The sequence below is a fragment of the Camelus ferus genome, chromosome 10 (genome assembly GCF_009834535.1).
Source record: "Camelus ferus isolate YT-003-E chromosome 10, BCGSAC_Cfer_1.0, whole genome shotgun sequence".
NCBI lineage: Eukaryota > Metazoa > Chordata > Mammalia > Artiodactyla > Camelidae > Camelus > Camelus ferus.
In genome coordinates this window covers 31,682,652-31,824,690 of record NC_045705.1, presented here as the reverse complement: position 1 = coordinate 31,824,690, position 142,039 = coordinate 31,682,652, and the positions used below count along the sequence as shown (strand labels likewise).

General features: G+C 36.1%; 14 protein-coding genes and 2 pseudogenes across 14 annotated transcripts; 8 read left to right on the top strand and 8 right to left on the bottom strand.

Moving 5' to 3' along the window:
* The first annotated feature begins 5,482 nt into the window (after positions 1–5,482).
* On the top strand, positions 5,483–6,456 carry LOC102505851 (olfactory receptor 4A15). The gene has a single exon (XM_006192503.3). The coding sequence runs from the start codon at positions 5,539–5,541 to the stop codon at positions 6,454–6,456; it is 918 nt and encodes a 305-aa protein (XP_006192565.1). The 5' UTR covers positions 5,483–5,538.
* A 7,105-nt stretch (positions 6,457–13,561) lies between these two features.
* Positions 13,562–14,488, top strand: LOC116666657 (olfactory receptor 140-like). Its single transcript, XM_032490486.1, has one exon. It carries the CDS (start codon positions 13,562–13,564, stop codon positions 14,486–14,488), a length of 927 nt encoding a protein of 308 aa, XP_032346377.1.
* Positions 14,489–30,340: 15,852 nt separating this feature from the next.
* LOC102515670 (olfactory receptor 140-like) lies at positions 30,341–31,354 on the top strand. Its single transcript, XM_014556231.2, has one exon. The coding sequence runs from the start codon at positions 30,428–30,430 to the stop codon at positions 31,352–31,354; it is 927 nt and encodes a 308-aa protein (XP_014411717.2). The 5' UTR covers positions 30,341–30,427.
* A 7,387-nt stretch (positions 31,355–38,741) lies between these two features.
* On the top strand, positions 38,742–39,668 carry LOC102511370 (olfactory receptor 140). Its single transcript, XM_032488683.1, has one exon. It carries the CDS (start codon positions 38,742–38,744, stop codon positions 39,666–39,668), a length of 927 nt encoding a protein of 308 aa, XP_032344574.1.
* A 7,729-nt stretch (positions 39,669–47,397) lies between these two features.
* LOC102507587 (olfactory receptor 140) lies at positions 47,398–48,324 on the top strand (the record flags this gene model as incomplete). The annotated part of the gene is made up of 1 exon (XM_032490485.1): positions 47,398–48,324. A coding segment is annotated over one exon (927 nt), but the record flags the coding sequence as incomplete, so codon positions are not given.
* Positions 48,325–59,330: 11,006 nt separating this feature from the next.
* On the top strand, positions 59,331–60,260 carry LOC116666656 (olfactory receptor 4C6-like). The gene has a single exon (XM_032490484.1). The coding sequence runs from the start codon at positions 59,331–59,333 to the stop codon at positions 60,258–60,260; it is 930 nt and encodes a 309-aa protein (XP_032346375.1).
* An 8,499-nt stretch (positions 60,261–68,759) lies between these two features.
* LOC116666380 (olfactory receptor 4A15-like) lies at positions 68,760–69,724 on the bottom strand. The gene has a single exon (XM_032488684.1). It carries the CDS (start codon positions 69,675–69,677, stop codon positions 68,760–68,762), a length of 918 nt encoding a protein of 305 aa, XP_032344575.1. The 5' UTR covers positions 69,678–69,724.
* A 5,121-nt stretch (positions 69,725–74,845) lies between these two features.
* Positions 74,846–75,897, bottom strand: LOC102504729 (olfactory receptor 140-like). The gene is given in 1 exon segment (XM_014566975.2): positions 74,846–75,897. A coding segment is annotated over 1 exon segment (927 nt). The 5' UTR covers positions 75,810–75,897; the 3' UTR covers positions 74,846–74,882.
* An 8,543-nt stretch (positions 75,898–84,440) lies between these two features.
* On the bottom strand, positions 84,441–85,360 carry LOC102505771 (olfactory receptor 4A47). The gene has a single exon (XM_032488685.1). It carries the CDS (start codon positions 85,356–85,358, stop codon positions 84,441–84,443), a length of 918 nt encoding a protein of 305 aa, XP_032344576.1. The 5' UTR covers positions 85,359–85,360.
* Positions 85,361–91,051: 5,691 nt separating this feature from the next.
* On the bottom strand, positions 91,052–91,681 carry LOC116666655 (annotated as a pseudogene).
* A 6,161-nt stretch (positions 91,682–97,842) lies between these two features.
* Positions 97,843–98,829, bottom strand: LOC116666379 (annotated as a pseudogene).
* A 5,716-nt stretch (positions 98,830–104,545) lies between these two features.
* Positions 104,546–106,194, bottom strand: LOC102504986 (olfactory receptor 4A47). Its single transcript, XM_006193878.2, has 2 exons — positions 105,232–106,194; positions 104,546–104,589 (listed from the first exon to the last, which is right to left on the bottom strand). Exons 1-2 carry the CDS (start codon positions 106,139–106,141, stop codon positions 104,546–104,548), a joined length of 954 nt encoding a protein of 317 aa, XP_006193940.2. The 5' UTR covers positions 106,142–106,194.
* A 5,974-nt stretch (positions 106,195–112,168) lies between these two features.
* LOC116666378 (olfactory receptor 4C6-like) lies at positions 112,169–113,098 on the bottom strand. The gene has a single exon (XM_032488681.1). It carries the CDS (start codon positions 113,096–113,098, stop codon positions 112,169–112,171), a length of 930 nt encoding a protein of 309 aa, XP_032344572.1.
* A 10,989-nt stretch (positions 113,099–124,087) lies between these two features.
* LOC102521378 (olfactory receptor 4A15) lies at positions 124,088–125,055 on the bottom strand. The gene is given in 2 exon segments (XM_006193865.2): positions 124,088–124,599; positions 124,602–125,055. Coding segments are annotated over 2 exon segments (849 nt in total). The 5' UTR covers positions 124,939–125,055.
* A 500-nt stretch (positions 125,056–125,555) lies between these two features.
* On the top strand, positions 125,556–126,546 carry LOC102521222 (olfactory receptor 4A47). Its single transcript, XM_006194342.2, has one exon. It carries the CDS (start codon positions 125,556–125,558, stop codon positions 126,465–126,467), a length of 912 nt encoding a protein of 303 aa, XP_006194404.2. The 3' UTR covers positions 126,468–126,546.
* An 8,118-nt stretch (positions 126,547–134,664) lies between these two features.
* LOC116666653 (olfactory receptor 4A47-like) lies at positions 134,665–135,870 on the top strand. The gene has a single exon (XM_032490483.1). The coding sequence runs from the start codon at positions 134,947–134,949 to the stop codon at positions 135,868–135,870; it is 924 nt and encodes a 307-aa protein (XP_032346374.1). The 5' UTR covers positions 134,665–134,946.
* The last annotated feature ends 6,169 nt before the right edge of the window (positions 135,871–142,039 follow it).

Here is a 142,039-nt window from a genome sequence, read left to right as displayed (position 1 = left end):
GAAGCTCCCATGAAATGTTGAGTAAAAAGCCACTGAGAAGGAGACAGCTTTTGAAACAGAAAGCAAATTAGCTAATGTTTTAGGGATTGTGGAAGAGGAATAGCATATATTTATCAAAGACGAGAAAGTCAGGATGAAATACATGGGAGGGTCCAAAGTTGGGCACAGATTATAGCAACCTCAGTGAGCAGGTTGCTTGTGACAATGACAATTAGGTGATAAGTATCACCAAAAAAAGAATTTTCTGCATCTGAGGATTCTGCTTAAATCCCATTAAAATGAATTCAGTCATATTCATCCTGTCTTCTTTCACTTCAATGCTGATGATGAATGCAGAATTGGGGCATTAACATGTAAAGACAATATTTTCAGTAGCAAGGTGACAAAAACAATATATTCGATTTTCAAATAATCCAAAGCATTTTGATAATATAAGCTATTTTTTCCATAGTGTGCTAGAGGATAAGCGACATGACAAAAAAGAGTGAACAACTGAGGCTGTTTAATTCAGCTTCTTACAAAGATGCTCAAATCCCTCTTCAATGCCTTCTGACAGCTTGTCCCTGGGCCTTTGCTGGAGGACCTCTAGTCACAGGGAGCTCACAGTATAATAAATCTGCTTCTCAGCCAATAAGAAATGCTAAAGACTCTTCTTTAACTATTAAAATATTTGTACAACTGTTGATTCTGGTTCTGCACACTGTTGATACACAGACTGAGTCTAATTCACCCACCCCTTCCATTTAAAAGCCACTTAAATAAGTCTAAGGAATACAGGCCTGTCTCACCAGCACTTGGTTCAGTGTCTGACTCACACTGCTGTTCAATAAAATTAGGTGAATAAACAAGTTGGAAGATGTTCAATTCCCTCTGTTTTTTTTTCTTTCTTTCTTTTTTTCAAGCAAACTCTAAAACATAGCATTTACTCTCTTACCTCCCCAAAAAACAACAAAGAAACAAAACAACTGAATAAACAGTTGGAATGTTAAAAATGATCTTTCTTTCACCCACTGAGATCTCTCACTCTCTCCATCATGAGCAGCTCTCTTTCCTAATCTACTTTAACCAGTCCCCTTTCCTTCTGGCCAAGGGGTAGTGTGAGCTGAATATTTCAGGGAAGGTGAGAAGAAAAGAGGAATGTCATAGTGTTTATTGTCCTGGTTCCCTGTGGTGGTTTGTCCATGGCTGGGCACTTTTCACTGAGGATGGGCTCCCTTGGATGGAACTTTTGGGCTCCTGTGATCTCTCTCTGAAGCCCTACTGTGTTCATGTCTTCCTACTGTTACTAACCCTGGGGTCTTTATCATCCCCTGTTAGTTTCTCTCAACTCAACCCATACCTTGACAAGTAAATATATTCAAATCATTTAATCTCCCATTTTGAGTATGCTATTTCTTGTTAAAACTCCAGTGGATGCAGAAATTTTGTGGTTATTCCTTTGTAAAAATGTAAACGTGAAAATCATTTTCTCTTTATGCATACTTATTTTGTTCATGAGGCATCTGTAATTCCTTTGATGTATAGCTGCTAAATAAATGAAATTTTGTTTGGAAAAATATTGTGAAAGACAGAAATGCAACACACTCACAGAAAAAATCTATGTGTTATCTATAGCATTCCTTTGGAGTCATGAGTCTATGGGATTTATACCTTTTACTGAGTTTAAGCTGCTTTACAACTCTTGAAGTTGTAGAAAACTGACAATAATGTAGGTAGTTTTTGTCCATAGAAATAGAGTGAGAGACACACACACTGACAGAGAGACGTCTGGAGAACTAAAGAGGATCCCTCTCAGCTAAGCGTCAGACTACTGATCAGTGCATGCATTTCAGGAAACTCCCTGAGGCTGGGGAAAGTTTTAACCAGATGGACTACTGAGAAGGGTGCTTGGACTTCACACCGGACCCAGAATAATGCACATTCTCACAAGCTGGAAAAGCTCTTAGCTCCCAAGGCCAGGGCAGTGAGTTGAATATTTAGGAAGATTTAGCGTCAGTCATGGGACATAATTACCCCTAGACTGAGCGCATCTCAAGGCCGCCTCAAAAACCACACCAGAAAGAAAAAAAAAAAAAAATCCAATAGAATCAAACTAAATACTAAATACTGTGTTCAGAGTTTTGTGTCTTTGTTAATGTGAAGTATTAATCTAATTATTTTCTTTGCCATACTTTGTTCATTTTGTTATAAGGGTTTTGCTGGGTGCATAAAATGCATTAGGAATTGTACTAATTCCTCCCGTCTGTGAAAGTATTTATGTATACTGGTGCTATTTCTTTATTAGTGGGTCTGTAGAATTCATTGATTGAAACTATGTGGAAATGAAATTTTGTTTTGGGAATGATAGGATTCTAAAGAATTCATTTATTTAGGTATTAAGTTTTTCCAGCTTTTAATTATTTTTCCTTGTGTGTTTAGAAACTTGTATGTTTATAGCAGTGGTCCATTTTCCCTTAGTTGGTGAGTACACCATCATAAATTTGCTCATCGTATCATTTTATTCTTTTTAAGATCTGCAGTATCTGCAGTGATGACCCTCCCTTCACTGTTAATTCTGATAATTTGTTCTTTTTTCTTATTTTTTTCTTAATCTGTTTTCTAGGATCTTATCAATTATATTAAGCTTTCAAAGAACAAATTCCTGGTTTTAAATATTTTCTCTATTTTCATTTAATTTCTATTTATGATTTCTGTCTTCTATTTGCTATTTCCTTTCTACAGTGTCCTCTGGGTTTAATTTTTATTATCTTTTTCTAGCTTCTTGAGACAGAAGCTCAGTTCATTCCGTGTAACATTTCTTGACTTCCAACACTTGCATTTAAGGTATACATTCCTCTCTAAGCACTCCTTTAGCTAAGTCCAGTGGATTTATATAGAATAATATATCACATATAGCCTTTTATACGTATACATATACTTCATAAGTACCTTTCATATATCTTTTATAGAAATTTATATCATTATCCTTGTGTTGAAAATATACCTTTCAGAATGTTCACAGTTAATTTAGATTTCTAATGCTTACTTTGTAATTAATTGGAAAATGATACATTTTAGTTATCAGTCTCCAGTTGAATTACATTATTGTAAAATATATATGTGTATATATATACTATATGATTTAAGTCCTTTGTAAGGTATTATGATTGTGTCACGGCCTAGTCAATAGTCTACTTTGGTGAATGCCCCATGAGCACTTGGAGATGAACAGAATAGCCCTACAAATTTTTTCTTCCCCCATTTCCACACTAACATAGATTCTATCAACTTGCCTGTCTGAAAATATGTCACCAACTATGTGATAAAATGTATCTGTATTTGAAATGAGTTTTAAGTGTCTTGTTCTGAAATTAGCATTCATAATATTTTGGAAATGAGTTCAGATGTCATCTTCAAAGACAAAGTTTAAACACATATTCCTATTCTGAAGGTTGTGATTTAAACACATTTTTACATATTTCACTTCTGCCTAGACTGGACTTTTCCTTTCTGGTGACATGACTTCAAGTTTGTTTTTTGTTTGTTTGTTTATCTTTTTAGGCTTTTCCTTGGGGAGCATTGTCCTGTAAGTCCTGTTCTATGTGGTGATTATCCTGGTGGCATCCCTGGAGAATAAAGAGTCTACCATCGAAATTATGATTAAGGTCCCAACGAATTTAATTAGACAAGAATCACCCTTGGAGATGCACCAGTTGAATGACTCCATTACATGATCAGGAGTTCAAATGTAGATAAAGGGTTTACTGACCTTTGTTCTTTCCTTACAGGAAAGACACTCATGAACTGAAATGATGGACTCCAAACTTAAGAAAGTATGTATATGTAATCATTCTCCATCTTTCAGGAAACCCAAAGTTCAACAATGCTGTATCAAGGCAGGACAGTATAACTTACTGAGACTCAAAAGACTGCAAAAGCTATTTCACTATCTCAGATTTATTGGTATAAGTCACCAATAAAATCATTTCTATGCAAACAATTCATAACACAATTTACAGTTTTCTCTCCAATCAAAATGTTGAATTAACATTAGTCGGTGATTCAGACAAATCCTGCCAACAATGACTATTTTAGTTCTCTGTTCAGACTCAAGATTCAGAGTTCTTTAGTAACGGGCCATTGATACTCATTTTGAAAATCCCAGTTATCTGAAAAGGAATATTTTTCTGAATGACTGAGATGAGTTAGGTTTCCTGCCAGCATGGAATGAGTTGGTCACACGGAAGCAGTTCAAGGTCCAGTGATGGTGTATGTATCTTGCTCTCTGTGTTCTGAGAGATGACATCAGTGGGTGAAGGACAGAAGAAAAGGCAGAGAATCCAGAATGTGGATTGAATGGCTGTCTCCTTGTGCAGGTAACCCGGGAGGGTGTTTATTCACAAGATTCTGAACTAAGCTTTACATTTTGCCAGAGTACAATGGTGGCATGAGAGTTCAGTCTTTTAAAGGTTCTCCTTTGTGATTTTCATAATCAGCCATGTTAGCAATCCTTTATGATCACTAAAGTGTATGGAGATTGATTTTATTCTATAATACTCTTCCTGAATATTTTTGTATTACCATCTCTAACAGAAAGAGACCTTCTTTAACATAAAGTAGTCTTAGAAACTAATTTCAAGTGTAACTAATTTGGGATATTACCATGAGATATTTATAAATCTGATGATAGTCTCAATCAATATGTTTTCTAAACATTGTTTGTTAATCTGTTAAAAATTAAAAGATGATGTAGCATCTGTAGACCTTGAGTGGCTTTTAAGGACACAAAGTAATACTGTAGTAAGTAAGCCATTACCTCAGTTCCCACTTTTCTGTTCCCAGCTTCAGTGTACTAACATGCTTGTTGGCCATATAGATGTATTCTTCCTTTAATTGTTTGTTTGTATGTTTATTTATTTTATATTTCATTTTTATTTTATGCATAAGTTATTTTGACACTTTTGTCTATTTTAGACATTAACTCTGTGTAGATCCTGTAAAATGTAAATCTTTCTCCAAACTGCCTTTGCCTATTTACACTGTGGTATCTTTTCCTAAGACCTTAAAAACTTTTTTGAAACGGTTAAATATATCTCTTTGAGACTTAAATGATTGCTTAAGAAGTTTCTTCCAACCCTAGATTGGAGAAGGTCACTTCCTTAATGCTGGAAATTAAAATAAAGTAAATCTTTCTTTCTCTTTTTATTAGAACTTTAATCAAATTTTATTTTTGTATGAGGTATTACCTATATATACAATTTAATTAGCTTTCAGATGGAAAGCTAATTGTGGCAACTCATTTACTTAATAATATTTTCTTGTCCCACATATGTCTTAATTTCTTGCCACTCCATTAGACTGAAAGCTTTTTGAGGTTAGGGACAATGTTTTAATCAGCCTTGTACTATAATCACTGAAAGTACTGGAACACAATAAATCATACTGCCTATTCCTTGATTGAATAAACTAATTATCTAAAACTTCAGGAAGCCCCTAGGAACAATTATATTAACAGAACTTTTTGTCCTGAACACTGAAATAAGACATACAGAAGACTCTATGGAACAAAGGAGGAATGTGACTGAGTTTGTCCTCTTGGGGCTCACTCAGAGCCCCCAGGGTCAGAAAATATTATTTGTTGTGTTCTTGCTCATCTACATTGTGACAATGGTGGGCAACCTACTCATTGTCATGACTGTGGTGGTCAGTCCAACCCTGGATTCCCCTATGTACTTCTTTCTTGGTTACTTGTCATTTATGGATTCTGTTTATTCTACTACAGTCACTCCAAATATGATTGTAGATTTACTCTGTGAGAAGAAAGCCATTTCATTCCAAGCCTGCATGACCCAGCTTTTTATAGGGCACTTATTTGGTGGTGCTGAGATTTGCCTCCTGGTGGCCATGGCTTATGACCGCTACGTGGCCATCTGCAAACCTTTACATTATTCAGCAATCATGAATAAGCGAGTGTGTGTTTTGCTGCTGCTGATGGCCTGTGTTGGTGGGTTTTTACATGCAGTAGCTCATCCCCTTTTTGTTTATAACCTTCCCTTCTGTGGCCCCAATGTCATTGACCACTTCATCTGTGACATGTACCCCTTGTTAAAACTTGCTTGCACTGACACCTACGTTATTGGCCTCACTGTGGTTGCCAATGATGGGGCAATGTGTGTGGTCATCTTTATGCTCTTACTCATCTCCTATGGGGTCATCCTGAACTCCCTGAAGAATCTTAGCCCAGAAGGGAGGCGCAAAGCCTTGTCCACCTGTGGCTCCCACATTACTGTGGTTGTCCTCTTCTTTGTCCCCTGCATCTTTATGTATGTGAGACCTCCTTCTACCTTACCCATTGATAAGTCCTTGACTGTGTTTTACACCATTATCACCCCTATGTTGAACCCTCTAATCTATACTCTGAGAAATGGAGAGATGAAACATGCCATGAAAAAGCTCTGGACCAGAAAAAGGAAATGAGGCAGCAGGGAAACATTATCACGTATTTTCAATGAAAAATTACTATTTTCAGGAAAGCCATGTGTGACTGTTTACCTGTAGTAAGTGTCTCCTCAGGTTTAATAACTTGGGCATGATAAAAAAAACATTTATTATATGAAAACTTTCAATGATCTAAATATACTTTTAAGATTTTCATAATTTTCTAGTTCAAATATATATATATATGTGTGTGTGTGTATACATATGTAAATACATTTTTAAGATTTTCACCATTTCTTAGGGAAATATGTACAATTATTGGATGTAATGTGTCTCTCTTGTGAATATAGATTTATATTCTGTATGATGAGTTAAGCTACAGTTTATATCACAAATTAGTTTAGTTAGGGGAAGATTTTCTCCTGTTTCTTTGTTAACTGATGTAATCTTTCTCAGAATTAATGATGCATTACAGTTTTAAAAAAATAATAGAAGAGATATGACATAAACATTTCATTCACTCCTCCCTACGCAAAGACAGCCCATATTAATATTTAAAGTATGTATCTGCAAGATACTTTAAATAAATTAATTAGCTTGTATTGCTTAGAATATTAACATCAAAGAATATAGTTTCAGTGTTGTAATAGAAATCAAAAGGAAGCTAAGTTTATAAAAATAATGTGAATTCACAAGATGTATACGCAAAAAAAAAAAACAAATCTTACTTCTTTTCCTAATTGGGTAATCATATTATCTCCTCAAGTGGAGCAGCTTTGTTTGGAGTTATATTTTCATAGATATGATCCATTCATTTTCCCAAATAGTTTAAAATATCTGATCATACCTCTGTTATTTTTCAATATCACCATCTCCTTTTTTGCTTATATGTTTCATAAACTCTATAGAGACCCAGGTTCTTCCTTTTTGTGTAGATTTAGCATTCACCATAATCCATGAGCTTAAAACATGCATTTTAGAACTTGACGCCAGACATTTTGGGTGATATCATTGTTAAGAAAGATGGTGACAATATATGCCCTTCTTATCTCTCACGTTAATGAAATACAGTTTCCTAAGTAATAAAGAGGCCAGATATATATTGTTTTCTTTGATAGGCATCATTCATAAAATCCTCTCCCTCTGTGAATGAAGCTTAAAACAAAGTATTATCTGCCTCTAAATCATCAGAAGAATGTGGTCAACATGTTGTTACCCAGTCCAAACTCATTCTGCTTGCCACATGACAGGCCAGTAAATTGGGAGGCCTGGTGTTGGTGCCAGGATAACAACTCTTTTTGGAAATCCAGCAGGCTGAGAAGTTGAAGGACTAAAGTCTTAGAGAATCAACTTCCCCAAGTCACAATTCAGGCTCCTTTTATACTAAGCAGGGGATAAAGGGGAGAGGGTGTGGCTGAATGTTACAGACTTCTTGGTGTTGAAATAGTTTGTTCTTGAAGCTGTCCAGGTAGGTCAGTTATGACGTCTCTGTAAACCTCCATCAAGACAAATGTTATTCTCTGTTCTGCAACTGTTTATCTATATGTGAATGGAAAAGTGTTCTATGCTTAAAGGTCAGAGTCTTGAGAATAGACTACCTTGTATATTTCAAGCTATAGGCAACATTCATCTCCAAAACACACAGAACCAGCGTGACTAGGCACAGGACACAGAGCACAGGTTTAAAGCTAAAGGAACAAATTTAGCATAGAGTCAGATTTGTTCTTCCCTATTACAAAAAAACTCTATTATTCTGCCTCCATTATTTAATCTGGAGGGATTCATGAGGCGCTAAGTCTTTAGAGCAATGGGTGTGTTTCACCAGTAAATGACACTGTATGAAAAACCTCATATTCTGATATTTATCCCTACTACAGAGAAAGTTCTTATATTATCTCAAAGTCTTCACAAATACAATTCATCAAATACTACCAAGCATTTGAGTTTATCAGGTCTTATATAATGTATTCCTCCACTTTTGGATGCTGCTATAGACTGAGGATTTGTGTCCCTCTTCAAAATCATAAATTAAATCCTTTATAATGTGGTGGTATTTGGAGGAGGGCCCTTTGAGAAATGATTAGATCCTGGAGGTGGGGTCCTCATGAATGGGATTAATGCCTTTATAAAGAGACCCCAAGAGCTCACATGACCCTTCTGCCATGTAATGACTCAGCAAATAAATGGCTGCCTATGAACTAGGGAGGGGACCTTCCAGTTATGGAATCTGCCGGCACCTTAAACTTCGACTTCTGTGCCTACAAACCTGTGAAAAATAAGTGTTTATTGCTTAAGATCCCCCCAGTGTATGATATTCTGTATTAGCAGCTCAAATGGAGCAAGACAGAAATTTAGTTAATTTTCAAATTTGTGTAGTCATTTCAAGTGATGAGATAAAAGTCTTTGTTAATTTTCTCTGTTCATTGGTCTAAATCTCCCAGAAGTCAAGGAAAGTTACTTACCTTTGTGTTCTCTGTTTCTTGCACAATATATGGGACATGGAATTTACTCTATACTTTGTCCGTAACTTCAATTCTTGACCTATTGGAGTGTGATTTTTTTCTGATAAATTTTGATGAAATATTTCTATGTTAAATTGTAAATATATGTATATGTGTGTATATATAAATATGTTTATATATGTATATGTATGCTACAAATATTCACTCTTCCTTGAAATTTCCTAAAAATATTTTTATGTTATAACTATGAGTGTTAACATATACATATGTTATTTAATATTCTTTTACTTTTGATTTTTTCTATCACTTGGAAAATCCATATACTTCCAAATGTTTAATTAATTTTAATCTTTTTTTAAATGTCAACTTTTCAAATTTTTTTTTTTTTTTACCCACCTGAAATGTATTTTTGTTTATGATGGGGAAACATCTAAGCCCAAACAGGGAAAATAATCTGCCGACATAATTATTGATTTTGGTAATAATTTGAAAATTTTCTATTTAGTACATCAGATTTTACACCATCAAGAAGATTCAAATTTGGGGCACTTTCTCCTTTTTCTCTTCTTTTTTCCCCTCCTCACCTAAACTTCAGGGTAATATTGCAATGTTTGAAATCTTCTCATAAAAATATATTTAGAATGTCAGGACTCTATATATTAATTTTGGGGAAAATGACATGCTGTAATATTTTATTTTCCCATTCCAAATAAGATGTATATTGCTAAAGATTTATTGATGTCTCAATAAAAATTTGTAATCTTCACTGTAGAGTGTAAATAAATCTTACCTTATGATTCTTTATATAAAAAGAGGAGTCTCTTATTTATATTTGATTCACATTGTCAATGAGCTGATCAGAAGGGACTTAATGTTTTTTCCTGTCCTGAACTACAGGACAATTTTCAAAGCCAAGGACATTATTGTTAGTGGATAGAAAGGCCCTCAAGTTGGAAAGCCCACCAGATGTGTGGGTCATTGCCCACAGGTTAAGAAAGAATTCTCAGCAGAGGCAGAGGGACATAGTGAAAAGCTGCTTCATTGCTCAGAGAGAAAAGGGAGGGAAAAAAAAAGCAACAATCAAGTCTGAAGCAGTCATCCAGATAGACTGTTGAGACAACTTCAGCCCCTAAAAGGGTCACAGGGCCTTTTTTTGAAAGGCTTTGCCATCATTACCTTCATTTTGGTGGTGCCAATCCACTTCTATTATAGACTCTTTCCTCCCATGGAGCTCAGCCCTGAAGCAGAAACTTCAGTGGAAAAAGAGAACAAAGAAAGAGATACCGGGGTGTGTCCTTGGGATTGACGCTGCCGTTGTGGAACATAAATGTCTTCTTGTATGGCTGTGTCCTTGAGACCAAGGAGTCAGCTGTGGGATAAGAGAAAAAGTCCTGTTTTTCAACAATCTGGCATTTTCTTCCCCTTGTTGATGATCAGCTAGTGTCAGTAAGCCTGTATGATTACCTCTTTCAAAATGTCTATATTCAAACATTAATAGGCCTGTATCCAAAAATACACAAATACGTATCCCACCACACACTCAGATCTGACCCAACCTCATGTGAATCTCTATGACCATGTGTATGTGTACATTCAATGAACTGTAGGTCTACATCCAACTGCACGTATGTGCCTCTATGTGAACACACTAGGTCGGTATATGATGGCACATGGATCAATATTTGATTAGCAACATGAACGCATTTGTATATGTACATGCCTATGTATTTGATGTGATCACACACAGGACTTCATCTGTCCACACGCAGGGCTATCTTGCCATTTGCTGGTCTGTATCTGACTGCAGATGAATTTGGTTAGGATTTGGTTGAACAATTCTTTTGCTCCTTGTGACATGCACTTAGGTCGCACTCTGGTATTCATCTTCTGCCTGACACTTAAGGAGGGTCCAAGATTATTTCAGTTGTATGAATGGTGCCTTGGCAGGGATGACTACAAGACTAGACTGTTTTGAGTCTCTTTCTTATACATGTAGATGTAGGGTAATGTAGACAATGTCTGTCCAGTGAGGTAGTCAGACTTGTAAAATGGCAGCTTAGGGCTCCCAAAGAGAGGAGGTAAAATCAATCAGACCAGTTAAGTCCAGGATATCAAGTTTTAAATTCAGATTAATCTTCATGTTCAAGGAAATAATGAAGGAATGAAAAGGTAACTTACAGAAGGAGAGAAAATCATGTCTCACAATGAGTTAATGTCTAAAATATGTAAGGAACTTCTACAACAAAATTGCAACAACAACAGAATGATTTAAAATTGGGCAAAGCACCTGAATAGATATTTTTCAAAACAAGACATACAAATGGCCAATAAGAATATGAAAAGCTGCTCAACATCACTAATCAACAGGGAAATGCAATTCAGAGCCACAGTGATGTGTTACCTCACACCTGTTAGGATGGCTCTGTTAGATATGGAGCAGACATTTTGGTGAGGATGTACAGAGAATGGAACCCTACTGTACTTTGGAGGGAATATAAATTTGTTCAGACACCATGAAGAACATTATGGAGATTTTTCAAAATATTAACTAAAAAACTAGTGTATGATTCAGCAATCCTATGTGTATGTGCATATCCTGTGTGTATTTCTTATCCAGGATATGAAACCAGGGGTTTGAAGAGATATCTATACTCTCATTTTCACTGCAACATTAATTATAAAATGAAACCATGACAGAAATAAATGTATTCTACCACCTCTGAATATAATTAAAGAGTGAAATTATTTTCATCATTATCTTGTTAATCTGATTCCAGAATTGAAACAAGATACAACCACTTTGAAAAAGTACCATAAACTTTACATGATGGGAAGTGTTAATATTACAATAGGGTTCATAATTATCATTTAATGTACATCTGAAAACAATAATTAAAAATTATGATGTGCATAAAATGTAGGTTGATAATGAAATCATACAATAAAAAACTTTAAATCAGATTGTTACCCACCTAAATGAGTAATTTATATAATAGCAAATATTATACACATAATAACATAATATAATACATAATACATACTATAAACATACTATTAAGCTCATTTGTCTCAAATACCTAAATTCATAAATGGTCAATCTATTATTTTTCTCTTGTCATTATATTTTGTCTTCATGTAGATTTAAGAGGAGTTCAAAATAAAAATGAATGCTATGATTTCCCCTCTGAAGTTCAGTTCAGTTACATGAAATAATTGGGTTGTTGGAAGATCTCCTAATGGTGGCGAAATACCCCTGAGGTTCAATTAGCCACAGCTAACAAACGTCTTCAAATTGACCTACAAGCAGGAAACATGGTAGCACGTCTAAAATGAAAGAGAAAGACCTTATCCAAAAGTACTATTTATAAGTCAGCAAAGACAATTATTATAGCTGAGCTAGTTGGCAACTTTAATCTTACAACTTCAGTGCTTTCTTGGAGAACTAACATCTGCCTTTTGCCCTGGCCATGGAGCTGTGTCAGACAAGGTCATAGGTAAGATTCCCCACCTCCCCCAGGAAATCACATCATCATAGACTGTCAGGGTTAAAAGGCCCTTACAAATTGAAGAGTCAGCCCTCATCCTCCCCAGTCTGAGATTCCAGTCCCTCTTCAGCAGGGGAAACATCAAGAAAGACCGACTCAACTACACCACCATCAACTTAGAAGTAAAATTATTTGGGGCCTTTTTTCTTACTGACATATATTTCAAGTAGAAGAATAAGATAATTAGTTAGAATCAAATGAGATCAACTACATAACTCAAATTTTCATACAAAATTTTCCCCACTTAATAATAATCAGGCTTTTGTAATGATACTGCACCATTTTTAAAAACACTCTGTTAAAAACCACGCGTGAATCAAAGTGATGCACTATGTTTTAATGATCAATTTCCCCAATGGTGAATATCCCATGTAGTTTCTAAATTTTCCACAGCTCTTAATAATTGTGTTGAATATATTTGTAAATAAAGACTTTCAGCTTTTAAAAATATATTTTTTAGAATTTAACCCTAGAATGAGTACTGTGGAGCTAATGAAAAAAGAAAAAGTAATTTTTATATCTTCATAGTTATTTCTAAACCACTTTTTAAATATAATTCTTACTTTATGTACAACCTTCTCTTTTCTGGTCTGTTGGGAGTCAATCTTAGAACAGAGGAATGCAATGAAGCTGCCACACTTTGTTTTCACATACGTGAAATTTTTCATATGGGATGATTAAAAAACAATGCTTTTTATTCACTTATCTTTGAAAGGAAAAGACTTTTTTTCACAATACATTGTATTATATTTATGTTTTTTTTAACACAGAGTAGGGCTCAGAACCATGGGACAGAGAGATGACTTAGAAGAGTCAAATGGACTTAGATCAGAAGGAGAATTCAGATCTCACATAGGTGGTCCAGTGTTCTCTCAGTAAATTAACCTTTAAATGTTACCCTATAGATGTTTTACAGGTACTAAGTGTCCGAAAAGAAGGAAATATCATGGAGGGAGTAAAGAAGAATTGAAACAAGCACTGAGGTAGGGGTGTCAAGGACACGCTCCACAGGTACAGTGGCTGCTTTTTTTGTTTGTTTGTTTAGAGAAATTCAGACCATGATAGTTTCATGATTAATGGGTAACATTTCATAACTTTTGTAGGTAATTCAGGCCCCAGGAAGGTGTTACTTGCTGAATGGACCTCCTCAAATCTCCCAATAATGTGACTGAATTTGTTCTCTTGGGACTCACACAGAATCCACACTTGCAGAAAATACTCTTCATTGTCTTTTTGCTCATTTTCCTATTTACCGTGTTGGCCAACCTGCTCATGGTCATCACCATCTCCCTCAGCCCTGCACTTTCAGCTCCCATGTACTTCTTCCTCACTTACTTGTCCTGCATAGATGCCTCCTTCACCTCTGTCACAACTCCTAAAATGCTCATTGACCTGCTGCACCAGAAGAAAACCATCTCCTGGGGTGGCTGCATGACGCAGCTCTTTTTGGAACATTTCCTGGGAGCATCAGAGGTCATAGTCCTCACTGTCATGGCTTATGACCACTATGTGGCCATCTGCAAGCCTCTGCACTACACGACCATCATGCGACAGGGGCTCTGCCAGCTCCTGGTGGTGGTGGCCTGGCTTGGGGGGATCCTACATGCCACTGTGCAGATGGTTTTTACATTTGACTTGACCTTCTGTGGTCCCAATGTCATTGACCACTTCATGTGTGACTTCTTCTCACTGTTGAAACTTGCCTGCAGCGACACCTACAGGCCTGGAGTGGTGGTGGCAGCCAACAGTGGGGGCATGTGCTTACTCATTTTTTCCATGCTACTCATCTCCTACATAGGCATCCTGCGCTCCCTGAAATCCCATGGCTCTGCGGGCCCTCACAAGGCCCTCTCTACCTGCGGCTCCCACTTTATAGTTATGATACTCTTTTTTGTCCCTTGTATATTCACCTACACACATCCTGTGGCCACTTATCCTGTGGACAAGTTTTTGGCTGTGTTCTTTGGAATCCTCACTCCCATGTTAAATCCTATAATTTACACAGTGAGAAACACAGAGGTGAAGAATGCCATGAGGAGTCTGTTGAAGAGGAGAGAAACTTAGGCTGTTCATGATGCCAAGTAAGTGATGATTTATATGTATGGAGGATCATACCTGTAGTAATTTGTGCCAGAAAAACAGTTCCTTGAGAGCTGAATATTCCTTACTGTTTTCATATATAATGCATAGATATGCATAAATCACATATATAGGTAGTATATTTGAGGCATTACTATTTTGGAGGGGGAGATGATACAGGGAGCAGAATGTCTGAAAAAGCAACTTTCTCAGACAATAGGGAAGAAAAGAGTTAGGAATACTGTCCCAATTCATGTCTAAATGACTAGATAAAAGCATGGGGTAACTTTAGAATGTTAGTAAAGACTATCCAAGCACAGAGATTGGCCCATCACCTGTGAGAATCATATTCAGTGAAATTGAGAGACTCTTGCTTCTCATGAGACTTCTCAGAGTGTGTGGTCAATGATGATAATGAACCAGTTTTAATCTGGGAAGCATGCTGTAAATTGATATTTTCAACTATTGAATGTGGAAGAAGAATGAAGGCTATAACCCCAAACATTTCCAAATTAAAAGCATGCCATTTGAGATGTACTAATTGTTATGCAGTGAGGAAGAATTTACTTTTTTTTTTTTCTGGCTGAAGAACATTTACAAATTCTTTTTAATGGCAACAGTCCTGCAGTTGAGTGTGATAAAATGTTAATAATAGTCTTAAAAGATGTAGAGAACACCAGATGAGGTGATAGAAAAACTCAGTTCTGGTACTAGCTAGGTAGCCAAGAACAAGTCCTATTGACTTTCTTCATCTATATTATCAAGCAGAAAATTGTGTGGCCATTCTTCTATTGAAGAAGAGAGCTTAGTTGCTGAACATATAATTGAACTGTTATTACTGTGGTCTGATTTTATACTGGTGGAGCACCATCTTGTGTGTCTCCAGTGAAGTTCTGCTTCTGGGAAAAGTAGGTCACTGCATGAATGGATGGAGATTCACTGGTATGGTGATTAGTGCCTCAGTCTGTGGGGTCACAGCCTCAGAGGGATGCAGTTGAAATGATGCAAGTCTGTCCACATTGAAATTTATTGCCATTTGAATATGGCACTGTGCCCTCTTTTAGCCCAGGTCTATTACCTAAATGAAGATATGTATTAATCATGTTTCTTCTAAGATGTAGATTGGAAACTGTTTAAAAATTAAATTCCAATAAAGCTAAATGACATGCACAGTTCCACAATCTTGTAAACACCTTATCTGGCTACTTTTTTGGTAACTATTTATGTTATGGAAATGACAGGCCAGTCAAGAAACAAGCACCACTCGGAGGGTTGGAGTACTCAGATGTATTACGCCGGCGGGCTCAGAAGGGCTTCTGCTCCGAAGCTCTGAGCACCTACAAGACGTGCACATGAGGTCTTATAGGGTAAAGTACAAGCTTGGGGTATTCGGCCAATAGGCATGGGACAGCTTTAGCAGCATCGTTATCACAAAAGTGGAGGTGGGGAGGCAGCAAACCAACATTCCAAAGCCAGATATGTATCTTTGAAAACCCAGCTGGCTAGCAAAAAAACATAAACAGAAAACCAACACTACTTAACTTAGATTTACAAGTTAGTCCAGCAGAACTCAGATCAGTATTCCGATACTTAGACTTGTGAGTTATCTTGTTAGCCCAGCCCAGCCTCTCCTTCACATTCCTAGACCTGTGAGTTCTCTTATTAGACCAGCCCAGCTTTTCCTTCACATTTATTTGAAACTTGAATTTGTTTGTCATCCACAAAGTTTCATTTCTGTATAAATCCTTGGACATTTAGAGCATCTGTTTTAAATCTTGCTTCAAAATTGTTAGAAACTCTGATCCTCTTGATGCAGGAAAACAGATGTGGGGCATGAGAAAGGCTGTGTCCCAGATCTCGGTTGAGCCCCTGGGACATGCCCCACCAAGTGTGGGTCCTTGGCTTCATGCAGGAAAGAATTCAAGTGTGAGCCGCAGTTGAGTGAAGGTAGATTTATTCAAAGAGAGATATTGAAAGGCAAGAGAAAGGCCACGAGGTGTGGGGGTTGGGTGCTCAGGTTAAGAGTAGGTACACACTCCATAGACAGAGTGTGGGCGTCTCCAAAGAGGGAGAGAGAGAGGCGGCCATGAGGCACTGTGTCGCTGGTTTTCATTGGCTTGGTGGCTTCATATGCTAGTAAGTAGAAGGACTAGTCTAAGGGCAAGGGGCTGGGATTCCCAGGAATTTGGCCATTTCCCACTCTGTGACCTTTTGTGGCTAGCCTTGGGACTGCCATGGTGCCTGTGGGCATGTTACTCACCATGTTAATAAATTACAATGTACATATAATGAAGCTCAAGATCTGCTAGAAGTTAAGTCTCTTCATCCAGAGCCTCAGGGCCTACTGGGGGTTGAATCTTTCACCGTTGTGATGTTAATTGCTGTGGCATTCCTTGAATGGCTGTGCCCTGCCCCCTTCCATCCTGTCTCATTCCCCTCTCAGAGATTTTACTCCCATAAACTTATGGGTGTGCAAAGGGGCTAAAGTCCATCTTCTGAAACTGCTTCCAGGCTGAGTAGGGGTGTTGACCCTGCCTATCAGGGAGTTAAAAATCTCTGAATGCCTAATCTAGGAGCCCCAAGGGCAGGATAGCCTTTTGTATTTGCAACCAAGGGCTGAGAGCATAGCCATCGTCTGATGTGCGGCTGCTGTAACCCACTGTTTCCATTGACTTCTGATGAATTTTCTTAAAGATGAAGCACCTTTGTAACAGCAGTTTGACCATCTGTAACAACAAAAAGACTTAAAAGGCATGGTTAAATATTTGTAATCACTGCTACATGATATTATTATTATTTTTTAAACAGGTACCTGAGGTTTGTATTGAGTTGCAAGTGTAGGTCTCTCCTGGCTCCTGTTGGGGCTTATAAATTACAGGTTTTATTCTGGACAGATGTACCCAACTAGCAATTCCTTGTAGCTTAACGTCAGTTGGGGTGCTCAGTAGTACCTGATATGGTCCCTTCCATTTTGGCTGCAGCTGGTCTTCAGGGGACCCCTCCTTCCAAGTTTTTAGTAAGACAAAATCTCCTGATTGGACAGGGACTTCAGCCTTTTCCTCTGTGGGAAAGGGCAACACTTTGTTTCCATACCCTTGGAGAGCCTTTTGAACTTGACTTAAGCTAACAATGTGGGAAACTAATCTATGAGTTTCCTCATCAGACAGGAAATCTGAAGTTAAAATGAGCCTTTCATACATCATTTCAAATGCGCTAAGATTTAAAATTCCCTCAGAGGTCGTCCTTATTCTTAGAAGGGCTATAGGCAGGAGGGGAATCCAGGTTTCTGACGTCTCCTGACATAGCTTAGCAAGTGTTCTCTTTAGAGCATGATTTGCTTTTTCCACCTTGCCTGAGGATTGGGGCCTCCAGGAAGAGTGGAGGTGATAGCTAATACCCAGAGTGGAGGAAGCCTGTTGAGTCACCTTGGCAGTGAAGGAGGGTCCATTATCACTCAGTAAGCTTTTTGGTAGCCCAAATCTTGGGATTATTTCTTTGAGCAGAAATTTTGACACTCCTATTGCTTTTTCCGTTCTGGTGGGGAAAGCTTCTACCCATCCTGTAAAGGTGTCTATGAATCCCAACAGGTATTTCCATCCCTTACAAGAGGGCATCTGGGTAAAGTCCGTTTGCCAATCTTCCCCTGGATAAGTTCTCCGATGTTGTGTGGGCCAGAGTAGGGGTGGGGGTATAGCGTGACTCCCCGGGTCATTGTGGGCACAGAGGTCACAGGCCCTAGTGACTTCATTAACAGTTTGGGATAGTCCCTTGCCCAGGAGCACTTGAGAAATTAGTCTGAGCATGGAGTCCCGCCCTAGGTGGGTGGATTTGTGGAGATGCTTAATTATTTTCCATTGTTTGTCCCCAGGAATGAGAAGCTTATTATCTTTTGTCAGCCACCCTGAGAGATTCTTCTCTAGCCCCCTGTGTTTAGCCCGTTCGACTTCTTCAGGTGTGTAGGACGGCGCCGTTGGGAGAGGCTGGCCCTCAGGTGGGAGAACTGCAGCTTGTGAGACCGGCTGTTCTCTGGCTGCAGCTTCGGCGCCTTGTCTGCGCGGGCGTTTCCCTTTATAAGATATGAATCGCCCTTTTGGCGTCCCCTGCAGTGTGTGACTGCAACCTCTTTAGGAAGTGGGACTGCTTCTAGGAGTTTTAGAATTTCTGTTTGGTGTTTGATAGGGGACCCCTTGGCTGTCAGCAGTCCCCTCTCTTTCCATATGGCAGCATGGGCATGTCACACTAGGAATCCATATTTAGAGTCAGTATAGATGTTGATTCTTAAACCTTTTCCTAACTGGAGTGCTCTTACTAAAGCGATTCGTTCAGCCTTTTGCCCAGAAGTCCGGGAGGGCAGAGCTCCATACTCAACGACTGTCTGTAGCTTTACTATAGCGTAGCCAGCTCGCCCTGTTCCATTATGTATATAGCTGCTTCCATCAGTAAACCGTTCTGCATCCGGATTGGACAGGGGCTCACCCCTGAGATCTGGCCAGCTGGAGTAAACTTGTTCAATAGTCTCCACACAGGAGTGAACGAGGGATTCCTGGGATGAGGGATCTGGCATTAGAGTGGCCGGATTTAAAACACGGCAATCTTTAAAAGTTCTGTCTGGGGAATCAAGTAGGAGGCCTTGCTGTTTAAGTAGTCGCCCACCTGTCAGCCAGGGGTGTCCTTCAGTCTCTAAGACTCCTTGTACCTGGTGGGGGGTTAGAACTTCCAGTGGCTGTCCCAGGGTAAGCTTATTGGCCTCTTCTACTCACAGAGCAGTGGCAGCTGCTGTCCTAAGACATCCTGGCCACCCTGCGGTCCCCTGATCAAGTTGTTTTGAGAAATAAGCTGTTGGTCTAGGCAGACCCCTGAGCTTCTGGGTGAGGATGCCCAAAGCTCTTCCTTGCCTCGCAGCTATATAGAGGGTAACAGGGTTTTTTGAGTTTGGGAGACCCAGTGCAGGCGCAGTTCCTAGTTTCCATTTTAAAGGTAGACATGCCTGTTGACAATTTTTGTCCCAGTTTAGGGGTCCGTGGTCACCCCCTTTTTAGGGCCTCATAAGGAGGCTTTGTGATAAGCCCAAATCCAGGAATCCAGGTCCCACCATCTCCAGAAAGGCCCTCAGTTGCCTCTTAGTCTGGGGGGGGGTTGAAGGGTCCTAATAGCTTCCTTTTGGTCTGGGGCTAGAGCTCTGGTCCCAGGGCAGAGCGTGTATCCCAGGTACTTAACCTGCTGTGTGGAAACCTGGGCCATGTGGGGAGAGACTCAATTTCCTCCTTCTCCTAGGAAGCTGAGAACTTGAGTAGTGTTTTTATCTGAATCCCCTCTAGTGGGTCTACAAATCAGGAGATCGTCCACGTGTTGTAAGAGAGAGCCGTTGGTCAATTCTAATTATCTCAACTCTTCTGCTGATGCACTTCCAAACAAGTGAGGGCTGTCCCTGAAGCCTCGGGGCAGCACAGTTCAGGTTAGCTGGGAAACACTGCGAGTGTCTGGATCTGTGCCCTCAAAGGCAAAGAGATATTGGGAGTCTGGATGCAGAGGAATGCAAAAGAAAGCATCCTTTAGATCTAGCACTGTGAACCAAGTTGCATTTTCTGGGACCTGGGTCAATAAAGTGTGTGGATTAGGGACTATTGGGTGAATTGGAACCACTGCCTCATTAACTGCCCTCGGGTCTTGAACAAACCGGTATTCTCCATTTTGCTTTTTTATGGGCAGGATAGGAGTATTACATGGAGATTGGCAGAGTCATAACTGCCCGTATTTTAAGAACTTGGTTATCAAAAGCTGGATACCTCGTTGGGTCTCAGGCCTCAAGGGACAGTATCTCCTCCATGGGTAATTAGTATTTGGCTTTAACGAGATCTGAACTGCGGGCACTTTAGTAGCCTTGCCAGGGACCTCTGTGTCCCTGACAGCAGGGTTTACTTGAGAAACAATAAGAGGTGGAAGGGGGATCTCCCCTGATTTAGCATTGAAGTGGATTCCCAAGGCCAAGAGCAGTCATTTTTCTTGGCGGGTGCCTTCTTCATGAGGGTCTCCAAACTGCAGTACTGTCTGGAATTCAGTGAGCAAATCCCTTCCCAACAAGGGGACGGGGCACTTAGGCATGAGCGGAAACTCATGTGCAAAGGTAAAATTTTCTAGCAGGCAGCTAAGGGGGGCTGTAAATTGCTTGGTTTGGGGCTTTCTGTCAATCCCCGTTACTACACAGGGTTGGGAGGACAAGGGTCCAGGGAAATCAGTCAGCACAGAGTAGGCGGCTCCAGTATCTAATAAGAAAACAACTTTTCTACCTGCCACATCAAGGGTTACCCATGGCTCCTCTGGAGAAATAACCAGGTGTCCTGTGGGAGCCAGGGAGGGTCCCAGGCCCTGTTGGTCTTCAGCCATCTCAGCCTTCATTGGTTTGGGAGCCCCAAGCCCCCTTCAGGACTGGGGGCAGTCCTGCTTCCAGTGGCCTTTTTGTTTGCATATCGAGCAGGGTCCCCATGGACCTTTTTCAAATATAGGTTATTTGTTCTTCCAGTGGCCCTCCTGGCTGCATTTAAAACAGGTCACTTTTCGGCAAGACAGTGGCTCAGATCCAGGCATCCTGGATCCTGTCCTCGCCATGGGTCTTCTTGGAGGGTAACCCTGAGGTGGCACAGGGGTTAGGGCAGCTGCTAGGAATTGTGCCTTTTGCTGTTGTCCCTGGACCCTTCTTGCCTCCCCAACCCTGTCTCTATTGTTAAATACTCCAAACGCCAGCTCCACGAGATGATTCCTGGGGGTCTGGGGTCCCAGAGCTGCCTTCTGTAATTGTCCCCTGATGTCTGGGGCCAACTGAGTGATAAAATGGGTATTTACCAGGACTTCCCCCTCAGGGGTTTCAGGGTTAATATTAGTGTACTTTTTAAGGGCCTCCACTAAGCGGCACTGGAAGAGGGCTGGATTCTCATCTTTTCCCTGTGTTACATCCCTGACTTCGTCATAGTTGACAGGCTTAACAATACACTTTTTCATCCCCTCTATGAGGCAAGTTACCATACGGTTTCTGCGTTCAAGCCCTCTACCTCCCTGGTGGTAGTTCCAGTGGGGGTCTTGGTCAGGGATTGCATCCCCCCAGTAAGGGAGATTATACGTCCCTGGTTGTGGGCAGCCAGTTCATCAGCATATGCCCGGGCTGCACCGAGGATCTGGCTTTTTTCCTCGAAAGTGCAGCAGGTTGAAAGGAGGACCTGTAGGTCCCCCCAGGTAAGCTCATAGGCCATTGTCAGCCTGGCAAGTTCCTCCATGAACCTACTGGGGTCCTTGGAGAAACATTCAAATTTCTTCTTGCAAATAGCCAAATCAGCCATAGGAAAGGGGCCGTGAACTCTGTTCCCCCATCACTGGCTGGCACTTCCCTTAAGGGGCAGAGTTTGGTAGTAGGAGGTTGGCAGGTGGCCCCACTTGGAGTAGTACTGGCAAGACTTTCCTCTGGTGAGGGAGATGCTGGGGAAGACTGTTCACGCTCAGAGTTGGGGGAAGTAGGAACTTCTGGCTGTGGACCTTGGGCAGCTGGACTCATAAGATGGTCATCTAGAATATCGAGCTCCTGTGGGAGGAGATACTTAGAGGGGATGCAGGCCAGGAATATCCAGCAGGGGTTCCTTAGACCTGGGTTTTGGGATAGGGTCAGGAACATTTGGACATATGGGATTTCCCCGCATTTACCGCCACTTTTACAAAAGAGGCCTAGCTGCAAGGTGGCATTGTAAGTTAGTGACCCAGTCTTTGGCCAGACTTCTTGGTCCCCTAGTTTGTTTTGTGGTCATACAGTATTACAAGGGAAAATTAATTTCTTTTTCTTTAAACTATCCTTTTTAAACTTTTTCCAATTAATTAATATGCATCCTAACGGTGAGTCCTTTGGGGTACATGTAGTTGTCCCCATTTTGGTTAGGATGTCCTACCTGTGAGCCTGGGTGGCTCCCTTGGATTAGTTAAGGGAAGGAGCAAGGGCCAGAGGGAGAAAAGGTGACTAGAGTCCCAGAGTCTAAATCCTTTAGAGGGAAGGAGGAGACCTAGGTCCTGAGTCAACTAAGCAAATTACTTTTTGTGAAAGAGAAACAAATAGCATTGAAAGGTGGAAATCTAGAACAGAAAAGGAATGCTATAGCCCCAATGCCTCTTAGACCAGAGATCCATAGGCCCACTGAGGGAGCGTCCGCCTGCGGCTCCCACTCAGGGGCACTGTAACCTGTCACTTGTGGAGAGTACTTGCTGGCAACTCTCGCTCAGAGGTGCTTAAGCCTGTGACCCAACCAAGGGGTGCTAAAACCTGTGATCCGCAGAGGGACTGCCCACCCACAACTCCCATCTACAGATGCAATGGGGTTGTATGCCCCAAGGGCACTTGGGGAAGGCCGGGCCACAAATTTTTAAAGGGGAACTCCCAGAGTCCCCCAATTTGGGCCCCCCTTTTGCAGTTCCAGTGTCCCAGAACCAGACCAACACCATGCAGAGAGGTGGAATTGGGCTCAAAGAGTCATGGAGGGGAAGCTCACCCAATCAGGCTGCCAGTTACTTGCCACGTGGTCTTAATTTGGATGTCTGAGTGGTCGCCTTGGTGGATCTTCTCGAGTCCAAAGAGATAGAGCGATAGAGGAGAGAAAGTAAAGATCCAGAGGAGAAGAGCCCTGGGCTCGGTGGGCTCCTTCACAGCTAGAGAGCTGGTCTCTGCCAGATCCTGCAGGCAGTGTCAGCTGCCACCTAAGGGCTACTTGAATCTGCATGGCACAGGAGAAACCCCCTGCCACCCTCCGAAGAGAGGGGAGCTGTAGCCCAATAGGTGGATTGATGTTATGCCCTTTGAGCCTGTTTCTTTATGTAAATGCCCCACATTGGACGCCAGAGATATGATGCAGGAAAACAGATGTGGGGCATGAGAAGGGCTGTGTCCCAGATCTCGGTTGAGCCCCTGGGATGTGCCCCGCCAGGCGTGGGTCCTTGGCTTCGTGCAGGAAAGAATTCAAGAGCGAGCCACAGTTGAGTGAAGGTAGATTTATTCAGAGAGAGATATTGAAAGGCAAGAGAAAGGCCACGAGGTGTGGGGGTTGGGTCCCCAGGTTAAAAGTAGGTACACATTCCATAGACAGAATGTGGGCCATCTCTGAAGAGGGAGAGAGAGGGGCGGCCGTGAGGTGCCGTGTTGCTGATTTTTATGGGCTTGGTGGCTTCATGTGCTAGTAAGTAGAAGGACTAGTCTAAGGGGAAGGGGCTGGGATTCCCAGGAATTTGGCCATTTCCCACTCTGTGACCTTTTGTGGCTAGCCTTGGGACTGCCGTGGTGCCTGTGGGCATGTTATTCACTATGTTAATATTGCAATGTGTGTATAATGAAGCTCAAGGTCTACTAGAAGTTAAATCTCCCACCATCTTGAGCCTCAAGGCCTGCTGGGGGTTGAATCTTTCACCGTTGTGATGTTAATTGCTGTGGCATTCCTTGAATGGCTGTGACCATCCTTGAATGGCTGTGCCCTGCCCGCTTCCATCCAGTCTCAGGTCCAACCAGTGTTCCAGGTTCTTGTGCCATCCCAGAAGGAATTTAGAGACAAGACTTAGAGGTTAAAAAAAGTAAAGTGAGGATTTATTAAAGGATGGATAGTACATTCTCAAGGTGGGAGTGGGCAGGCTCAGGTGAGAGACAGCCCTGAGTCTCTTTGGCAAGTTACTTACATAGGGAATAAAAAATGAATGGGCAGAATATTCATTGAGAAGGGAAGGCCTTGGAGTCATAGTTCCTGATTATCATCTCAACTCCACCTTCCCTAAGGGAGGAGAGAATTTTCTCCGTATTTAGTCTGGATCAGAAGTGTCACGGCTTCAGTGCATGATGGGTACTTCTGATCTGCAAGGCTAATTTTATTGAAATAAGGTTATATTCAGACACTGGAAATTCCTACCTTTTCTAACCTTTCTTTGTTGGTGTCCAGGCCCAAAGGTGAGGCCCCTTATCAGCCCAAAGATTCCTGCTTTTCTTTCTCTGCCCAGGGACCCCTGGTGCTTACATGGTGTATGTTTTCCTGCATTTGGCCTGTGCCTCACCTTTCTGCCCAATTCCTGCCATTTGGCCTGTGTCCCCCTTTCTCTGCTCGTATCTAGCTATCTGCCTGCTCTAACAACTTGACCCTTCTGCCATGTGAGGACACAGCAAAAGATCACTGTCTGTCAACTAGAGAGTGGACCGTACCAGATATGGAATCTGCTAGCACCTCAATCTTGGACTTCTGAGCCTCCCATCCTGTGAAAAATAAATGTTTATAGTTTAAGCCACCTAGTTTATGGCATTCTGTAATGGTAGCCCAAATGGATCAATCCAAAATTTAGTTAATTTTCAAATTTGTGTAGTCATTTCAAGCAAGGAAATGAAAATCTTTGTTAACTGTCTATGTTAATTGATCTGTAATTTCCCTGAAGTCAGGGGAAGTTACTTGTTTTTGTGTTCTCTGTTTCTTGCACAATGTGTAGAACATAGAACACACTCTGTAGACTTTGTCCATTATTTGAATTCTTGATCTATTGGTATGTGAATTTTTTCTGATAAATTTTGATGAACTCTATTTTAAATATATAAATATATATTACTTTATACTTGCTATAAATATTTACTCTTATTTGATATTTGCTACAAACATTTTCTGTATTATGTTATTTATATTATGTGTGATTCTATATATATATATATGTTATCTTAATATACTTTTACTTTTTGATTTGTTCTATCAATTGGAAAATCCATACTCTGATGATTTTATAAATTTTACTCTTTTTTTAAAAAATAACTTTTCAAACACTTTATTTATTTATTTATTTTTTACTCACCTAAAATTTGTTTTTGTTTATGATGGGGAAACATCTAAACACAAACAGGTAAAATAATTTGACAACATAATTATTAATTTTGATAATAATTTTAAAACTTTTTACCTAGTACATCAGGTTTTACACCATCAAGAAGATTCAGTTGGGGTTCACTCTCTCTTTCTCCTCCCCCCCTCATCTCCTCCCCTAAACTTTAGTGTCATTTTGCAAAGTTTGAAAACTTTTCATAAAAATATACCTAGAATGTCATGATTCTACCTATTTGTTTTGAGGAAATTGACATTTTAATATCTTGCTTCCCCATTCAGAATAAGACATATATTGTGATTTACTAATGTCACAATAAAAATTTGTAATCATCTCTGTAGAGTGTAAATAAATTATGCCTTATGATTTCTTATTTCAAAAGAAGACTCTCTTATTTACATTTGATTCACATTTTCAATGAACTGGTCAGAAAGGGCTTAATGTCTTTTTCTGGCATGAATTACAGCACAATCCTCAAAGCCACAGACATATTGCTAGCCGATAGAGAGACCCCCAATTTAGCAAGCCCAGAAAACCTGTGGTTCCTTGTCCACCCATTGAGAAAGGATTCTCAGCAGGGGCAGAGGGACAAATTGAGAAGCTACTTTATTGATAAGGAAAAGAAGGGGGAAAAAAACACCTAAGTGGGGAGCCATCAGTCCAGTAGCCTCTTGAACCAGCTCCAAGTATCATTCAGGACATGAGGTTTTTTATTGAAAGGCTCTGTCATCATTATCAAAGGGAAAGCTGTCAGATCAGTTAAATCTCATCCCATGTTGACATAAGATTGAAGTCCAGAACATCAAGTTTTAAATTAAGACTACTCTTTATATAATGAAACAATAAAATAGTGAAAAGGTAACTTACGGATTGGGAAAAAATATTTGCAAATCATTTATCTCATAATGAGTAAATATCTAAAATATATAAGGAACTTCTACAACTGAATTGAAAAAAAAAAAAAAAAGAGAGATTTAAAATTGAGCAAAGTACCTGAATATTTTTCTAAAGAAGACATACAAATGGCCAATAAGAATATGAGAATGTGCTCAACATCGCCATTTAAAAGGAAAATACAAGTCAGAACCACAGTGACATGTTACCTCACAATTGTTAGGATGGCTATCTGAGATATACAGCAGACAACACATTTGGTGATGATGCACAGAGAATGGAGCCCTACTGTGCATTAGTGGGAATATAAATTTGTTCAGCTGCCATGAAGAATATTGTGGAGATTTCTCAAAATATTAAAAAGAAAACTACTGTATAATTCAGCAATCCTATGTGTGTAGGGACCCAAGAATATGAAACCAGGAATTGGAGAGTTATCTGTACTCTCATTTTCATTGCAACATTAATCACAAACCAAACCATGACTGAAATGAGTGCATTCTACCATCTCTGAAATATAATTGAAGAATGAAATTTTTTTCATCATTATCATGTTAATCTAACTCCGCTACTGACAGGATACCACCACTTTGAAAAAGTACCATAAACTTTACCTGAAGTGAAGTGTCAACATTATCATAGGGTTCATAATTAGTATTTAATGTACATCTGAAAATAATATTTAAAATTATTATTTGCATGAATGGTAGACTAAAAAACAATACAGTATAAAACATCTTTTGAATCAGACAGTTACCCATCCAACTAGTTTATACAATAACATATATTCAGACAATATTAAGCTCATTTGTTTCAAATTCCTAAATTCACAAATGGTCAAGTTTTTTTTTTTTTCCTCTTGTCATAGTATTTTGTCTTCAGGCAGACATAACGAAGTATTCAAAATTAAAGATGAAGGCTCTAAGAGTTCTCCTCTGAAGTTCAGTTAAGTTACGTGAAATAATTGGGTTGTTGGCAAGGGCTTCTAATGGTGGTGAATTACCCCTGAGGTCCAATTAGCCACAGCTAAGAACCTTCCCCAAACTGACCTACAGACAGGACATATGGTAGCACTTTTCAGTTTCAAGAGAAAGGTCTTACCTAAAAATGCTACTTATAAGTGAGCAAAGACACTTATTGTAGCTGAGCTAGTTGGCATTTTTTAAACTTACAACTTTACTGCTTTCTTGGTGAACTAGCAGCTGTCTTGGGTACTGGCCATGGAGTTAAGCCAGACAAATTCATAGGTAAGATTTTGTTTTCCCCAGGAAATCATATCATTATAGACTCTCAGATGGAAATAGTTCTTACAAATGGTATAATCATCCCACATCCTCACCAATCTGATATTTAATCCCTCTTCAGCATGCAAAACCTCGAGACAGACTCAACTACAATACTAGCAACTTAGAAGTAAAAATATTTAGAATCTTTTTTCTTATTGATATATATTTAAATTAGAAGAATAATATAATTAGAATTAAATAAGAATAACTATATAACTCAAATTTTTATCTAAAAGTTTTCAAACTTCATAATACAACATCATAATTTTCATTTGCAGCACCATGGATGGACTTGGAGATTGTCATTCTAAGTGAAGTAAGCCAGAAAGAGAAAGAAAAATACCATATGATATCACTCATGTGGAATCTAAAAAAAAAAAGACAAATGAACTTATTTACAAACAGAAACAGACTCACAGTCATAGAAAACAAATTTAGGTTATCTGGGGAGGAAGGTAGTGGGAAGGGATAAATTGGGAGTTCGAGGTTGGCAGATAATAATTAGTATATATAAAATAGATAAAGGACAAGTTCATACTGTACAGCACAGAAAACTGTATTCAATACCTTGTAGTAATACATAATGAAAAAAGAATATGAAAATGAATATATGTATATATATGTATGACTGAACTATTATTGCTGTACACCAGAAATCAACACAACATGGTAAACTGACTATACTTCAATTAAAAATAAGTAAATAAAATAAAATAAAATAGTCAATTCATAGAAGGAGAAAGTAGAATGGTGGCTGCCAAGGCCTGGGGGAAGGGAGAGAAAAAATAAATTAAACAAAATAAATAAATAAAAACACCTCGGTTAAAAACTACACATGAATCAAAGAGACATTCTCCATTTTAATTATCTATTTTGCCAATGTTGAACATCTTGTGTAGTTCTAAATTTTCCACAGCTCTTAATTGTTTGAACGTATTTGTAAATAAAGACTTTTATCTTTTAAAAATATTTTTGTTTAGAGTTTAGTCCTGGAAAGAGTACTCTGGAGCCAATTAAAAAAAAGAAAAAGTAATTTTTATTTCTTCATAGTTATTTCTATACACATTTATTAATGATGTCTGATTCTTACTTTATGTATACTATACTCTTTTCTAATCGGCTGGGGGAATTAACCACAGAATGAGGGAATACAATGAAGCTGCTGCAGTTTGTTTCCACAAATGTGTAAATACTTCAAATTGGGTAACTAAAAAATGAAGCTCTTTATCCATTTAACTTTGAAAGGAAACAATATTTTTTTTTGCAGAATATATTGTAATACATTTATATTTTCTCCCAATCTTCTATGAGAAATTTATATCCTCCAATTGCTATGCTATTAATAATGCAGTATCATCCTGTAACCAGGAATGACAGATGATGGATGCTGTGGGAAGATGGGAGAAGGCAAGAGAATGCCTGTAGCAGAAACATAAAGGGGTGGGAAGGTCACTCACATCATGGAGGGATGAGTTCTGCTGTCTGCTAATGAAATTTCAAGGAAGGGATTACTAAAGACACTTCACAGGGATCCTTTTTATAACTTTATGTTTATGCACATATATTAATATACACAGTCAGTATCCATAAATATGCATGGAATGACTGAACATGTAATAGGTAATTACAGTAAGTAATAGATGTTTGTGTTTGTGTTGTGTGCTTATATATGTTTGTGTGTATAGTACATCACCTCCCTATCTTATCTAGTAAATGATTTCTTTTTATTCTCCATGTTAGATTTTTACTTTCAGAACTTTGAAAAAAAGATTTTCCATTGCTTCATAGATCCTCATGTACTGAACACTTATACAGGTCTTTTTGTTTTTTTTTTTCAATCCAACTCTAATGAAGCTGTAAGTGTATTGAATATGACTCTGATAAATTGCCTGTAGTACAGAATTTTGAAGAATAAAAAATAGTAATTAACAAACACTACATTTTGAAAGTAAAATGACACAATAAAATACTCATTCTTAGAGGCAATTAGTATTTTCATATTACTCCATAAAGTGTGCCAGAAAGATTAACATGGAATGCAACTTCATATCGATATTTATTTATGTTTCTGATAAAGTAGAGAGCAATGATAAACAGAGCAGGAGGGTGAGAACACTTGAATTCCTGGTACGTCTATGGTCTGGGGAAGCAGGCGTACTCTCCCCCATGGAGAACGGCAATTCACCAAGCACTTTCTCATCAGCTAACAGGTTCCAGGCAGGGAGGACATTATGCCAGGCACTGTGGTAGGTGCAGTGAGGAAACACACCTGAATAGCTTATGTGTTCTGGTAGGTACCAGGGAGAGCGTGTTGCCAACTACTTACATACATTTACCTAAACTGCCTGCTTATGGGAGATATATGTTCATGGTGTCTTTCTTCCCACACTTAGAGCTTAGGGTTCAAGTGTGAATTCTCATGGAAGAGGGAATAATTCTTACCTGTGTGCAGCACCTCTGAGCTTACAAGATCCATCTGAGAATAATAGTCTATAACTTCACAGACACAGAGGAGGGCTCAGAACCACGGGACACAGAGGTGATGTAGCAGAGTCACATGGAGCTGGAGCCAGAGTGAGAATCCAGATCTTATGTAGATAGCCCAGGGTTCTCTCAGTAAATTACTCACCAAATGTTGCCCTATAGATGTTTTACGGGTGACAGGTGCTAGGTGTCTGAAGAGATGGAAACATCATGGAGGAAGTAAGAGAGAACTGAAACAAGCACTGAGGCAGGAGTGTCAAGGACACGCTCACAGGTACAGTGACTGCTCTGTTTTTATACAAAGATATTCGGGCCATGATACTTTCATGATTAATGGGTATCACTCCTTACCCTATGTAGGTAATTCAGGCCCCAGGAAGGTGTTACTTGCTGAATGGACCTCCTCACGCCTCCCAACAATGTGACTGAATTTGTTCTCTTGGGACTCACACAAGATCCACACTTGCAGAAAATACTCTTCATTGTCTTTTTGCTCATTTTCCTATTTACGATGCTGGCCAACCTGCTCATGGTCATCACCATCTCCCTCAGCCCTGCACTTTCAGCTCCCATGTACTTCTTCCTCACCTATTTAGCCTTTATTGATGCCCTCTTCAGTTCTGTCACAACTCCTAAAATGCTCATTGACCTGCTGCACCAGAAGAAAACCATCTCCTGGGGTGGCTGCATGACTCAGCTCTTTGTGGAACATTTCCTGGGAGGATCAGACGTCATAGTCCTCACTGTCATGGCTTATGACCGCTATGTGGCCATCTGCAAGCCTCTGCACTACACGACCATCATGCGACAGGGGCTCTGTCAGCTCCTGGTGGTGGTGGCCTGGCTTGGGGGGATCCTACATGCCACTGTGCAGATGGTTTTTGCATTTGACTTGACCTTCTGTGGTCCCAATGTCATTGACCACTTCATGTGTGACTTCTTCTCACTGTTGAAACTTGCCTGCAGCGACACCTACAGGCCTGGAGTGGTGGTGGCAGCCAACAGTGGGGGCATGTGCTTACTCATTTTTTCCATGCTACTCATCTCCTACATAGTCGTCCTGCGCTCCCTGAAGTCCCACGGCTCTGAAGGGCGACGCAAGGCCCTCTCTACCTGCGGCTCCCACTTTACAGTAGTGGTGCTCTATTTTGCCCCTTGTATTTTCACCTACACGCGTCCTGTGGCCACTTATCCTGTGGACAAGTTTTTGGCTGTGTTCTTTGGAATCCTCATTCCCATGTTAAACCCTATCATTTACACAGTGAGAAACACAGAGGTGAAAAATGCCATAAGGAGTTTGTTGAAGAGGAGAGTAACTTAGGCTGTCATGATGCCAAGAAAATGATGATTTATATATATATATGGAGGATCATACCTGTAGTAATTTGTGCCAGAATAGTTCCTTGAGAACTGAATATTTCTTACTGTTTTCATATATAATGCATAGATATGCATAAACCACATATATAGGTAGTATATTTGTGGTATTAATATTTTAGAGAGGGAGGTGAGAAAGGGAATGGAATGTCTAAAAAAGCAAATTTCTGGGACAATCAAAAAAGAAAGATTTAGGAATACTGTCCTAAATTCATGTCTAAATGATTAGATAAGAGAATAAATTAACTATAGAATGTTAGCAAATGTCATCCAAGCACAGGGGTTGGCCCATCACCTGTGAGGATCATATTCAGTTTAATTAGGAGGCTCTTCTTAGGAGGCATACCAGAGTGTATGGCAAACAAAGTGAAGCATGTCATAAATTGATATTTTAACTATTGAAAGTGAAAAAATAATGAAGACTATAACCCCAAACATTTCTAAATCAAAAGCATGTCATTTGAGAATATTAATTTTTATACGGTGATAAAAATAATTTAACTCTTATTTTTTCTGGCTGGGGAACATTTACAAATCCTTTATAATGTCAACTGTCCTGCTGTTAGATTTGACAAAGTGTTAATAAGTCTTAAAAGATGTAGAGAGCCCCAGATGAGGTGATAGAAAAACTCAGTTCTGGTACTAGCTAGGTGGCCAAGAACAAGTCCTATTGACTTTTCTTCATCTATACTATCAAGCAGAAAATTGTGTGGCCATTCTTCTATCGAAGAACAGAGCTTAGTTGTTGAACAAATAATTCAAGTGTTCATACTGTGATCTGGTTTTGTGCTGGTGGATCACCAAAATGGATCATCGCAAGGATGGATGGAGATTTATTTAGTCTGGATTCATGAGAGGCTAAGTCTTTGGGGCATGAGTGCTTTAAAAAACCTCATATTCTGATTTTTATCCCCATTACATGGAAAGTTCTTATATTATCTCAAAGTCTTTGCAAATACAATACTATTCACCAAATAATACCAAGAATTTGAGTTTATCAGATCTTATATAATTTATTCCTCCACTTTTGGATGCTGCTATATACTGAGGATTTGTGTCCCTCTTCAAAATCATAAATTAGATCCTTTATAATGTGCTGGTATTTGGAGGAGAGCCCTTTGAGAAATGATTAGGTCATGAAGGTGTAGTCCTCATGAATGGGCCTAATGCCTTTATAAAGAGACCCCATGAGGTCACTTGACCTCTCTGCCATGTGAGGACCCGGCAAATAAGTGGCTGCCTGTGAACTAGGGAGGAGACCTTACCAAATATGGAATCTGCTGGCACATTAATCTTGAACTTCTGAGCCTCCAGACCTATGAAATATAAATGTTTATATTTTAAGCCACCCAGTGTATGGCTTTCTGTATTAGTAGCCCATATGGATCAAGACAGAAATTTAATTTTCAAATTTGTGTAGTTATTTAAAGTCTTTGTTAGTTGTCAATGTTGATTGGTCTGTAATCTACCTGAAGTCAGGGGAAGTTACTTGCCTTTGTGTTCTCTGTTTCTTGCACACTATATGGGACATAGAATCCACTGTATAGACATTGTCCATTATTTGAATTCTTGATCTAATGTAGCGTGAATTTTTTCTGTTAAATTTTGATGAACTCTTTCTACTTTAAATATATAAATATACATATACATACATACATACATACATATATATACACATATATACACATATATTTATATAGTAAAAATATTTACTCTGGTATTTGCTACAAATATTTTCTTTATTATGTTATTTATTTCATAATTATGAGTGGTTTTATATAAATATGTTATTTTAATATTCTTTTACTTTTTGATGTGTTTTATTACTTGGAAAATCCATAATCCCATGATATATTAATTTTAATCATTTTTTAAAAAGTAACTTTACAAACATTTTATTTTTATTTAACCCACTTGAAGTTTACTTTTGTTTATGATGGGGAAACATCTAAGTGCAAACAGATAAAGTATCTACCAACATAATTATTGATTTGGTAACAATTTGAAAATTTTCTACTTAGTATGTCAGGTTTTATACCATCAAGAAAATTCAAGTTTGGGAAACTTTCTCCTCCTCCTTCCCATCCTTCCTCTCTTCCCCTAAACTTTAGGGTCATTTTGTAAAGTTTCATAAAACTACATGTGGAATGCCATGACTCTACATATTTATTTTGAGGAGAACGACATGTTTTAATATCTTGTTTTCCCATTCTAAATAAGACATATATTGTGAAAGATTTATTGATGTCTCAATAAAAATTTATAATCATCTCTGTGGAGTGTAAATAAAACTTGCCTTATGATTTCTTATTTAAAAAGAGGAATCTGTTATTTACATTTGATTCACATTTTCATTGAGCTGGTCAGAAAGGGCTTAATGTCTTTTTCTGGCATGAGTTACAGCACAATCCTCAAAGCCATGGACATATTGTTAGCGAATAGAGATACATCCAAATTGGAAAGCCCAGAAAACCTATGATTTGTTGTCCACCAGTTGAGAAAGAATTCTCAGCAGAGGTGGAGGGACAAACTGAAAAGTTACTTTATTGCTAGGAAAAAGAAGGAGAAAAAATAAAAGCTGTCAAGTGGGGAGCAGTCAGCCAGGTAGCCTGTTAAGACAGCTCCAGCCCAAAAATAGGTCACAGGGTCTTTTCTTGAAAGGCTCTGTCATCATTATCTTCAGTTTGCTGGTACCAGTCATCTTCTATTATCAGCTCTTTCCTCCCATGGAGCTCAGCCTTAAAACAGAAACTTCAGTGGAAAAAGAGAACAAAGAAAGAGATACCAGGGTGTGTCCTTGGCATTGACACAGCAGTTGTGGAACATAAATGTCTTGTTGTGTGGCTGTGTCCTTGAGATCAAGGATTCAGCTGTGGGATAAGAGAAGATGTCTTGTTTTTCAATAGCCTGGCACTTTCTTCCCCTTGTTGATAAGCAGCTCGTGTCAGTAAGCCTGTCTGATTACATCTCTCTTAATAAAAGTATCCAAAAATACACAAGCATGTATCCCACCACACACTCAGGTCTGGATCCAACCTCATGTGAATCTCTATGACCACGTGTATGTGTACATTCAATGAAATGTAGGTCTATACCCAATAGCATGTATGTGTCTGAATGTGAACACACTGGTTCAGTATATGATGACACATGGATCAATATTTGATGAGCAACATGAACGCATTTGTATATGTACATGCCTATGTATTTGATGTGATCACACACAGCATGCATCTGTCTACACACAGGGCTGTATATTGCCATTTGCTTGTCTGTATCTGACCATACATGAATTTAGTCAGGACTTGTCTGAATAATTCTTCTGTTTCTTATGGCGTGCACTGAGGCCATGCCCTGGCATTCATCTGATTCCTGGACTTTAAGGAGAGTCCAAGATGCACTTATATGCATGGTGCCTTGACAGGGATAACTACAAGACTGGACTTTTCTTGGTCTCTTTCTTATACATGTAGATGTAGGGTAATGTAGACAATGTCTGCCTATTGAGGTTGTCAGACTTGCAAAATGGCAGCTCAGGGCTCCCAGGTAGAGGAGGCAAAGCTCTCAGACCAGTTAAGTCTCATCTCATCCTGACATAAGATTGAAGTCCAGGATATCAAGTTTTAAATTCAGACTAATTTTATATCAAAGAATACAATCAAAGAATGAAAAGGTAACTTATGGATTGGGATAAAATATTTGTAAATCACATATTTCATAATGAATTAATATCTAAAATATATAAAGAACTTCTACAACTAAATTAAAATAAAAAACTTGATTTAAAATTGGGCAAAGCACCCGAACAGATATTTTTCCCAAAGAAGACATGCAAGTGTCCAATAGGAACATGAGAATTTGCACAACATTACTAATCAACAGGGAAAAGCAAGTGAAAACCACAATGACATGTCACCTCACACTTGTTAGAATGGTTATATGAATTATGTAGCAGACAACACATTTTAATGATGACATGGAGAGAATGGAACCCTACTATACTTTGGTGGGAATATAAATTTGTTCAGCCATTATGGAGATTTCTCAAGATATTAAAAATAAAACTGCTCTATGATTCAGCAATCCTATGTGTGTGTGCATATCCAAAATATGAAATCAGGTATCTGAAGAGATATCTGTACCCTCACTTTCATTGCAACATTAATTACAAAATGAAACCATGACAGAAATAAATGTATTCTACCATCTCTGAATATAATTGAAGAATGGAATTACTTTCAATACCATGCTAGTCTAATTCTAGAATTGACGCAAGATATAACTACTATGAAAAAGTACTGTAGACTTTACCTGATGTGAAATGTCAATATTATAACATGATTCATAATTGTCATTTATGTGCATCTGGAAATAATATTTAAAATTATGATTTGCATGAATGGTAGATTGATTAAAAAGCAAAGTATTATAATAAAACATTTAAACAGATAGTTACCCACTTCAATGATTAATTTAGGTAATAGCAAATATTCAGAATTAATATAAAGCTCATTGGTTTCAATTGCTTAAATTCATAAATGGCCAACCAATATTTTTTTCTGTCATAGTATTTTTTCTTGATGTAGACTTAAGGAAGAGTTCAAAATTGAAGATGAATGCTGTAAGTTCTCTGAAGTGCAGTTAAGTTACATGAAATAATTGGATTGTTGGCAAGATCTCCTAGTGGAGGTGAAATGCCCCTGAGGTCCAATCAACCACAGCTACTAAGCTTCACTGAACTGGCCTAGAAACAGGAGATGTGGTAGCACTTTTAAGACTCAAGAGAAAGGCCTTATCCAAAGGTACTACTTATAAATCAGCAAAGTCACACTGTAGATGAGCTAGTTGGCATCTTTAATCTTATATCTTTACTGCTTTCTTGGTGAACAAACAGCTGCCTCAGGCCCTGGCCATGGAGCTGTGTCAGACAAGTTCATAGGTAAGATTTTTTTTTCCCCAGGAAATCATAATTTCATAGACTCTCAAGATTAAATGGCCCTTACAAATTATAGCATCACCCCTCATCACCCCCAATCTGAGATTTCAATCCCTCTTCAGCAGGCAAGACATTAAGAAAAAATGACTCAACTACAATACTACCAACTTAGAAGTAAAAATATTTGGGGTATTTTTTTCTAAATGTTATATATTTAAATTAGAAGAATAATATAATTAGTTAGAATTAAATTAGAATAACTATATAACTCAAATTTCCATCCACAATTTTCCCCACTTTATAAAATACATCAAATTTTCCTATGACATTGCACCACTTTCAAAAACATCTCTTTTAGAAACTATGCATGTGTCAAAGAGATGCACTGGACTTTAATTATCCATTTCTGCAATGAGGAACATCCCATGTCATTTCTAAATTTTCCACACCTCTTAATAATTATGTTGAACATATTTGTAAATGAAGACTTTTAGCTTCTATAATATTTTCATTTAGAATTTAACCCTATAAAGAACACTGTGATGCCAAAGAAAAAAGGAAAAATAATATTTATTTCTTCATAGTTATTTCTAAATCACATTTACTAATTATGTATAATTCTTACTTTATGTAAAATCTTCTCTTTTCTGATCTGCTGGGGAGTCAGCCACAGAGTAAAGGAATATAATGAAGCTGCTGCACTTTGTTTCCACATACGTATAAATTTTTCATACTGTTTAATTAAAAAATAAAGCTCTTTATTCATTTATCTTTGAAAGGAAAATACACATTTTTTGTACAACACATTGTATTATACTTATGTTTTTTCTTTGGGAAATTTACGTCCCCAAATTCCCTCATTCCATTACTAATACAGTATCTTGTAACCAGGAATGATGGACGATGGATGCTATGGGAAGATGGAAGAAGAAGGCATGAGAATGCCTGTGGCAGAAGCTTAAAGGAGTGGGAAGTTCATTCACATCATGGAGGGATGAGTTGCTGCTGTTCGGTAATTAAATTGCAGGGAAGGGATTACCAAAGGCACTTCCAGGGACACTTTTTATAACTTTATGGGAACACACATACATTAATATACACAATCAGTGTACAATAAAGATTTGTTGAATGAGTGAACTTGTAATAGGTCCTTATAGTAACAGACTTCATGTGTGTTTGTGTTGTGTTTCTATATATGTTTATGTGTATAGTCCATACCTACCTCTCTATCTTATTTAGCAAACTATTACTTTTTGTTGTCTATATTAAATTTTACTTTTAGAACTTTGAAAATAAGGATTTCTTTGCTTAGCAGATACTCACAAACTGAACATTTATGCAATACGTTTTTATCCAAGTCTACCGAAGCTGTAAGTTTATTGAATATGACTGTTAACATATATGTGGAACAGAATTTGAAAAATAAAAATATGGATTAAAAAGCCCTATGATTATCTTGAAAATAAAATTGCCTAATAACATATTCATTCTTACAGGCAATTAATATTTTCATATTGTCCCATAAAGTATGCCAAAAAATATTAACCTGATATGCAGCTTCCTTTCAAGCATTTGCTTAGGATTCTTATAAAGTGGACAGTAATGATAAACAGAGCAGAAGGACGAGAACACTTGAATTACTGGTAGGTTTATGCCCTCTAGGGGAGCAGGCATATTCTCACCCATGGAGAACGGCAATTTACCAAGCACTTACTCATCACCTAACAGGTTTCAGGCAGTGCAGACATTATGCCAGGCACTTTGGTAGGTGCACTGAGGAAACACACTTGAATAGCTGGTGTGTTCCAGTAGGTACCAGGGAGAGCGTGTTGCCAACTACTTACATATATTTCCCTAAACTGCCTGCTTATGGGAGATATGCATTCATGGTGTCTTTCCTCCCAAAGTTAGAGCTGAGGGTTCAAATGTGAATTTTCACTGAAGAGGAAATACCTCTTACTTGTGTGCTGCACCTCTCAGCTTACAAGATCCATCTGAGAATTACAGTTTGTAACCTCATAAACACAGAGAAAGGCTCGGAACCATAGGACACAGAGGTGATGTAGCAGAGTCACATGGAGCTGGAGCCAGCGTGAGAATCCAGATCTTATGTAGATAGCCCAGGATTTTCTCAGTAAATTACTCATCAAATGTTGCCCTATAGATGTTTTACAGGTGACAGGTACTAGGTGTCTGAAGAGATGGAAACATCACGGAGGACGTAAGAGAACTGAAACAAGCACTGAGGCAGGGGTGTCAAGGACACGCTCCACAGGTACAGTGGCTGCTCTAGTTTTGTATCAAGATACTCAGACCACAATCCTTCCATGATTAATGGGAATCAGTTCTTATTCTTTGTAGGTAATTCAGGCCCTAAGAAGGTGTTACTTGATGAATGGATCTCCTCATGCCTCCGAAGAATGTGACTGAATTTGTTCTCCTGGGACTCACGCAGAATCCACACCTGCAGAAAATACTGTTCATTGTCTTTTTGCTCATTTTCCTATTTACGATGCTGGCCAACCTGCTCATGGTCATCACCATCTCCCTCAGCCCTGCACTTTCAGCTCCCATGTACTTCTTCCTCACCTATTTATCCTTTATTGATGCCCTCTTCAGTTCTGTCACAACTCCTAAAATGCTCATTGACCTACTGTACCAGAGGGGAACCATCTCCTGGGGTGGCTGCATTACTCAGCTCTTTGTGGAACATTTCATGGCAGCATCAGAGGTCATAGTCCTCACTGTCATGGCTTATGACCGCTATGTGGCCATCTGCAAGCCTCTGCACTACACGACCATCATGCGACAGGGGCTCTGTCAGCTCCTGGTGGTGGTGGCCTGGCTTGGGGGGATCCTACATGCCACTGTGCAGATGGTTTTTGCATTTGACTTGACCTTCTGTGGTCCCAATGTCATTGACCACTTCATGTGTGATTTCTTCTCACTGTTGAAACTTGCCTGCAGTGACACCTACAGGCCTGGAGTGGTGGTGGCAGCCAACAGTGGGGGCATGTGCTTACTCATTTTTTCCATGCTACTCATCTCCTACATAGTCGTCCTGCGCTCCCTGAAGTCCCACGGCTCTGAAGGGCGACGCAAGGCCCTCTCTACCTGCGGCTCCCACTTTACAGTAGTGGTGCTCTATTTTGCCCCTTGTATTTTTACCTACACGCGTCCTGTGGACACTTACCCTGTGGACAAGTTTATGAGTATGTTCTATGCAATATTCACTCCCATGTTAAACCCTATCATTTACACAGTGAGAAACACAGAGGTGAAGAATGCCATGAGGAGTTTGTTGAAGAGGAGAGTAACTTAGGCTGTTCATGATGACAAGAAACTGATGATTTATATACACGTGAGGATTATACATGTTGTAAATTGTGCAGGAAAGCAAAGAAATTTTGCAGATCATTGACAGATAAAAAAGGTCCATAAACTAGTGTTTGTCAATCATTTAATATTGGCTAGTCATTTTTTAGATGTTTTGATAATTTGTAATATACTTTACCAAGGCTTCAATGTTCAGAATTAAAGCTTCAGAATAGTCAATGAAGAGAACAACCATAAACCCCTAGTATGATGAATATAGTTGAATATGTGTTTTTCTCTAGATTCTTTGTTCTACTTTACAAAATTCTTCAGGTATATTATTTGGATGGAGTTCACCTTTCCTTAGGAATTTAATATCAGAAGTTTTTCTAGTTTTGCTTAGCCTGTGGTGATCAATTAAGGGATAGAAGTTCTTATTCTCGTTCTTAGATACTTGATTAAAGGACATTTGCATGAAGGAATCACTGCTTATTTTGTATGTATGTGTATGCTATGAATTTACCAAAAGTAAAAAGGGAGATACCTGCAAAAGAAGGAAAAGATAATTCACTATCTATCGCCAATTCTTTTTTGGCAAAAAAACAAGTCTGAAATTTTGAGATTACTTTTAGTTTGCTCCTTTTTCTTAAATATCCTATGGCTCCCAGTTTTCATGAATATAAAGGAAATGTTTTAATTTTACATAGCAAGACTGGAGGAGCCAATTGAAACAGAGATAATCATTCTTTTACCAAAATTCAACAGAATAGCCTATGGTTAGGTTCCAAAAGTAATGACCTATGAGTCTGATACACTTGTTTGCATTACATTAACACTTTATTATCTATCAGGCAGAGTCACTTCAGTTGATTCATCCACGGACTCAACTGGTTATTCCATGATCATTATCTCCAACTTACAGGGAAGTAAATTGAACCCAGGAGAGGTTTACTAATTTACTTGCCTCACATCATGCATGGCTACCCTATCTAGTGTGTCAGGGACTGTCACACTGAAATGCACCTTCCTTTCACAAATTTCAACTATCAAATTCCAACACAGGTCTTTAAAACTCAGTCTTACTCTCTTTCAATTGGAACACAATTGTTTGTGGTACGTTTAGGTCTATAGATTAAAAAATTATACGGAATCTTAATTTAAAAACTTTGTCCTTCAAGAAGATGGTGTCAGATTTGCTGTAGCCTTGCCTCACATGTAGCTGTCCATTTCAGCACTACGCATTTTTTTCCTCTCTTTGAAAGTTTGAGTTATGCCATTTCACTTTCACAAAAGACCAATATTAGTATGACGTCATATGTCTTCTTTTAAAGAAGAATCACCTTCAGACTTCTTTCAGTTATTGAAAATAAGTACTAAAGTACTAATATTGGTCTTCATTAAAAAAAAGTGGCTAAAGTGAACTTTCAGAAAGTGGGGTAACCGCACTGCTCCTCTATGTGCGTGGAGAATACCAGGTCATTCTACTTTGTTACATAACTCTTTATAAAACAAAGCTTCTCTGCTACACCACTCTTGCACATGTAGTTCTCACAGATACTCCTTTCTCAAACTCAATGATCAAATGGAGCTATTTCTTCCATAATTTGACCATGCAGTAAAGCCAGAGCATGGTACTGGGGTGACTGTGTTTACTAAGGTGGGTATGGCTGTCTCCAATTCATAAGAGACAGAACCTTTTCCCAGCACCTCATCTATTTATATGGTCATATTTGCAATTGCTGGTGAGAATTAAACACTTCAGCATAATCTAAACTAAACGATGTGTGGTTCACTTTGTTGTATGATTATTAGATAGAAGATGAGAGTAAATCAGGGCTAAGGATAGAAAAAGTGTTGGTTAAACGTTATTTCCATTCTAAGGCCAAATGGAGAATTTGAAGAGGGAAACTGAAGCCAGTGATTGTGTCTTAGGGGCTATCCCAAGGGCTCAGTGGAGGGGTGAGAGGATTAATTAGGCACAAATTATAAACTGTCAGTAGCAAACTTGGAAGGTGCAAGAACTGAAGGAGGAAATACAAGGCAGTCTGGTGGTCTTAGTGGATAAAGTCTCACTGGTTGGTGAGTAAGGTTAAAGCTTGTTAAGATGTTCCCTTCAATTCATCATCAATAGTCTCTCCTGAGGACAGAGTATCACCTGATTATTTCTGATACTTAAAATAACAAATAAAGGATAGATTATGTTTCTTCTAAAAATTAATGACATAAATAAAGTTTGGCTCTAGTGTGTTAAAAATATGTTGGTTTAATCTGGATTTTCAATTCAGTGAAATTATTAAGAATTTAGCAAGGGAAATGAGCTAACTGTTGTTAAAGGCCAGCCATGAAGCATAGATTTTGAGAAGTTCTTTATATACTTTAACTTTCTTAATGTAGCAACGTGTATTATTAGAGAGGATTTTACTCCATTTCATAAAAGAAGAAAATGAGACTCAGTGGACTTAAGCCATGATATGTTGTCTTTAGACTCTGCCTATCTATTCTCCCCACTCCACTCCTTGTTTTATTGATGTGAAAACACCAAAACACAGATCTGAACATTGGCCACATTGTGGAGACTGTCATTGAGGCATTCTTATTTTTGGGGTGATGTAGTGACTTCTCTTTAGGTCTTTGCTGATCGTCATTTCCTAAGTTATTTATTTAGCAAGCATATTATGGTTATGAAAACATAATGGAGAGTAAGAACACCATCTTCAGCATCAAGAGATGGGTTTTATTTCAGATTGTACCATCATTTTTTTTTCCATAACCTTAAACACCCTCCCCTATTTCTACAAGTAGTTTATTTGGGTAAGTTGGAAGGTGTTTCCACGTTCTGTGATTTTGCCTGAGCCAATATGTTTGTTGCCATAAATATAGTTATTTTTTTTTTCTGCTTCAATTGGAGGTAAAACTGGAAGAGTTATGAGACCACAGTCCACCTCCCAAAACTTTTCTGTTTCTGGTAAACAACTTCAGAGATGTTCTTCTGTGATAAAATTGTCTCTGGATTAGACTAACACAGCATGAACTCTGCTCTTGTGTGCTTTGTTATATTGAGAACATGTTCCTCTACTTAGGGAAATGTCATCAAAACACTTTGGCAGATATCTTGTTTTTGTGAAATTAGTCCCTGAACATATCATGGTTAATCCATTCCTCACCTAATTTCTGATCAACTGTGGTAAAATCTGTATAAAATTTCTTCTGTTTCTTTCTGATTTACTCTTCAAGTTTGAGAATCTGTATTGTTCTCTCTTCAGGGTTTACAACACTCTGGCCTTGGATTTGTATTCTGGGTACAGACTTTCCTGGTATAGCTCCAGGAACTCCTTTTTTGAAAAATTATTTTCCTGGACGGTCCTCACTGCTTTATACCTATCTCTGTTCTCCTTCCAAGTCTTGCCTCTCTAGGGCTTGGGGAGCTATACTAGGCAGAGGTTGGGTTTCTAAAGCAATCTCTCTGCCCAAAACTGTAGCTATTCAAGTAGAGGCTGGAAGACCACTTAATGGGCCATTGTGAAGGGATGTCAAGCTTTTATGAGGTTGGAATGATGACTGTCTGTACATGTTAATTCTCTGATCTGACTCTGGCTTTCGTTACAGAGTTGACAGACAAATTCAAGTTGAAAGACATTTTCATGATGACACTTCAGGAAAATCCATATTCCCCATAGTTCTATAGATAGTTTCAGGCCCTCATTCATACAATCTTTGGCATCTAACATCACAAGTGTTATTTTGACACTATAATAATAAAGTGTCTAGTCAAACCAGGTTTACTCATGTGGTTTCAGTTTTCTTAAACTCTTTCCCTTCATGACACGTGCTGCTCACAGTCACCACATTCTTTGGAGCCAATCCAGAGTTATGTACAATTTTTTTCTTATTATTAATTCAAGCATATTGGAACATGGTGATTTAGTGTGGTTCTGTATAGGAATATTCATAAGTTGAATTGGACTGAATCTATTTTTTAAATAATTTCAAATATCAATTGTGTTTATTTTAGTAGGTAATTGTAATAGGTCTTACAATAGGTGGCAGCATGAGTATCATGACACTTGAGTCACAAAACTATAAATGAAACATAAGAATCCTGGCCCAGAATTTAGCGGCCTGGCTTCTTATTTCCCCACCACAAATGGTGTTCATATTTTCCTGCCGTAATGTAAACTTGCTGTAAATTGTGAATATTGATGCTTATTTTTTTCTATTCCATAGGAATATTATGAGATTTAGTTTAAATAGTTGAAAGAAATGCATTCTACCATCTCTGAATGTAACTGAAGGATGAAATTATTTTCATCATTGTCATTACCATGTCATCTCAATTCCAGAACGAGACAAGATCCAACTACTTTGAAAATTGCTGTGAACTTTATTAGGCATAAAGTGCTAATATTATAATAAGGTTCATAATTGTCACTTAATGTACGTCTGAAAACAATATTTAAAGCTGTGATTAGCGTTAATTGTAGATCAATTGAAATATAGAATACATTCATGAAAATGTTTAAATCAGATAGTTACCCACCCAAATTATTAATTCATATAATAGTTAATATTGAGCCTCCGTATTATACACATTTGTTATCAATACATAAACTCAGAAGTGGTAAAATTATTTTTTTTCTTTAATCATGGTGTTTTGTCTTCATGTAGACTTAATGAGGAGTTCAAAATTAAAGACGAGTGCTATAGGAGTTCTATTGTGAAGTTCTCGTGTTGCTGGCAAGATCTCCTAATGATGGTGAAATGCCCCTGAGGTCCAATCAGCCACAGCTGAGAAACTTCACCAAACTGGCCTGCAAGCAGGAAGTGTGGTAGCACTTTTAAGGCTCAAGAGAAATACTTTATCCAAAGGTAAATCAGCAAAGACACTGATTGTAGCTGAGCTAGTTGGCATTTTTCGTCTTACAACTTTCTTTCTTTCTTGGTGAACTAACGCTGCCTGGGGCCCTGGCCATGGAGCTACGTCAGACAACTTCATAGGTAAGGTTTCCTTTTCCCCTGAAATCACATAATCATAGATTTCCAAGTTTAAATGAATCTTACAAGTTATATAATCACCTGTCATCCTCACCAATCTGAGATCTCAATCCCTCTTCAACATGCAAAACATCAAGAAAGATCGACTCAACTGCAATACCACCAACTTCAAACAAAAAATGTTTGGATTTATTTTCTCAGTGATATGTATTTAACTTAGCTATAGGAATAATATAGTTAGAATTAAATTAGTTATAATAATTATATAGTGCAAATTTGCATCATTTTTTCCTACTTAATAATACAATGTAAGAATCTCCTATGATATTATACAATTTTTAAAACACTTCTGTTAAAAACTACACATCAATCAAAGAGATGCACCATATTTTAATTATCCATTTCTCCAATGTTGAACGGTCCATGTAGTTTCTAAATTTTCCACAGGTCTTAATAGTTGTGTTGAATACATTTATAAATAATTATTTTTATGTTTTAAGAATGTTTTTCTTTAGGGTTTATTTCTAGAAAGAGTATTGTGGAGCCAAAGATAAAAGAAAAAAGAAATTTTTATTTCTTCAATTATTTCTAAACTGATTTTATTAATTATGTCTAATTCTTACTATATGTATAATATACTCTTTTCTGACCTGTAGGGTAAGTCAGCCAGAGAATAATGGAATGCAATGAAGCTGATGCACTTTGTTTTCACATATGGATACATTTTCCAGCTTGGGAAATTAAAAAATAAAGCTCTTTTTAAAAGGCAAATGAATTTATATATAAGACAGAAACAGATTCACATAGAATACAGACTTGTGGTTGCTAGGGGAGGGGTGGGAGGGAATGAACAGGGAGTTTGAGATTCACAGATACTGACTGGCATATATAAAATAGATAAACAAATTCATACTGTATAGTGCAGGGAAATATATTCAATATCTTGTAGTAGGTCATGGTGAAAAAGAATATGAAAATGAATATATGTTTATTCATGTATGACTGAAGAATTGTGCTATACACCAGAAATTGACATAACATTATAAACTGGCTATAACTCAATTAGAACATTTTTGAAATTAAAAATTAAATAAAAATAAAGCTCTTTATCCATTTATCTTTGAAATGAAAAGACATACTTTTGGCAGAATACATCTTGTTTTGTTTATGTTTTCTCTATTCTTTGGGAAATTTATGTCCCCAGATTTCCTCATTCTATTAGTAGTGCAGTGTCCTGTAACTGGGAACGATGGACGATGGATGCTATGGGAAGATGGGAGAAGAAGGCATGAGAACGTCTGTCGCAGAAACATAAAGGAATGGGAAGGTCATTCACATCATGGAGGGATGAGTTGCTGCTGTTTGGTAATGAAACTTCAGTCACTAAGGACATTTAACAAGGACACTTATCATGATTGTGTAAACAAACATACATTAATATACATAGTAAGTATCCAATAAATATTTGTTGGGTGAATGAATTTGACATAGGCATTTATAGTAATAGATTTTGCATGTGTCGGGGTTATGTGTGTATATATGTAGATATATAGTACATTACCTACCTCTCTACGTTACCTAGTGGACTATTTCTTTTTGTTCTCCACATTAAATTTTTATTTTTAGAATTTTGAAAATAGGGATTTTTTTTCCTTGATAGATCCTTGTGTATTGAACACCTATGCAAGAGGTTTTTTTTTTTAACTCAAATCTATGAAAGCTGTAAATTTACTGAATATGACTTTGTTAAATTGTATGTGGAACAACTTTTGAAGACTAAAAACTATAGATTTGCAAACACTATAATCATCTAGAAAGTAAAATGACCCACTAATATATTCTTTCTTAGAGGTAATTAATATTTCATATTTACCCTATAAGTGTATTTGAAAATGTTAAACTGGATTATAGTTTATGTTCAAATGTTTATTTATGTTTCTCATAAAGTAGAGAGTGTGATAAACAGAGCAGGAGGATGAGAATACTTGAATTCATTGTAGGTTTTTGGTCTGGGGAAGCAGGTGTATTGTTACCCATGGAGAATGGCAATTCACCAAGTGCTCACTCATTACCTAGTGGGTTTCAGGCAGTGCAGACATTATGCCAGGCACTGTGGTAGGTGCAGTGAGGAAACACACCTGGATACCTTATGAGTTCTGGTAGGTACCAAGGAGAGTGAGTTGCCAATGACATATACATTTCCCTAAAGTACCTGCTTATGGTAGATATTTATTGATGATGTCTTTCTTTCCATGGTTAAAGTGAGGATTCAGGTATAAATTTTCATGGGAGAAGAAATACCTCTTACCTGTGTGCAGCAGCTCTCAGCTTACAAAATACAACTGAGAATTACAATTTGTAAGCCCACAGACACAAAGGAGGAATCAAAACCGGGGGACACAGAGATGACTGAGCAGAGTCATACGGAGCTGGAAGAAGAAAGAGAATCCAGATATCGTGTAGAAAGCCCAGAACTTTCACAGTAAATTACCCTTCAAATGCTGCCCTATAGATGTTTCACAGGTGACAGCTCCGAGGTGTCTGAAGAGATGGAAACATCATGGAGGACGTAAGAGAGAACTGAAACAAGCACTGAGGCAGGAGTGTCAAGGACACGCTCCACAGGTAGCGTGACTGCTCTGTTTTTGTACCACAATATTCAGATCACAATTCTTTCAGGATTAATGGGTATCATTCTTTATTCTTATAGATAATTTAGGCCCCAGGAAGGTGTCACTTGCTGACTGGACTGCCTCATGCCTCCGAAGAATGTGACTGAATTTGTTCTCCTGGGACTCACGCAGAATCCACACCTGCAGAAAATACTCTTCATTGCCTTTTTGCTCATTTTCCTATTTACGATGCTGGCCAACCTGCTCATGGTCATCACCATCTCCCTCAGCCCTGCACTTTCAGCTCCCATGTACTTCTTCCTCACCTATTTATCCTTTATTGATGCCCTCTTCAGTTCTGTCACAACTCCTAAAATGCTCATTGACATACTGTACCAGAGGGGAACCATCTCCTGGGGTGGCTGCATGACTCAGATCTTTGTGGAACATTTCCTGGGAGGATCAGAGATCATCATCCTGGTTGTTACGGCCTATGACCGCTATGTGGCCATCTGCAAGCCTCTGCACTACTCAACTATCATGCGACAGAGGCTCTGTCAGCTCCTAGTGGTGGTGGCCTGGATTGGGGGAGTCCTACATGCCACTGTGCAGATGGTTTTTGCATTTGACTTGACCTTCTGTGGTCCCAATGTCATTGACCACTTCAGGTGTGATTTCTTCTCACTGTTGAAACTTGCCTGCAGTGACACCTACAGGCTTGGAGTGGTGGTGGCAGCCAACAGTGGGGGCATGTGCTTACTCATTTTTTCCATGCTACTCATCTCCTACATAGTCATCCTGAGCTCCCTGAAGTCCCACGGCTCTGAAGGGCGACGCAAGGCCCTCTCTACCTGCGGCTCCCACTTTATAGTTATGATACTCTTTTTTGTCCCTTGTATATTCACCTACACACGTCCTGTGGCCACCTACCCTGTAGACAAGTTGGTGACTATGTTCTTTGCAATATTCATTCCTATGTTAAATCCTATCATTTACACAGTGAGAAACACAGAGGTGAAAAATGCCATGAGGAGTTTGTTGAGGAGGAGAGTAACTTAGGCTGTTCATGATGCCAAGAAACTGATGATTTATATACATGGGAGGGTTATACATTTTGTAAATTGTGAAAAAAAAAATTAAGAAATTTTGCAGATCACTGAGAGAAATAAATGGCTCAGAGACTAACATTTGTTGAGTGTTTAATATTGACTAGGCATTTATTAGGCATGTTGATGATTTGTAATGCACTTTACCAAAGATTTAATGTTCATGTTTATAGCTTTAGAATAGCCAATGGGGAAAACAGCTATAAACCCCTAGTTTGATTGTAGAGTGTTTTACTCCAGAGTCTTACTGCTACTTTACCAAATTTTTCATACATGTTTGTTGGATGAAATTGGATTTTCCATAGCACTTCATCCCAGAACTCTTGATTTTGCTTCTTCTTGGCAAAGCCAATAAGGGATAGAAATTCTTAGATATGTACATGGGGAGGAAACAGTTGTTTGAAAGAATCACTGCTGATTTTTACCCCCCTGCACTATGCATTTACCAAAAGCAAAAAGAGAGACCCCACAAAAGGAGGAAAGAATAATTCAAAATCTTTCTCTCCTTTCTATATTTTCATACAACAACAAATAAACCAGAAATTACAGGTTACTGTTAATTTGGTTTTAAATAAACATCCCTATGGCTCACAATTTTTCTTGAATATAAAGAAAATGTTTACTTTTTTGATACCAAGACTTGAAGAGCCATTTGAAACAAAAAGTGTAAACTTACTTTCATCCAATTAAACAAAAAGGTATATATTTATGTTCCAAAGCTATTACTCTATTGGTCTGATACATATTTTTACACTAAATGAACACCTTACTATCTATCAAGCATATTCAGTTTCAGTTGATTCATCCATGCACTATACTGGTAATTCCATTATTAGGTTCCCCATTTTACAGAGAAGCAAATTGAAGCCAAGAGAAATTTAATAATTACTTGCCTCATATCACACATGCTTACCCCAGAAAGTGTGTCAGGAACTATTACACTGAAATGCACCTTCTTTTCAAAGGTTCCAGCTACAAACTTCCAATCTAGGTCTTTAAAACTCAGTCTTAATGAATCACAATTGTCTCTGGTATGTTTCTGTTTATAGATAAGAAAAGTTACATGCAGTCTTAATGATTCACTTTAACCTTCCAGAAGATGTTGTCAAACTTGTTGTAGCCTTGCCTCATTTCAGGTAATCATTTCAGCACTACAAGTTTTTCCTCTTTTTGAAATTTTGAGTTATGTCACTTCACTTTTACAAAAGACCAACATTAATATGGCAACAAAAAATTTATAAACAACATCCCCTGCTGATTTCTTTCAGTTAGTGAAAACAAGTCCTAACGTTGGCCTTCATAAAAGCAAAGTGGCTCAAGTGAACTTTTGCAAAGTGAGGGATAACTGCGAGTCTCCTCTATACACGTGGAGGACATTAGGTCATTCTATATTATTACATAACTCTTTATAAATTAAAGCTTCTCTGATTACAGCACTCTAACTCATGTTATTTCTCACACATATTTCTTCACAAACTTGCTGGTCAAATGGAGCTACTTCTTTCCATAATTTGACAATACATTAATGCCAGAGCATGGTACCGGGGCAACTGTGTTTACTAAGCTGTGCATGGTTGTCCCAAATTCATAAGAAGCAGAACATGTTCTCCAAAATCTAAGCCTGGAAGATGATATAATCAGCACTGAATCTATAAAATGATCAAGTTTGCAATTGCTGGTGAGAACTAAACATTTCATCAGAATCTAGACTAAATGACATGCAGTTCATCTTGTCGTATGACTCTTAGATAGGAGATGAGAGTAATCCAGGTGTAAGGACAGGTAAAGTATTCAGTAACTGTCATTTTTATTCTAGGACCAAACAGAGGATTTGAAGAGGGAAACTAAGGCAAATGATTATGTCTTAGGGGCTACAACAAGGGCTCACTGACAAGGAGCCAGGGGGTTGAAAAGATGACTGATGCAAAATTATAAGTTGTCAAAAGCAAACTTGGAAGGTGTAAGAACTGAAGGAAAAAATGAAAGATCTTCTGGAGTTCTCAGCAGTTAAAGTCTTGCTAATTTGTGAGTAAGTTTAAGTCCTGTTAAGATGTTTCTTTATACTCACCATCAAAAATCTCTCCTGAGGACAAACTGCTATCTGATTATTTCTGATTCTTTAAAAACAAGACAAACAAACAAAAAAATATAAGGGAGTAAGTATGTTTCCTCTGAAATTAATGAGATGAATATTGTTTGGATATGTTGCATCAGGATACTTTGGTTTAATCTGGACTTTTAATTTAGTGAAAATATTAGGCATTAGTTGAGGGGAATGAGGTAATTATTGCTGAAAGCCAACCATGAGGCATACATTTTGATAGATTCTTTACATACTTTAATTTTCTTGATATAGCAAAGGTTATCATTAGCGAGGTTTTTACTTCATTTCATACAAGAAGAAAATCAGACTCAATGAAGTTAAGTAACAATATCATCTTTCAGACTTTGTTTCCTGTACTCTTCCTACTTCACACTATTCCTTGATATTGAAGTGGGAGGAAAGGGTGCAGAACACAACCACTGAAAGAATGACACAGCAATTGAGCATGGGACAAACTGGTTAGAATGAAGATGGTGGAAGATTCGACTTCCAGTAGACCTTGAGCCTCTTGGCATGCCCACAGGCACCAAGACAATTTTTAGGCTGACCATAGAAGGTCAAAAAGTGGGTGGGGGGTGTGTCCTGGAAATCCTCACCCCTTCCCCAAAGTAGTTGGAATAATCCTCCTATTTATTAGCATATGAAAATACCGAGTCCATAAAACCTAACAACTCTGCAAGTCGTGGTCGCTGTCTCTCTTGCCTTCTGAGACAGCCCACACTCTGTCTATGGACTGTGTACCTACTTTCACTTTAAACTAAACACCCCACACCCTTCATCTTCTCTCCCTCTCACCTTTCTGAGATGGCCCACATTCTGCCTATAGAGTGTGTATCTCCTAAGCTGTTTTCCCTTCAGAATGAGACAGACCCCACTCTCTGTGGAGTGTGTATCTCTCTAAATAAACTTGCTTTCACTTTGCCATGCCTTGCTCTTGAATGCTTTCCCGTGCAAGGCAAGAACGTGTTCGCCCACAACAATATCATGATGTAAAAACACCAAAGCGTGGATCTGATCATTGGCCACGTTGTGAAGATTGCTGTTGGCTGTTCTTCCCTTATTTATTTATTTATGTTTATGGGGGCTGGCTGAGGGGGTTTCTTCTCTTTGTATATAAGTTGACTTCCATTTAACAGGCTACTTGCACTCTCTTGATTTCTCCCATGTCGGCGAAAAGCCATGGAATGATCTCATTTGTGCAGATATACTACCCTTCATGGGCATCATGAAAAGTGGGATGTAACAGGTTCAAGAAATGAAATTCACATGATTTAATTTCAAAGGAAGTGACACTTGGGTGAAAGAGATACTTGGAGGAAAGGTGAGCCACTCAATCATCGAGGAGACTGATCCTCTATTTGGGACTGAGGGTAGCACCTTCAAGAGCTAAACAGGTGCTACTTCCCTTGGGCTTTTCCCCTTGCTATCCCATTCTGTTAACATTTATTACTGGGAAAATGGCTCCATGGTCAATTCAGCTTAGGAAATTTTGACTTATTTAACCAAAAAATACTGTTCAGTGCCTACAATGGAAGAGAATTGTAGGAGCTGGGTATACAAGGTGAAATTATACAAACAGCATTGTATTTTGTGTGGAAAGTAAATTCCAGTAGGGAATAGATGGGTAATAAGCAGGTAAACAAAAAAAGAAAAAAACAAAAATGTAATTTTGCTAGTAATCGTTTTGATAAATGAGAAACCTTGGGTATAGATTTGTGTAGTTCAAGCACCACAGAATTTCAGTTTGGTCAAAATTTAAATAAGCACATTAAACCCCTTCTATTTTTTAAAATGTTTGTTATTTAAAACATGCATTTGATGGCAGTACTATCTCTCTCAAGTAGGTAAAAATGGTTTGGGGGGGTATGAACATTTTTTACTGTATATATATTTATATATAATACACAGATATAAATAAATCATAAAAATAAGTTTTACATTTGTGGTATTATTATTTTAGAGGGTGAAGTGACTAAGGGTCTAAATGCCAAAAAAGCACCTTTGTGGGGCAATAGTGAAAAAACAATTGAGGAATATTGCCTTGAACCGTGTCTAAATAATTAGGTTAGCATGTGGGGTAACTTTAGAATGTTAGTAAGGGCAATCTAAACAAAGAGGTTGGCCGATCACCTGTGAGGATCATATTCAGTAAAACTGGAAGAGTCTTCCTTCTCAAGGGACTTCCCAGAGTGTACGGTCAAATATATCAATGGCCCAGTTGCAATCTATGAAGGGTATTATTAAGTGTAGGGCATTGGTATTTTTTACTTTTAAAGGTAGAAATTGAATGAAGGCTATAACCCCAAATATTTCTAAATTGAAAACAAACCATTTGATAATACTAATCCTTATGCAGTGAGAAAAGATTTAGTTATTTTTCTCGCTAAGAAACATTTTAAAATCCTTTATCATGGCAACTATCCTGCAGTTAGATGTCACACAATTTTACTAATAGCCTTGAGAGATGTAGAGAGCACCAGATTGGGTGACAGAAAAATTCAGTTCTGGTACCAGCTAGGTGGCCAAAAACAAGTCCTACTGACTTTTTCATTTGTTCATACAGGGAGATGGATCATTGTGTGGCCATTCTTCTGCTGAAAAAGAGAGTTTAGTTGTGGAAAAAGTAAGTGAACTGTTAATACCATGATCTGGCTTTGAGCTGGTAGAGCATCAGGTTGGCATGGCTCCAGCCAAGCTCTGCCCCTGGGAGAAGTGGATCATCGCAGGGACAGTTGGAAATTCACTGGTATGATGATTAGTGCCTCGGTCAGTAGAGACACAGCCTCAGAGGGATGCAGTTGAAATGATGCAAGTCTGCACATGTTGAAATCCTGTGTCATTTGAAAATTCGTCAAAAATAGTAGAAATCCTGGTTCTGTCAAAATAACTTCCCACTAAGTATTTGGATGATTTGCTTCCCGTGTAAGTCCTAATTTACTCACCTCCATGCTTGGAATTGCTAAGTTGAAACGTTAATGTATCATGAGTCCCACCTTTTTGTACATAAAAGTTTGTGTGAGTACATCCTTGATGAGGTGAGGCCTTTGGTTACCCTGACTTGATTCTAGAAAATTTACTTGTACAATCTCTGCCTCCTACTTACAGGGACCATCAGATGGCTGGTTTTAGAGGTCACAGAGACCACATCAGACTGACTTGTGGAGGTGCTTTTAGAAATGTTTTGAGTATTAAACATGATATTATTAATTTGAAGTACTATTTTGAAATCATTGAAATAATTGAATCACTTGTATGCATGTACAATTATATTTTAAATGTGTTAGTAGATCACCTTTTTTTTCTGTATAAACAAATTTTAGCCTCAAGATGGAGAGCTTTGAGCTATCAACAGTCTGTAGCTTAATTCACATTCCTCTTGGTTGGCATTATGGAAATTTAAGTGTTTACCTTTAGGACTCTATCCAGATTATGAGATTAGTAAATGACAGGGTTTGTTTATGTTTCAGAGATGATGTGTTAGGAAAAGGAGGAACAGGAGTAGCTGGAATGTATAAGACACTTCAAGACAGATTTTATGTTTCCCATTTTTTGAGCAATTTTCTCTGTGTATGTATTATATAAGTAAGATATATAATAATAATATATATTGTATATATTTCTGTGTTCCTCTGGTACTAACTTCCTTTAACTTTATTCTTTCCCTAATCAGTTTTGGAAAGACTTTATGTAGTATTTTTCTTTCTGTTTTGGTCAGTATATATTTATTATAATTATTTAATGAAACTAATACACTGAACTAAATATATATGTGCATGTATATATGTATATACATGTAAGTCAGTGCTATGGGTGATGCATTAGGTTGTTCAGGAATTAAGCCTGTTCCCTTTGGAAGCATTCCAAGACAGAATTAATTTTTATATCTACAAATGCATATTAATTTTTGTCCAGGGAAAGTTCTACTGTAGATAATTCCATGTCCACTCATCTTTCAAGGAAAGCACAGTGAGTTAGAAAGACTAACTGACAGAAATAAGCCAAAAAGCCCTGCACCAGAGACAGTCTTGGTGATGCACGTGCTCGGGGCACAGGTCTTGTGAGGAGCACAGGGCACTACTGCTCCTTAAAAACGACAACACAGGGACACTCCCTAAAGACACTGCCCTCCCCCTCCTGCTATCCAGGATTTTACTGAATAAATCATTTAGCTCTATAAGAAATTCAGACACAAGAAACACAATCAACTCTAAAGTTGTCTCCTTGGATTCAAATCCAGTATTTATTACTTGCTAATTGTATATTCTTAAGTACATTAATTATTTTGCTTTATCTCAGCCATACTGTATGTCTCATCATAGCTAATTGTGAAGATTAAATGAGAAAACATGTATAAAATATTAAGCAAATTTTCTAGTACATAAGATATACTAAATAATATATTATTGTTGTTCGTTTGAGTTAGATATTTAGATACGTGTATAGATTATATATCTCTATATAGATATTGCATTGCGTTTAATTTAGCTTCATCTGGAGGCCAAAATTCATTGTTTATGTCACAGTGAAATTCAATGAATGAATGATTAAGTGAATGTAAATTAAAATGATTTAAATTTTTACCTCATTTTTTAAAAAATATATACAATGTTGATAATATTTAGTGTCTGTAAGGCTGTGGGGAAAATTACTCTTTAATACACAATTTATGGGAATGAAAGATGCTTCAGGATTTTGAGAGCAGTGTTACAGGATCTACCAAATTTAAATCTATGCATATTTGTTTTGTTTGGTGATGACACAGATTTCTCCAACAGCAATATTCAAACAAGCAAGTAGTGATTTCTGTAAGTCATGTTCATTGTAACCCTGTGTATAAGGCGAACTATTAGAATAAATTTTGAGCAAACATGGACTTGTTAAAGGAATTATGTGGTAACCATAAAATGGAATGGTATGTAGCAATTAAAATGAAGGAAAAGTCATAAGTAATGACAAATAGTGCCCATACAAAGTGCAACTAGAATTTCAAATGTATTAGTATATATTTATGTACTTTTACATAGAGTAGAACACATGCATGACTGTGTATATACCTACATACAAACGCGCCTCTAAAGAGCATTCACTAAGTTGTTAATAGAGGGTTGAATGAGAATGAGCACTTATGGTTGGGAGAGGTTCTTGGACTTTAAATTTCTGTCGCTCTATCTACCTATATAAACTATGTTCCTTTGGTCCATTTTAAATTTACTTTAACTTTTTATAAAAATACATTATTTTTATTTGAACTATTCTACTTTTTGTTAAAATTGTGTTTTAGAAAACAAGTTTGGAAGAATTTTCTTTTAAAGTCAGTTCAAAAACCTATGTGTTGCCAAGTGTGGAGGAGTCATTGGACTGATACCCTGCTGGCCATGGAGTATTTAATGCAAACACATGTAAACACATGGTCCAAAGGCAAGGGACCTGTTTTAAAATAGTTTGTGGTCTGTAGCATTCTCCTCATGCTGGGAAAAAACATAAGGAAGCTGATCTAAGCCTTTTATGTTTATAAAATCATTTAATCTTTACAACAAAATTGCACAATAGGTGTCATTTTTTTTTTTCATTTCACAGAGAATGAAAGTGAGGGACAGAGTGGTTGTCTGACTTATTATAGGTACTCGGAACAAAGAAGTAACTCTAATGTGAAAATTCAAGAACTTACATAGGTTTCTTTAGTATTGTAACTCTTACTACCCATCCCTAACTGAACTCCAGTCTGGCTGAGTGCATCTACTCAAGACCCTTCATACCTGGGATTAATAGGGGGGAATGGGACTAAGTTTTATGAGACACACAAAATGTGCCAGGCCACTATACTACTTAATAAACACTTAAACTAATATAAGTTCACATTCTTGTTACATTTTAATGTTTATAAGTTTGAACATTAAAATTTAAGCTATAATTCTAGGAACTGAATGTTTAATACCACAACTCTGAAAAGCAACTGAGATTTAGAGGAATAAATAACTTCTGGTTAATTATATCCCTGGAAGGTCCATAATGAAACCCAGGTTTTCTGATGTCAAAAGGCCCTGAATTTTCACTCTGCTCCATGTTTCCCCTTCTTTCTTCATGCCTTGCTCATACTGTTGTCCTTCTTATTCAATTTCTAAATTTACAAATTTCTAATTTTCTCAATGCTCATGTCAAGGATTAGTTAGCTCATTTCATCTTTTTTGAAGTTTGTAGATCATACTGATATTTTCCCTTCTGGAACTTATTTTGTACATGCATTGTTTCAGGAGTGCTCATGCAGTCTTGTCTCCCTCTTTATGGAGAAGGCATTGCCTTGAAACTTTTGCATTAATAGACATGCTATGAAACAGAAATATATACAGTCTAGGTAATAATTAGACAATTGATGAAATGTAATTCCTCACTTCTTTATATGAGCAGTCTTTTGAGCAATGGCATTTCACAGGAACACTGGAAAGAAACAGACAACATCACAAAGAGGATCTGAAGGCAGTGATTCAACACACAACTGGGAGTCCAGTTATGGTCCAGCTCTTGGTTTTGGCTAAAACATGTCTAGGGATAAAAATGGTAAAGATGGAAGATGCGAAATGGGATTCTGAGCCTCACTGTCAGACGAATGGCAGCCATGCTCTGAGAACGGCACTCAGTTCTGGAGACAAGCAGGCACCACTCTGCTTGGGTGCCGTGGCTCAGTGAAATTTTCTGTAGATGAATTCAATTTCATGGATTTATATAAATTTAATTAAATAATTGGTATGCACATAGCACACCATTCAAAATTTTGTGGAAAGATAATCAATTAGCTATCCCTAAGCATCCACTTAAGGAGTTAAAACTGATATGAAAATTGTCCTTGAAAATACCCTGATTTTTCAAGAATATGTCCTTGAAGGGCTATTAACATTTTTTTTTTTTAATTTCTTGGGCTAGATATGGGAGAGGCTGGAGTTAATCTAAACTGCAGATTTGCAAAGTGTCCTGGAAAATATATCCTTTGTTTAATAAGAAAAAATGAGTCTAAGAATGGGTCTTTGAGTGTTTAGAAGTCTCTTAGAGAACCTGTAGTTTACATCCCCATTTAAAGCAATGATCTCAACTACATTCTCGTCAAGGGACAGACAGCCTCTGCTTAAGTATCCCAAGCAAAGAGAACTTTGCCACTGAACCAGTTCTTTTACTACATCATTTGACTTTAATAACACTTGTCTTTAGCCAGTTGAGGCCATTGTTCACTATTCACTGGTATAGTGTAACACTTAGAATTTGTGATTCAAAATGAGATTACCTGGATTTGTAATCTCCACACATTCCAGAAGAGAAGCATTATGTGTCTGAGATTTAGTGTCCTCATCCTCAAGGTAAGGTTTGTGATAGTACCCATCCCATGTGTGATAAAAAGATGTAATAATGCAAATAGCAGACCAAGCAACTTGCTGGTACATAGGGAGTACAAGATAAATGAGTCATGTTTTATTGCTTTTTTCACTATTATTTAGAATCCTTTGTTTCATCTGGGTGTGGCTCTACACAAGGAAAAAATGGAATAAATGATTGACACTGATTCAAGCTTATCTGCAGGGATGGTGTTGGACAAGTTGGATCTGGGTCTTCCTGGAGCAGAGAAAGAGATTTAAGGTATTTTCTTCAATTCTGCATATCTGGAAAATAATCAGAATCTTGGAAACTTAGTTAAAGGTTATAACTTGTAGTTTCAGGATTGGATTCTATTTATAAATAAAACATGTTCTTTACTGCAGAATTATCATTGGATTTCTCAATGAATTTTATTATATAATTATTGAATGAAATAAGCACAGGAAGCATATATTTACCTCAGTGGGATGTTGTGATATTGAAGTTATTAAATGATCAATATCTATTCCACACTAAGCCTCATCATAAAAGGAGCAATATCACTTGTTATTTATTGGTGTTGATTTTGAGTCAGGAAAAGCTGGACTTGAACTTGGCTTCAATATTTACTAGCTGTGGGAATGTGGTTTCATTTTTTTTCATGACTTTTTGACTCAGTGTCATCTCTAAAATGAAGAAACTGTCTCATAGACTATTCCAGTGCTTGGTAAAGAGTAGGGATTGATTGAATATTCACAGTAATAATAATATTCCAATTTGAGGGGGAGAAATGTAGATGGAAAGAGTATAGTACTTAATAAGTGAAGAGTCCTTGGAATATGACCTATCTGTCTTGTAAGATCTTCAATTAGCATATTTTTGGTGATTGATAATTATATGAAATAAATAAATGAAATGAGATGAATTGTTTCAAGCTCTTGGTTATTAGGTGTGTCTAGTGATAAATGAAGGTCAGACTCTTAGCTTGGGGCTCCTGAAAGACAGTGGCTGAGAGAAGGGATTGAGTGAAGGTGGTTCATTTTGGAAAACAAAAGGGAGGTAGTGAATGGGGGAGAGTGAAACAGGGAAGGAAAGATAGTGAATCTAAGATTATAGTAAGTTGCTTACCATTTATCCACTGGCTCCTGTCTACTAATGATCTAGGATTTCCTTGAGATGTGCTAATTATTCATATTGCCAGGTATGTGCTTGCACCAGAGTGATGAAGAAGGGTCTTCTAAGTGTCTTAAGCAACAAGTGTCAGGAAGGAAAGCTAGATATACACTGGAGATAGAAGATATTGGATGGATTAGTAGAATCAAGCTGTTCTCAGGATATAATTGTTATCAACTGGTTGCTGAGTTGATGTCCAGGTAAAAAGATAGGACAAGAGGGTATGAGACAGAGTGAAAAAGAAAGAAAAAGTCCAACACTTTCAGCTATACCTAATTAAAAGTAACGTTCTTTGTAGATTTTCCAGCTCAGACCGATAAGTTTACATCAGCCCACAGTAAATGAAGAATCCCAACAATGTGACTGAATTCATCCTTTTGGGCATTACAAAGAATCCAGAGCTGAGGAGAATACTCTCTGCTGTGTTTCTAATCATGTATGTGTCCACCGTCTTGGGAAACCTCCTCATTGTGGTAACCATGGTCACAGATCAGAGTCTGAGATCACCTATGTATTTTTTCCTTACCTCCTTGTCCCTCATGGATACAACCTTCTCTTCTGTCATCGCCCCCAAGATGATTGTGGACTCCCTCTCTGAGAGCATTACCATCTCCCTCAAAGGCTGCACAGCCCAGCTCTTTGCAGATCATTTGTTTGGTGGAGTGGGGATCATCCTTCTCTTTGTCATGGCCTATGACCTCTACGTGGCCATCTGTAAGCCCCTGCACTACATGACCATCATGAGGCCTCGGGTGTGCTGCCTGTTGCTGGGAGGGGCCTGGCTGGGGGGACTTTTCCACGCAGTTATACAGCTTCTATTTATATATCAGATACCCTTCTGTGGCCCCAATGTCATTGATCACTTTATGTGTGATTTGTTTCCATTGTTGAAACTGGCCTGCATGGACACCCACATCCTGGGCCTCTTGGTCATCCTCAACAGTGGGGTGATGTGTCTGGCCATCTTCCTTATCCTCATCACCTCCTACATGGTCATCCTCTGCTCACTGAAGTCCTGCAGCTCTGAAGGATGGCATAAAGCTCTCTCCACCTGTGGCTCCCACCTCATGGTGGTCATCTTGTTCTTTGTGTCGTGCATTTTCTTGTATGTGAGGCCTGTGATCACTTACCCCATAGAAAAAGCAATGGCTGTGTCCTTTACCATTGTTGCACCCATGTTAAATCCCTTGATCTACACCTTGAGGAACACGGAGGTGAAAAATGCCATGAGGAAGCTGTGGATGAAGCAAGGGACCTTGTGTGGTCATTAACTTATATGCTAGAACAAATCTTTCCTGAAGGACAGTGAGATTTTGTTCTCCCCATTCCAATTTATTCCAATCCTTTGAGGACACAGCAGCCAATGGCAGCTTTTAGTCATGTGAGTCAGGTTAAGATCATGTTACTGCCCACATCTCCAGTACATTTCTCTGTCTCTGTCTCTCCTTTTTTAACCTGCTTTTTGAATAATTCAAGTATGTCTCAGTTCTGGGCTTTGTGTTCCTTATGCAGCTCACTGCTGGCCTGCTTTTTTCCAGAGTTTTCCCTTGCCTGTCCAAATCTCACTATTTCCACTTTCAGTTGAACCTCCACCTTCTTAGATGAATCTTTCCTGATGACTTTCTCTAGCTCCCCTCAGTTATTCTCTTCATCTGGTTACATCCTGAATATCAACAGTCACAAACTAACCTAAGTTTTTTGCTGACTTTTATTTCCTCTGTTTTCCCCACAAGGTGGCAATCCCTGTGAGGTCAGGAGTTATGTTTATTTGCTCATGCTAGGGTAGAGCATCGTTGGTCACCTAGTAGGTGCTTAAGAAACAATATTGAATGGATATAAATTTAAAAGTAGCTTAGCTTAGGGGGGGTAGACAAGATCGCAGAGCAGAAGGATGCTCTTAGCTCACCCTCTCCCGTGAACACACCGAGAGAGACATCCAGGGACCCACCCGTCCACTCGGAACACCTGCTGAACTTTGACAGAACATCGCCTTCTTCAAAAGACAAAATTTGTCACAAGTCTGGCAGGATAAAAAAAGAAGAAGAACCAGGAAATTAGTGCACAACCTGTCCCACGGGGAGGAAGCAGCAAAGGAGAAATAGCTCTCTTATGCTGGGACTCCCCCTCTCCAATGGAGAGGTCAGCAGGGACACAGGGGTAACCTCTGAGGCTTGGATCTGTGCACAGCAGCCCTTGGCCAACAGAACCAAGTAAAACCAGCACAAAGGGTCCCTGGGACCCTCAGCCCTAGACACCAGCTGGCAGGGGTGGGCCGGGACTGGCTGCCTGAGCCAGGGGGAGGAGTGGGGCTGACTGCACAGAGGCAGCCTCATGTGCTGTGGCCTGGAGGGTATACAGAACAGAATAGCATGTGTCCCCCATTAAAAATAAAAGAAGAAAGAAAGAAAGCAACACTACTGGTGCACATTGTGGGGAGAAGTAGGGTGCGATGCAGCTGTGTCATAGCTTTGTCCCCACAGACCCACGGCAGCATCACTGGCATGTTCTTGGGAGAAGAGAGGCAGGGCTTATCCATGGCCACCATATTCACTGGTCGCGGGTCCCAGGCCGAGGTGGGATTGAAACCTGAATCTGTACCCAGGGGCTCCTCAGCTTCATAGACAGGACTGAGATTTGTTTACAACCCCAGGCAGAGAGGACTCCTTTGCTCCACAGGTGCCTTTGTGGACCCATGCCTCTAAGACAAATGAGCAAAAAGTGGAGTTCTGGCACACGTGGGGAAAAGGCTGGTGTGGCCATTTACTGTGAGCCCACCTACATGTGCAGATGTGGCACTGGGGACAGCATTGACCTGGTGGCTCATCCTGTGGGTCTCTGGAATGAGAAAGCAGGGATTGCACAATGGGGTGAGAACAGGGGTGGTGTTTGGTGCTGGGGACGGCACTGACACAGCGGCACCAACACGCAGTCACTGAGGGCTGGGGCCCTGCCAGTGCAGGCCTCTAAGTCTAGCAAGCAGAGATCAAGCAGCAGGGCAAGTGCAGGATGAGTGTTTGGTGCTGGGGATGGTGCTGACCTGACAGTGCGCCACGATCCAGGTGTGCACGCAGAAGTTGGCAAAACTGTGCTTGTAGCACTGAGAGCAGAGAACCTGGAGGACGCCAGAGCAGAGCACTGACATTCCTGCAGACAAAGCAGGGACAAGGGCAGAGTCAACAAAGAGTACTTAAAGGACTCCAACACTGCCAGCTACACAGCACAGCTCAGAGACAGGTCTGGAAGCCTCCATTCCACCAAAAGGGGGAAAGATCTGGCCCCTGTCAGAGCCATGAGAGCCACAGAACAAAAAGGAGTCCCCACTCAATAATCAGGGAATGTTCTGGCCAGAACACTTCCCACACCCACAATCAAAGGAATAACAGCCAACACATATGGAAGAAAGACATGGCAACATCCATACTAAAAAAAAACCTCATTACACAATTATTAGGTGTGCAGTTTACACAAGAATGCATCGCCTTAAAAATAAAAAACATCCTTTCATACACAAATCAATCAATGTGAGACACTATATCCAAAAAAGAAAGGACAAAATCCTCATGATCATCTCAATAGATGCAAAAAAAAAGCATTTGATAAAATTCAACACCCATTTATGATTAAAAAAACACTTAACCAAAGTGGGTATAGAGGGAACATATGTCAACATAATAAAAGCTATTTATAACAAACCTACAGCCAGCATAATACTTAATGGTGAAAAACTTAAAGGCTTCTCACTAAAATCTGAAACAAGAAAAGGATGCCCACTCTCACCACTTCTATTCAACATAGTACTGGAAGTCCTAGTCACAGAAATCAGGCAAGAAAAAGAAATAAAAGGAATTCAAATTGGAAGAGAAGAGATAACATTGTCACTATATGTGGATGATATGACACTGTATGTAGAAAACTCTAAAAGCTCCACACAAAAACTACTAGAGCTGATAAAATAATTTGGCAATATAGCAGGATACAAAATTAACATACAATAATGAATTGCATTTCTTCACTCAAACAATGAATTAGAAGGAAAAGAAAGTAAAGAAAAATTCCTGTTAAAATTGCATCCAAAACAATAAAATACTTAGGAATAAATCTGACCAAGGAGGTGAAAGACTTATACATGGAGAACTACAAAACATATATTAAGGAAATTAATGTTGACTTAAGGAAATGGAAAGATATCCCATGCTCTTGTATTGGAAGAATCACTATCATTAAAATGGTCACACTGCCCAAGGCAATCTACAGATTTAATGCAATGCCTATCAAATTACCCAGGGCATTTTCACAGAACTGGAGCAAACAATCCTGAAGTTTTTATGGAATCATGAAAGACCCAGAATTGCCAAAGCAATATTGAAGAAAAAGAATGAAGCTGGAGGAATAACCCTCCTAGATTTCAGACAATACTACAGAGCTACAGTAATCAAAATGGCATAATGTTGGCATAAAAACCAACATATGGATCAATGGAACAAAATAGAGAGCCCAGAAATAAACCTACAGACCTATGGTCAATTAATCTTTGACAAAGGAGGCAAGAATATACAATGGAGAATACAGTCTCTTCAGTATGTGGTGTTGGGAAAACTAAATAGCAGCATTTAAATCAATGAAGTTAGAACACTCCCTCACACCACACACAAAAATAAATTCAAAATGGCTTAAAGACTTAAATATAAGACAAGACACAATAAATCTCCTAAAAGAAAACATAGGCAAAACATTCTCTGACATAAATCTTAGCAATGGTCTCCTAGGCCAGTCCTCCCAGGCAATAGAAATAAGAGCAAAAATAAACAAAAGGGACCTATACATTTATAAGCTTTTGCACAGCAAAAGATACCATGAGCAAAACAAAATGACAACCCACAGAATGAGAGAAAATATTTGCAAATTATGCGACTGACAAAGGCTTAATATCCAGAATATATAAACAGCACATACAACTTAATAAAAAAAAAAAAACTCAAAAATGGGCAGAAGATCTAAACAAGCAATTCTCCAATGAAGAAGTACAAATGACCAAGAGGCACATGAAAAAATGCTCAATATCACTAATTATCGAAGAAATGCAAATCAAAACTGCAATGAGGTATCAACTCACACCAGTCAGGACGGCTTTCTGAAGCATCGCAAAGTCAACTGAAAGTCCAAAGAGCTTTAATTAGAATTTGACAGAAAGTGTCAATACCATCCAGAAGTTTCAAAACACTTGGTCAAATAGGAGCATAGGTCACTGTGAATATGTATTCACTTAAGGAAAGTGCAAAAGATTTCAAAAGCAAATGCAGATCACTTAGAGGCAAGGAAGTTCACACAACCTGTTACCCAAAAGCAGCATTTAAGTCCATTTAATCTCTCAACAGAGAGGAATCAAACCTAGCACCTGTGCCAGCCTACTTTTAATTGAAAAATCCAGTCTCCTAATTGAATTTAATCTAATTTCAGCCTGAAGAAGCACAAAATTCCTTTTTCAGGGCTCCCTTTCTACAAACAGTTCATAAATTTCTGTAGCCATTATTAGTGTCTCCCTTATGTCTCCATCCAGAAAAAAAAAAACAAACTAGTTTTTGAATTAAGGTATACTTTTTTGACAAAAATGGATGTATATGTGTATATATATATATATAAAGGTATATATAATGTTTTCTTTATCCATTCATTCGTCAATGGACATTTTGGTTGTTTCCATGTCTTAGCTATTGTGAATAATGGGGCAATGTATGTGAGAGTAGAGATCGCTCTGCAGATTCCTGCTGTCATATTACTGGATATATACACAGACATGAGATTGCTGAACCATATGGTAGTTTTATTTTTAATATTTTTAGAAATCTCCATTATGTTCTCCATAGTGGCTGAACAAATTTATATTCACATGGTAGTATAGTAGAGTTCCATTTCACTACATCCTCGCCAAAATGTATTGTCTGCTATGTATCTCATATAACCATCCTAACAGGTGTAAGGTGATGCCTCAGTTTAATTCTGATTTGCATTTCCCTGTTGATTAGTGATGTTGAGCAACTTCTAATGTCCATATTGGCCATTTGTATGAAAAGTACCTATTTGTTTGAAAAATACCTATTCAAGGTTTTTACCCACTTTTATTATTTATTTTTGATGTTGTTATTTAGTTGTAGTTCTTTATATATTTTAGATATTAACTTACTATGAAATATATGATTTGCAAATATTTTCTCCCATCCCATAGGTTACTTTTTCATCTTGTTGATTGTTTCCTTCAATGTGTAGAAGCAGTGTTGATTTAGAGCTGGAGATCCTGGACTTCAAGCTGACGTCATGATGGGATGAGACTTAGGATACCTGATAGCTTTTTCCTCTTCCCTCTGGGTGCCCTGAGCTGCCCTTTTACATGTCTGACAACCACACTGGGCAGACATAGGCCACATTGTCTTATATCATATGGAGAAGGAAAACAACCCAAAAGAGCCCAGTCTTGCAGCCATCCCTGCCAAAGCACCATTCAGAGAATTGAAATCATCTTGGACCCTCCTTACAAGCCCAGCAATCAGCTGAATGCCAGAGAGTGACCTCAGTCCATGCCATACAGGGCAGAAGAATTATTTAGTCAAGTTCTGCCTAAATTCATATACTGTCAGTTACAGATCAGTGAAAGGCAAAATAGCCCTGTGTGTGGACAGATGCAGGCCTGTGTGTGAGCACATCAGATACATATACATGTACATAAACAAATGCTTTCAGATAGGTAGTCAGATACTGATCTATGTGCCATCATATACAGATCTATGTGTCTTCACACCTAGGCACAAACATACAATTGGATAGAGACCTACATATGATTGAAAGTCTATGTACAAGTGGTCACAGAGATTCTCATGAGGTTTGATACAGATCTGAGTTGTGGTGTAATACAAACCTGTGTATTTGTGCATACAGGGCTATGAATGCTTCAAAACAGACACATGACTGAGACTTTGAGGATTGTGCGGTATTTCATGCTAGAAAAAGACACAAAGACCTTTCTGACCAGATCATTGAAAATATGAATCAAATGTAAATAAGAGGGGCCTCTTTTTAAATAATAAAACCATAAGGCAAGATGCATATATACTCTGTGAAGATGATTACAAATTTTTATAGAGACACCAATCAATCATTCACAATGTGTTTTTTTTTTCTGGATTGGAACACAAGATATTAAAATGTAGTTCTTACAATAAACATGTAGTGTCATGACATTCTAAACACATTTTATGGGAAGCTTTCAAACTTTGCAAAATGACCCTATAGTTTTGGGGGAGGAGGAGAGGATGAGGAGAGTGGTCCCCCAAAATGAGCACTCTTGATGGTGTAAAATTTGTTGTACTAAATAGAAAACTTTAAAATTGTTACTGAAATTAATAAAATTATGTTGGCAGATTATTATACCATTTAGGCTTAGCTATTTCCTCATCATAAACAAAAATATATTATAGGTGGGTTAAAAATATAAAATATTTTTAAAGGTTATATTTTTGAAAAAAGATTAAAATTGATAAAATCATTAGAAAGTTATGAAATTGACCAAGATGTAATAGAAAAAAATCAAAAAGTAAAAGAATATTAAAATAAGATCTTCATATAAAACATTCATAATTATAGGAAAAAAAGACATAATTATTTTAAATATTTGTAGTAAATGTCAAAGAAGAGTAAATATTTGTAGCAATATTATATATATTTATATATAAAGATACATAAAATATATAAAGATATATATATAAATATATATATATATCTTCAATGTAGAGTGTGTTAATCAATATTTATCTGTAAAATACACTCACTTCAATAGATCAAGATTTTAAGTAATTGACAAAGCCTATAGAGTGGATTCTGGGTCCCCTATATTGTTCAAGAAACAGAGAACACAAAGACAATTAAGAAAATTTCCATGACTTCAGGGAGATTGTAGACCAATGAACAGACAAAATTAATAAAGACTTTAATCTCATCAATTGAAATAACTACAAAAATTTGAAAATTAACTAAATATCTGACTTGGTCCATTTGGTTACTAATAAAGAATACCATAGACTGGGTTGTTTAAATAATAAACATTTATTTTTCACAGGTTTGGGGATTCAAAAGTCCAAGATTAAGGTGCCAGCAGATTGCATATCTGGTAAGGCCCCTTCCCTGTTGATAGACAGTTGCTGTTTTGCAGTGTCTTCACATGGCGGAATGGTCAAGTGAGCTTTGGGATCTCTTTAAAAGGAAATTAATCTCAATGATGAGGACTCCACCTTCATGACCTAATCATTTCCTAATCGTTCCATCTCTAAATATCACCTCATTATAAGTGATTTAACTTCTGATTTTGGAGAGGGATGCAACTCTCACTCCATAGAAACATCTAACAGTGAAAGAATAAATTACATAAAATCTGATCAACTCAAATGTTTGATATTTTGGGAGGATAGTATTGTAGTTGAAAAGACTTTGAGACGATATAAAAAATCTCCACTTAACAAGTATAAAATTCAGAACATAAGGTTTCTCATACATTGTGACTTACTAATAAAAACCATCCGTTGCCCCAAAGACTTATCCCCTTATAAATCAAGATTAAAAATTGGAAGTAGAATAGTAAGCTTTTTTGACCACATTCTATTGACCATTTAGAGGCAGATAATATTTTATTGCATCACTGATTCAGAGCGAGAGACTATTTTATGAATATGTCTGTCAAAAACCCCAATATATTCTGGCCTCTTTATTATCTAGTAATCAGTATTTCATTAATAAGATAGATAAGATGGTATATATAGTCAACATCTTCCTTAACAGTATCACCCATAACATCTGATGTCAAGTTCTGTAGTTAGTGTTTGAAGCTTGTGGATTATGGTTTATACTAAATTTACACATGGAAGGCAGAGCCTGCATCTCTATAGAAGGCTATGAAACACTGTAAGCAAAAGAGGAGTTGGGGATATTGAAAAAGAGCAGATGTGTTCCCAGATATTCTAAACTATCTGGGAAGATTAATGGTTGATCTTAATGAAAATATATGGCCAGACATATCTGCTCCACTTGAACAGATAATATGATTATGCAACTGGGAAAAGAAGTAAGATTTGTTTATTTTTCTGCATTGAATGAACCTTGTTCATTCAGATAATTTTTATTAACTTAACCACCTTATGATTAGCATTACAACTGAAACATCATTTTGCTTCAATGTTAACTTGCTAAGCAATATAAACAAAATAGTACGTGCAAAAGGTCTTGCAGGCTCAAAAATATTATATGTACCTCAATGTTAGCATAAGTTGTCTTTAGGGAAAGAGAGTGAATGACATTTTATGTTATATCTCTATTATTTTTTAAGCTATAATGAGTCCTATTAATTATGAGAAAGATTATATTACTGAAGAGTAACAAGAGAAAATCTTCCATTAACTAAAATAAATTTACAGTATTAAATGTAGCTTAACTTATCATATAGTACATAAATCTATGTTCTCAATAGAGACATTTACACCCAAAATTAAGAAACTGAAAATCTTAAAAATGTATTTCAAACAATATATACATATGTATTGAACTATAAAATTATGCAGATTTTAATAGTATATTTTGATCATTGCAAGTATTCACAAAATAAATGTTTTTCATCACATCCAATTTACTAAATCTGAAGAGAAGTTTACTGCAGTTCAATAATTACATATACGTTTTTTGGAAAGAAAAATTCTTCTTTGAAAATAGATGACATATATATCCTTGCTGCTTCATGTACTTTTTCTGGTCCAGAGCTTTTTCATGGCATGTTTCATCTCTCCATTTCTCAGAGTATAGATTAGAGGATTCAACATAGGAGTGATAATGGTGTAAAACACAGTCAAGGACTTATCAATGGGTAAGGTAGAAGGAGGTCTCACATACATAAAGATACAGGGGACAAAGAAGAGGACCACCACAGTAATGTGGGAGCCACAGGTGGACAAGGCTTTGCACCTCCCTTCTGGGCTAAGATTCTTCAGGGAGTTCAGGATGACCCCATAGGAGATGAGTAAGAGCATAAAGATGACCACACAGATTGCCCCATCATTGGCAACCACAGTGAGACCAATAATGTAGGTGTCAGTGCAGGCAAGTTTTAACAAAGGGTACATGTCACAGACGAAGTGGTCAATGACATTGGGACCACAGAAGGGAAGGTTGTAAACAAAGAAAAGTTGACCTACGGCATGTAAAAACCCACCAACACAGGCCAATAGCAGCAGCAGAACACACACTCTCTTATTCATGATTGTGGAATAATGCAAAGGTTTGCAGATGGCCACGTAGCGGTCATAAGCCATGACCACCAGGAGGCAAACCTCAGCACCACCAAAAAAGTGCCATGTAAAAAGCTGGGTCATGCAGGCTTGAAATGAAATGGTTTTCTTCTCACTGAGTAAGTGTATAATCATATTTCGGGTGATTGTATTAGAATAAAGAGCATCCATGAATGATAAATAACCAAGAAAGAAGTACATAGGGGAACTCAGGGTTGGACTGACCACTATAGTCACAGCAATGAGTAGGTTGCCCACCATTGTCACCATGTAGATGAGCAAGAACACAGCAAATAATATTTTCTGACCCTGGGGGCTTTGAGTGAGCCCCAAGAGGACAAACTCAGTCACATTCCTCCTTTGGTCCATAGAGTCTTCTGTATGTCTTATTTCAGAGTTCAGGACAAAATTCTCTGTAAATAAAATTCTTACTAGTGAATTCCTGAAGTCTTAAGATAATTTATTTATTCTTTCAACAAATCAGTAGCATTTTTTAATGTTCTGATACTTTTAGAGATTATCATAAGAAGTTTGATTAAAAGCCCATCCCTAACCTCAAAGATTTTTCAGATTAATGGAGAGGCAAGTAATTAAGAGACATACATGGGAGACAAATATTAAATAAATGATTTGCCACAACTAGCTTTCCAACTGGAAAATAGTTAAATTGCATGTATAGCTAATACTTTATACAAAAATAATATTGGATTATTTTTAATAAAAAATTAAAGCAAGGTTTACTCTATTTTACTTGACACTTATTGAGTAATTGTTTCTACTCTAGGGTGGAATACTCTTCTTAACTAATTAGTGAAATCCAAAATAGATGTATTTAACAACTGCAAAAAAATTTAAAGGATATAGGAAAAAATACCACAATGTAAAAAGACAAAAGTACTTTGAAGAAAGATTTACATTTTAGAGAATTCTCAGAGTTAATATCTAAAATATACAAAGATATTCTAAGCAATTAACAAAAAATAAAATATTTTTAAAAATTAGAATATATACAATTAAAGGAAAAATAGATCTAAATGGCCAAGAAACATATGATAGTAAACTGAAGCTCCCCTGTGGACATAAAGTGGGAATTAAAGGTTTGCTTTCTACCATATTATCTTGGTTTCTTGAAAGCAACTCAAATCCTACATATGCTACATCATCTTTTAATTTTTAACAGATCAACAAACAATGTTTAGAGAACATATTAATTGGGAGTATCATCAGATTTATAATTATCTGTCAATAAATATACCCCATTAGTTACAGCTGAAATTAGTTTCTAAGAATACTTTATGTTAGAGAAAGTAAATTTATTTCAGATCATTGTAATATGAAAATATTCAAAAAAGCATGACAGAATAAAATCAATCTTCATATATTTTAATAATCACAAAGGATTCCTAACATGGCTGATTGTGAAAATCACAAAGGAAAACTTTTAAAAGACTGAATTCTCATACCACCAAAGTACTTTTGCAAATTATAAGCCTAGTTCAGAATTTTACATATAAATACCCTTCCTGGGTTACCTGCATAAGGAGACTGCTATTCAATCCATGTTCTGGACCCTTCTGTCTTCTCCCTTGCTCTTCACTCACTGATGCCATCTCGGAGGACACAGAGAACAAGACACAAGCAACATCACTGGACCTTGAACTGTTTCCATGTGACCAACACTTTCCATGTTTGCAGGAAATCTATTTCATCTCAGCCATTCAGAAAAGTATTCCTATTCAAAAAGTTGGCATTTTCAAAGTGGATATGAATGGCCTGTTACTAAAGAACTCCAAATCTTGATTGTGAACAGAGACCAAAATATTGATTGTTTGTAGGAATTGTTCCAATCACTAACAAATTTCAATTCAACATTTTGATTGGAGAGGAAACTGTAAATGTGTATGAATTGCTTATATACAAATGTTGCTTTTTGTCTTTTATATGAGTGAGAGTGAAATAGTGAAATAGTCTTTCCAATATTTTGATTCTCAATCAATTATACTCTCCTGCCTTCATCCAGGATTGTTGAGCTTTGAGTTTCCTGAGATGGAGAATAATTTCATATACAAACTTTATTATATTTTGAGTCCATCATTTCAGCTCATGAAAGTCTGTCCTGTAAGGTAAGGGTAAAGGTCTGTAGACACTTTATCTACATTTGAAATGCTGTACATGTTATAAAGTCTTTAAGTTGGTGCATCTCTGTGGGTGATTCTTGTCTAATTAAATTCAATGGGACCTTAATCATATTTTGATGGTGACACTTTATCTCCGGAGATGCCTACGGGATGATCACAGTGTAAAACAAAACTTGTAGAACCATATCCTCTGCGGGAAAAGTATTAAAAAACAACTTGAGGTCATGTCATCAAAGGGAAAAGCTCAGGATGGGCAGAAATGAAATATGTAAAAACTTTCTTGTTTAAACCATGGCCTTCAAAATAGGCAAGTCTGTTAAATTTAAGCTTTGTCTTTGAAGATGATAGCTGAACTAGTTTCCAAAACATTATGAATGCTAATTTCAGAATAAGTCACTTGAAGTCTGTTTCAGATGCAGATCAAGTTTGTCACACACTTTGTCACATATTTTCAGACAGGCAAGTTGATAGAATCTGTGTTAGTGTGGAAACAGGGAAAGAAGGCATTTGTGGGACTATTCTGTTCACCTCAAATACCTCATGGGGCTCTCACCAGAGTAGACAGTACACTAGGCCATGACATAATTGCAATACATTTCAAAGGACTTAAGTTATAGAGCACAAATATTTATAGATATATAGATATATAGATATTTTACAATAATGTAATCAACTAGAAATTGACAACAAAACATAACATTTTCTAATTAATTACAAATTAAGCAACATAAACCTAAATTAATTGTGAACATTTTAAAAGGTACATTTTCAATACAAAGATAATGATACAAATGAATGTAAAAGATATATGAAAGGTATGTATGAAATATATATGTATAAAAGCCATATTTAATATAGTACATATTTTATTTATCAGTCAACTGGATGCAGTTAAAGGAGTGCTTAGAGAGATTTATAACTTAAATGCAAGTATTAGGAAACAGAAAATATTATAAAGAATGAACTAAGTTTCTGTTTCAAGAAGCTAGAAAAAAAATTAAAATAAACCCAGGGGGTGGAGGGTGGGAAGGGATAGACTGAGATTTGAAAATTGTAGAATAGATAAACAAGATGATACTGTATAGCACAGGGGAATATACATAAGATCTTATGGTAGCTCATGGAGAAAAAAAGGTGACGATGAAGATATATATATGTTCATGTATAACTGAAAAATAGTGCTCTACACTGGAATTTGATACAACATTGTAAAATGATTATAAATCAATAAAAAATGTTAAAAAAAAAGTCACACAGGTGGGCTGCGCCAGCATTAACCTTAATAAACAGCAGAAAGCACTTCTGGACACAGGAAAAAAAATTGAAATAAACCCAGAGAACACTGCAGAAAGGAAATAGCAAATGGAAGACAAGTCATTGAAATAGAAACAAATTCAAAATAAAGAAAGTATTTAATGAATTCTTTCAGAGTTAATAAACTGGATAAGATTCTAGCAAAACTGATTAAGAAAAAAGAAGACAAAAAACAAATTATTAGAATCCACAATGAAGAGACAGCTGTTACTTCAGACTCTACATATTTTGAAAAGATAATAAAATGATATGTTACATGATTTAGTACAGTATATCTGCCAACTAAAGAAAATGGACCACTGCTATGAAAAATACAACTTTCTAAGCACACTAGGAAAAAAAAACAATTAAAAGCTAGAATAATTTAATACCCAAGTAAATGAATTCTTTAGAATCCTACCATTCCAAAACCAAAATTTCATTCTCATGTAGCTTTAATCAATGAATACTATGTAACAACTAATCAACAAGCAGTACCAGTCTTACATAAGTACTTTTCACTCCTGGGAAGAATTAATATACTTCCTAACACATTCTATGCACCCAGCATAACCCTTATACCAGAATGAAACCTGGGGAGCACAAAGAAAATAGATTAATACCTTACATTCACAAAGACACAAAATTCTGAACATAATATTTAGTTTGATCCTTTTGGATGTTTTCTTTTTGGATTTTTTTTTTTTAATTCTTCCTAATTTGTTTTTGAAACAGGTCTTGAGAAGGACTCAGTCCAGGGCTAATTATTATATCTCGATTTATGCAAAATCTTCCTAAGCATTGACCCTCATGAACTACAAGGTTTTCCAGCTGGTAAGAACAGGCACTATTCCTGACCCAATGTGAGGAACAAGCACCCTTCTCTCTCATCTATCTGGGCAGATCTTTCCCAGCCTCAGGTAGTTTTCTCAAATATTTGCACCGATCAGTACTTTTATGATGAGCTGAGAGGTGTTCTCTCTAGCTCTCCAGCATTCTCTCTCTCAGTGTCTGTCTGGCTGTCTCTCTTTCCCACCACTGACACAGGTCTCTAGGTCTATGCTCTATGATATTGCATCCTCAGAATTCTAGCTGCTTGGTCTCCACAGAACCTCAACTTCATCTCAACTCAAGCAACATACCAGGACCTTCTAAGGTATTCTTCTCTGTGTCACAACAAGGGAACTTTTAAAGGTAATAAACCAGAAAATCCTAGAACCCAATTTGCTTCCCATCTCTTAGTGATCACTGTCAATTGGTTCTGACATCTAGTGTCTTGAAAATAATTATTTCATATATTTCTGTTTTCTTTATTTCTTTTTTCAATAACTATATGAAGATATTTGTAGCAGTTTTATTCATAATTTCATAGAGTTGGAACCAATGTGTTTCAGATGCATAGTTCACTAGCTGTGGAAACTAACCATAGACTTCTTGGTTTAAATTTGATAAAAAGAATGTTTACTCGTGTTTCAAATGGCTACTCAAGTCTTGGTATGTAAAAATAAAGCATATCCTTTATATTAAAGAAAAACTGAGAGCCACAAGGATATTTAAGAAAATAAGTCCAACTTAAGAGTAATTTCAAAATTTCTGGCTCGTGTTTCTGTAAAGAAAAGAATTAGGGATAGTTAGTGAATTATATTTCCTCATTTAGTGGTGCCTTTCTTTTTGCTTTTGGTAAATTAATAGCACGGAAAAAAAAATTCAGCTGTGATTCCATCATTCAAAGAATTTCTATGCCTTATTTGCTTTGCAACAGGCTAAGCAAACACAGAAGAATGTCTGATATCAAGGTCCAATGAAAAACCAATTTCATCCAAGTAACATATATGAAGGATTTAGTAAAGTAGTGGTAATAATCTGAAGAAAAATATACTTTACAATCAACTAAGGGTCTATAGTTGTTCTCTCCATTGCCTATTCTGAAGTTATGATCACAAACATTGAAGCCATAGTAAAGTATAAGTTACCAAAATGCCTAGTAAATGCCTAGCCAATATTAAATTATCAAAAATGTTAGTTTATGAATCCTTTTCTTCTGTCAATGATCTGCAAAATATCTTAGTTTTCCTTCAAGTTTGCAACAGATATAATTCTCCCTGTGTATATAAATCATCACATTCTTGGCATCATGAACAGCCTAAGTTACTCTCCTCTTCAACAAACTCCTCATGGCATTTTTCACCTCTGTGTTTCTCACTGTGTAAATGATAGGATTTAACATGGGAGTGAGGATTATAAAGAACACGTTCATCAACAGGTCCACAGGGTAAGTGGCCACAGGACACGTGTAGGTGAAAATACAAGGGACAAAATAGAGCACCACTACTGTAAAGTGGGAACCGCAGATAGAGAGGGCCTTGCGCCGTCCTTCAGAGCAGTGGGACTTCAGGAAGCTCAGGATGACTATGTAGGAGATGAGTAGCATGGAAAAAATGAGTAAGCACATGCCCCCACTGTTGGCTGCCACCACCACTCCAGGCCTGTAGGTGTCGCTGCAGGCAAGCTTCAACAATGAGAAGAAATCACACATGAAGTGGCCAATGACATTGGAACCACAGAATGGCAAGTTGACCATTAAAGGAATCTGCACAGTGGCATGTAGGATCCCCCCAGTCCAGGCCACCACCACCAGGAACTGGCAGAGCCCCTGTCACATGATGGTCGTGTAGTGCAGAGGCTTGCAGATGGCCACATAGCGATCATAAGCCATGGCAACAAGGATGATGATCTCTGATCCTCCCAGGAGGTGTTCAACAAAGATCTGAGTCATGCAGCCACCCCAGGAGATGGTTCCCCTCTCATACAGCAGGTCAATGATCATTTTAGGAGTGGTGACAGATGAATATATGGCATCTATGAAGGACAAGTAAGTAAGAAAGAAGTACATGGGAGCTGAAAGTGAAGGGCTGAGGGAGATGGTGATGACCATGAGCAGATTGGCCAACACAGTAAATAGGAAAATGAACAAAAACACAATGAAGAGTATTTTCTGCAAGTGTGGATTCTGCGTGAGTCCCAAGAGAACAAATTCAGTCACATTGTTGGGAGGCGTGAGGAGATCCATTCAGCAAGTAACACCTTCCTGGGGCCTGAATTATCTACAAGAATAAGGAGTGATTCCCATTAATCATGAAAGGATCGTGGTCTGAATATCTTGGTACAAAAACAGAGCAGTCACTGTACCTACGTAGTGTGTCCTTGACAGTCCTGCCTCAGTGCTTGTTTCAAATCTCTCTACTTCCTCCACGATGTTTTCATCTCTTCAGACACCTAGTACCTGTCACCTGTAAAACATATACAGAGCAACATCTGATGGGTAATTTACTGAGAAAATCCTGAGCTATGTATGCGAGATCTGGATTACCTTTCTTGTTCCAACTCCATGTGACTCTGGTACATCAGCTCTGTGTCCCATGATTTCAAGCACTCTTTTGCATCTGTGAGGTTACAGATTGTAATTCTCAGATGGATCTTGTAAGCTAAGAGGTGCTGTGCACAGACAAGAGATATTTCTTCTTCCACGAGTATTCAAATCTGAACCCTCAGCTCTAAATATGGAAAGAAAGACACTATGAATACATATCTCTAATAAGCAGGCAGTTTAGGGAAATGTATGTAAGTCGCTGGCAACACGCTCTCGCTGGTACCTGCCAGGACCCATAAGCTGTTCAGGTGTGTTCCCTCACTGCACCTACCACAGTGACTGGCATAATGTCCTCCCTGCCTGGAACCTGTTAGGTGCTGAGTAAGTGCTTGGTGAATTGCCGTTCTCCATGGGGGAGAATACACCTGCTTCCCCAGACCATAAACGTACCAGGAATTCAAGTGTTCTCACCCTCCTGCTCTGTTTATCATTACTCTCTACTTTATCAGAAGCATAAATAAATGTTGATATTAAGTTGTATTCCGTGTTAATCTTTCTGGCACACTTTATGGGGTAATATGAAAATATTATTTGCCTCTAGGAATGAGTATGTTATCAGGTCATTTTAGTATCAAGATAACTGTAGTGTTTGTTAATTAATACATTTTTATTCTTCAAAATTCTGTTCCACATACAATTTAACAGAGGCACATGCAATAAATTTACAGCACAGTAGACTTGGATTTAAAAAAAAAACTAGTGTGTAAGTGTTCAGTACACGGAGGATCTGTCAAGTAAGGAAATCCTCATTTTCAAAGTTCTAAAAGTAAAAATTTATTATAAGAACAAAAAGAAATCAGTTTCTAGATAAGACAGAGAGATAAGTAATGTACTATACACATGAACATATATACACACAACACAAACACATGTAAAGTCTATTACTATAAATACCTATTTCAAGTTCACTCATTCAACACATATTTATTGGACACTGACTGTGTATATTAATATATGTGTGTAAACATAAAGTTATAAAAGATATCCCTGTGAAGTGTCTTTAGTAATCCCTTCCCTGAAATTTCATTAGCAAGCAGCAGAGCTCATCCTTTCATGATGTGAATGACCTTCCCACCCCTTTGTTTCTGCTGCACGCATTCTTATGCCTTCTTCTCCCATCTTCCCACAGCATCCATCATCCATCATCCATCATTCCTGGTTGCAGGACACTGCATTACTAATAGAATGAGGAAATTTGGGGACATAAATTTCCCAAAGAAAAAACATAAACATAATAAGACATATTCTACCAAAATATGTCTTTTCCTTTCAAAGATAAATGGATTAAGAGTTTTATTTTTTAATTATCCAAATTGAAAAGTTTACACATATGTGGAAACAAAGTACAGTAGCTTCACAGAATTCTCTTATTCTCAGGAAGATGCCCTCAGTAGATCAGAAAATAGTATAGTGTATATTAATTAATAATTAGACATAATTAATGAAATTTATTTAGAAATGATTATGAAGAAATAAAAACACTCTTTTTTCTCTTTGATTCTATAATACACTTTCTAGGATTAAACTCTAAAGGAAAACACTTTTTAAAAGGAAAAAACATTATTCACAAATATGTTCAACTAAATTTTTAAGAGCTATGAAAAATTTGCAAACTACATGGAATGCTTAACATTGGAAAAACGGATAATTAAAATACAGTGCATCTCCTTGATTCATATGGAGTGTTTAACTGGGGTCTTTTAAAAAATTGTGCAGTATAATAGGAAAATCTGATGTACTATAAATTGGGAAAATTTTGGATGCAAATTTGAATTATACAGTTATTCTAATTTAATTCTAACTAATTTTATTTTTCCTCTAAATAATTTAAATATATATCAATAAGAAAAAAGACCCCAAATATTTTTACCTCTAAGTCAGCATAATTGTAGTTTAGTCATTCTTTCTTAATGTCTTGCCTGCTGAAGAGGGATTGAAATCTCAGATTGGGGAGGATGAGGGGTGATTCTATAACTTGTAAATCCATTTAAATCTGAGAGTCTATGATTATGTGATTTCCTGAGGGAAAAATAAATCTTACCTATGAACTTGCCTGTCATAGCTCCATGGCCAGGGTGCCAGGAAGCTGATAGTTCACCAAGAAAGAAATAAAGTTGTAAAATGAAAAACGGCAACTAACTCAGCTACAATAAGCATTTTGCTGATTTATAAGTAGTACCTTTGGATGGGGGCTTTCTTTTGAACCTTAAAACTGCTACCACATTTCCTGTTTGTAGACCAGTTCAGTAAAGTTTGTTAGCTGTGGCTAATTGGACCTCAGGGGTATTCCACCACCATTAGGAGATCTTGCCAACAACCCAATTATTTCATGAAACTTAACTGAACTTTAGAGGAGAACTCTTAGAGGATTCCCTTTAATTTTGAACTCCTCATTAAGTCTACATGAACACAAAACTTTACGATAACAGAAAACAAAATAAGTTGACCATTTATGAACTTAGGTATTTGGTAACAAATGAGCTTAATATTGAGTCTGAATAAGAAATAGTGTGTAAGTTAGTCAGTTATGGTGGTAACTATCTAACTGAAAAAATGTTTATTATAATATTTTATTTTTTAATCAATCATTCATGCAAAGTAGAATGCTTAAATATTTCTTTTCAGGTGTACATTAAGTGATAATTAAAAATCCTATTATAATATCGGCATTTCATAGCAGGTAAAGTTTAGAATACATTTTCAAATTGGTCGTATCTTGCATCAATTCCGGAATTAGATTAACATAATAACCATGTAAATCATTCCAGTCTTCAGTTATACTCAGAGATGGCAGAATACATTTATTTCAGTCATTTAAGTTTAATTTCATAATATCCTGTGGAATACAAAAGAATAAGTTTTAATATCAACAATTTATAGTAAGTAAATATAAGACAAAGAATCAGAATGCCATTTGCCAAGGCAAAATAGGTGACCAGGACACTAACTTCCAGGCCAGGATACTTACATTTAAATTATTGTTTTACAATCTTTAATTATGGTCATGGCAAGTTTCCCTTGCCACCAACTGGGAGGCCTATTACAATTATCTACTAAAATAAATAACTATCAATATTTGAAATTATTTTTAAATGAATTTACTCCAGTTCAATTTGTTTGTAAATACTCCTATATAGCACAAACCCACTGACCATGTTCAAATATGCCTGCATTCATAAGAAGAAAAATAAGTTTCACACTGATGATTTATTTTCTGGATTCCTCCAGAGAATGGGATCACTGTGAGCAGCATGGGTCAAACCTGGTTTGAGTAGACATTTTAATATTAAAGTGCTGTAATAATATCTGTGATAGCAGATGCCCAAGACAGTCTAAATGAGGACTTGAAACCATCTAAAGAACTATAAGGAATATGAAATTTCCTGATATGTCATCATGAAAATGTCTTGAACTTATCTTCAACTCTGGAATGAAAGACTCAGATAAGAGAATTAGCATGGACAGACAAAGTCATTCTCAACCTCATAAAAAAATTGAGATCCACTCACAATGGTCCATTGAGGGGTCATCCCAGTCTCTACTTAAATAACTACAGTGCTGGATATAGAGATGGCTTTAGAACACTTACACCTGTCTAGTCCAGCTCCCCAAGTCCTAGAGTGGTCCATGAAATGGAAAGAGATATGAGTTAGGTCTAAATCAGTGAAGATTGTCTAGGAAAACAACTTTTCAAAAGAGGAGTCCCTGGAGCCACACCAGGAAAATCTGTTTTCGGAATGCAAATCCAAGGACAGAGTGGTTTAAAACCCTGGAGTTAACAGCAAAACAGATTCTTGAACATGAAAGGGCAGAAGAAATTATGTGAATCTTATCACAGTTGATCAGAAACCAGTTGAGGTATGGTTTCTTGTTTGATAGGTTCAGGGACTAATTTCACAGAAACCAGGTACCTGTCAAAGTGTTCTCATGGCAGATTCACGCATCACGCTAGGTAGCAGATCACGTTCTCAAAAATAACAGAGCACTCAAGAGCAGAGCTCATGTTGTCTAGTCCAATCTAAAGGCATTTTTATCCCAAAGGGACATCTCTTAACTGTTTACCAGAAATAGAAAAGTTTCAGGAAGTGAGAGCTTTGGTCTCATAAACCTTCTAATTTTACTTCTAACTGAAGTAGAAACAAATACAACAATATTTATGACGATAAACATATCGGCTCGGGAAGAACTACAGAACTTGGAAACACCTTCCAATTCACGTAAGTGAACTACTTGTGGAAATAGGGGAAGTTATATAAGGTTATGGAATAAGATGATGTCATAGTGTGAAATAAAACTCATGTCTCCTGATCCTGAAGCTGGTGTTCCCACTCTCCATCACGTTTTCATAACTATAATATGGTTGCTAAATATTGTTACATTACAGAGCCCATTATTTCTTCAATAAAACATATGGTGTCCATGAAGTGGGAGGCTGGGCCTTGTCAAAAGAGGAAGCTATAAACATATCTATGACTTACATACATTTGTATTTTGCTAATATACTTCATTTTTGGAAAGAGTCAAAATTAATTCACAACAAAGTCTTTTAAGTTAGGTAAGTTGTTTAGCTGAGAAAATTTTTCTTTGACAACTGTGGACTAATAATTCCTGCTTTTTTTTAAAAAAAAAAACAGCCCTTATAAATAATCTCCTGAGACAATTGTCAAAGAGGATTCCAGATTCAAGAGACTAAGTGTAAAGCCATCTTCCTAATAGTGAAATTGTTTTAGGGATATATTTTATTGTTTGGTTTTGAAAAACATCTGCATTTAATTGCTACTAATAATGTTGATCTAATAAAGTGTCACATCTTATGGCATATAATTAAAAATATTGTATATGCTAAACCATAATTAATGACCAATTCCAAGAAATTCTGTATAATAAAAACTCACACAATGTGGGGAAGCATATTTGGGCTCAAATCTAACTTATATTTTCCATGATCAAGTTTTTTAACCTTTTGGATCCTCCATTTTTTTCTGTAAAATAAGAACACTAAATTTTAATTTTATAATGCTACTGTAATCACCTGAGAACACTTTATTATTTTCATATCTGCTAAATACAGTGAGATCAATTTTTTAAGTCACTGATCACTTTTACCCAACAGAACAAGAAATCCAGAATAATTTTAAATATTAGGTATGTCAGGTGTGTGCTAAGAGGGTACCGGCATCTTCTTTCTATAATATATTCCACTCCATTCTAAATACCAACAAGCCATACAGCTTTCTGAATTCCAACTGCTTATATACACAGGCACATTATACAACTCTGTAATTAGGAAGAGAAAAATTTCAATGACTACAAAATCAGAGAGGTTTTGATGAAATACTATGTTTTTCAGATATCATTTAAAGTCATCAGAAGAACATAAATTTGAATTTTGAAAAGGGTAGATCTGAAGACTAGCTGTGTCTCTGATATTGGGCAGATTGTTTAAATTTTTTGAAATTCAATTTTCTTCATCTGTAAAATGGGAATAATCCTAACTATACCTACCTTGCAGAGGTGGTGTCAGTGGCAGGTGAGAGGTATGAGAAGGCGTACTTCTTGACTTGATCCTTGAAAATGTGAGTCAAATGTAAATAAGAGAGTCCTCTTTTTAAATAAGTAAACCACAAGGCAAGATTTATGTACACTCTATGGAGATGATTACAAATTTTTATTGAGACATCAATCAATCATTCACAATATGTGGGTTTTTTTTTTTTTTCTGGATCGGACAGAAGACATTAAAATTTGTAGGTTTTCCTCAAAATAAATATGTAGAGTCATGGCATTCTAAACATATTTTATGGGAAGTTTTCAAACTCTGCAAAATGACCATAAAGTTTGGAAGAGGAGGGGGAGAAGAGGAAAAATTGCCCCCAAATTGAATCCTCTTGATGCTGTAAAGCTTGACATACTAAATAGAACATTTTCAAATTGTTATACAAATTAATAATTGTGTTGGAAGAATATTTTACTGTTTGGGCTTAGATACTTCCTTGTCATAAACAAAATTAAATTATAGTTGGGTTAAAAAATAAAATATTTTGAAAAGTTTATTTTTGAAAAAAGGTTAAAATTGATAAAATCATTGGAAGATTATGAAATTTTCCAAGAGTGATGTGATAGAAAAAAATCAAAAAGTAAAAGAATATTAAAATAAAATACTTATATAAAAACATCGATAATTATAACATGAAAGGTATAATAATTTTAAGTATATATAGTAAATATCAAGTAAATATTTATAGCAATATTATATATTATATCTTTAATGTAGAATAGGTTAATCAAAATTTGTCAGAAAAAATATTCACTTCAGTAGGCCAAGAATTCAAGTAATTGACAAAATCTATAGAGTGGATTCTGGGTTCCCTATATTATTCAAGAAACAGAGAAAACAAAGACAATTTTAAAAGTCCGTGACTTCAAGGAGGTTATAGACCAATGAACAGACACAATTAATAAAGACTTTCAGCTCATCAATTGAAATAACTACACAAATTTGAAAATTAAACATCTGACTTGGTCCATTTGGCTACTAATAAAGAATAACATAGACTGGGTGGTGAAATAATAAACATTTATTTTCACCAGTTTGGAGGATCAGGAGTCCAAGGTTAAGGTGCCAGCAGATTTCATATCTGATAAGGTCCCTTCCCTGTTGATAGACAACCATCATTTTGCTGCATCCTCATATGGCAGGAGAGTCATGGGTGTTGGGGTCTCTATAAAAGAGCATCCATTCCAATCATAAGGACTCCATCTTCATGATCTAATCATTTCCTAAAGGGCCCACATCCAAGCACCATCACATTCTAAAGGATTTAACTTCTGGTTTTGAAGAGGGACACAACTCTCAGTCTAGAGCAACATTCAAAGTGGAGGAAAAAAATACATAGAATCCGATAAACTCAAATGCTTGGTATTTTTGGTAAATAGCATTGTAGCTGAGAAGACTTTGAGATAATATAAGAAATATCCATTTAACAGGGATAAAAGTCAGGATATGAAGTTTCTCACACAGTGTGATTTACTAGTGATCAGTACCTATTGATTCAAAGACTTCACCCCTCATATCAAGATTAAACAATGGAGGCAGAATAGTACATTTCTTTGATCAAATGCTTCTGACTACTTAGAGGCAGATAATGTTTTATTTCAACCCTGATTCAAAGAAAGAAACTATTTCATGAATGATATGTCAAATAAAACAGTATATTCTGATTTCTTGATTGCCTAGTAATCTGTATTTCATTAATAAGAGAGATAAGATTGTCATATATAGTCAGCATTTATTTTAACAATGATACCATCTAAAACACCTGGTGTCGAGTTCTGTAGTTCATGTTTGAAGTTTGTAGATTATGTTTTATGCTACATTTACAGATGAAAGGCAGAGCCTGTACTTCTATAGAAGGCTATGAATCACAATAAGCAAAAAAGGAGCTGGGAATATTGAAAAGAGCAGATGTATTACCAGATATTCTAAACTATTGGGAAGACTAATGGATCATTGTTATGAAAATATAAATCCAAACAAAGCTACACCACTTGAGGAGATAATATGATTACCTACCTGGGAAAAGAAGTAAGATTTGATGATTTTTCTACATAAACACCTTGTTCATTTGAATGAATTTTACAAACTTAGCCACCTTATGATAGTATTACAACTGAAACATCACTCTTCTTCAATGTTAACATTCTAAGCAATATAAACAAAATAATATATGCAAAGTGTCTCACAGATAAAAAATTAAAATATATACTTCAATATTAATATGGGCTGTCTTTGTGTGGAATGGAGTGAATAAATTGTTTATGTCATACCTCTATTATTTTCTGAAAATTGTAATCAGTCCTACTAATTATGAGAATGTTTACATTATTTAAGAGACTAACAAGAGAAAATCTTCCACTAACTAAAATAAATCTACACTATTAACTATTGCTTAATTCATCATATAGAACATAAATGTATATCCTCGAGAGACATTTTATACCTAAAAACTATATATATTATCCTGGGAAACTGTGAAGATCTTAAAAATATATTTCAAACTATATATATACATATCTATAACTAGAAAATTATGAAATTATTAAAAGTATATAATAATCATTGGAAGTATTCACATAATAAATATTTTTCATCAAGCCCAAGTTATTAAACCTGAGGAGAAATTTACTACAGTTAAAAATCACACATGACTTCTACTGGAATGAACAAATTCTTTACTAAAAATAGGTGATAATATATATGTCCCTGCTACCTCATTTTCGTACCCTTGCCCAGAGCTTTTTCATGGCATTTTTCATCTCTCCATTTCTCAGAGTATAGATTAGAGGGTTCAACATAGGGGTGATAATAGTATAAAACACTGTCAAGCATTTATCAATGGGTAAGGTAGAAGGAGGTCTCACATACATAAAGATACATGGGACAAAAAAGAGGACAACCACAGTAATGTGGGAGGCACAGGTGGACAAGGCTTTGCATCTCCCTTTTGGGCTAAGATTCTTCAGGGAGTGCAGGATGACCCCATAGGAGATGAGTAAGAGCATAAAGATGACCACACAGATTGCCCCATCATTGGCAACCACAGTGAGGCCAATAACGTAGGTGTCAGTGCAGGCAAGTTTTAACAAGGGGTACATGTCACAGACAAAGTGGTCAATGACATTGGGACCACAGAAGGGAAGGTTATAAACAAAGAAAGGATGAGCTACAGCATGTAAAAACCCACCAACACAGGCCAATAGCAGCAGCAGAACACATACTCTCTTATTCATGATTGTGGAATAATGTAAAGGTTTGCAGATGGCCACATAGCGGTCATAAGCCATGGCGACCAGGAGGCAAATCTCAGCACCACCAAATAAGTGCTCTATAAAAAGCTGGATCATGCAGGCTTGGAATGAAATGGCTTTCTTCTTACTGAGTAAGTGTATAATCATATTTGGGGTGATTGTATTAGAATAAAGAGCATCCATGAATGATAAATAACCAAGAAAGAAGTACATAGGGGAACCCAGGGTTGGACTGACCACCACAGTCACGACAATGAGTAGGTTGCCCACCATTGTCACAATGTAGATGAGCAAGAACACAGCAAATAATATTTTCTGACCCTGGGGGCTTTGAGTGAGCCCCAAGAGGACAAACTCAGTCACATTCCTCCTTTGGTCCATAGAGTCTTCTGTATGTCTTATTTCAGAGTTCAGGACAAAATTACCTATAAATATTATTACTAGTGATTTCCTGAAGTTTTCAGATAACTTGTTTATTCTTTCAGCAAATAAGCAATATGGTTTATGTTCCAGTACTTTCAGATTTATCACATAAGGCTGATTAAAGCCTCATCCCTAACCTCAAAAATCTTTCAGACCAATGGAGAGGCAAGTAATTAAGAGACATGTGAGGGGAAAGAACACATTATTAATAACTGAATTGTCATAATTTGCTTTCTATCTGGAGGGTAATATAGTTGTACATATAGCTAATACCTTATACAAAAATTAAAATGGATTAAATTTTAAGAAAATATTAAAGAAAGGTTTACTTTATTTTACTTTTCACATATTAAGTAGATAACTTTTTCATCTCTATGGATGGGAGAATCTTCTTAACCAATCATTGAAATTCCTAAGAGATATATTTAACAATTTCAAAAAAAAATTTAAGGATTTAGTAAATTTAGATAGCACAATCTAAATACGTAAAAGTAGTTTGGAGAAAGATTTACATTGTGCAGGATTTACACAGAGGTAATATCTAAAATAGACAAAGATCTCTAAGAAATTAACAAATAAAAATATAAATTAAATATAAAAGAAATTTAAGATATATTTTAAAAATTGAGGGAAGAGTATATCTCAATGGCCACTAACATACTAGTACACTGAAGCTCAAATGGAACAGAAAAGTGACAATTGAAGTAACAGTTTGCTTACTACTGTATCACCTCATGTTCTTGAAAGCAATTTAATCAAGGTCTACAGATGCTACATTATCTTTTAATTTTTAACAGATTAATAAGCAATGTGTAGAGTACGTATTAATTCAGAATATCAGCGGATTTATAAATATCTGCCCATGAAAATATCCCCAATTAATTACACTTGAAATTAGTTCCTAAGACTAGTTTATGTTATAGGTCAATTTATCCCAGATCATTGTAACTCAAAAATATCCAAAAAGAGCAAGGTCAGATAGAATCAACCTCCTCATATGTCAGTAATCACAGAGGAGAGCTAACACGACTGATTGTGAGAATGACAAAAGAGAGCTTCTAGAAGAGTGAATTCTCACACCACCATTGTAGTCTTGCAAAATGTAAAGCCTAGTTCAGAATCTTGTGTGTAAATATCCTTGCTGGGTTACCTGCATAAGGAGACAGCCATTCAATCCATGTTCTGGGCTCCTCTGTCTTCTCCCTTGCTCTTCACTCACTGATGCCATCTCTGAGGACACGGAGTGCAAGATGCATGCAGCATCCCTAGACCTTAAACTGTTTCCATGTGACCAACTCATTCCATGCTGGCAGGAAATCTGTTTCAACTAAGTCATTCAGAAAAACATTCCTTTTCCAAAAGTTGGGATTTTCAAAGTGAATATTAATGGCCCATTACAAAAGAAATCTGAATCTGATTGTTAACAGAGAACCAAAATATTGACTGTTTGCAGGATATGTTTGAATCACTAACAAATGTAATTAAACCTTTTGATTGGAGAGAATACTATAAACTGTGTATGAATTGTTTACATATAAATTTTGCTCTTTGTCTTTTATACCGAAGAAATTGAAATAGTGAAAGTCTTTCCAGTATTTTGAGTCTCAATCAGTTATACTCTCCTGCCTTCATCGAGCATTGTTGAGCTTTGAGTTTCCTGAAGGATGGAGAATAATTTCATATACAAACTTCACTATATTTTGAGTCCATCATTTCAGTTTATGAAATTTGGTCCTGTGAGGTAAGGGCAAAGGTCTGTAAACACTTTATCTACATTTGAACTACTGTACATGTTATAAAGCCTTTCAGTTGGTGTATTTCCATGGGTGATTCTTGTCTAATTAAATTCAATGGGACCTTAATCATAATTTTGATGGTGACTCTTTATCTCCAGAGATGCCAACCAGGTAATCACCATGCAGAACAGAATTTACAGAGCCATGTCCTCTGGGAAAAAGTACTTAAAAAATGAAGTCATGTCACCAAGAGGGAAAAGTCCAGAATTGGCAGGGAAAAGAAAAATTGTAAAAACTTTCTTGTAGACAAATCTGTTAAAATTTAAGCTTTGTCTTTGAAGATGATAGCTGAACTAATTTCCAAAACATTATGAATGCTAATTTCAGAATAAATTGTTTGAAGTCTGTTTCAAATACAGATAAAATTTGTCACATACTTTGTCACATATTTTCAGACAGGCAATTTGATAGAATCTGTGTTAGTGTGGAAACAGGGGAAGAAGACATTTGTGGGACTATTCAGTTCATCTCAAATATCTCACAGGGCACTCAACAAAGTAGGCAGTACACTAGGCCATGACATATTTCCAAGGACTTAAATTATAGAGCACAAATATTTATAGGTATATATACATATATTTGTTACATAAATATTTTACAATAATGTAATTCTACTAGAAATGGATAACAAAAATGTTTCCAAATAATTACAAATTAAGCAAAATTCATCTAAATTAACCATGAACATTTTGATAGGTACATTTTCAAGACAAAGATGGTGATACAAATGTATGTGAAAGGTATCTATGAAATATATATATGCATAGAAAATTGTATGTAATATAACATTTTATTATATATAAATCAACTGGATGCAGTAAAAGGAGTGCTTAGAGAGAAATTTATAGCTTAAATGCAAATATTAGAAAACAAGAAATATTACAAGGAATGAACTAAGCTTCTGTCTCAAGAAGCTAGAAAAGGAACATTAAAATAAAACACTGAGAACCCTGCAGAAAGGAAATAGCAGATAGAAGACAGCAGTCATTGAAACAGAAGTTAATAGAAAATAAAGAATATATTTAAGACCAGGAATTGGTTCTTTGAAAGTTTAATAACCTTGATAAGAACGTAGCAAAATGGATTAAGAAAAAATAAGAGAAAGAACAGATTATCAGAAACAACACAAAAGAAAGTCATCACTGCAGATTCTATAGATCTTAAAAAGATAACAAAATATGATAAGGGAATTTATGACAGTATACTTGCCAAAAGAAAGTGGACCACTGCTATTAAAAAAAAAAAAACACAACTTTCTAAACACACAGAGAAAAATAATTAAAAGCTGAAATAATTAAATACTTAAATAAATTGGTTCTTTAGAATCTCACCATTTCCAAAACAAAATTTCATTCCCATATAGCTTGAATCATTGAGTTCTATACACCAACTAATCAAGAAACAGCACCAATCTTACATAAACACTTTCACAGAGGGGAGGAATTAACATAATTCCTAATGCATTTTATGTACCCATAACCCTCATACCAGACTGAAACAAGGGTAAGGGTATCATAAAGAAAACAATTCAATTAACATCTCACATTAACAAAGACACAAAATTCTGAGCACAGTATTTAGTATTTAGTTTGATTCTTTTGGAAGTTTTCTTGTGGATTTTTTTTCTTGCTATTATGGTTTTTGAGGCAGATCTTGAGATGTTCTCAGCCTAAGCCTAATCATGACCCACTCCTGATGCAAGATCTTCTTAAGTATTCAACTCAGTGCCCTGGCCTTTCTGAACCATGAGGGTTTTCAGCTGGTGAGAACAGGCAATATTCCTGGCCCAGTGTGAGGACCAAGCCACCTTCTCTCTAATCTCTCTGGGCAAATCTTTCCCCAGCCTAATGAAGTGGAAAGATCTTAGAGCTCAGCTTGTTTCCCATCTTTTAGTGAACACTGTCAGTTGTTTCTGATATCCGGTGTCCTGAAAATAGTTATTTTAAAGTTTCCCTTGTTTGTTTCCTTGTTCTGTCAGAAACTATATGTGAATATTCATAGCAGTTTATTCAGAATTTCAAATAACTGCAAACAACCAAAATATCTCTTAATTGAGAAAAAGCTAAATTAACTGTGATACACTCATAAAATGGGAAACTACTCAGCAATAAATGAATGGATCATGTTTATAAACATATTAATATGCATAAATCTCAAATGCATGATACTAAGAACAAAAAGTCTTATTTCAAAGACTATATAGTAGACATGATCTTACATATAGAAAATGCAAGAAACTGCAACAAAACTGTTACAGCTAATAAAAAATTCAAGTTTGCAGGATACAATATCAACATACAAATATTCATTGCATTTACATATACTAACATCAAACTACCCAAAAAAGAAATTAAGAAACTAATCCCATTACGGAAGCATCAAAAAGAATAAAATATTTAGGAAAAATTTGATCAAGGAGGTGAAAATTTGTACACTGAAAAATAAAATACATTGATGAAAAAAATTGAAAACACAAGTAAATGGAAAGATATCCATGTTCATGATTTGGAAGAATAAATATTACAAATACACCCACACCATCCAAATCAGTACAGAAAATATCACCATCATACCAAATCAAATAGAACATGTAAAACTGATTAGTAAGCAATTCATAGAAAAAGAATAAAATCGTTTTTAACATGTAAATAGGTGCCAAATAGATGGCATTTTGGCAATAAATATGAACATCAACATTTTAAATACATAAAGCAATTGACTGAAATTCACTTCTAGGAATTCATACTAAAAAATTTCAAAAAGATGCTTTTGCAGAATTATTTAACTTCAAAAAAGAGTGGGGAAAATATAAAGAGGACCAGATACATCAATTACAGTGCTGCTTTATGAAGAATTTAATCAGTATGAAGAAACTAGAATGAGTTACATTTATATAAACTGGCACATAAAGACCTATAGGGGGTTGAGTGATAAAAAGCAAAATGTATACACTGAAACATAAATATACACACATATATGAAAAATGTTTGATTTGCAAAGATTATTTCTAGAAGAATCTTAGAAAAAAACTATAGTGATCGTATCTGAAAGAACTGGAAGAAACTTGTTTGGGATAGTTTGGAGGTTTATTCAACACTATTCCATTTTTCATAAATTCTATTCTTAAAATTTATTATTCTCCATCATACTTATAATTTTCATTCTAAAATTAAAATATTACTCTAAAAATTTCATAGATGAGGCAAATAAAATGTAATAGATAGTCTATGCAACATTAAATATTTAATATAATATAGAGAATGAAGATTATAAAAATAAGAATCTGACTAAAAATAAAATGAAGAATGAGAAAGTAAGAGTAAATGCAGAAATTAATTAACAATTGCTATATATAAAATAGATAGGGAACAAAGTTCTACTATATAGCACAGGGAACTATATTCAATACTTTGTAATTGCCTATAATGAAAAATAATATGAAAAGGAATATCTATATGTACAACTGAATCATTATGCTGTACAACAGAAATTAACACAGCATTGTAAATATACTATGCATCAATACAAAAATTAAATTTTCAAAGAGGTAAAACAATTAACAATTAGTGTAACTCAATAAAATTTTCATTAATTCATTATAAATTATTTATTGACACCTTACTATAAATGCATCCTACTATTCTAGGTACAGTGATAAAACATACAGTTTACATTCTAGTAAGGAATTGTTATTAATAGCATGAACATATAGTTTATTCTTCAAGTATAATTATCCTAAATCATTTGAAGAAACAAAAAGTTTGCATCAGATTAATGAAGTTTTTACATTCCAAAGAGACAGGACTTAATGCTAAATCATCACTTTCATGATGGATACAGCACTAATTTAATACTTTATCTACCTGTATTTTTCCCCCAGAGCTTCTTCATAGCATTAATCATCTCAGAATTTCTTAAACTGTAGATTAATGGGTTCAGCATAGGGGTGATGACTGTATAAAACACGCTTGAAGATTTGTTGATTGAAAAGGTCTTAGCAGGTCTTGACACATGAAAATACAGGGGACAAAGAAGCAGACAACCACAGTGATGTGGGAAACACAGGTCTGGAGGGCTTTCCACCTCCCTTCCTGACAGGTTCTTTAGAGAGCGCAAGATGACTCCATAAGAGATGAGTAAGAGCAGAAACACAATAGTGCAGATCAGTCCTCCGTTGGCCACCACTAAGATGCCAATGATATAGGTGTCAGTGCAGACCAGTTCCAATAAGGGATACATGTCACATGTAAAGTGATCAATGACATTGGGGCCACAGAAAGGGAGCCCATAAATAGTGCCAAGTTGAATTACTGAGTGCAGAAAACCTCCAACCCAGGACACCACCAGCAGCACAACACACACCCTTTGCCTATGATAACCACCTAATGCAAGGGCTTACAGATGGTCACATAGCGGTCATAAGCCATCACCAAGAAGGAAGACCTCTGACCCAGCAAAAATGTGCTCTATAGACAAATAAGTCATGCAAGATTCAAAGGATATGGTATTTTCCCCAAAGAATAAGTCTGAAAGCAATCGGGGGGAAATAGAAGAGGAATAAGCTATGTCCATAAATGATAAGCTGGCAAGAATAAAGTACATCGATGTGTTCACGGTCTTGCTTACTGTTATTGTCACGACTATGAGTAGGTTGCCCAGCAAGGTCAAATGTAGAAGAGCAAGAACATAACAAAAAGGACCTTCTGCTCCTTTGGATTCTGTGTGAGGCCCAGGAGGATGAAATAAGTTACATTGTTCCTTGGTTCCATCTAGTCTGTACAGGTGCTGAGGTCACGTTATTAGAAGCAGTTTACCTACAAAACAGGTGGAAAACCTTTAAATGCATTATAAGGTTAATCTCTTTTACCCATTCAATTAAAACAACATGTATGGAGTATCTATTCATGTCCAATGTGTCATAGACATTGTAATTACCAAGTTCAATAGGGCATCATTCCCCACCCTTAGTGATATAATATATGACAAGGGGTCAGACACTTCCACACCCATGTAACAAGTGTCACTACAAGGATATTCACACACAGCTAAGAGTCACGGGGTAGGAACGCATCAGTCAAACTAGAATCAGAGAAGGTTCCCAGAGGAAGCAATGTTTAGCTGAGTTTTAAAGAAATAGTGAAAGAACAAGAAAAGATGGGAAGAGGATTTCATGATCAGGTCCATAATTTATAAAGTCACATAGGTGTAATATTGAGACCCAGTTAAACTAATTTACATATACAGGGTGAGGAACTCAAACTGTGAACAGAAGTTCACTGTCCTAGATTGTTTCAGAACTCACTGAGGCCTACTTCATGTGGCCTTTAGTTGGATATTTCTCCTTTTCCTGAACAGTAAATGCTGAAGCACGTAAATTGGGGTCTCCAGCCTTTACTTCTACACTTGTTTTGCAATTTTTGTATGCAGTGTCTCCAATTTTGGACCTCTGCAGTTGGATATCAAGTTAGTAAATATAACACAAAATTTTAAATTTTCCACAACACTAAAGGTGATACCCATTTCATGAAATGGGACCACCTTCAATGTAATTGCTCAGACAGAAAATCTCACAGTATTATTCACTCCCTTATTGCTCTCATATGACTTATTGATGACTTTTTTTAAAAAAATGCTACTGTCTTTACTTGGAAAGTATATCACAAATTTGATTATTCCCTTTCCCCCATTTCCTTCTTGGTTCACTGCAATAGCCTCCTGCCAAGTCGCTCCACTTTTATTCTGGACTCAGACAATTTGTTCTCCTGAAGGAGACTGAATGCTTTTCTTTAAATCTTGTTCTGAATATATCACTCAAGTGCTCAGAACTCCCACAGTGGATTGCAATCATTCACTCACATTTTATCACATTTAATATTCACATTAGCAAGAACAGTAAATCCCATTTTCACTTGAAGAACTAAGGCTCAGAACATCTCATTAATTTCCCCCAATGTCACACATTGTTAACAGATAAAACTGGAATTGGAATCTAAGTTTCATGTATTTCAAAAAGATTTAATTTTTTTAAATGATAAAGACAGTGATATAATGATGAGACTGGTGGGCAGTATCTACTGGTAGTCTTACCTTGTGGAGGCTTGTTCACAGTCAGAGGATGACTTAAGCTACTCACAAAGACTTGGAATTCCTCTTTCATTCATTGTGGCCACAGATGGGAGATAATTAGAGAGCTGTATTATTAGGATATATTTTCTTTCATTCAGCTCTCTGTTCATTTCTTATATGGTCTCTTCTGGTTATTCAGAAACTATCTTTATTTGCACTGTAGATAATTTTAAAGAAATTCCACAGTGATCATGAAGAAACAGATGTTCACCATGTGGGATAATTTATTAAAGACAAGTAAATTCATGTTTACATAGGAAGATAGCAACTAGCCATTTCCCAGGGAAATTTATCTCAAGTAAATTATTTTCCTACTAAGTTCAAAATTTTAAAAATACCATTCAGTTGTTTAGTTCTCATCCGATCATATCAGTGTAGCCAGATTAGTGAACTTGAGATTTTGAGATATTATTGTGCTATTTTTTTAATTTTATGTATTGCTTTAAGTCTAACCAAGGTAATCTTGAAATTAGGGTGAAAAAGATGGAAAACAGAGAAAATAATCAGCTGGAGAATCATGTTGAGACTATTGCTAGTAAAAACAAAATATTAGAGCAAACATTTTGATTCAATGTAGATTAATTTTTCATATATATTGCCACTTGCCATAGCAAGTTTTACTTTCCCTTTATTTAGTACTGGATTTATTCTGCCTTAATATTTGGTCAAATATATCAAATTTTATCAACAAATCAGAAATTATTTCTAATCATTTTTGTAATTATGAATTGCTTTTTATAAAAATTTAGGGTACTTATTTTCATACACAAACTGTGCTATGGGTGAGAATTAATAAGTAATGAATAACACAGGGAAGTAGAATCGTATAAAAATTCTTTTCTGCATGGATTTTACATACTGACAATGCAGTCAGACAATAAAGAAAGGACAATTTAATAAAATAATTGTAGTCCAATGCCATTCTTATTAGACAGAAAATAAAGTACTTTTATAGAAAAAAAGAGGAATTAGCTGACTTTCAAAAATGTAACCAGAAAAGGCCTTTCTAATAAGGTGATGTTTAACCTGAGATCGAAAGGACAGGAAGTGACTACCAGTGGAAGCACTGTCACAGACAGTAATATTAAATAAAAATTAAGTAAAAGTATCTCATTTCAGAGATGAACAGGTCTACACATAGAAACACTAAAACTTTACTAGGAATTTTTATTGCAGTACTATGTTGCAAAAGAGTAATGACAGTGTGCACTCATGTCTTGTTCCTGATTTTAACGTAAAAGCTTTTGAGCTTTAATCTAGAGTATGATATGTGGTGTGGTATGCACATGTAAGACCCTAATTATGTTGAGATACTGTCTTTCTATACCCAGTATAATGAGACTTTTTATCATGAAAGGAAATTAAATTTTTATACTATCAAGGAACAACACAGGGAGGTAATTATGAAAATCCATTTACAATAGCATCAATAAGAATAAAATACTTGAGTAAACATAAGCAAGGAGATGAAAAGCTTGTACACTGAAAGCTGCAAAATGTACTGAAAGACATTAGAGAAGACATATGTAAATGAAAAGATATTATGAGCTAGATTTTTAATATTGTTAAGATGTCAATGCTACTTAAACTAATTTGCAGATTCAGTGCAACCTTTATCAAAATGCCCAAAACTTTCTTTGAAGGAAAAGAAAAATCCATTCTAAAATTCAGATTTTTTTTCTAGTCTGGTTATAGCTAGGACATCTTATACTATGCTGAATAGAAGTGGTGAGAGTGGGCATCCTTGTCTTGTTCCAGATTTTAGTGGGAAGACTTTCAACTTTTCATCATATGAGTGTTATGTTAAAAAAATAAATACTTTTTATTATGTTGAGACCTGTTCCCTCTCTACCTCTTTAGTAGGAGTTTGTATTATAAATGGATATTCAATTTATCAAATGCATTTTTCTGCATCTATTGAGATACTCATGTAATTTTTGTCCAGTCATCTGTCTATTGATTGATTTGCATATGTTGAGCCATCTTTGTGTCCCTGGGGTGAATCTAACTTGATCATAGTGTACACTATTTTTATGTGTTGTTGGATTCTGTTTTCTAATATTTTGGTGAGAATTTTTGCATCTATATTTATCAAAGATAGTGGCCTTTAATTTTCTTTTTTGGCAGTGTGTTTGTCTGGCTTTAATATCAGGGTGATGATGGCTTCATAGATTGACTTTGGGAGTGTCCCCTACTTTTCAGCCTTCTGGGAGATTTTGGGAAGTTTCAGTATAAGTTCTTCTTCCTATGCTTGGTAGATTTCCTTAGTGAAGCCATCTGGTCCTGGACTTTTATTTGCAGGGAACTTTTTTATTTTTAGTTCTGTATCACTTCTAGCGGTTGGTCTGTTCAGATTATCTATTCCTACTTTTTTATTTTATTTTTTAACTGAAGTACCATCAGTTACAATGTGTCAGTTTCTATGAATGTTCAAATAAAGACATATATCCCTGACTTTGGGGACTGTGCTATAATTCAGAATGCTAGCAAAAGACACTAAACCTTTTCTGACCAACTCATTAAAAGTGTTAATCAGATTTACATCAGAGAGTCCTCTGTTTAAATAAAAAAAACCAAAAGGCAAATTTTACTTACACTCTGTGGAAATACTTGCAAATTTTTTGAGACATCAGTCAATTCTTCACAATATATGATTAATTCAGAAAGAGAAAACAAGATATTAAAACATGTCATTTTCCTTTAAACAAATATGTGGTGCTATGACATTCTTAATATATTTTATGGGAAGTTTTCAAACTTTGAAAAATAACCTTAAAGTTTATCATAAAATGCAAATATTTAGGAATTCAAGAACCTTCTGAAGAATGTGAATATTTAGTGGAGTCTATCCCTAGTAAGTATAAACATGCATTAAAATTTCTTGACCACTGAAGTATTTTAGTGGTAATATTTTGAAATGGAGCCTTTGGGAAATGATCAGATAATGAGAGCAGAACCCTAGTGAGTGAAAGTAATTTCCTTATAAAAAAGTAGTGCTGTCAAAGATGTAGAAACTTTGGACCCCTTGTGCAGTCTTGTTTGGAATTGATGCAACCACAATGGAAAATAGTATAGGCATTGAAATAGGAAAATTCTTTATAAGCAAGACAATATCTAAAGAAAATATTGATAGATTTAATTATGTAAATGCAGTATTATTTCTACTTGTTCAAAAACATTCTGCACAGTATAAATATATCAAAAACAAATCACAAGCTGGCAAAACAATAACTCCACACAATATAGTAAGTGGGATAAATTCCTTAGTATTTAATTAAATCATAAAATCTGTATGGGAAATGTCAGCAATCAAATAAAACACATCAAATTCATTAATATGCATTTCATGAAAAAGAAATACATATTACCTTAAACACATCAATAGATGTCCAAATTCTAATTTTATTTATTTATTTATAATTAAAGTGTACAAGTGAAACACAGTTTCTTTAATGAGATTGTCAAATTCCACAAAGTTTACCAAGCACTGATTTTTTGAGAATGTCATCAAACGGGTATTTTCCAGAATGAAGGGAAAAGTGAGTTTAGTAAAAGCTCATGGATGGCATTTTGACAATAACTGTGAACACCAACATTTTAAATACATAAACCAGTTGACTCAAAAATTTCACCTCTAGGACTGATAGTTATAAAATTTCAAAAACATGGCATAGCAGAATTATTTACCCAAGAAAAAGACAGGAAAAACCTGAAGAGGACTGAGCACCTAAATTTGAGTGAATCTATATAAGGAAGTTAAACAGTATGAGGAAACCAGAATGAGTTAGATCTATATAGACTGGTACAAAGATCTTCAGGAGCCTCAGTAGTAAAATGCAATATTTGTACACAGAGACATAAACACACTCAGGCATGAAAGTCTGCTTGTATTTGCAAGGATTACTACTTGAATAATCTCAGGAACAGAGTAGCGGCTGCAACTGGGAGAACTGGGAGACAACGCTATGGGATGGAGAGGAGTTCTGTTCTACAGTATTTCATTTTTCATGGGTTCCAATTCTAATATTTATTATTATCCAAATAGTTTCAAGTTTATTTTGAAAATTGAAATATACAAAAGATTTTCATATATAAAGCAACTGAAATTGGACAATAGTCTATACAGCATTAAATAATTTAACTAGTACAATAAAAATGAAGATAAAAGATAAGACTCTGATGTAAAATAAAACTAAAGATGAAAAACTTATAAATGTAGATGAAGGAATTAATTTAAAATTAGTATAACTATAAAAGTTCCATTAATTAATTAATCACATATTATTTATAGATTCCTTAATGTAATTGCATCCCACTTTCCTAGGTACAGTGAGACATTATACAGTTTATATTCTAAAAGGAAAATTGTCAAAGATTGTATGAACATATAATTCATGTTTTAATATAATTACTGTAATTCCTTTAGAGAAAAGGAAAGTCACATTAGATTTATGAAGAATTTTACATTTGGAGAGATTGGCTCCAAAGTTAAATGAGTTTCCTCATGATTGATAATGAACTTATTTCATTCTTGATCTGCTTTTTGTTCTCCAGAGCTTCTTCATAGCACTAGTCATCTCAGAATTTCTTAGACTGTAGATTAATGGGTTCAGCCTAGGGGTGATGACTGCATAAAACACACTTAATGATCTGTCAATTGGGAAGGTCTTAACAGGTCTTGCATACATGAAAATACAGGGGACAAAGAAGAAGACAACCACAGTGATGTGGGAAGCACAGGTCTGGAGGGCTTTCTGCCTGCCTTCCTGGCTAATGTTCTTTAGAGAGCGCAAGATGACTCCATAAGAGATGAGTAAGAGCAGAAACACAATACTGCACATCAGTCCTCCGTTGGCCACCACTAAGATGCCAATGACATAGGTGTCAGTGCAGACCAGTTCCAATAAGGGATACATGTCACATGTAAAGTGATCAATGACATTGGGGCCACAGAATGGGAGCCCATAAATAGTGCTAACTTGTATAGTTGAGTGCAGAAATCCTCCAACCCAGGACACCACCAGCAGCACAACACATACCCTTGGCCTATGATAACCAAATAATGCAAGGGCCTACAGATGGCCACATAGCGGTCATAGGCCATCACCAGCAGAAGGGAGATCTCTGATCCACCAAAAAAGTGTTCTATAAACAGATAAGTCATGCAAGATTCAAAGGATATTGTGTTTTCCCCAAAGAACAAGTCTGAAATCAATCTAGGGGAAATAGAAGAGGAATAAATTAGATCTATAAGTGATAAACTGGCAAGAAAAAAGTACATTGGTGACTTCAGGGTCTTACTAACACTTATAGTCACAACAATGAGCAGGTTGCCCAACAAGGTCAAAATGTAGAAGAGCAAGAACATAACAAAAAGGACCTTCTGCTCCTTTGGATTCTGTGTGAGGCCCAGGAGGATGAAATAAGTTACATTGTTCCTTGGTTCCATCTAGTCTGTATAGGTGCTGAGGTCACATTATTAGAAGCAATTTACCTACAAAACAGGTGGAAAATCTTTAAATGCATTATAAGGTTAATCTCTTTTATCCATTCAATTAAAACAATGTGTATAGACTATCTATTCATGTCCAATGTGTCACAGACATTGTAATTACCAAGTTCAATAAGGCATCGTTCCCTACCCTCATTGATGTAATATATGACAAGGTGATTTCATATATGATATATGACAGACCCATGTAATGAGTGCCACTGTAAAGGTGTTCACACACAGCTGAGTCATGGAGTAGGAATGTATCAGTCAAACTAGAATCAGAGAAGGTTCCCAGAGGAAGCAATGTTTTAGCTGAATTTTAAGGGAAAAGTAAAAGAACAAGATAGGAAGAGGAGTTCATAAAGAAGTCCATAATTTATAAAGTCCAAAAGTGTAATATTGAAACCACTTAAACTAATTTACATATACAGGGTGAGGATCTCAAACTATGAACAGAAGTTCACTGTGCTAGATTGTCTCAGACCTCACTGAGGCCTACTTCATGTGGCCTTTAGTTGGATATTTCTCCTTTTCCTGAACAGTAAATGCTGAAACAGTCAAATCTGAGTCTCTAGCATTTACTTCTACACTTGTTTTCCAATTTTTGTACACAGTGTCTCCAATTTCGGACATGTGCAGTGGGATATCAATTCAGTAAATATAACACAAAATTTAAAAATTTCCACAATACAAAAAGTGTTCCCCATTTCTTGAAATGATACCACCTTCAATGTAATTGCTCAGACAGAAAATCTCACAGTGATATTTGTTCCCTTGTTGCTCTCGTATGACTTACTGATACCTTAAAAAATAATGCTACTGTCTTTACTTGGGAAGTGTAACACAAATATGATTATTCCCCTTCCGCCGTTTCCTTCTTGGCTCACTGCAATAGCCTCCTGCCGAGTCGCTCCACTTTTATTCTGGACTCAGACAATTTGTTCTCCTGAAGGAGCCTGAATGATTTTCTTTAAATCTTGTTCTGATTATATCACTCAAGTGCTCAAAAGTCCCATAGTGGATTGCAATCATTCACTCACATTTTAATGTATCACATTTATTATTCACATTAACAAGAACAGTAATTCTCATGTTCATTTGAAGAACTAAGGCTCAAAACATCTCATTAATTTCCCTAAAGTCACACATTGTTAACAGATAAAACTAGAATTGGAATCTAAGTTTCATGTATTTCAAAAAGATTTAAATTTTTTTAGATGATAAAGACAGTGATACAATGGCGAGCCTGGTGGCCAGTATCTACTGGTAGTCTTACCTTGTGGAGGCTTGTTCACAGTCTGGAGGATGACTTTAGCTACTCACAAAGACTTGGAATTCCTCTTTCATTCTTTGTGGCCACAGAGGGGAGATAATTAGAGAGCTGTATTATTAGGATATATTTTCTTTCATTCAGCTCTCTGTTCATTTCCTATATGGTCTCTTCTGGTTATTCAGAAACTATTTTTATTTGCAGTTTAGAAATTTTAAAGAAATTCCACAGTGCGCACAAACAAATATTCACCATGTTGGGATAATTTATTAAAAAGACAAGTAAATTCATGTTTACATAGGAAGATAGCAACTAGCCATTTCCCAGGGAATTTTAACTCAAATAACTTCTTTCTCTACTAAATTCAAAACAGAAAAATACCATTCAGTTGTTTAGTCCTCATTCAATCATGTCAGTGTGGCCAGATTAGTCACCTTGAGATTTTTTGACATTACAGGGTTGTTTTTATCTTATTTTATGCATTGCTTCAAGTCTAACCGAGGTCATCCTGAAAAATATATATAAGTTCTTAAAATGATACCACCTCTTTTTCCCAATAGGGTCACATAACTTTGTATGTTTTATCCCTTTTAGCCACACTTATCATTGTCTTAGAACTGGAATGTGTCCAAGACTGATTCTTGCTTAATTAAATTCACTGGGATTTTCCACTACATTTTAAAATTACATCTAGTGTAAAGATATTACTGAACCACATCATTTAATTAGGATCAAAAAGATGGAAAATGGAGAGAATAATCAGCTTGAGAATCATGTTGACACTGTTGCTAATAAAAACATAATATCAGCACAATCATTTTTACTCAATGAAGATTAGTATTTCATATATTTTCCCACTTGCCATAGCAAGTTTTTCTTTCTTTTTATTTAGTACTTGGTCCATTCTGCCTTGATGTTTGCTCAAATATATAAAAATTCTGTCACAAATATCAAATATAATTACTAATTATTTATACAATTATGAATTGTTTTTATATAAAATTTAGGGTACCTATTTTAATATACCAACTGTGCTATGGGTGAGAATTAATAAGCAATGAATAACACAGGGAAATACAGCCATATAAAAGTTCCTATCTGCATGGATTTTATATTTTTATAATGCAGTCAGACAATAAAGAAAGAGACAATAAAATAGTTGTAGTCCAATGCCATTCTTATAGGACAGCAAATAAAGTACTGTTACAGAGAAAAGAGGAAGAAACTTAATGTGGAAAACGGAATCAGAAAATGCCTTTCTTAAAAAGTGATGTTCAAGCTGAGCTCTAAAGAATAGGACATGACTACCAGTCAAAGCACTCTCACAGAGAGTAATATTAAACAAAAATCAAGCAAAATTATCTCATTTCAGAGGTGACCTGGTCTACATGTAGAAAACAAAAATTTAATAGGAATTTTTATTACAGTACTATGTTGCAAAGGAGAGATGAGAGTCTTGTTTTGCTCCTGATTTTAATGTAAAGGCTTTCAAACTTTAATGTTGAGTGTGACATGTGGTGTGGCTCTGTCATGTATGACCCTAATTGTGTTGAGGTACTTTCCTTCTATACTCAATTTAATGAGACTTTTTATCATGAAAGGATGTTGAATTTTTATACTATCAAGAAACAACATGAAGAGAAAATTAAGAAAACAATTCTATTTGCAACAGCATCTATAAGAATAAAATACTTGAGTAAACATAAGCAAGGAGATGAAAAGCTTGTACACTGAAAGCTTCAAAATGTTGCTAAAAGTCATTAGAGAAGACACATGTAAATGGAAAGACATTTATGAGCTAGATTTTTAATATTGTTAAGATGTCAATGCTACCTAAACTGATTTACAGATTCAGTACAACCTGTATCAAAATGCCTGAAACTTCCTTCACAGAACAAGAAAAATCCACCCTAAAATTCATTTTTTTCTAGTCTGGTTGCTATAGCTAGGACATCTTATACAATGCTGAATAGAAGTGGTGAGAGTGGGCATCCTTGTCTTGTTCCAGATTTTAGTGGGAAGGCTTTCAACTTTTCACCATTGAGTATTATGCTGGCTGTGAGTTTGTCATAAATACTTTTATTATGTTGAGACATGTTCCCTCTCTACCACTTTAGTAGGAGTTTTTATCATAAATGAGTATTGAATTTATCAAATGCATTTTTATGCATCTTTTGAGATAATCATGTAATTTTTGTCCATTCATCTATTGATGTGGTGAATCACACTGACTGATTTGCATATGTTGGGCCATTTTTGTGTCCCTAGGATGAATCTAACTTGATTATAGTGTACAGTCTTTTTTATGTGTTGTTGAATTCTGTTTGCTAATATTTTGGTGAGAATTTTTGCATCTACATTTATCAAAGATAGTGGCCTATAATTTTCCTTTTGGGTAGTGTCTTTGTCTGGCTTTAATATCAGGGTGATGTTGGCTTCATAGATTGACTTTGGGAGTGTTCCATCCTTTCCTACCTTCTAGAAGAGTTTGGGAAGTTTCAGTATAAGTTCTTCTTCCTATGCTTGGTAGATTTCCTCAGTAAAGCCATCTGATCCTGGACTTTTGTTTGCAGGGAAGTTTTTTTATTGCTAATTCTATTTTACTTCTAGTGGTTGGTCTGTTCAGATTATCTATTTCCTCTTTTTTATTTTATTTTTTAATTGACATACCATCAGTTACAATATGTCAATTTCTATGAATGTTCAAATAAAGACATATATCTCTGACCTTGAGGACTGTGCTATAATTCAGAATGCCAGCAAAAGACACTAAATCTTTTCTGATCAACTCACTAAAAATGTTCATCAAATCTACATCAGAAAGTTCTCTGTTTAAATAAAAATTCCATATGAGATCATTCATATGTGGAATCTAAAGAAAAAGAACATAAATACAAAACAAAAACAGACTCAGACATAAAATACAAACTTGTGGTTGCCAAGGGGGTTTGGTGGGTGGGAAGGGACAGAATGGTATTTCAAAATTTGTAGATACTGAGAGGCATATGAAGAATAGATTAAAAAGATTATACTGTATAGCACAGGAAAATATATCTTGTGGTAGTTCACAGAGGAAAAAAATGTGACAATGCGTATATGTATGTTCATGTATAACTAAAAAACTGCTCTACACTGGAATTTGACACAACATTGTAAAATGACTACATCTCAATTAAAAAATGTTTTAAAAAATGAATAAAATACCTAAAAAAACCAATAAGCAAATTTTACTTACACTCTATGGAAATGATTAAAAGTTTTTTGAGACATCAATCAATTCTACATAATATATGCCTTAATTCAGAATGAGAAAATAAGATATAAAAATATGTCATTTTTCTCAAAACAAATATATAGTTATGACATTCTACATATATTTTATGGGAAGTTTTAAAACTTTGAAAAATATGATATGATAAAATGCAAATATTTAGGAATACAAGAACTTTCTGAAGAAATAATTAGGGGAGTAATTAGGAGAGTATCCCTAGTAGGTATAAATACATATTAAAAGTCCTTGACCACTGAAGTATGTTAGTGGTAATATTTAGAAATGGAGCCTTTGGGAAATGATCAGATAATGAGAGCAGAGCCCTAGTGAGTGAAATGAAATTGATTTTATAAAAAACCAATGTTGGTAATGATGTAGAAACTTTGGACCACTTGTACGCTCTTGGTTGGAATATAAATGGATGCAACCACTATGGAAAATAGTATAGGCATTGAAATAGGAAAATTCTTTCTAAGCAAGAAAATATCCAAAGAAAATATTAATAGATTTAATTATGTAAATGCAAGATTATTTCTACATGGTCAAAAACATTCTGCACAGTATAATTATATCAAAAACAAATCACAAGCTGGAAAAACAATAACTCCACACATAAGATAATTTGGATGAATTCCTTAGTATTTAATTAAATCATAAAATTAGTATGGGAAGTGTCAGCAATCAAATAAAACACATGAAATTCATTAATAAGTAATTCATGAAAAAAAATTACATATCACTTTAAACACATCAATAGATGTCCAAATTCTAATTATATTTATTTACTTATAATTAAAGTATGCAAGTGAAACACAGTTTCTTTAATGAGATTGTCAAACACCACAAATGTTTATCAAGTGTTCGTTTTTGAGAATGTGGTCAAACATTTTTTTCCAGAATGAAGGGAATAGTGAGTTTACTACAAGCTCATGTACGGCATTTTATGAACACCAACATTATAAATACATAAACCAATTGACTCCAAAATTTCACCTCTAGGTTTAAAAACATTTTTCAAAAACACTGCATTGCACAATTATCTATCCTAGGAAAAGACAGGAAAAACCTGAAGAGGACTGGACATTTAAATTTGAATATACCTTTATAAGGAAGTTAAATAGTATGAGTTAGATCTATATAGACAGGTACACAGAGATCTTCAGGAGCCTCAGTAGTAAAATGCAACATTTATACACAGAGACATAAATATACTTGTATTTGCAAGATTACTACTTGAAAACTTTCAGGAACAGGGTAGTGACTGCAACTGGGAGAACTGCGAGACAACGCTATGGGATGTAGAGGAGTTCTGGTCTACACTATTTCATTTTGCGTGGGTTCTACTTCAAATATTTATCATTATCCATCATACTTTCAAGTTTATTTGAAAAATTAAAATATTATACTAAAATTTTCATTTGTAAAGCAAATGAATTTAACAGTCTATATAGCATGAAATGCTTTAAATAGAACAATAAAACATGAAGAGAAAAGGTAAGACTCTGATGTAAAATAAAACTAAAGATGAAAAAGTTATAAAGTAAATGCAGGAATAAATTTAAATTAGTATAAGTATAAAAATTCCATTAATTAATTAATTAATTACATATTATTTACAGATTTCCTATTGTACATGCATCCCACCTTTCTAGGTATAGTGATAAAACAGACGTTATACAGTGTATATTCTAGCGGAAAATTGTCACTGATAGCGTGAACATATAGTTCATGTTTTAATATAATTATTGCAATTCCTTTAGCGAAAGGGGAAAGTTGCATCAGAGTTATGAAGACTTTTACATTCAGGGGGATTGGCCTAATGTTAAATGAGTTTCATCATGATTTATATAGAACTTACTTAATACTTGATCTGCTTTTCTTTCTCCAGAGCTTCTTCATAGCATTAGTCATCTCTGAATTTCTTAGACTGTAGATTAATGGGTTCAGCAGGGGGGTTACGATTGTATAAAACACAGTCAATGATTTGTCAAGGGAGAAGGTCTTAGCAGGTCTTACATATATGAAAATACAGGGGACAAAGAAGAAGACAACCACAGTGATGTGGGAACCACAGGTCTGGAGGGCTTTCCATCTCCCTTCCTGACTCAGGTTCCTTAGAGAGCGCAAGATGACTCCATAAGAGATGAGTAAGAGAAGAAACACAATACTGCACATCAGTCCTCCATTGACCACCACTAAGATGTCAATGACATAGGTATCAGTGCAGACAAGTTCCAATAAGGGGTACATGTCACATGTAAAGTGATCAATGACATTGGGGCCACAGAATGGGAGCCCATAAATAGTGCCAAGTTGAATTACTGAGTGCAGAAATCCTCCAACCCAGGACACGACCAGCAGCACAACACACACCCTTTGCCTCATGATAACCAAATAACGCAAGGAACTACAGATGGCCACGTAACGATCATAGGCCATCACCAACAGAAGGAAGACCTCTGACCCACCAAAAATGTGCTCTATAAACAGCTGAGCCATGCAAGATTCAAAGGATATGGTGTTTTCCCCAAAGAACAAGACTGAAAGCAATCTGGGAGTAACAGAAGAGGAGTAAGCCATGTCCATAATTGATAAGCTAGCAAGAAAAAAGTACATTGGTGAGTTCAGGGTCTTACTGACAGTTATAGTCACAACAATGAGCAGGTTGCCCCCGAAGGTCAAAATGTAGAAAAACAAGAACATAACAAAAAGGACTTTCTGCTCCTTTGGATCCTGTGTGAGGCCCAGGAGGATGAAATAAGTTACATTGTTCCTAGGTTGCATCTAGTCTGTACAGGAGCTGAGTTCACAAATTAGAAGCAGTTTACCTACAAACCAAGGGGAAAAATTATTAAATGCTTTTTAAATTTTGCCTTTTATTTATCCATTCAATTAAAAGTATGCGTGAAGAGAATGTATTTGGGTCCAATGCATCACAGACATTATGATTACCAAGTTGAATAGTAGTAGGTCCCTACACTCAGTGGTATGACAAATAATGAGAGATCAGAAAATTCCAGACCCATGTAATAAGTGTCATTATAAGGATATTCACACACAGCTAAGAGTCACAGTGTAGGACTATATCAATCAAACTGGAATCAAAGAAGTCTTTCTAGAGGAAGTAATACTTAAGTTGAATTTTAAGGAAAAGTAAAAGAACAACAAAAGATGGGAAAGTAATTCCATGAAAAAGTACACCATTTATAATCATAAAGATATGGGGTAGGGTATAGCTGAAGTGGTAGAGCACATGATTTAGCATGCATGAGGTCCTGGGTTTAATTCCCAGTTGCTCCTTTAAAAATAAATTAAAAAAATAAATAGATCTAATTACCACCCCCAATAACAACAAAAGTTAATCACAAAAATATAATATTGAGACCCATTTAAACTAATTTATATATTCAATGTCAGTAGATCAAAGTATCAATAGATGGTCACTATCCTGGATTCTCTCAGAACTCACTGAGACTTCTTTCTTGGGGTCTTTAGTTGGATATTTCTCCCTTTCTTGAACAAAAAATGCTAAAGCAGTCAAATTTGTGTCTCTAGTCCCTCTCTCTACCCAAGTTTTAACATTTCTATAAGAAACACCTCTATTTTTGGACATCTAAAGTTGGATATCAACTTAGTAAATATAACACAAATTCTAAATTTTCCACAATTAAAAAGTTGTTTCACATCTCATTAAATGACACCGCCTTCAATGTATTTGCTCAGACAAAAATCTTTTTGCTCTCATATTATTCATTGATAACTTTATCAAATCATGTGACCTCTACTTTCAAAATATATCATAAATTTGTTCATTCCTTACCCCTCATTTCCTTCTTGGTCCACTGCAGTAGCCTCCTGTCATGCCTCTCCGCTTTTATTCTGGCCTCCAACAGTTTGTTCTCCTGAATTAGCTCAAATTATACTCTTCAAATCTTGTTCTGATTATATCAATCAACCGCTCAAAACTCTCATAGTGGATTCCAATCATGCTCTCACAATTTAATGCATCACAATTAGTATTTACATGAGAAGTACTGTAATCACCATTTTACAGTTGATATGAGTGTCATACTATCTCATTAATTTTTCCAAATGCACAAATTTTTAAGTGATAAAACTAGAATTAATACCTACATTTGATTTATTGCAAAATGATTTATGTCTTACAAAACAAAGAAAGTCACCCAATTGTGAATCCTGGTTCCTACTATTTACTGTTAGTCTTACTTGTGGAAGCTTGCTTACAGTCTGAAGGAAGACTTTTTAAATCACTCATAAATCCTGGAATTCTTCTTTCATCCAATATGACAAAGGAGGGGTGAAAGGTGGAACTATTGCTTGAGGATATGTTTGATTTCATTCAGCTGTCTGTTCATTTCCTCCATGGATTCCTCTGGTTATTTATTTGCACTATAAATTCCACAGTGTTTAAAAAAAAATTCCACAGTGCACACAAAGGCAAAAGTTTACCACGTTAGAATAATTATTCAAATAGACAAGCAAATCCTATGTTTACATATGAAGATAGCAAGTGCCATTTTCCAGAGAAAGTTGTCTTCAGTTACCTCCTTTCCTATTAACTCCAAGATAGAAAAATACCATTCAGTTGTTTAACTCTTCTCTCTCTCTCATGTTGGTACAGCCAGACTACTTGACTTGAGATTTTGAGAGACCTCCTTGTGTTGCTATTGTTGTTGCCTTTTAATGCATTGCTTTAAGCCTAACAAAGGACCTCCTAAAAATTTTATATCAGTTCTTAAAAGGATATAATCTATCTTCCCAATAGAGGCAAAGAACACTGAACATTTTCTCTCTCTTAGTCACATCCATCATTAAGTCTTAGATTGGAATGTGTCCAAGATTGATTCTTGCTTAATTAAATTCACTGGGACTTTCTACTAAACTTTAAAATTACATCTGTTTTACAAAGATCCTACTAAACCACATCACAGAATTAAGGTAAAAAAGATGTAACCTGGAAAGAAAAACAGCTTTATAATCATTTTCTGACTATTGCTAGACAAGGATAAATATCAGTCCAACCATTTTGCTTCAGTGAATATTAATTTATCATGTCTATTCCCACTTGCCACAGCAAGCTTTTCTTTCTTTTTTATTAAGTACTCAATTTATTCTGCCTTGACATTTGGTCAAATATATAAAAATTTATCACCAATTCAAGTACAATAACTAAATATTTATCCAATTACTAATTGTACTTTTTTTTATATTTAGGGTACCTCTGTCAATACAAAAACTGTGCCATGAGTGAGGACAAAACAATAAATGAAATGGAAAAAGTCATATAAAAGTTTCTTCCCTCATGGATCTTATATTCTTGTAATAGAGCTAGGTAGCATATAACTGAATGGGTGCTGCCAAATTGGTAAATATAAGTTCTCTCTTCTGTTAGCTAGTTCTGAGTGAAATAGGAAGCAAGTTCATCCAATGTTTTCCAATAAGTTTGAAGTTTGCAACTGATTTTTAGACCAGTCTCTCCCTCAAATTAAAAGATGTATTCCTTTATACATTGCACATGTATTCTTACATTGTGATGTCTTTGTACCATGAATAGTATTGACTAATTCAGTAATTGAATTGAGTAAGTTCAATTCTGAATAGAGATCATATGAATTACAATCTAATATTAGCAACAGCAAGTTCCTACAAAAAAGAGGTAAGATCAAGACTTATTTTAAACATCGCAGTGTTAGAGAAAAATAAAGGCAGGCTTTGAGCTGCTAAGTAATATGTTTAATGAGTAAAGCTACTTCATATGTAGTAATTAGGGAGACCTATACTACAGGTCAGAGAAAAAAATTGTGGAATATGACAGATAGTAAATTCTGCATAAATGTCCAGAACAGCTTTCATCTATGTAACAGAAGAGGTGAATTCTATATCTAATTTTGATACTGGAAAATTACCTAAATATTACAAATACTTAAGGTTAGGGATCTCATTATGATCCTCCCAGTTCTCAAATTCTATAATTAGAATTGAAAAAAAAAAAAGATTATCATAAGGTTCTTACAGAGATCAAAGTTATTACACTGTCATGGGCTTTTTCGTCTTTGACATGAACTGAGTGAAGAGTCGTAGTCAGGCTGAGACAGGAAGGGGGCAGGGCAAGCCATTCAAGGAATGATATAGCAATTAACATCAAAATGTTGAAAGATTCAACCATCAATGGGCCTTGAGGCTCAAGATGATGGGAGATTTAACTTCTAGTAAAGCTTGAGCTTCATTAGACGCCCACTGTAGTATATCAATGGTGAATTAAGTGCCCACAGGCCCACGGCAGTCCCAAGGCTAGCCACAAAAGGCCAAAGTGGGAAATGGCCAACTTCCTGAGAGTCCCAGCCCCTTCCCAAGGCTAGCTAGACTTGTCCTTCCACTCATTAGCATATGAAGCTACCAAAGCCCAGAAAAGCTGGCAACACTATGCCTTGCAGCACCTACCTCTCCCTCTCCTCCCTTCCAAGATGGCCAACATTCTGTCTATGGAATATGTACCTACTTTTAATCTGAGTGCCCAACCCCCACACCTTGTGGCCTTTCTCTTGCCTTTCAATGTATCTCTCTGAATAAACCTACCTTTACTCAACCGTGGCTCGCTCTTGAATTTCTTCCTGCATGAAGCCAAGGACCCACACTTGGCAGGGCATGTCCCAGGGGCTCAACTGAAGCCTGGGACACAGACCTTCTCATGCCTCACATCTGTTTTCCTGCATCATATCCAGGAATTCAATTTTAAGATATTGCAGCAGACACTAAACATTATGTTCTGCTACTGACATAGCAAAAGTTTTTTTAAAAAGCTCTGTGCAAATATATCTGATAGCAATTTGTGTCATCTATAAGCTCATGAAAGATTAGATTCTTCATTTTTATTCTGAGTTACTCTGACCCAAGTACTTCTTGAACCTGAGTGTTAAAAAAATAATTGATTCCTTGATCAGTGCCCAGCACACCTTTCACATCTCACCTTGCACCACACTCCCTCTTGTCCCGTCACTGAACTTCTTGACCTCCCTGAACTTCTGCACAAAAGGCTGGTTCCTACCCGAGAGTTTCTGCACAAGTTTTTCTCTATTGCCTTGAATGCTTTTCCAACCGATGTGCTTGAGGATGGTTCTATCTCGCCTTTCAGATCTCAGTTTAGAAATAACCTCTCAGAAAAGCCCCCTTTGTCCATCTATCTAGAGTTACCCAGTCACCCATTCACCACTCCATTACACTTTTCAGAGAATCAGTTATCCTATGGCCTTGTTTTCATTTTTACATATTCTCTGACCTTATTTTCATTTTATATGTTGTCTCCTGCACTAGAAAGTCAACTTGAGGATAAAATGAAAATTTATTGCCTTATTCATCACTAGTATATCCCAATCCTATAAGATTATTTGATACTTTTCATACAAACTCAGCAGATATTCTTCAAAAAAATGAATGAATACCCTGGTTCTTGAAAAGAGTTGATGATAATTAATGTGAAATACTTATTACACATACACATCTTATATTTCCAGATAAAAATATTCTTTCAAATATCATGCTATACTGTTTGAAATATTATAACTGATATGATAATTATTATCATTTACATCACATATTTTAAAAAATAAGAAAACCATAAGAGCATACTAAATTAGACTAAAACCCTAATCTTCCCATATAACCAGTCAAGGGAGGCAGTTTTAAAGTGCATCAGTGTCTGTCTAATGACAGACAAATCACGATCTGGAAGAAAATAAGTATCATTTGGATTTGGAAATTCAACTCTATAACAGCAAGAATTGTTTTTCACATTGTTAAAAAAAAAATAGGTCTCTAGAGTTGCTCTTTTCTCATCAAGATATCTCATCTATATGTTTCAAGATTTACACACCAGATTCGGAAGTACCTTGACACAAGTGATTTTTATTCTACTTCTCTAAAGGAAGAAAAGAGGAAGTAGAAAATTTGGGTAGTGTTGTCTTCCACATTGAATAGTAGCCTACTAACTTGAAATTGCCGTTTCTGCCAAAAGCTTCCCCAAAGGACATTTGGCAGCATGAAATCTGGGAAAACACTAACTAATAAAGAGTATGTATTTATTTATTGTCCCCTATTTTTCACCCAACTTGTGAATTTGCAAATATTTTTTAAAAGTTTCTTTTAGACTTATATTAACTCAATAGTACTTATTAAGCACCTAATAGGTGACTGCCAGTGTTCTACTCACAACATAAATGAATAAACAAAATCCCTGCCTTTACAAGGATTATGATCTTATGGGGAAAATAGAGAAAATAAAAATCAAGGAATAATTTTTAAAGTTAGCTTGTAATCATTGATGTTAGAGGTATAAGCAGATGAAGAGTTAGAGAAAAACTGAGAGGGAATGACTAGAGAAAGTCATCAGGAAAGACTTGTCTAAGAAGGTGGGAGTTCATCTGAAAGTAGAAAAAAATGAGATGGAATCTGTGAAGTAAAATCTCTGGGAAAGAGAATTCCAGCAGTGAACAGAGTAAGAAAAGCAAAAGCCCTAAACTGGGAAATGTTTGAATTATTCAAAATACAGGTTAAATATGGAGGGAGAAAGGGAGACAGAAAGGAGAGAGAGAATGAGAGCTATCAGAGCCTCAAGAAAAAGGATAAAATATAAAATATACTTGAGAGGTAGGCAGTAATGTGATTTGAATATTTAGCAGATTTGCATTTAAACCAGATTTGCATAATTGGTTGCTGTGTCCCTGGTGGATTAGAATGAATGGGGAGTGTAAGACCTCATTAACCTTTTGGCAAGATTTTTTCTTAGCATGCAAGCTAATGACCACACAGCATCTCTTGTTTCATCCACAGTTTCCTCATGGCATTTTTCACCTCCGTGTTCCTCAATGTATAGATCAAGGGATTTAACATGGGTGTGATGATAGTAGAGGACACAGTCATTGCCTTGTCTATGGGGTACGTGACAACAGGCCTCACAAACAAGAAAATGCATGGTACAAAGAACAAAATGACCACTGTGAGGTGGGAGCCACAGGTGGAGAGAGCTTTATGCCATCCTTCAGAGCTGCAGGACTTCAGGGAGCAGAGGATGACCATGTAGGAGGTGATGAGGATAAGGAAGATGGCCAGACACATCACCCCACTGTTGAGGATGACCAAGAGGCCCAGGATGTGGGTGTCCATGCAGGCCAGTTTCAACAATGGAAACAAATCACACATAAAGTGATCAATGACATTGGGGCCACAGAAGGGTATCTGATATATAAATAGAAGCTGTATAACTGCGTGGAAAAGTCCCCCCAGCCAGGCCCCTCCCAGCAACAGGCAGCACACCCGAGGCCTCATGATGGTCATGTAGTGCAGGGGCTTACAGATGGCCACGTAGCGGTCATAGGCCATGACAGTGAGAAGGATGATCCCCACTCCACCAAACAAATGATCTGCAAAGAGCTGGGCCATGCAGCCTTTGAAGGAGATGGTAGTGCTCTCAGAGAGGGAGTCTGCAATCAGCTTGGGGGCAATGACAGAAGAGAAGGTTGTATCCATGAGGGAAAAGGAGGTAAGAAAAAAATACATAGGTGATCTCAGACTCTGATCTGTGACCATGGTTACCACAATGAGGAGGTTTCCCAAGACGGTGGACACATACATGATTAGAAACACAGCAGAGAGTATTTTCCTCAGCTCTGGATTCTTTGTAATGCCCAAAAGAATGAATTCAGTCACATTATTGAGATTCTCCATTCACTATTCTCTGATATAAGCTTATCTCCCTGAGCTGGAAAATCTACAAAAAAAAATATTTTTAATTATTGAGTGTGTTGGACATTTTTTGCACTCTATCTTATATTCTCTTGACCTACTTTTTCTCCAGCCATGGATACAGCAACCAGTTGCTAACAATTATATTCTGAGAACAGCTTCATCCTGCTAATCCCCCCAACATCTCTTTCCAGTGTACCTCTTGCTTTCCTTCCAGACAGTTGCTGCTTGAGACACTTAGAAGACCCTTCTTCATCACTTACATACACCTGGCTCTATGAAGAATTAACATACTTTCAGGAAACCCTAGATCATTAGTAGACAGGAGCCAGTGGATAAATGGTAACCAGCTTAACACAATCTTGGATTCACTTTCTGTCCTTCCCTGTTTCACTCACCCCATTCACTGCCTTCATTCTGTTTCCCATCAAACTACCTACACACAAGCCCTTCACTCACCCACTGCCTCTGAGGAAGCTCAAGCTGGGAAGCTGACCTTAACTTACCGCTAGCCACACCCAAGTCCAAGAACTTAGAACATCTCGTTCAAATTCTCATTCATTTACTCCATATACTTATTGAGCACCTAGAATGTGCTAGTTGAAGAGCCTACAAGACAGAAGGGTCATATCCCAAAGACTTTCCACTTGTTAAGAATCTATACTTTTTCCATTTACATTTCTTCTTCTCCAGATGGATTATTATCACATACTGTAACTATTCAATGAATCACTACTATGTTTCAGGCAATGGACTATTTTATTTTCTTCATTTTAGAGATAAGATACTAGGACATAAAGATGTAAAAAAAAAAAAAATGACAGTAAGTCACCACAGTTAGTAAATAGTGCAAATCCAGGTTTTCCTGAATCAAAATCAATACCAATAACAAGCTACATTTTTTCTTTTATGATAATATTGAGCAGGAATTATGAGTACAGATAATTCCATTTTGAAACACAAGTCCTTCACTGTTACACTTTACCACTGAAGAAGTGGACAGTGGCCTCAACTGGCTAAATACAACTGTTAATAGAGTCAATTGATGTGGTAAAAGAACTGCTTCATTGGCAAACTTCTCTTTGCTTGAGGTACTTAAGCAGAGGCTGTCTGTCACTTGGTAAAAATATAGTAGAGGCCATTGCTTTTAACAGGGATGTAAGCAACTCATTCTCTAAGACTCTTCTGAATACACAAAGGCCCATTCTTAAAATCATCCCTCCTACTAAACAAAGCACACAGCTCCCAGGATGCTCTTCACAAATCTACAATATGGCTTAAGGCCAAGAAATTAAAACATTCTTTAATAGCCCCAATGTAGTAGAAGGGACACGTTCTGGGAAATGAGGATTGTGGGGTTTTATTCCAGGTTGTCCTTCTAACTCCTAGAATGTGTTGTTACATTGTTCACTACTCTGGAACCCAGTTTCCTCATCTGGAGAGTCAGGCCATTGTGGTGGAGTATTGAAGAATGAGGAGTTTGAAGGAGCTGTTTTAGGGACTCTGTCCCTTTGAAACACAGCAGCTTGGCTCTTATCTGCTTTAAATGTTTACGCTTCCAAGTAAGATTCCCTTTGCACCATCTCATGACTTAAAATATTTAAAAGCAAAATAGCCTAGAACAAAATAGATAATAATACCTCTTCTGTACTAAAATCTGTGACCTCATCACAGAACTATATTGACTGCTGGTCCACGTCTCAACTTCCCAGTCTGAATTCAAGACCCTCCCCCAGAGTAGTCAACCTCATACTTTTCTATGATTCCCTCCCAGTGCAGTCAAACCCATCTCTTACTGCCAGAACACCTCAGTCTGTTTTGTACAGTGGGAAAGGCCATGGGTTCGAGGTTGAACAGACTTAGCTCTCCACTGCAGTCAGGCCACTTACTGACTGCAGAGTCTTCAAATCCTGTGAAAATAAAATAATGCAGCAGCAGTTAAAGTCAGTATGTGTCAAGGAGTTATTATTTGAGGTTTCTGTGCTAAGATCTTCATGGTTTTTTTTAAATTCCACAGAATCCATATGAGATATGAACTAGCATTGTATTTAGTGTTTTCTAATGCAGTGGATATGGTTTGCAGAACTTGTGTAACCTGCCCAAAGACTCTTGGTGTCTATGGGATTAAGTTCATCACTCAGGCTACTGACCAGTATCCTCTCAGCTCCTCCAAGAATTGTATGCCCTGCCTCACAACACTTTCTTGGGGATTGAAGGAAGTAGCAGGCATGAGAATGCTTGGAGAACACTAATAATCCATCATGATTATCTTTTTATTACTATAAGCTCCTGACTTCCTGCTTCCTATGCCTGTGCCATCTGTTAAACAAATCCATTACCACTCCTCTTTCAGCCTCACTTCATGCCCTAAAACCCCCTTCACATGGTGTCCTGGGTAACTGCTACGTATGTGTATAGGTTGCAAATCAGCAGTCATTCAATTAGCTCCTTAGCTAATTTTTTTTTAATTTCATGTTAATTTTAACTCCTATGTGGATGATTAGGGATAGCTAATTGATTCTCTTTCCATCAAATTTTGAATGTGGTACTGTGTACACACTAGTCATTTAAGTTCATTTAATTACATTCATGAAGTTGAATTCATCCAAAGAAAACTTCTTAGAACCACGGGGCCCAGGCAAACCAGTGCCAGCTTCTGTGTCCAGAATTGAGAGAGCTCTGTTCTCAGAGCCTGGCTGCTCTTCCTCTGACAGTCAGGTTGATAAGTGCCATTTACCATGTTCCAACTTTACCATTTTTATTCCTAGACATACTTTAGCCAAAACCAAGAGCTGGACCATACCTGGACTCCCAGTTGAGTGTTGAATCACTGCCTTCAGATTCTCTTTGTGATGTTGTCTGCTTCTTTCCAGTGTTCCTGTGAAATGCCATTGCTCAAAAGACTGCTCATATAGAGAAGTGAGGAATTACATTTCTTCATTTGTCTGATTATTACCTAGACTGTACGTATCTCTCATTTAATAGCATGTCCGTTAGTGCAAGGGATTCAAGGCAATGCCCTCTCCATAAAGAGGGAGTCAGAATGAGCACTCCTGAAACAGTGCATGTACAAAATAAGCTCCAGAAGGGGAAGTGTCTGTATGCTTTATAGACTTCAAAAAAGATGAAATGAGCTAGCCCTTGACAAGACAATTTAGACAATTCTACTCTTATAAATTTAAAATTTAGGAAGTGAACAAGAAGGACAACAGTATGAACAAGGCATGAAGAAAGAAGGATAAACATGATGTATATGGTTGAAATTTATGAAATTTGACATCAGAAAAACCTGGATTTTATTACAGACCTTCCAGGGTTATATTTAATTAGAAATTATAGATTCTGTCTAAATCTCAGTTGCTTTTTTCAGAGTTGTTGCATATCTATATTAAGTTCCTAGTGTTATAGTTTAAAATTTATTATTCAAAATTATAAACCTTGACATGGGATTTAAAATGTTAAATTATAGCTGAAATGTTTATTAAGCATTGCAATGTCCTGGCATGTTTTGTGTGTCTCATAAAACTTAGTCATATTCACCCCTATTAACCTGAGGTATGAGGTGTCTTGAATAGATGCACCTCTCCAGACCAAAGTTCAATTGGAAATATGTGGGAGCCCATGATTAGCTTAACAAATTGTAATGGATCCCAGCCACTTATTTCCTTAAAGAAGATGAGCTTAGTACCTGCCTTGATTTTTAGCAATGACCCAGGCCCCCCGGCTATGAATGCTGGGCATGCCTGCTGTCAGTCTTCTATCCCCAAAACAGCCTTGGGCTGGAATGGTAAAAAGCTGCAGGCTCAGAGGTGAGAAGGCTGGTTAGCCAATGACGGTAAGACCCACTGAGGGGGCCACCTAAGACAGGCACAGCCATCTGAGTCCAAGCTGTCAAGCAGCTGATTCTCATAGGTTCCGCCCTGATAAGCTGAAAGGCTCAACACGATTATGATTCACCAAAAAGGGTCCTCTAACTTTGAGCCAAACACCAACAATACATGAAGCCTTTGTACTCATTGTGATCCCACCCTGTCCTTCCCTAAATTCCTGCTTTGACTGTACTCAATAAATATGAGAGATTTGAGAGGCTAATGGAGTTGGCTCCCAACTCCCTCTCTCTCTCTTGACTTTTCCCCAGAGTCTTGAGTAATTCGTTCCATCTCGGTGGGACTTCTGCTGGCCAGAACCCACAACTGGTGATGAACCCACAGAAATAAGTAGTAAGCACTATAACCTTAATTTTTCACAGAAGTTAGTTCTTTCTTCTTGTTTTAATCTACTTTTATATATAGTGGCTGACATTTGCAAATCTCAAACTCCCAAAGTTATCCCTTCCCACCCCCTTTCCCCAGTAACTGTAAGATTCTTCCCTATGTCTGTGAGTCTGTTTCTGTTTTGTAGATGAGTTCGTAATGTCTTCTTTTTTCTTTCTTTTTTTCCCCTTCAGATTCCACATATGAGTGTTATAATGTGGTATTTTTTCTTTCTTTCTGGCTTACCTCCCTTAGAATAATGATCAACAATGAGGTATGTCACACCAGTCAGAATGGCTGTCATTCAAGTCGATGAAGAATAAATGCTTGAGAGCATGTGGAGAAAAGGGAATCTTCTTACACTGCTGGTGGGAATGCTGTTTGGTGCAGCCATTATGGAAAACAGAATGGAGATTCCTCAAAAAAAACTAAAAATAGACTCACCATATCCTGCACTCCCACTTCTGAGTATATATCTGGAGGGAACTCTAATTTGAAAAGATACATGGATCCCAATGTTCCTAGCAACACTATTCATAATAGCCAGACATGGAAACAGCCTAAATGTCCATCAACAGATGACTGGATAAAGAAGTAGTGGTATATTTATATAATAGAATACTACTCTGCTGTAAAAAAATAAATAAATAAATAAAATAGCACCATTTGCAGCAACATGGATGGACTTAGAGTGTGTCATTCTAAGTGAAGTAAGCTAATTCTTTCTTCTGAGTACCCATGCTACGCCAGACAACCTCTCCATGCTTCAGTTTCATTCTATGTAAAATCAGAAAGTAATGTCACTTACCCCAAAGGGCTGTTGTAAAGGTTAAAGGATTTTATAAATGTAAAAGGCCTAGATCTGCCTCCACATTTCTTATCCCAGCATGAGGAGACTGCTACTGATCACACACTATTTTAAAAAAACAGGTCCCCTGCCTTTGAATCATACGTTTATTTACACACCTATCAAATGCTCAGCCAGAGAGAAGGAGGTCAGCTTAGTGACTCCTCAACACTTGGCAGGATGTAAGTTTCTGAATTGACTTAAAAAGAAAAATCTACCAAAACTATTTCTAAAACATAGCTCTAACCAAAGTAGAATAGTTTAAGTAAAAATATTTTATTTCTAAGAATTATAAAAGTAAAACATGGTCAATGGAGAATAGTTTACAGAGATAGAATGATAGGAAGTTTTAAGTCAAAGGACCACTCCCAACCATAAGGATTCACTTGACCCTCTATCAGTAGTTCAGTGCATGCTCTTCAGATGTGCATTTGTGTGTAGCTTTATGTACAGTCATTTATGTGTTTTACTCCATACAGAAGTACATAAAAATATAATATCTGTCTAAAACTAACCTATACAGACCAGACACTCCTATTCCTTCTTTTCCTAAGACACAGCCTCTGAAATGTAAACACACAATTTTAGTTCCTAATCTCATGATCTGGATAGAAACCAGAAGGTAGACATTTAAATTTCAGTTATGTCAAAAGAGATTAAAGTAAATTAAGCTAAAAATCTATTGATAGCTCAAGGCAGTCCATCCTGAGGCTACAATTTGCTTATACAGACAAAACAGGTGAACTCCTGGCACATTTTAAACATTATCATGCATGCATGTAAGTGATTCAATAAGACTATTTCAATGATTTCAAAATAGTGCTTCAAATTAATAAGAGCATGTTTCATATACTCAAAAAAGTTGTTAAAATCAACTCCAAAACTCACTCTCATGTCACCTCTGTAACCTATAAAAGGCAGTTACCTGGTGGTCCCCCTAAGAAGAAGGCAGACATGGTGCAATTAAATTTTCTAGGATCAAGCTCAGGTAACCAAAGTTCTAGCCCCATCCAGGATATACTTACATGAACTTCCACCTACAAAAGAGCTGGGAATCATGACACATTAGGATATCAACTCAGCAAATCTAAGCCTGGAGGCAGATAAATCAGGACCTGCAGTGGGAGCAAATCATTCAATCACTAAATGAGGAGTTATTTTGATAAGACCAGAGTTTCTAATGATTGTAAAGAAAGAATTAAAACAGATGCTCTAAGTGTCCAGGGATTTATATAGGAAACAACTCTTGTGGATGACAAAGGAATTCAAATTTCATCAAAATGGGAAAAGTTTCTCCCCTACCCCAAAAAAGGCAGACAGATAAGCTGTTTACAAAATCATGGAACTATGCCAGTTAGCTGTATTTGAGTTTATTTTGTAAACACTTTCCAGTCCACATCTTACAAGAAATATCATTATTAGGATGTTCTCCTTTGGGTGACAGACCTGGGCTAAAAGAGGGCACAGTGCCATTTTTAATTGGCACAGGATTTCATCATGTGCAGACTTGCATCATTTCAACTGCATCCCTTTGAGGCTGTATCTGTACTGATGGAGGCACCAGTCACCATACCAGTGAAATCCCATCTGTCCCTGCAATGATCCACTTTTCCCAGGGGCAGAGCTTCACTGGAGCCAGGCCAAGATGATGCTCCACTCTCACAAAGCCAGATCATGCTATTAACAGTTCAATTATTTGCTCAACAACTAAGTTCTTCTTCTTCAATAGAAGAATGGCCACACGATTATCTGCCTGATAATATACATGAAGAAAATCAACAGGACTTGTTCTTGGCCACCTACCTCATTCCAGGACAAATTTCTCTATCACCTAATGTGGTGCTCTCTACATCTTTTAAGGCTGTTATTAAAGTTGTATCACATCTATCTGCAGGAGAGTTGTATCACATCTATCTGCAGGAGAGTTGCCATTATACAGAATTCAAACGTTCCTCAGCCAGAAAGAAACAAGGACTAAAGTTTTTGTTACTTCATAACAGTTTGTGTTCTCAAATGACGTTTTCAATTTAGAAATATTTGGGGTTATAGCCTTCATTCTTTTTCAGCTTTCAGTACTAAAATATATATATATATGAATATCCTACATTTACAACACACTTCACAGATTCCAGCTGATTCATTAGCATCATTGACCATACATTCTGGGAAGTTTCTTGAGAAAGAAGACCTGTCAGTTTTACTGAATATGGTCCTCACAGGTGATGGGCCAACATCTGTGTTTGGATGACTTTTACTAACATTCTAAAGTTACTCCATGCTCTTAGCTAACCATTTAGACAGTAGTTGGGGCAGTATGCCTTAAACTTTTTATATTATTGTCCTCCAAAGGCCCTTTCTTAGGCATTCTGTTCCCTTAATCACCTCCCCCTTTAAAATAATAATACCATAATTACACTACTTTTTATGTGTTATGTGTGTGTGTGTGTGTGTGTGTGTGTGTGTGTGTGTGAGGGAGAGAGATTTATTTAGAAAAAATAGTAAGATATTTTCACTCCTCAAGAAACCATTTTTACCTACTTGGGGACCATATTATCCCCAGTTCAAATACATGTGTTAGAGTAACCTACTTATTTTTTTAAATGAAGGGGGAATAATGTAGTTATTTATACATGATCCTAAATAAAATTCTAGCTGTGTGTCAAACAATTACACAAATTTATAGCCAATTCTCTCCTGAATCATCTTCTTATAAAATGTTTCTCATCATACCCATTACTAACAAAATTATATTTCATAATTTATTTATTTACTTGTTTATTATCCATCTGTTACCCAGTGGAATATAAGTTCCACACAAACACAACCCTGTTTGTATTATTCAATGTTGAATACACAGCTCCCATATCTCTATGGCCCACTGAGGGCACTGAACAGCATTTTTTCAGTACATTAAGTAAGTCAAAATTTCCTAAACTGAATTGACCATAGAGCCATTTTTCCAGGAATAAAATTAACACTATGGGATAACAATGAGAAAGCCCTGTGGAATTAGTACCTATTTAGCTCCTCAAGGTGCTGTCCTCAGAATCAACAGGGTATTAATCTCCTTAGTGATTGAGCTGTTTATTTTTCCTCCAAATACCTTTCATCTAAGTGTCACGTTCTTTGAATTTTATTTCTTGAGCCCATGACATTTGCCTTTTCATAATGTCCATGAAGGGTAATATATCCTCAGAAAAGAGATCATCAGATGGCTTTTCCCTGACACAAGGGGAACCAAGAGAGAGTAAGGAGCCTGGGAAATGGAGGTCAAGGGAGAGCTGAAGAGAGAAAGTGCCCCATTGCCAAAAAAAAAGAATGCCCCAATGATAATCTTCACACAGCCAATAATCAGATCTGCGTTTTGCGATTTTCACATCATGATAGGAAAATGTATTGTGAAGTGGGAAAAGTAGAGGAAGTAGAGTTTCAGAGACTTGATATTGTTGTTTAACCTCAGTAAGTCTCATTTTCTTCTTGTATAACATGGAATAAAAATCTATCTAATAATAGATTCTGCTACCTTAAAAGAGTTCATGTATGTAAGGAGCCTATCAAAATGTACGCCTCATAGTCAACCATCAAAAATAGCTCACTCACCTTACTTATTGCCTAATGTTTTCACTGAATTAAAAATACAGATTAAACCAAAATATACTATACAACAAATCCAAATTTTATTTATCTGGCTAATTTTTAGGAGAAACATATTTCCTTATATATATTTTTAAGAATCAGAAATAATCAGATGGCAGATCCTCATGAGATTCTTGATAATGAATACAAAGGAACATCTTAACATTCCTTAAAATTATTCACAAGCCAACAAAACTTTATTCACCAAAGTCAGACTGCCTTACATTTCCTTCTTCAGTCCTTACACTTTCAAAATTTGCTGTTGACAATATAATTTGTACCTTGCTAATTTTTTTACCATAAAAGAAGAAACATGCTACTTTCTATTGTATATAAAGAGTAAACTTTTGAAGTTATCTAATTCAGCTTCTTACAAAGATATTCAAATCCTTCTTCAACACCTTCTGACAATTGGTCCCCGAGTTTTTGTTGGAGGACACCCAGGCACAAGGAGCTCCCAAGTATCTGAAAGACTGTGGTAAATTAGACATTGTAGGACTGGCTTATGGATATACTAACTGAACAAAATAGAAAGTTAAGAGATAGAATAATAGGTATCTAGGTATTGTAGGGTACTGTAAACAGAATGACTATTCAATAAATATGCTGGGAAGTTTTATTTATCTTAATGATAACAGTGAAAGTGTATTTCCAATTCACACCATAGCTGAAAATGCATATCTCACGTGAGTTAGTAACATGAATGTAAAAGGAAAAACTTTATAAATTTAAAGAGAATTATCTTTTTAAATGCACAGCGTGGAAGGACTTTGAGAAGTAGATGCAGAGATCTTTCATCATGATTCCAGCTTCCTCGTCTCTGCATCATAGTGTAGGTGGGAGGTCCTTGATCCCAAGCTCGTTCACTCCAGTAGTCACGTGTCAGCTCCTTCAGTTCTAATATTTTTGAAATACTTAATTCACCATATCAGATTTCCCTCAGGTTAAATTTCTAGAGTACTTTATATTTCCTTCACTGAAGAATTAATGAAACTTTATTCAATATGTGTCTGGCATTTATTTAATATGTGTCAAATACATGGAGGCATTAATATTGCTAAGTACGCTAAATGAATCCAGTTACAAATTGAGAAAATGATGAAGACATATTTTATGCCTTAGTATCTATAATGTCAGTTGACTCTATCAAGAAACATACAATATCAGAGCCTTAAAAAACGGATGTCTGTATATAGTATTTGATCCCCAAAAGTGCTATAGAGCAATTGTAAACAGAAAGTCACCTTTGATTCATCACTGAAGTCAAGAACATATAGTTTACAGAGAATGAGAAAGGCATTCCTTGTGTACAACAAGATCATGTGTACCCCAAATGTTAAACATTTGTTGCATTTAAATAGGAAATCCTGAACTCAGAAAGTTTAATTTAATGTAGGCAGACTCTGGAGCTATATGTGATATGAACGACTTAAGTATGTATTTCAACAATTGGTGGAGGCCAGTTGATCCAGATGCAAAGAACTGGGTTGAATAATTTAATTTTTCAGCCTAAACTGTGTCAGAATGCACAAAATCAACTATATGCTACCATCACAGTATAAATTTAACAAAGTTTATTTCTTATGGATTTATCCTCAGCTGTAATCATGTGCTGTGTAATTTTAAATTACTTAATTTGACCAGGACATTTATTTTTAGATTAAAATTTTTTAGCCATAAGAATTTTTAATTTTAAAATTTCATTCTCTTTGATAAAAATGGAACAAGTTCTATTAGGTCATATTTTTCTGTACCAGGACAGTGATTGCTCCAGAAAAATAAGTTGAAGTAAAACCAAAAAACTTTTGTCACTAAAGAATCTTAATACAGTATGATTATTGATTGTACCAAATATGCCACACTGATGAGGGATGTTGAGGGTAGGGGAGTATATATGTGTGCCTGGAGAAGGCTATATGTGAACTCTCTATATTTTCTGCTCAATTCTGTTATGAACCTGAAACTGCTCTAAAAGAATAAAGTCTATTTTTTTAATGAGCAATATATTAACAACCAGAAAAAAAATACGGTATGATTACTTATATAAGAGATTATATTACAAGAGATTAAACCTATGCAATTCATTTGGTCTCTAAGGACTATATACTATTTCACTTAAAGATTGATTTTATAGCTGTTTCAGCAATAAGTAGTCTACATAACCCAAAGGAAATGATTTTTTAAGTGCAATCATTGATAATGAAAGCATTTATTGATTCTGTAATAGAATGAACATCATGTCCTACATAAAGGGTACAGCCCTCTTCCTGCTAAGGTCACATTTTTACTCCAAAGTTTCCTCATAGCATTCTTCATTTCTTCATTTCTCAGGGTGTAGACTAAGGGGTTCCACATGGGACTTAAGAAAGTTAAAACCACAGTCATGAATTTATCCTTGGGAAGGGTAGAACTAGGCCTTGCATACAAGAAGATACAAGGAACAAAGAATAAAATGACCACCGTCATATGCGATGCACAGGTGTAGAAGGCTTTGTGATTTCCTCCCGCACCATGCATCTTAAGGGAGTGTAATATGACCCCACAGGAAACTAAGAGAATGAAGAAGACAACAGTGCAGGTTGCCCCTCCATTAGCCATCATGGAGAGTCCGATGAGGTGGGTGTTGGTGCAAGCAAGTTTCATTAAGGGGTACATGTCACACAGGAGGTTGTCAATGACATTGGGGCCACAGAAGGGGAGCTGATGAATGAAGAGAAATTGAACCAATGAGTGCAGGAAGCCTCCATCCAGGCCACCAGCAGCATGAGAACACATACCCGCCGACTCATGATGGCCAAATAATGAAGAGGCTTACAGATGGCTATGTATCGGTCATAGGCCATCACCACCAGAAGAATGACTTCAACACCAGCAAACAGATGATCTATAAAGACTTGAGTCATACAAGCCTGGAAGGAAATAGTCTTTTTCTAATGAAGCAAGTCGGTGATCATTTTGGGAGCAATGGCAGTAGAATAGACAGTATCTATAAATGATAAATAAGCCAGAAAAAAGTACATGGGGGAACCCAGGGACCGGCTGGCCACGATGGTCACCATGATAAGCAGGTTGCCCGCTATGGTCATGAAGTAGATGAGTAAGAAAATTGGACTTCTGCAGTATTTATTGTTCAGGAAAAGAGAAATACCCACCTAGAGACCCTAAAGAAGTATCACTGAGGTTTGACACAATTAAGGACAGAGAACATCTATTTATGGTTTGATCTACTCACATTGATAATGTAAATCACCTTAAGTGAGTCTCAACTATTACACTTTTGTGACTTTATGTCGTGTACCTTTTCATGAAATTCCTTTCCCATCTTTTCTTGTTCTTTCACTTAAAAAAAAAACAAAACGCAGCTAAATCATTGCTTCTGATAGGAAGCCTTCTCTGATTCCAGTTTAACTGACATATTCCTACACTCTTAGCATTGTGTGAATATCCTTTTAATGGTACTTATTACCTAGGTCTCGAATTGTTTGATCCCTTGTCATGAATCACATCACTGAGGGTAGGGAACGATGCCTTATTCAACTTGGTACTCACAATGTCAATGGCATATTGGACATGAACATACACTCCATACACATTCTTTTAATTGAATAGATAAAAAGATTAAACTTATAATTCATTCAAATGTTCCCCCTTGTTTTGTAGGTAAACTGTTTCTAATATGTGAGTCAGCTGCTGTACAGACTAGATGGAACCAAGGAACAATGTAACTTATTTCATCCTCCTGGGCCTCACACAGAATCCAAAGGAGCAGAAAGTCCTTTTTGTTATGTTCTTTCTCTCCTACATTTTGACTGTGATCGGCAACCTGCTCATTGTCGTGACAATTACTGTCAGTAAGACCCTCAACTCACCAATGTACTTTTTTCTTGCCAGCTTATCTTTTATAGATTTAATTTATTCCTCTTCTATTTCCCCCAGATTGATTTCAGACTTATTCTTTGGGGAAAACACCATATCCTTTGAATCTTGCATGACTCAGCTTTTTACTGAGCACTTTTTTGGTGGGTCAGAGATTGTTCTTCTGTTGGTGATGGCCTATGACCGCTATGTGGCCATCTGTAAGCCCTTGCATTATTTGGTTATCATGAGGCAAAGGGTATGTGTTGTGCTGCTGGTGGTGTCCTGGGCTGGAGGTTTTCTGCACTCAACTATACAAGTTAGCACTATTTATGGGCTCCCATTCTGTGGCCCCAATGTCATCGATCACTTTATCTGTGACATGTTCCCCTTGTTGAAACTTGTCTGTACTGACACCTATGTCACTGGCATCTTAGTGGTGGTCAATGGAGGACTGATGTGCAGTATTTTTTTCCTGCTCTTACTCATCTCTTATGTAGTCATCTTGCACTCTCTAAAGAACCTGAGTCAGGAAGGGAGGCAGAAAGCCCTCCAGACCAGTGTTTCCCACATCACTGTGGTTCTCTGCTTCTTTGTCCCTTGTATTTTCATGTATGCAAGACCTGCTAAGACCTTCTCTATTGACAAATCATTGAGTGTGTTTTGTACAGTCATAAGCACCATGCTGAACCCATTTATCTACAGTCTAAGAAATTCTGAGATGACTAGTGCTATGAAGAAGCTCTGGAGAAAAAAGTGAGATTAAGTAATAAATAAGTGCATTATCCATCATGAAAGAAGTAATTTAGCCCTAGGACCAATCTCCTTGGAATATGAAAGTCTTCATAAATCTGATGCAAACTTTCCTTTTCTCTGAAGATATTGTGATAATTGTAATTCAAAATGAACTGTATCTTTCTGCTATTAATACTAGCTTTCCTGCTAAAATATAAACTCTGTAATGTCTGGTTTACCAGTGCACCTAGAAGTTTGGAATGCATTTACAGTAGGGAGTCAGTAAATAATATGTAATAAAGTAGTCAGTGCAATTTTATAGAGTTTCATTAATTTTTACTTAATTGCTGTATTTATTTTTAATTCTTTCTCATTCTTAGTTTTATGTTACTCAGATTCTTGTCTTTTATCTTCATTCTTTTTATTTTAAATTTAGAATGTTTAATGTTATACAGATTATTCTTTTTATTCAATATAAAATTTTAGTGTAATATCTCATTTTTAAATTAAAAATTGAAAGGTAATAGATAACAATAATAATACATACTAAAAATAGAATCTGTGCAAAATGGAATAACTTGGAATAAACCTCCTACCCATCCCAAAATAGTCTTCCAGTTTTTCCAGATGCAGTCACTATCCTCTAAGATTCTTCCAATAATAATATTTGCAAAAATAAGTGTATTTTTTCATATGTGTTTACAATGTCTCTGTGTATAAATTTTGCTATTTACTACTCAGCCTCCCGAATGTCTTCATATACCAGTCTATAGATCTAACTCATTCTGTTTCCTCAAACTGCTTAACTTCTTTATAAAGATCACTAACACCGATGAATCCAGTCCTCTTCATCTTTTCCGCAGTCTTTTATGACAAATAATTCTGCAATGATGTCTTTTTGAAATTTTCTAAGTTTGAATTTCCAGCGGTGGAATTGTGAGTCAATTGGTTTATGTATTTAAAATGTTGGTGTTCATAGTTATTGACAAAATGCCATCCATGAGTTTGTACCAAATTCACTACTTTCCTAATTCTAGAGAATACCTTTTTATGACATTCTGAACAACCAGTGCTTGATAAACATTTGTGGTGTTTGACAGTCTGATGAAAGAAATTGTGTTTCATTTGTATACTTTAATTACAAATGAATATAATTGAATTTGAGCATTTATTCAAGTGTTTTAAATTACTTGTATTTTCCTCTTTCATGAATTGCCTATTAATAGATTTTATGTGTTTTATTTGATTGCTGATCTTTTTCATATTCATTTTGATAATTTAATTATAATAATAAAGAAATTATCCAATTTACTATGTAGGTAGAATTATTACTTTTCCAGCTTGTGATTAATTTTTCTTGTTTTTATACTGTGCAGAATATTTTTGGCCATGTCAAAATACTTTAACTTTTACATAATCAAATATATCCATATTTGATAGCTTCTATGTCTTGCTTAGAATTTTCCTATTCAAATGTTACCAAAATATTCTTCCACAATCTTTCACATTTAATTCTTAAGTCTTTTTGTTATTTTATATTCAAGTTTTTTAAAAAGCTACACTTAATTTTTTTGTAAATAAGTAGATATTACATTTTAATTATTTTTCTGGATTGACATTCCTATCAATTCATGATTATTTTTCCCCATGTTTTTGCTATCCCAACTATGCATTCTAAAATTTGGTATGCATTACTCCAATTCAAGCCTCCTATCTTCCATTGATCTCTTTGTTCATGTTCCATGTAACACAGGATGTAATTACATTTGATTTAAAATACACTTTGATACCTTATCGGTCTAGGATTCCTTCATTACTATTCCTTATCAGGATTACTACTATTCTTATATATTTATGCTTTGAAGTTAAGTTTCAACAAGCTAGTCTGGTAAAAACTATGTTTAGTTAGTCGTATTTTAAATAAGATTTGATTGAGGAAGAATTTGCATCTTTAGAGAATTCTTATTCACAAACTGGTAGGTCTTAAGTCCTCTTTTATGGTAATAATATCTAGTCTGTTTCCAGTATAAATAGTTTAGTCTTTCTGAATTTTTTATGCTGCTATTTTAATAGGATCTTATCTTCTATTACATTTTCTAAGTATCTGTCCTTCAATGTTGGACATTTTAAAAAATTTTAAAATAAGACACAATTTTCACAGTATACCATTCATCCTTTTCAATCTAAGTTCTACAAGTTTTGATAAATACATAAGTTGTGCAATCATTATCACAATCAATATGCAGAATGTTTCATTACCAAAAGTATTTCCCCATGACCCTTTGTAATCTCCTTCTGCCTTCATTTCCAAGTCCTGGAAAACACGGATCCATTTCCAATTCTAGAGTTTTGTCTTTTTCCAGAATGTTATATAAATTGAATCATATAGTATGTAATATTGTTCTCTCAGCTTTATTGAGGTATAGTTAACAACTTAAAGTTCTATATATTTCAGGTGTATGATGTGATGATTTTATATGCATATACACTGTGAAATGATTACCACAGTGAAGGAAATGTTTTTGTATCTTATAACTTGGCTGAATTTGTTTATTAGTTCTAACAATTTTTGGTGTAATTTATTATGTCTTCTTTATGTAAGATCATGTCCAGTATCTAATCTTTTCAATCTGGCTTCTTGATATTAGTAGTATCATGCATTTGAGATTTATGCTTATTACTGTGTTTATCAATAGTCATTCATTTGACTGCTGAATAGTATTTAGTTTTATGGATGTATCACTGTTTATTCATTTCTTCATTAAGATATATTTTGATTGTTTCCAGTTATTTGAATTTATTGGTAAAAACTGCCATAAATAGTCATGTATAGGTTTTTATACAAACAAACAAACCAACCTGAAAATAATATGAAACAATTATTTTAAAGATATTAGATGTCAGGAACAATTGACAATGACCAATGTGCAGTGGAAAACAAAAATTTGAGTGCCACAATTTTTCCACTTTAATACCTTGAAAAAGTTTCCATGATGCAGTACACAGAGGGATACCTCCAAAGATCTTGGGAGACTCCTGAGTTGAGGAGATGAAGGTTACTATAACCCTCTCAACTTTCTTTTCCTCTCCATAAAAACATTCTTATTTCTTTGCGCTGCAGAACTGGCATATGGCTTGCTAAGGTTACAGTCCCCAATTGTGATTCTCTGCTGATCTCTAATACATAAACTTACTGAACAAAATAGAAACCTAAGGAATAGGATAGTAAATACATAGATTTTTATATATGAAAATAGTGGTATTGCAGGGTAGTGGGAAACAATAATTATTCAATGCATGTGCTAGAAAAATTTATTTATCCTTATGTCAAGAAGAATGTGTATTTCCGCTTCATCTTATCTGAAAATGTATATACCCTCTGTAGGTAAATATTTAAATGTGTGGAAAATACTTTAAAATGTTTAAAGAAAATTATGTTTGTCCAATTTGGGGCAGCATGGACTTTGAGAAGTCCATGCAGAGATTCATCCTGAATCCAGTTTCTACATCCCTACATCCCAGCATAAGTGGTGAATCCTTGATCCCAACCATATCTACTCCAGTATCCATGAGTGAGCTCCTCCAATTCTCATAATTTGGAAGTGCTTAATTCACTCTATTCATTTCTTTTCTGAATAGAAGATCTAGAGTATTTTTTATTTCTTTCACTTAAAAATAAATGAAGCTATAGGTGGCTCACAGTGAAATAGAATGTGACAATGCATGTATGTACATGTATAACTGAAAAATTGTGCTCTACACTGGAATTTGACACAGCATTGTAGAATGACTATAACTCTATAAAAAAGTGTTTAAAAAATAAATGAAACTATAATCTATAACCTATAATGAAAAAATATGAAAAATAATATATACATATCTCTGTATAACTGAATCACTATGCTGTACACCAGAAACTAACACAATGTTGTAAGTCAACTATACTTCAATAAAACAAAATAAGTGAAAGTTCATGCCTGACATGAGGCTGGGGCCTGTTGGGTATCAGGGTTGGTCCCTGGCCCCTTGTGGGTGAGGCTGGGCACTGGGGATAGTGCCAGTACACTGGTAGTGAAGCTATGTCTAGATGTCTCTGGCTGTGGGGTCTAGGGGTCCAGAGCTGGTGTTGGATTGTTGGTTGGTGGGCCTCAGGACACGCCCACAGGGTGTCCTGAGGCTGGCGCCTTCTGCTTGGTGAGTGTGTCTGAGTCCTGACATGGCTACCTGAAGGGCACTGGTGTTTCCAGGGCTGATGTCCACCAACTGGTGTTCTAGGCCATTGCCCAGTGGATCCTGGGGCTTGTGCCCTCCCATTGGTGGGTGAAGCCAGGTCCTGGGGTCTCTGGTGGCAGAGTTTAGAGGTTCAGAATCTGCTGTTGGCCTGCATATGCGTTGGCGGGGGCGGGGGAGGACAAGGGATCCTGGGTCTGGTGCCCATCCCCTAGTGGGTGAGAATGGTTCCAAGGTGACTGGGGCCTCAGGGCTCCCTACAGTAACCAGCCTGCTGGTGGTAGGGTTATGTCCCCACCCACCTTGCTGCTTGGTCTGAGGCTTCTTAGGTCTGGTGCACTCTAGCTGGTGGGTTGGGCTGGGTCCTACCACTAAAAAGCTAGAGGGAATGTTCCCAAATGGAGTGTGCCAGCACCAGTGCCCTTGTCATGAGATAGCTCCCCAAAATGGCTCCTGCCAGTGTCTTTGTCCCTAACGTGAGTCCCAATTTCTTCCTACCTCTCCAGGAGGCAAGTGGGTCTGACTCAAGCTCCTTTCAAATGACTGTTTCTGCCCTGGGTGTTGCAGTGTATGTGATTTTTGGAAGTGCACTTTTTGTTTGTAGTCTCTACTTCCCACAGCCTTCTATTGGCTATCCCAAAGGTCGACCTCGCTGGCCTTCAAAGCCAAATTTGCCTGGGGGTAAGGGTCTTGACTGCACTGTCTCCAATCTTTCTACCTATTTGTTGTAGTTCCTTATTTATGTCTTTCATTGTAAAGAAAAATTTTGCTAGCCTTCAGAATGTTCTCATTAGTAGCTGCTCTGAAAATAGTTGTAATTCGGGTGCCCCCATGGGAGGAAGTGAGCTCAGGGTCTTCCTACTCTGCCTGTTGGCCGCTCCCTCCAGTATGTCTGTCTTTATGCCAGTTCCACACTGCCACGATTATCATAGTTCTGTAGGATGTTTTGGTATCAGGAATAGGAAATCCCCAAATTCATTCACTTTTTCAAGGTTGTTTTGACTATTTGGTTTGGATCCCCTGCAATTTCATATGGATTTTAAGATGGATTTTTTTTTTTCTGTTTCTGCAAAAAAACATTTTTGGGATTTTTATATGGATCACACTGAATCTGTATATCACTTTAGGTTGTACTGACATCTCAGTAATGCTAAATTTTCCAACTCGTGAATGTTTTTCATTTATGTGTGTCTTCTGTAATATCTTTTAGCAATCTTTTGTAGTTTTCAGAGTACAAGACTTTTGCCTACTTGATTAGATTTATTCTTAAGTGTTTTATTCTTTTTGAGGCCACTGTAAATGGAATTGTTTTCTTAATTTCTTAGTCTGGTTTGTTCATTTATAGTATAGAAATTCAACATTCATTCATGATAAAAAAAAAAAAAACCTAATAGAAGGGCTGTACCTCAACATAATAGAGGCCATTTATGACCGTTCCACAGCTCACATCAGATTCAACATTGGAAGATTTAAAGCTTTTCCATTAAATTCAGGAGCAAGACTAGAGTGCACACTCTCACCACTTTTTAAAAAACATACTGCAAAACGTACTGCAAAAATTTTCCTTTGGCATGTTTTGAGTTTTCTACATATAAATCATATCATCTTCTAAATGATATAATTTTACTTAATTAAACTTTCCTTAACTTTACTGTCTGTAACAGTGCTTCCAGTGGTAGCCCCTTCCTATCCTTTGGATCTCAGTTTAATCGTCACCTTTTAAGTAATGCCTTCTCTGATTACATTATCCATAGTAGAATTCTCCCTCTTATTTCTGTCACAGTGCCCTATTGTCTTACAAGCAGCACATAAGACTATCATTACTTTATTAAATTTTCTCTTTTATTGTTTGACTCTAATATGGGAATCTGAGATCCATGCAGGAAGGAACTTTTACATGATTTCCTCTCCTGTTTTATTAATGGCTGTGTTTTCACTCACAGTACAGTTTCTGGCATTAAATGGGTACTCTAAACTATAAAATATGGATAAATAATTAGTTATTATATCTATACTGGTGATAATATTTTATACATCTAACCAAACTTCAAGGCAGAATAAATTTGATATTAAATAAAAGAAAAGAAAAACTTACTGTGGCAGGTTGGAAAATACATGATTAATTAATCTAACTGGAACAAAATGACTGGGCAGGTATTGTATTTTTCACTAGCATTAACCTCATAATATTTCTAAAGTTATTTTTTTCTCCATATTACACTTTCCTGCCCTCTTTATATGATTTGACCTAATAGCATCTTTACATAGAGATATACTTTTAAAACTTTGTGGAAAACTCCAGTGAATTTAATTAAATGAGGATCAGTTTTGGACACATTCCAATTCTAAGAGTCAATGATAAATGAGGTTAGAAGGGATAAAATGCCCAGTGATCTTTGCCAATATCAGGAAAGAGATGCTATCTTTTTAAGAACATATAAAATTTTAGGAGGTCCTTTGTTAGAATTAAAGTATTGCATTAGAAAAAGAAAAGCAGAAGAATGTCTCTCAAAACCAACCATCTAGCCTGGCTCTACAACATGACGCAGTGAGAAGGACTAAACAACTGAATGGTATTTTTAAATTTTGAAGTTAGGAGGGTAAGGTTACTAGAGACACATTTTCTTGTGCAATGACTGGTTGCTATTTTCCTATGTAAACAAAGGATTCGCTAGTTTTTTGTTTTGATAAATTTCCAACATGATAAATTATGTGTGTGCATGTGTGTGTGTGCTCACACACTGAGGGATATTTTTTATATAATTCATAGTGCAAATAAAAATGATCTTCTGAATAATCAATCTTCTGAAAAATAATAATCTAAAAAAAATAATCTTCTGAAAACTCCTCGGAGAAAATGGACAGACAGTTGAGTGAAATAAAATATATCCTCAAGTAATAATGCAGCCTATGTCCTCTGTTTTCAGACTGGATGAAGGAAGATTTCCAAGTCTTTGTGCGTAACTTAAAAAGCCTTCCTTCAGATAGTGAACAAGCCTCCACAGGGTACGTCTAACAGTAAGTATTGGGAACCAGGCTTCAGAATTTTGTGACTGTCTTCATTATGTAAGAAATTAAGTTGCTTTTACATAAGTCAAACTTAGATTCAATTCTAGTTTTATCACTTAAAAATGTGAGGCCTTGGAAAATTAATTGGATGTTCCAAGCCTTAGTTTCTTCAACTACAAAGTGGGGTTTATAGCTCCTGTTATTATAAGTTTAAATGTGACATATTAAATTGTGAGGGCTTGACTGGAATCCGCTATAGGAGTTTCAAGACATGTAGTGATATAGTCAGAGCAAGACTTACAGAGGATCACAAGGGCTGATTCAAGAAAATAAATTTTTGGAGGCAGAATAAAAGTGGAAAGACATGGCAGAAGGCTATTGCGGTGGGCGAGTAAGGAAATGAGGGAGTAGGGAATGATCAAATTTGTAATATAATTTGAAAATAGAGACAACAGGATGTGTTAAAAGAATCAGTAACATGAGAACAATAGTGAAGAACACTGGGAGGTTTTCTGTCTAAGCAATTTAATGAGACAGGAACTCCTTTTTATTATGGAAAATTTTTAATTTATTTTTATATACGCTAAATTGATATCCAATTGTAGATGTCCAAAACTGGAGATGCTGCCTATACAAGGTTAAAAATAAGTGGAGAGACAGAAGGCTGGGACACAAAATTAAAGTGCTGCAGCATTTAATGGTCAGGAAAAGGAGGAATATCCATTTAAAGACCCTAAGAATTTTCAGTGTGGTTTGAGGCAATTCAGGACAGTGATCTTCTATTTATAGTTTGATCTACTCACACTGAATGTGTAATTTAGCTTAAATGGGTTTCAAGTATTACACTTTTGTGACATTATAAATGGTGTACCATTTTAGGGGATTCCCTTCCCATCTTCTTTTGTTCTTTCATTTTTTTCCTTTAAAACCATTGATTTCACTGGGAAACCTTTGATTTCAGTCTGATTGATATATTCCTACACTGTGACCTTAGTGTTGTGTGAATATCCTGATATATAATGGCACTTATTACATGGATCTGATCTCTTATTTTGTTTCATATCACTGAGCATAAGGAACTATGCCTTATTCAACTTGGTATTCACAATGTCTATGATCCATTGGATACAAACAGATACTTCATACACATTGTTTTAATTGAATGGATAAATAAAAGATTATACTTATAATGCATGTAAATATTTTCCCCCTTATTTTGTAGGTAAACTGTTTCTAATATGTGAGTCAGCTGCTGTACAGACTAGATGGAACCAAGGAACAATGTAACTTATTTCATCCTCCTGGGCCTCACACAGAATCCAAAGGAGCAGAAGGTCCTTTTTGTTATGTTCTTGCTCTCCTACATTTTGACTGTGATGGGCAACCTGCTCATTGTCGTGACAATTACTGTCAGTAAGACCCTCAACTCACCAATGTACTTTTTTCTTGCCAGCTTATCTTTTATAGATTTAATTTATTCCTCTTCTATTTCCCCCAGATTGATTTCAGACTTATTCTTTGGGGAAAACACCATATCCTTTGAATCTTGCATGACTCAGCTTTTTACTGAGCACTTTTTTGGTGGGTCAGAGATTGTTCTTCTGTTGGTGATGGCCTATGACCGCTATGTGACCATCTGTAAGCCCTTGCATTATTTGGTTATCATGAGGCAAAGGGTATGTGTTGTGCTGCTGGTGGTGTCCTGGGCTGGAGGTTTTCTGCACTCAGTAATTCAACTTGGCACTAGTTATGGGCTCCCATTCTGTGGCCCCAATGTCATTGATCACTTTATGTGTGACATGTTCCCCTTGTTGAAACTTGTCTGCACTGACACCTATGTCACTGGCATCTTAGTGGTGGTCAATGGAGGACTGATGTGCAGTATTTTTTTCCTGCTCTTACTCATCTCTTATGGAGTCATCTTGCACTCTCTAAAGAATCTGAATCAGGAAGGGAGGCGGAAAGCCCTCCAGACCAGTGTTTCCCACATCACTGTGGTTGTCTGCTTCTTTGTTCCCTGTATTTTCACGTATGCAAGACCTGCTAAGACCTTCCCTATTGACAAATCATTGAGTGTGTTTTATGCAGTCATAAGCCCCATGCTGAACCCATTTATCTACAGTCTAAGAAATTCTGAGATGACTAGTGCTATGAAGAAGCTCTGGAGAAAAACATGTCATATGAACTAGTAAATGATGAAGCAATAAATTTAGCATTAGGGCCAATCTCCTTGGAATGTAACAGTCTTCATAAATCTGATGTAAAATGTCCTCTTTTCAAGAGATTTATGATAATTCTAATTAAAGAATGAACTATATATTTGTGCTTTTGATAACAGTTTCCCTGCTAAAATGTAAACTCCATAGTGTCTGGTTTAACCCTGTATCTGGAAGGGTGGAATGCATTTACAGTTGAGAGTCAGTAAATATTATGCTATGAATTTTATAGAAGTACACTATTTTTTACTTTATTTCTGTGTTTACTTTTATTACTTTCTTATTCTTATTTTTGTTGTTAGTCAGATTCTTGTCTTTTATCTTCATTCTACTTATATTAGTTAAAATATTTAATACTGTATATAGACTATCCTCTTTATTCAATTTCATTTGCTTTACATATGCTATTTTTAGTAGAATAGTTTACTTTTTTAAATAGGAAGCTGTAAATAATGAATAATAATAAATATTAAAATAGAATTGATACAAAAGGGACTATGTAGAATAAATCTTTTAATCATCCCAAAGCAGTATCTCCCATTTCCTGAACATCTTCATATACCAGTCTATAGATCTAAGTCATTCTCAGTCTCCTCATACTGCTTAACTTCTTTATGAAGATACACTGACACTGATGCATCCAGTCCTCTTCATGCTTTCCCCAGTCTTTCTCTATGACAAACAGTTCTTCAATGAAGTATTTTTGTGATTTTCTAAGTATGTTTTCCCAGTGGTGGAATTGTTGAGTCAGTTGGTTTATGTATTTATCATGTTGATGTGCATAGTTTTTGATAAAATGCCATTCATGAGCTTGTACCAAACTCACTACCTTCTTCATTCTGGAAAATATCTGTTTGCCTGAATTCTCAAAAACCAGTGCTTGATAAACATTTTGGGTATATAACAGTCTGTTTAAGGAAATTGTTTTTCATTTGTATACTTTAATTGCAAATAAGTAGAATTGAATTTGGGTATCTGTTCAAATGTTTAAAATGATTTGTATTCATATGAACTGCCTATTAATAATTTATGTGTTTTATTTGATTGCTGATTTTTTCATATCAATTTTTAGAATTTATTTATATACTAAGGAAATAATCTCCTTTTCCATGTATGTGGAGTTAATTTTCTAGCTTGTTATTTGATTTTGTTGTTTCTATACTGTGCAAAGTATTTTTGGCCATGTGGAAATATTTTTACATTTCTATAATTAAATCTATTCATATTTTCTTGCTTTTATGCCTTGTTTAGGAAGAATTTCCTTGTTTCAATGTTATCAAAACATCCCACATTTTTTCAACGTTTAATTTTTAAAGTTTTTTTGTTGTTTTATATTTTATGTTTAGATTTTTGCACCATGTAAGTAGGGATTAAATTTTAATTATTTTTCAGGAATCATTCAAGGTCATTTTTATAGGTGCACAAGTATTTTTCCTCATGACTTGATATCCCAACTTTGTATTCTAAAATGTGGTATGTGTTTGGATAAAAATCAGGCCTCTATTAACTTACAGCAATCTCTTCTTTACTCATGTGACTTTCAAACATGTGATGTGATTACATTTGATTTAAAACATGCTTTGATACCTCATAAGCCTAGGACTCCTTCATTACTATTCCTTATCAGAACTGTCTATTCTTGCATATTTATGTTTCATAATTAAACTTCAATAAGCTAGTCTAGTAAAAATGAAGTTTAGTTCGTATTTTCAATAAGACTTGATTTAGAAAGAGTTTATATCTTAGAGAATTGAGAGTTCTTATCCATAAACCGGGGTACGTCTTTTATATTCATGTAGATCTGGTATGTTTCTTTGTAGATTTAGTATTTTTGAGTTCTTTTGGTACTACTGTAAATGGAATCTTGTCTTCTAATACATTTTCCAATTGTCTGACGTTTTAATGTAGAAATTCTTTTCGTTTTCCATTTTTACATAAGATATAATCTTTACAGTACATCATTCATCCTTTTTTAGTCAAAGTTATACAAGGACTGACAAATACATATAGTTACGTAGCCACCATATCAACTAATATGCAGAATGTTTTATCACCAAAAGTATTTCCCCATGCCCCTTTGTATCACCTCTTCCCTTCACCTCCAGGTCTTGGAAAACACTGATCCATTTCTATTCCTATAGTTTTGTCTTTTCCAGAATGTCCTATAAATTGAATCATACAGTACGTTAGTCTTTTTTTTTTTTTCTCTCCCAGTTTTATAGAGGTATAATTGAGAATTCAAAATTTTCTATATTTAATGTATACAATGTCGTGACTTTATATACATATATGCTGTAAAATGGAGACTACAATCAAGCTAATATACATATCCATTACCTCTCATGAATACCTAAGTAACTTATTCTTTTTGATGCCATCATAAATGGGATGATTTTCAAAATTAAAATAATTTTTTTAGATAGTTCATTGTTAGTATATGTAAATGCAGCTGGTTTTTGTATGTATATTTTGTATCCTGCAAATTTATTGAATTTGTTTATTTGTGCTAACAGTTTTGGGTGCAATTTTTTATGTCTTCTATACATAGGATCATGTCCAATATCTAGTCTTTTAAATTTGACTTCTTGGTCCTGGTATCATGCATTTGAGATTTGTACATATTGCATTTGTTAATAGTTCATTTTATTGCTGAGTATTATTCCAAACTGTATGACATTTATCCTTTTCTCCATTAAGAGATATTTTGATTGTTTCCAGCTATTTGAGATTATGGATAAAACTGATATAAATATTCATGTACAGGTTTTTGTAAAACCAGGCAAACAAAGAAACAGAATATGAAATAATTATTTTCAAGACACTAGATGTCAAAAGTGATTGACAGTGATCACTGAGTGATGAGAAATGAACACATGAAGCTCTAAGATTTTTCTGATTTATTACCTTTGAAAACTTTCCATGTTGTGGTACAGAGAAGGATCCCTCAAAAGATCCTGGTAGACTCTCAGAGTTGAGGAGACGAAGCTGAGGGTCTGAGGAGACCAAGGCAACAAGGCAGCTAGATTTGGAACACTGTGGATCATAGACCTGAGGGACAGAGAAAGAGAGATTCAGAGACATTGAGGGAGGCAATGTTGGAGATCTGGAGAGATCCCCCTCAATTATTCATAGTCTTCAGGAAACTACATGAGGATGGGAAAAGATCTACCCACACAGGTTAGAGAGAGGAGTGCTTGGTGCTCAGACTGGGCCAGGAAGAATGCCTATTCTCAGCAGCTGGAAGACCTCATCGTTCACAGGGCCAGTGCAGGGAGTTAAATACTAGGATGATCCTGCATCAGCAGTGGGACATAATTTAGACCCAGACCCAACACTGCACCAGATCTGCTTCATAAATTGTAACAGCAAGAAAAAAATCAAAAATAAAACATTTAAAAGAATCAAACTAAATATTGTGTCCACAATTTTGTGTCTGGGATAATATGAGATCTTGGTCTGATTATTTCTCTTGTGAGGCCCTTGTTTCATTCTGGTATAAGGATCACTCTGGGTGCATATGCAGCGAGGAGATGAGCTGGGAAGTATAATAATTTCCTCGCATCTCTAAAAGTATGTATGTAGGATTGGTACTATTTCTTGATTAATTTTTATGTAGAATTCATTGATAAAGCTATATGGAGATGGAATTTTGTTTTGGGAAGGAAAGAATTTTAAAGAATTAATTTTCTTGAATGTTAGATTATTCCAGTTTTTAATTACTTTCCTTAGTGTGTTTATGTAGAAAGTTGTGTTTTTCATAACAGTGGTCCATTTTCTTTTAGTTGTCAAGTATACTGTCATAAATTATTGTATCCTTTTATTATCTTTTTAAGTTCTGTAGACTCTGCAGTGATGACCCTCTCTTCATTCTTGATTATGATAATTTTTTTCTCTTATTTTTCCTAATCATTTTTGCTAAGATCTTATCAATTTTATTAAACTGTCAAAAAACCAATTCCTGGATTCACATATTTTCTCTATTTTTTAAATTAATTTCTATTTCAGTGATTTCTGTCTTCTATTTACTATTTCCATTGTACAATGTTCTCTGTGCTAGTTTTGCTTTTTCTTTGCTAGCTCCTTAACATCGAGGTTTAGGCCATTTCTTATAACATTTTTTCTAATGCTTACAGTTAAAGCTATCCATTTCCCTCTAACCATTCCTGGAGCTACATCTACTTTTTATAGTTTTTAAATATATAGTTCATAGATATCTTTAATATATCTTTTATATACACATGTATCATTATCTTTCTATTGAAAATTTATTTTTCCAAAGGTTTATGAATAATTTAGACTTGGGTTGTTTAATTTGTAAATAACTGGAAAATTATATTTTTGTTATCAATTTCTAGTTGAATTACATTTTTATTATATATGTATATATATTCTATATTATGAAGTCCTTTGAAATGTATTGCAACTTCTTTTATGGCCCAGTTTATTGGTTATTTTGATGACTGTTCCATGAGCAGTACTTTGAGATAAACAGACTAGTCCCACGAATGTTTTCTCTTACCCTACTCTCACACTAACACAGATTCTGTCAACTTGCCTCTCTGAAACCATACGACAAACTATGTGACAAACCTTGTCTGCATTAGAAATAAGTTCTAAGTGACTTACTTTGAAATTAGCATTTATTATCTTCTGGAAATCAGATCAGATGTCATCTGCAAAGACAAAGCTTAAACAGATTTTCCTACTTTGAAGGTCATGACTTAAACAAGAAAGCTTTTACATATTCTACTTCTGCCCAGACTGGACTTTTCCATTTTGGAGATATGACCTCAAGTTGTTCTTTTAGGATTTTCCCCCCAGAGGACAGGGTTCTGTAAGGCCTGTTCTCCATGGTGATTATCTTGGTGGCATCTCTAGAGATAAGGAGTGTACTGTCAAAATTACAACTAAGGTCCCAATAAATTTAATTAGACAAGAATCGCCCTTGGAGATTGAATGACTCCATAATATGTGCTGCAGTTCAAATGTCGATAAAGTGTAGACCTTTGCTGTTACCCTCAGAGAGTATCTGTCTGTACTGGTGCTCACATGACAGGCTTCTTCCCGAATTGAAATGATGGATTCAAAACGTAATAAAGCATGTATATGAAATAAGTATTCTTCATCCTTCAGGAAACCCAACGTTCAACAGTGCTGTATGAAGACAGGACAGTGTAACAGGCTGAGAATCAGAATGTCATAAGGGCTTTTTCACTATTTCACTTTTACTGGTATAAAACACAAAAAGGCAAAATTTTTATCTAAACAAGTTAAGCATAATTTACAGTATTTTCTCCAATTAAAATGTTGATTTAATATTTCTTTGTTCAGAGGACAAATTTTGCCAGCAATTTATATTTTTAGTTTCTGTTCACAGTCAAGATTCAAATTTTTTTAGGTATCAGGGCATTCATGTTCATTTTGAAAATTCTAACAGTTCAAAAGTATATATTTTTCTAAAAGATTGAGATGAATCAGATTTCCTGCAAACATGAGAAGAGTTGGTCATGTGGAAACACGTCAAGGTCCAGTGATGGTGTATGTGTCCTGCTGTCTGTGTTCTCAGCGATGGAATCAGTGCATGAAGAACAAGGGAGAAAGCATCAGAGCCCAGTTCATGGATTGAATGGCTGTCTCCTTATGCAGGTAACCCAGGAAAGGTTTATACACAAGATTCTGAACTAGACTTTATATTTTGCAAGAGTACATTGATGGTGTGAGAATCCAGTTTTTCAGAAGTTCCCCTATCTGTTTCTCTTGATCAGCCAAGTTAGGGATCCTTTGTGATCACTAAAATATGTGGAGATCGATTCTATGATGTAATACTCTTTTGGGATATTTTCTTATTACAAAGATCTAGAATAAATTTACCTTCTCTAACATCAAGTATACTTAAAAACTAATTTCAAGTGTAACTATTTGGGAATATTTTAATGGGAAGATATTTCTAAACCTCATGGTACTTTTAATTAATATGTGCTGTAAGCATTGTGTTTTTATCTAAACAATTCAAACATAATCTGCAGTTTTTTCTCCAATTAAAATATCAGTTTAATATTTCTTTGTTAAAAGAACCAATTTTTCCAGCAATTAATATATGTAGTCTCTGTTCACAATCAAGATTCAAATTTCTTTAGGTATC

Coding starts and splice junctions, on each gene's coding strand:
- LOC116666657 (XM_032490486.1), top strand. CDS start 13,562: ATGGACCTCCTCAAATCTCCCAATAATGTGACTGAATTTGTTCTCTTG.
- LOC102505851 (XM_006192503.3), top strand. CDS start 5,539: ATGGAACAAAGGAGGAATGTGACTGAGTTTGTCCTCTTGGGGCTCACT.
- LOC116666378 (XM_032488681.1), bottom strand. CDS start 113,098: ATGGAGAATCTCAATAATGTGACTGAATTCATTCTTTTGGGCATTACA.
- LOC116666380 (XM_032488684.1), bottom strand. CDS start 69,677: ATGGACCAAAGGAGGAATGTGACTGAGTTTGTCCTCTTGGGGCTCACT.
- LOC116666656 (XM_032490484.1), top strand. CDS start 59,331: ATGAAGAATCCCAACAATGTGACTGAATTCATCCTTTTGGGCATTACA.
- LOC116666653 (XM_032490483.1), top strand. CDS start 134,947: ATGGAACCAAGGAACAATGTAACTTATTTCATCCTCCTGGGCCTCACA.
- LOC102504986 (XM_006193878.2), bottom strand. CDS start 106,141: ATGCAACCTAGGAACAATGTAACTTATTTCATCCTCCTGGGCCTCACA. Junction 104,590..105,231: donor GAAGCTCTGGAGAAAGAAAA/GCAGATCAAGTA, acceptor AAAGTTTTCAAG/TAGTAATCTTGCAAATACAA.
- LOC102521222 (XM_006194342.2), top strand. CDS start 125,556: ATGGAACCAAGGAACAATGTAACTTATTTCATCCTCCTGGGCCTCACA.
- LOC102515670 (XM_014556231.2), top strand. CDS start 30,428: ATGGACCTCCTCACGCCTCCCAACAATGTGACTGAATTTGTTCTCTTG.
- LOC102505771 (XM_032488685.1), bottom strand. CDS start 85,358: ATGGACCAAAGGAGGAATGTGACTGAGTTTGTCCTCTTGGGGCTCACT.
- LOC102511370 (XM_032488683.1), top strand. CDS start 38,742: ATGGATCTCCTCATGCCTCCGAAGAATGTGACTGAATTTGTTCTCCTG.